General features: G+C 42.5%; 1 protein-coding gene across 1 annotated transcript; it reads left to right on the top strand.

The window, feature by feature from the left end:
* The first annotated feature begins 45,036 nt into the window (after positions 1–45,036).
* Positions 45,037–121,841, top strand: LOC140065818 (sulfotransferase 2B1-like). The gene is made up of 6 exons (XM_072113376.1): positions 45,037–45,343; positions 63,927–64,138; positions 71,936–72,062; positions 87,281–87,375; positions 118,119–118,299; positions 121,707–121,841. Exons 1-6 carry the CDS (start codon positions 45,208–45,210, stop codon positions 121,814–121,816), a joined length of 861 nt encoding a protein of 286 aa, XP_071969477.1. The 5' UTR covers positions 45,037–45,207; the 3' UTR covers positions 121,817–121,841.
* Positions 121,842–122,210: the final 369 nt, after the last annotated feature.

The following is a 122,210-nucleotide window of genomic DNA, read 5'->3' as shown; positions in this document are numbered from 1 at the left end:
GTTTGTGTTATATGTCTCTTTATATGTTTTGGGGCTTATGGGCATTTTTAGTGATTTATAAAGTAATTTTTTTATTGAAAAACATTTTTTTTTTACATTTTTTTACATGATCCACCATGGGATATGAACAAGCAATCATCTGATTGCTTGTTCTTGATAATACTCTGCAATACCAATGTATTGCAGGGTATTATCAGTGCCAGCCTATGCAGATGCATAGGCTGACACTTTGCCTTTAAGATGACGTCACAGACGCCATCTTAAAGGTAAACCCTCCAGGCTTCTCTGGGGTCCCGATCGGACCCCAGAGGTGCCAAAACAGCGATTGGCCCCCCCCGAAAACGGTGCGGGGGGGCCGATCGTGGGGTAAAGACCCCCAGAAGGCATGTTAAATGCCGCGGTCGCGTTGAACACCCGCGATCGGAGCCCACTACCGTTGAAATCCCGCGGCTAACGATGCCAGTTCGGCTGCTATACAGCGCTGAACCGGCATCGTCTCTGCGCAGTAGCTGTACTGCGCTGAGCGCTATTCACAGGACTCAGCGCAGTACAGCTACGGCGCAGAGCGCTAAGTGGTTAAACAAACAAAAATCCTACCCGTCAGGGTGCTAACTATACAGGTATTCCACTAACTCACCGCTATACAAAATCACTTGGCTGCTCCAGGCACAGAGGACAGGGCTGTGTGCTCTCCAGCCTCCTTTCAGAGAGAGACCACCCTCTCAATCTGCTCAGCCACTTTATGCAGACTGATTAGGCTGCTCCTATCACCTGTGTCCAAGGTGCTGGACAACACAACCTCAGCACTCAGGCCTTGCATAATAGGAAAACCTAGGGGAAACATACCGCCCATCCACAGTTAACCCCTTCAGTGTCTCACAATGTGTATACACTGTTTATATATGCATATTCTGTGTGTATTTATGTATATACTGTATATATACTGTAAAACCAAAGATATTCCCCAAAGCGGGGGAAGAGAGGAAAGACACTAACAACAAATCATAGAAATGCAGTAATTCTTTAATGAAAAAATATATAAAAAACATACAAGAATGTGTGATGAATATAAAACATGAGATGCAGACAACTATACAGGATGGTGAAACACAGACAGATTGCAATCGAAAAAAACACCATAGGGAACACTGTAGAAAATTCTTTATTTTCAACGTTCTAAATTCTCTACTTTTGATGCAGATAGTCAAAGCACCCAAATAAATTCATAACTTACATTTCCCAAATGTCTGCTTTATGTTGGCATGGTTTTTTAAGATTCCACATATTTTACTAGAATGTTATGAGGCTCAGAATTTAGGTATCATTTTTCACATTTTTTGTAAAATCGCCAAAACCCGTACTAAGATGGACCTGCTCAACTTCTAATTGACACTGAGAGGCCTAAATAATAGCGAGACTCATAAATTACCCCATTGTGGAAACTACACCCCTCAACGTATGAAAAACTACTTTTAAGAAGTTTGTTAACCCTTTACGTGTTTTATAGGGGTTAAAACAAAACGGAGGTGGAGTCTGCAAATTGTAATATTTTTTCACAATACACTCATTTTGGGTGGAAAATTAAACATTTAAAATGGATTAAATTAAAAAAGGCTCCACAAAGTTTGATACCCAATTTCTCCCGAGTACACGGATACCCCATATGTGCTGGTAACCTGCTGTATGGGCGCACGGCCGTGCATAGAAGGGAAGGAGGTGCCATCCAAATCACATTGTACAGGCTATAATTTTTTTCTTTTTTTAAATGAGGACCTATAGGGGCTTATTTCTTTTGCCACATGAGATGCACTTTTCTGGTACATAATTTTGGGGCATCTACAGCTAATTGGTGAGATTTAATTAACTCTTTGTTGGTGGAGGAAATGAAAATCATCAATTTTTAGGAAAATTTTTATGTGTTTTTTTTTTGGCCGTTAACCATACCATAAAAATAGTATATTATTTTTATTCTATGTGTCGCCACGATTATGAAAATACTTCATTTATATATATTTTTTATTTTTTACCATTTTTACTGAATAAAAAGTAATTTGGCAAAATTGTTGTTAATTTTAGCATTACTGTCTTTCATATGTATAACTTTTTTATTTTTCACCTCACAAATCTGTTTAAGGGCTTATTTTTTGCAAGAATGATAGCTCTTTTTAGTGGTCTTATTTTAGATTTGTTCTAAAGTGGTCTGTTTTATTATGCAGATTGTTACGGACGCGGCAATACCAAATATGCAGGTTTTTTTTGTGTTTTTATGTTTTTTATACTATATTAAGTTTTTTATGGGAAAGTGACATTTTAGGGGCTTATATTTTATGTATTTATTTTTTATTTATTATAATGTGTAGTGTTAACTGTTTTTGCATTTTTTTTTACTTATACATACTTGAACTTAAACCAGTGATGCTCTGATCACTGGTTTAAGTTCAATACACTGCTCTACAATACTATTTTATTGTAGAGCAGTGTAAACTGTCTGAGCAAGCTTGCGCATGCTCAGACAGTTTGCAGTCAGACCCGGAAGGGGTCTGGCTGCCATGGAGACCGGGCAGCTCCGGGGCACATGCCAGTCTTTGGAGCTGCCCAGAAGAGGATCGGATCCCCCGGTAAGCGGCACGGGGGATCCGATCCACAGCAGGAACACCCTTACACGCCGCGGTCATGCTTGACCGCGACGTGTAAGGGGTTAACACCCGCGATCGGAGTCGGCTCTGATCGCGGGTGTTGCAGCGCGGTGTCAGCTGTGATAGACAGCTGACAGCCGCTGCTTCTGGTACCGGCTCCGTTCGTGAGCCGGTCCCAGAAGCTGGACGTTATACTACGTCCCGGTGCGCTAAGCATCTAGCCCCGGGGACGTAGTATAACGTCGTGGTGCGCCTAGGGGTTAATAAAGTGCTAGTGCATCACTGTGAAGCAAGATGAATAATGTAAAATAATGAATAAATATTCATGGAAAAGTGAATCATAATAATCCATGATTTGCATAATAGTGACAAAAAACAGTTTAAACCTAATATCAATATTCATAAAAAGGAATAAGTCATGAATACATAATTGTGACAGAGCCATTTATAATTTATATATGTATATACCACAAAACTTAAAAAATATTTATTATACATAGTAGGTGAACATAAAGTGCACTGTGCAAGTGAAAAACACCTGGGGAGGGGGGGAAGGGGGAGTGAAAGTGAAGGACAGTGAGGAAAGTGAGAAACCTTATATAATGATGATGAGTTGAAAGACAATAATATATTACACCATTAAAATGTATAATTAGACCAATATAGTGGGCCAGTTAATAAAGCGAACATCCTTATATGAGTTTGTTGGCAGATAAGAATTGTTAGTAGGCAGACATTAACTCAGCTGTCCCAGGCAGAGCACAACTGTATAGATAGAGAGCGAGTTCCTTATTGGCATAGTGCGATACATGTGTCATCGTCAGATACTTTTGAGAACAGATGGCCGGATAAATGATAGAATGGTGAATCTGAAAACACAAATCCAAAATGTGAACAAAAGATACATAATATACAAATTAAAAACAATTAAAAACTGGTAAATGTTGACGCCGGTAAGTGCAATGTGGAGCGCGACACAGAGATATACTCAATAAATAAAGGGAAGACGCAGAGATGAGGGAAAAAGGGGGGGGGGGTTTGGGGGAAAAGAGGACGGGTTTATTGAAGGAAGGGAGCGAAGCTTAGGGTTTCATTAAGACCATTTGGCTTCAGGGTGTTTAAGGTCCAGATCCACCGTGTTTCACACTGCGCTAGACGTTTCTTGATTGGACCCCCTCGTATCTCAGATTCGATTTTGTCAATGCCCCTTACCTTCAATAAATTTGGGTCCGAATGATGTTTGTCACGGAAATGTAATGCTATCGGTTTGCCTTCCAAAATCGTATCTGGGTTCGCCGAAGCCTTAATGTCACGCATGTGTTCTCTGATCCGAACTTTCAATGGACGAGACGTAAGGCCAATGTAGATTAGACTGCATGGACAAGTAGCATAATAGATTACTGCTTTCGAATTACACGAGATGTTCTGAGTGATGTTATAGATTTTAGTGCCTGTAGAGTCGGTGAAGGTATTGCTCCGCTCTACATTTGGGCAGGCAATACATCTGCCACAGGGTTTGCACCCCCAAGGTGGTCTATTGGATCCAAACACAGTTGTAGGTCTACCTGATGTGTAATGGCTTCTCACCAAAAGATCTCTTAAATTTTGAGCTCTGCGAGCTGTCACAGAAGGATGTGATGTAATATATTTGTTGACTATAGGATCATTTTTTAGGATTGGCCAATATCTTTCAAGTACTTGGCGCATCTCGTGCCATTGAAAATGGTAACTGGTTATGTATCTTACCTGGTCCGATGCTGTTCTTCTCGGCTTAGGCGTCAGGAGTGACTGGCGTGAAGTTCCTTTTGCACGCTGGTAGGCGGATTTAAGTGTCTTATTACTGTAGCCTCGCTGTAAAAATCTAGCCCGTAGGTCAGCAGCCTGGGTCTCGAAGTCTTCATCAGTGGAACAAATACGTCTGATGCGGAGTAATTGACCAATGGGTATTGCTTTGATTGTTTGAGATGGGTGAGATTACGTGGCATGCAGCAACGCATTGACCGATGTTTCCTTTCTGTAGACATCCGTCTGTAAGTATCCATGAGTGTCTTTCCTGATGACTACATCCAAGAAGGAAACAGAAAATTTGTCCGCAGCATAAGTTAGCTTTATGTTGTACGGGTTTTTGTTTAGCACATCAAAAAATTGTTTGAGCTCAACCAGGTCCCCTTTCCAAACGATCAGGTTGTCATCTATGTACCGGGCCCAAAACAGGACCCGGTCCATAGCGACATCCTGACCGTCCAAGAGGTCCCTCTCCCACAGCCCCAGGAACAAATTGGCATACGAGGGCGCACAAGACGCCCCCATAGCCGTGCCCTGGAGCTGTAGGTAGAAGGACCCCGCGACCACGAAAAAATTATGGAACAAGATAAATTCCAGTAATGATAGAATAAATGCAGAAAATTCTTTTGTCAGATTCTCCATGGACAAAAAATACTGGACTGCTCTCAGGCCATCCTGATGCCTGATGCACATGTACAATGACTCCACATTGCAGGTGACCAAATATGTGTCATCCTCGATGTGGAGTCCATCAATTTTACGTAGTTAGTCCATCGTGTCGCGTGTATATGATGGTAGTGTTTGCACCATTGGTTGCAGGTAATGATCCACAAATTTACTTACACTTTCTGTTAAGCTTCCATTTCCAGATATAATTGGACGTCCCGGTGGAACTTGGGGGTGTTTGTGGATCTTCGGCAGAAGATATAAAGTCGGAATAACTGGATCTGACATCTTTAGACAGTCAAGAAGATTTTCACCGATTACTTTATTTCTAACCGCCTGAAAAAGTATATATGTATATACTGTGTATATGTGTATACACTGTTTATAAATGCATATTCTGTGTGTATTTATGTATATACTGTGTATTTATGTATATATATGTATATACTGTGTATAAATGCATAGAAGCAGATACTGTATTTATATAAGCATATATATGTGCACATTTAAATATATATATGATGTATGTGTGTTTTTGTATATGCTGTGTATGTGGTAAGTATATATGCTGTATATACTGAATGTGTGTTCATTTGCTGTATGTGTGTATATTCTGTATGTATATGCAGCATGTGTGTATATGGTGTTTTTATCCTGCATGTATGTGTATATATGGTCAGTGTATACTGTATGTGTGTGTATATATATATATATGTGTGTGTGTGTATATTGTATATGTATATAATGTGTATACTGTATGTGGGTATATACTGAATGGGTTTGTATATACTCTGTATTAGTGTATAAATGTGTGTAATTGTATAAACATGTCTGTATAAGGGAACATTCACAAGGACATATGGGGGGGCGTATATCTGGCTGCAAATTTGCTGCCGGATGTACTTCCCCCATAGGCTTCTATAGCGCCTGTGCTCGGTACGGTGAGCACAACGAGTACTCACTGTTTCGAGCAAAAGAGATAGAGCGTGCTCCATCTATGGCCCTAAGAGCAGCCATGCGGCTCTATTCTCTATGGAGAGGGGAGGGGTGAACCGCGACCACCTCTTCTCCTCTCCAGTGCGCCAGACGTGTGCCTGCCATATATATATATATATATAGGGAAGGGGGGCCCCATGCAGAAATCTGCTATGGGGCCCAGCCTATCCTAGTTACGCCCCTGCTTGAAAGCTCCCTCGTCTATAGACTATGGGGGATATTTATCATACACTGGCGCTTTTGCCTCTTGATGTATCGGGGCTGATTGCAGGTCAGTGTTTTTCCTACGCCAGGCATGTATGAAAAGTCGCCGGCAGCAGCAAGTGCGCAGGCGCGGGGACAGTAACGCCCCGCGCCGGCCCACTCCGGGCCGGTCGTGCCCCCCGCTCGGCCGGCTGCGCCCCCCCCTTCACGCCCCTTCACACCCCTTCACACCCCACTGCCGTGAAGGTGGTGGATTGGAGCAAGTAATCGCAAAAGCTAGCAATAACCTAGCATTTGCGATTATTTCAGGGCCTCTACGCCACTTGCGTTGCGCAGAGGTCCTGATAAATATCCACCTATGGGTCTATGTTAGCCAAATCAAAGCCTTCTATTGGAGTGACAACATATCCTTAGTAACGAATATTGGTCCAATATTTTATCCAATAGAGGCTCTTCTTGTGCATATGCGGGTGAACTTTATGAATGTGTCAAGGCAGTGCGCAGGTCCCGGTACTTAGTTTCTCACATCACAGGATCTACTGCGCCTGTCCGTTAACACATTGTGTACCGTCCTCGCACTGGATGTAGATTTATTGCACATGTCCCTGTACTTTGTCTCTCAACCTGAAAAGAAGAAATTACACTTGCTATCTGGATAATTCGGAAATTGGAAACACTGGATTTCATATCTCCCTTAGCTTCTTTGCTACACCATATCGGTAAGTCAATAAATTTCATTACAAATATAGATGGAAAGTGCATTGTCATACTAGATATTTGTGCTGTTTAAGCTCCACATTAGAATCCATGTTATGTGCAATTGTACATCTATATAACGTATGTGTCATGGCTGTACTTTACAGCCACAATAATTAGAACTACATATAGACATAATGGTGTAACGGTTCATATGGAAATAATAATCAATAGTTAGTATTATGCCCCATCAATTCATGTGCTATCACAAGTTTTTCATGGATTATTTGCTTAATTAATTATATGTTAAATATTTATTAAGTTTACTTATGTTTAGATTTTTAATTTATATTTATACACATATTTTTAGATCAGGGAAGGTTCCTACCATATTTACAAAAAAATATAGAGTAGCTATCTACATCGATTCCTATTGTGGTGAATTAATTTACCTTAATTCCAAACAGAATTGATAATGAATTAAATATTCACTCTATTTACATTCAGTATATTCAGTATATTCAGTACAAATTCTAAAGGAAAGCCCCAAAGGTGAAGCCCTCATTTAGGCCTTCTGGACTCCAACAGTTCAGTCTGTGAATCCATTGTGCCATTGTGTTTGTAGCAGCAACCTGTCCAGATTCCCCTTTCTTGGGCCCAATTGTAACTTTTCGATTACCCAAAATTTCAGGCAGTTGGTATCCCCCCAATGCACTGTTCTAATGTGTTTAGAAATCGGGTATCCTTCTTAGTGGTAACCAAGCTCAATATACGTCTATGCAATTCTTGACTGGCCTTTCCGACGTAGAGCAAGGGGCACGTGCACTGTGCTGCGTATATTACTCCCTTGCTCTTACAGTTAATATACTGTCTAATAGTGAATTCTTCTCCATTTCCAGGGTTCATAAGAGTGTTGGTTCGAGGCATGAATTTACAAAATGTGCAGCTACTGCAGGGGTATGATCCTGTTTGGTTAGAATAGTTGGTGAGTTTGTCTGTCAGATCTTTATCTGCTGATACAACGGGCCAATGCTTTTTTATTATTTTGGAAATATGGCCGGCGTAGGCATCATATCTCGCTATACAGTGTATCTGGTCCTGTTTTTGTTTCGTCTGAGTAGTTCTTATTAAGGTGTCCCTCTCCGTACTTTTTGCTCTCTCTTAAGCTTTATACAGATATTTCTTGGGGCAGAGGTCGCGATAACGCCTCTACACGCGTCATAGACGCGTTTAGAGGCTGATTTACTCCCCCAAAAAATCACCAAGCGTATTAATACACTTCCAAGCGGTGACGGCGCCGGCTGCGATCCTGCAAAATATTCTCTGCAGGATCGCAGCGCTGAGTGGCTGGAGGCAGGACAGGGAGGGACTTCCTGCTTACAGTCCGAGCCTCTCCCGCGGGGCGCCGAGAGATGGGTAAGAGATGGCGGAGCCGAGCGAGGGGTGGGGGCGGAGCCGAGCGAGGGGTGGGAGCGGAGAGGCATATCTGTTGCCGGGGCTGTGCTCCTGATCTGTGTGCGATCGTGCACACAGCCAGTAATAGGATCGTGCTGTCTATGTGACAGCCCGATCGTGTACTGTGACAGGGGCCCGATTATTATCAGTCTCCTGTCACAGCAGACCCTGTATACAGTGAGAGGCATGCAGGGAAGGTGCTCTCCGCATGTCTCTGTATACAGATCACTGATGACAGTGATCCAATGGGCTCTTACCATTAGATCACTGTTATCTGTCATCTATATTTGAGTAAAGCAAGGAACACATATATTATGTGTTCCTCCCTAAATGTGCCTCTGTAAACAAAAAATAAAAAACAAAAAAAAGAGTTATGTTCCCAAACCGCAGAAAATGAATTAAATAAAATTTCAGCAGCATCAGCCCCAGACTGGTCTGGGGGCCGCCATCAGCCACAGTCCGCTCTGTAGACAATAAGGCTGCATTCACACAAACGTATGCCCGCCAGGCCGTAGCCATTGAAATGCATTGGGTACTAGCCGTAACACAGGGAAAGACATGTCATTTTCCCGTGAACGGAGCGGTATCCGTGCGGCCATTGCCATCTATTGGGGACATATGTACAGCCACAAGCTTGCGGCCGTACATACGTCCCCCATATGGTAGTGTGAATGTAGCCTAAGGGTGAGGTTATTACATACGTTTTCAAATGCATCACAACAGCTGAGAAGAGATTTGCCTAATTACATTGCTGTCAACATTTCGTTACAAAACGCTCACAATAAAATTGCGTTGATGCATGTGTTTTATTAACACTATATTGACAGCAATGTAATTTGGCAAATCTCTTCTCAGCTGTTCTTATGTGTTTGAAAATGCCATGTGTGAACACACCATAAAAATGTTGTGCACCACACGTTTAATACATACTTGCTATTTGAGGGCGCATTCACACGATGCCTTTTTGACGCATTCCAAAGGCTTCAGCCTTGATCACATGTTGAAGTAACATTGCGTTTTCATTGCATATGCTGAAACGCAATGTTACTTCAACATGTGAAGCCTTTGGATATGTCAAAAACACATAAAAAAGGTGTGAATGCTCCCTAAAGGGGTTTCCCCGAGAATTCAAATTAGACCCTATCCCGTCTAACTTGAATTTGTGGAAAAACCGTTTTAAGCACAGAAAACAGGAGCTGTAACTTTTTCTTTGTGTTAATAGAAGTCTCTTAACACTATATATATACGCCTGGGAGTTATACATTTATTAGTGAAAATTTCGTACTCCTCCTGGGTTAAAAATACTCCTCAAAAAATGTGTGAGGAGTATTATTACCCTTCTGGAATAATGTTAGTGCGACCTCTCTGTCTTGGGGTAACCCCTATTTTTAAATCTATCAAACAGTAGGGTGCACAAATGATTACACTTTTTTTTTTTCTACGTACTCATAGTTATTGGCCTACATGTATACCCTTCTTTAGGTTCTGCGGGTGCCAACTTCGCCAGTCAAGAAGGCTATTTGTAGATGTTGGTTTTTGATAAATTTGTGTTTCCACTTGTCGATTGATGTTTATGGAGATCGTGAGGTCCAGAAAATGGATAGATTGCTCCTGAATTTCACGTGGTAAAACTTGTCGGGGGGGGGGGGGGGGCTCTAGTGTCTCATTGTTTTATTTAGCAGTTAAAGAGCCAGCTATTAAATGAGTTCAAGTTAGATACGAAGGTTTGTGTTCAGGTGAATGGATATAGTAACTGCCTGAGAAAGAACACTTAAAAATTCACACTTTATTATATATTATTAAAATACGGCCACTCTTCAGCCATTAAATAGTCAAATCAGGCTTCCAGTGTATAAGGGGGAAATGAGACCAAAAGGATCCCACTCTCTCACAGTATTACCCCCTCACTGGACTAAAGTGCTGATATAGAATATGTTCTGTTCAGAGCAAGCGCAACAATTGGCGAAACTTGGATATCCACAATTTAAACAGGTTCTCGCCCTCGTGATTTAATAGGCACTGCACTCGAACATTTAGAAAAGGAGCATGACCAGATTATAGTTAAAGTCCTGTTGTGGACCATACTAGCCTGCCTATTCTGCCTAATATACCCTATGCCTGACGCGTTTCTACAGCCCCTCTATTAGGGAGCTGTGTCATCAGAGGCATATGGATGCATAGAAGGTGTATTATTAAACTTCGGATGCACATCACATATTTTTGTGTGCACCCGCCGGCAGAGTCTCGGCACTGATAGATGCCATGCGCGCGCTAGTGCACACGCGAGGTATAAGGAAGATGCCCCGCCCACCCAGAGGTACGGCAGCCAATCACCACCTGGGACCGCCAGCCATAATCCTCCAATCAGGAACGAGTGGGCGTTCCAGAGGAAGAGGGCTCGTGCCTGGTCAGCCAATAGCGCTGTCCCCAGGCTCACAGCATGTGACACATGGTAAGTGAATTGTTATGACCAATGTGTCAGAGAGAGGACCAGTATCATCAGAGAGAGTGTCGCTTAGGTTACAGCACCAGTCTATAAAATACTGTCCTGAATTCCTCATTAGGATTAATATTAACCAGGGGATCGTATAGCGGCTAAAACTGCCCTATAGAACCCGATTAGGTTTAACACAAGGCCAGGATGAAAGTAGTTCTCCGCCATGAATAATGACAGAACGACAATGTGACAGGATTGAAAATTAAAAATTAAAATGTAATGGTAATAATGATGGTCTTAAGCAACGGAGTGTGCTAGCTGAATTGGAATGATGCAAGATATGATATAATTAAATTAAATTAAAGGACACATGCATAGCTGATGGCATCGTTCAGACCCTGCGGTTTTTCCGTAGACAGGGTACAAATCCATCTTGCCTCACGTTGAAGCAGCAGGCGATCAAAGTCCCCTCCTCGTATGGGGGGTGTCACCCGTTCCACTCCTTTAAATTTAATGCTCAGGGAGTTTCCGTCATGATGTTCACAAACATGCCGAGCGATGGTAGTGTCCTTTCCGTTCAGAAGATCCCTGACATGTTCACGGATGCGTACGCGGAATTCTCTATTCGTACGCGGAATTCTCTATATGTCTTGCCCACATATTGGGTTCCACACACGCATGTCATAAGGTACACAATTCCGGTACTTCTGCAATTAATAAATTGGCGATTTGGAAAAATCCGCTGAGTTACCGAACTGGTCACAGAATTACCCGGTGAAATAAAGTTGCATGCCTTACAAGAGCCGCATCTGTATGTACCTAGAGGGGGCTGCGGGAGCCATGTTTGTTGTATAACTGGTGTAAGGTGACTATGAACCAGTTTGTCCCGTATGTTATTGCCCCTCCTATATGTGATCTGCGGAAATTCACCAATTTCATCACCCACATCCGGATCCAGTTTTAAAATTTTCCAGTGAGCTGCCAGCACATCCCTCACTTGCTTATGGTGGGAATCATAGGTCCCTATGATACGTGTTGGAGCATTAGACTCCCTTCTAGTTTTCGGTGTTAGGAGGGTATCCCTGTTGCTTTTAATTGCACAGTGATGGGCTTCTTTCAAAACCTCATCCGGATAACCCCTCTCATGAAATCTGCATCTCAGATCTGCTGCTGCTGACAGGTATTCTGCCATCTCAGAGCAGTTTCGCCTAACACGTAAATACTGCCCTTTTGGTATTCTTTTTTTTAGAGGCTTTGGATGCCAGCTGTTCCAGACGAGAAGGGAGTTGGTGGCTGTGGTTTTTCTGAAGACCTTGGTAGATAATTTTCCTGATGTGGTTTTGCTGATAGATAGGTCCAGGAAGGAAATTGTTTCCTGCCGGATCTCAGATGTAAGAAAGAGACCAATCTGATTGGAATTGAGAATGGTTACAAATTCCTCAAACCGGTCCTTTGGTCCTTTCCATAGAAGCAGGACGTCATCTATGAATCTTATCCATAGTAGAATGTGTGACGTATAGGATTCAAGGTCCTCATTAAAAACATGCTCCTTCTCCCACCAGCCCAGGAAGAGATTAGCATACGTGGGAGCACAAGGGCTCCCCATAGCCACTCCCCTGAGCTGGTGGTAGAAACTGCCATCAAACGTAAAAAAAATTATGCTCAAGCACAAATTTCAGGAGTCGCAGAGTGAATTCATTATGATCATTATATTGGGTGCCCCTGGATCTTAAGAAAGTACCGACTGCATGATAACCAATCTCATGCGGTATGGAATTATATAGGGCCTCGACATCCAGGCTTGCCAGATATGTATCATCATCCACGTATAGACCCTCTATACGCTTCAGCACGTCCATAGTATCCCTAACATAAGATGGTAATGTTAGTACATATGGTCGCAAGATTTGATCTACATATAGGCTCACATTCTGTGTCACACTGTCTATCCCTGAGACAATGGGACGACCCTTCAAGGGATTGCATCCCTTATGGATCTTAGGAAGTCCATAGAATGTAGCTATTTTGGGGTAGGAAGGTTTTAGAAATTCCATTTCTCCCACACTTATCAAGTTACGTGATCTACCCTCTTCCAAGATCCTTAACAGGGCATCCCTAAACATATTCGTGGGGTTGCTATCAAGTGTTCTGTAGCATTCCCTATTCCTGAGAATGTCTTTACACATGTTAATGTATTGTGCCCGATCAAGGACTACCACATTTCCCCCTTTATCCGAGGGTTTGATTACAATCGAGTTGTCATTCATCAAACCCCGGATAGACTCATTTTCTTCTCTGGTGATATTCATATGTCCTCCCTTTCTATCCATGTCCAGAGCTTTCAATTCCTCTGTGACCAGACTGAGAAAGACATCGAGAGGTGTTAAATATCACTATAAATAGATATTTCTTGCAATTCCTAATTTGAGAATTAGGAACCACGATGATGAGCAATGTTTCAAAAAATCAGAAGCGATCCTTCGTTCCAGATGTAAAGTAAAAAGTATTTAATGGACTTCAATAAAAATAAAGTAACAATATACAATTGGATAAAAATTATAAATAAATATAAAGTTACAAAAAGCAAAATAACTTAAAGATAAAGACCTAGTGTGGAACAAAGCTTTTGAGAATGAGGAGTCTTTGTGTTGTGTGTAAACAAAGAGACAAAAGACGGATGGTAATGTCCAATGATGTCTCTTTCCTCCTCACCCTCTCTCACACACCGTCTCCCCTAGTCACTAGTATGGTAACTCTTTATACCCAAACTAACATTTCCCAAATTAATATTCCCAATCTCCTATTGGTTCATGTTAGTCCGTATACCATCTGAGGACCATAGATGATCTCATTATAGTTCATAAATATGTAAACTTAACTAATTAACTTATATATACATATGCTAGTAACATATAGATGTGCTATTATAAAGGTTGTCTCGTCTGGCAGATACCAGTATTCCATGGGAACTCTGAGACCATAATGTACCATGACAAGCCAAGATAAATGACAATAGTTCACAACAATAAAGGAATTTGCATTTTACCAAAGGCAACTGACCATATACCATCTGCCTTTATGTACAATTAAATATCCCCAACTATCTCATCCATTATGTCTATGATTCCCAATATAAAGCATATCTATATATTATACATAAACCTACATTCTACTACTGATACAATAATAATACATACAATAATACATAATACTATCATGAATTTATATTTGTTCATCTTGAATGAATGTTTATCCTACATGAATACTTTTAAGAATAACACAATATCATTAACGTGTAATCATATGGTCTCACCCTATGCTAAAGTCATTTTGATGATATTAATATTTTACATTTCCCCCTGATTATGATTAAATACCAATTTTATCATAACCTTCTATTCTAAAAAGATTCATTCATCATTCATGTCTCATTCGTATCTCATACATTACCAAGAGACCATACTTTAACGTTTGTTGATACTTGTCATTTCCGATTCTATATTCATGATTGGATTAACATGCTGTATCCTACCAAACATTTCCTTTATAAGTATATCACCCTTAGATATTTCTTGTTTTATCTCACTATAAAACTTTCTTATTCTACACATTACAAAAACTTGATATAAAATGCATACTAAGACTATAAAAAACATAATAACAATAGGATTTGATACAATATTCACAACTGCTGACTTTACAGAAATGTTTGTCCACTTATTGATTGACTTCTTAAACTTAATCCACATTGGAATTTCTGCTAAAGAATTGTGACAGTAAATTATCAATGAGAAGTTCTCTCGTTCTCTGTGAAAATAATTGTTCTTTCATTGGTGAAAATTGAACAATTCTGACACAATAACAGTTGTAAAACATATCAATGAAAATGAAGTTCCATCTTCTTTGGATGACTTGCTTCTGCTTAGGATGGATTCTTGGAACTTCTGATTTCTTTGTCCAAAGAAATTACAAATCTTTTTGATTGAAGTTCGTTCCTGCAAAAATAGCAGTATCATTACTTTGAAACAAACAATTTACATTGATCTACATGTACCCAAAATTTCTGCTGTCTACGAGCATTCTTTGTCATGTTTGACGTTCTTTGTACTTGTATCATCACTTGTCCCATTGTGTCAATTATTTCAAAGGGACCTTCCCAATTACTCTCCCAAGGTCCACTCTTCCTAAAAGTTTTGATCATAACAAATGCTCCTTTCACAAATTTGGAAGAATGAGGTGGTACCATATGCTGCATGTGAGATGCTGCATGTGGGAGAATTGTTTTTAAGTTCTCCTGCAATAACTGCAACCACCTTGACCTCGCTATTGCATCTTTCTGTGGAGTTGATAAAAATGGTTCATGCGGGTAAATCAATGGCATTTTCCTTCCTGTCATTAACTCAAATGGAGTATATTGAGTTGTAGAAGAAACTGTTCCTCTGATGCTCATGAGTACAAACGGTATAGCATCTACCCAAGTGTTTCCTTTATCCAGTAACATCTTTGCTATTCTAGTCTTGATTGTTCTATTCATCCTTTCCACAATTCCAGCGGATTGAGGATGATATGCCACATGATATCTTTGCCTAATTCCTAGAATCGAACATACAGCTTGCATCACTTTGCCAGTAAAATGGCTTCCTCTGTCAGAAGAAATCAACTTTGGGAACCCCCAAGTACAAAACACATGATTAATCAATACTTTGGCTGTAGACAAAGCATCGTCTTTCCTGACAGGCAAAACTTCAACCCATTTTGAAAACACATCTACCACAACTAGAGCATACCTGAGACCATGTTTACCTGACGGTAAAGGACCTATGTAATCAATCTGAAGGGATGACCATGGACCATCTGCAGGTGCAATTCTTAGAAGTGGAGGTTTCTGTCCTTTAGGCCTTGGATTCACTTGAGCACAAATGAGACATGACTGAACAACTTCTTGTACAGTGTCTTCCATTTTGTCCCAATAAAATTTCTCCTTAAGAACTTCCAGCAATCTTTGCTGACCCAAGTGACCTAAACTCTCATGATTATAACGGGTGAATTCAACTTGCAAGTGTTTGGGTACAACTGGACGTAAATGGCCTTGTGAGTCATAACATAACACACCGTTTTCACAAACAAAGGGATGTGTCATATTAACCTTAGAGGCAGCAATGAACGGATCCTTTGCTTGTTCCTCTATGAACGATGGCACATTTGTGTCCGTCTTCCTAGCCGGCATGACTTTGCAGGTCTCTGTTTCAATTACCTTTTCTCCTGTCAAAGCTGCTTCTTTTGCTAGGGAATCCGCAGTAGCATTTCCAATTGCTAACTCATGTGTCCCTTTACTATGTCCCTGAACTTTAACTACAGCATAACCATTAGGATTCATAGACGCTAAATCAAAGATAGATTGCAATGTGTCACTGTGAGCTAACACTTTGTTAGAGGAATCTACAAAACCTCTTTTCTTCCAAACTGGTAGATAATCTGTAAGTGATCGTACAACATATGAACTATCACTATAGATCACCAGTGGACTTCTGTTTTCTTTTTCATCAATTTCCAATACCATTTTTACAGCTTCCAATTCTGCTCTTTGGGCGGAATAATGTGCTGGTAACCTGTGTTGAATTGCATAATTCCTTTCAGGATACCAAATAGCATACCCTGTATAATACTGTCCCCCTGAACAGAATCTTGAACCATCAACAAACACAGTTTCATCTGTTATCTCTGCTTCTCTTCTGAAAAGAGAGGAGATTTCTTCTTGAAATGTATGTATACACTCATGTGACTGTCCCTCATATTGCATCAATTGAGGAAGTACATACTTAGCCTTATGATCTACTTCTATCTGTTTTGGTGATAAAGACAACAACCAATGTGCAAATCTCTGATTTGACACACCTGGAATGTTCCTTTCAAGAAGAAGTTTTAAAGTAGAATGAGGAGTCTGTAAAATAATTTTATTGAACCCAACAATGTGTTCAGTTGCTTTGACAGCAAAATGTACACCTACCAAATGCCTAGCACAGATTTCAAAACCCTTCTCAACAGGTGAGAGAAGTTTGGAGAAGTACCCCAGTATTCTCCAACATTTACCTTGCAGTTGCAGTAAAACTGCTGAGATCGCTATCTCTGAGGTATGAACCTGTAGAGCGAATGGTTTAGAAGGCATGACAGTAGCTAACGCTGGTGCCATTTGCAAGTCAAGCTTCAACTTTTCAAATGATTTTTGTTGCTCCTCTCCCCAGGGTCCAAAAGAGTCATCATCATCATTATTCTTCAATAAATCATATAATGGTTTTGCTTTTTCAGCAAAGCCCTCAATGAACTCTCTGGAAAAATTAACAAGTCCTAAAAATTGTCTCAAAGATTTGAATGATGTAGGAATAGGAAGTGATATAATACCTTCTATCCTTTCCTGCAATGGTTTTCTTTTGCCTGCACTGATCAAAACTCCAAGATATTTAACCTCACTTTGTAACATCTTGACCTTTTTTGGATTTAACTTCAATCCAGCTTCATGTAACAACTCAAACAATTCAGCTAACAAAGTCAGATGCAATTCTCTTGTTTCAGTTGCCAACAAGATATCATCCACATACTGTAGTATACAATCAGGCCGAGAAAACTTCGACAACACTTTGGCCAACGCCCGATGAAATACACTCGGTGATAAGTGCGCCCCTTGTGGCAATCTGCAACACACATATTGTTCCTCCAAAAACGTAAAAGCAAATTTGTACTGACAACTTCTTTCTATTTGGATACTGAAAAAACCATTACTGATATCCAACACAGAAAAAAACTTTGCCTTTGCATTCAATCTTGACATAATATCAGGTGTATCTGCGACAATAGGTGCTACATTGGGAGTACACTTATTAAATCTCCTGAGATCTAACAACATTCGATAAGAACCATCCGGCTTTTTAACACACCATAATGGATTGTTGGTCACTGAATTAGCCTTACGTATAACTCCTTGTTGAAGCAATTCCTGAATTATCTTCGACATTGGACCTAAAGATTCTGGAGGCAATTTATATTGTTTTTGGGGAGGGGCATCTTTCCCTTCCACCTTGACAACCACATCTTTCATTGTGCCTACTTCATTTCGAAACTGAGCCCACAAAGAAGGAAAGCTTTGTACAATTTCCCTGAGATCCATATCATCACCAATCTCAGGCCACACATGCTCAGAAGACACAATTTCATTTAAGCAAATGTCAGCAACACAACTGTAATCTCTTGGATCAATAATTACAGGTTTGTTACCATCAGAATCTCTCCAAATCACTTGGTTCCCTAAGTCAATAATCCAACCTCTCTTCTTCATTATGTCAGTCCCTATGATGTTTTCTGAACTAGGACAATGCCAAATGTCAATCTCAGTTCTCAAATAACCAGGTATTTCAAACAAAACATCAGAAACCAAAGTTGCCTGAGTACTTCCTTTTCCACTAAAGCCAACAATTGTACAAACTGGTGAATTTGGTAGTACAGGTAAATTTTGATTAGTCACACTTAGCTGAGCTCCTGTGTCAATCAGAAATGTAACATTTTTCCCTTGTAAAAAACCTTTCACAAAAGGCCTCCCACATTTGTCCATTGAAATTGGAGCTAAATATTTCAGTGAACATGGGGTTAAATTTTTCTTTAGTCATTGAGAAGGCATTAGGGTTTCCCTGTCTTCTCTGACATCATCCTTTGTTCTCCTATGGGACATATTACTATTCATGGACAATTCATGAATTTCTTTTATCAATGGAGCATAAGGTGACCTAGACTGTATGTGGTCTAGAATGGGAGGAGCTGAAGCCATTATTCCATTTTCTTTTCCACCCCCCTGCTGTTCCAAGAATAATCTGCAATTCCATCGCAAATGCCCTTTCTTTCCACAGAAATAACAATTTACATTTCTTCTGATACCATTTTGTTTTGTAAATTCATATTTTTTCGGAGCAGGAGTAGTCTGAGATTTAAAACGACTGTCCTGATTTGACTTTACCCATTTCTTATCTACCTTTTCCTGGACAACAGATACTTTTATTTTAGCATTATTTTGTTTGATTGATCTTCTAATCTGATCAATGAATATTGCAGCCTCTTCTAATGTATCTTTTTCAGAAGCAAATTGCACTGATACCGGATCTAAATATTTGAACTTTCTGACAAAAGCTTTGATCATGGATTCTGGTTCCTCATCCTCCTTTACACCCATAACCATTCTATAAGCTTTTTCAAATTTCATCAAAAATGCAAAAGGATCGTCCTGTAGTGTTGGTCTAAGACTATCCAATAGATCTACAGAAGGACTAGATTCTCCTGTTGTAAATAGAATCAGCTGTCTTAAGCGATCTGATTCAGTACTATGTATAACTACATTATCATCACAAAATCTTGGGGTAACTTCTAATCTTCTAGCCATGTGAGATGGCAACCACACACGGAATAATTTATTCTTTTGTTCATTGGTCAGATTAAATTTGTCAGTATGCGACTCAAAAATGTCTGCATTATGAAAACTATCCATTTTATTATCATAAATTGGAACATCTTTCAAAATTTTCATTAATTGATCGTGAATCTTTAAATTTAATTTTGCTGCCCTTTCATGCAACCTCCTACGTTTGATTTCTTCCTCTTCTAACTCTTCATCAGCTTGGGAGGATTGTGGACTAGGAAGAAAGGATTCACTACTTTTGTCACCTTTTTTTGTGATAACAGATATTTTTTTATTCTCATTGCGTAATTTTGATATTAATTGAGTTCTTATATCAATTTGATCTTCCAAAATTTCAATTTGTTCAGCCAGCATTTCACAATGAGAGCAAAAACTTGTTTCTGTATCATTCTCCTCTATATCTTCCTTTGTACAATCATTTACAATACTTTTGCTATTTACACATACACTTTGGGTCTGTGATATTGTCTGTCTATCCTCAATTACCATTTTGTTAAAAACCTTTACCAAATACAATACATTCCTAAGTTTTTTCTTTAGCTTATTCACACAAAATATTTTTTTGTCTATTTTTGAATTCTCTGTCTCACATTGTGAATATAAAGAATTCCATAACTGAGCATTACTATGACTACTCACAAACTTAAAATCAATGTTACTTTTATCTGAAAAGGTATTAATGAAATCCATTACTCACTCTGTTAATGTCTTGCTGGAGTCGTCTCTACTTCAGTTTGTCTTATGCAGAGGTCTTCTTTGTTGAGGTCTTCTCGCATAGGCTCACACTTGTCACAGGACACTGGAACACATGCAGCTTGTAGTAGATCACGTGCTCACCAGTCTTGCTTCTAGATTCTTTGAAAATCTTGTCTCTTGTACTTTCTCTTCTCTCCAAACGAAAGAGATGACAAAACAATGCCGCAAAAACAACAGCTAGTGCTCATCATAAATGTTACTTCTGGTCTCCTGGCTGGCTCGCCATTAACTGTTAAATATCACTATAAATAGATATTTCTTGCAATTCCTAATTTGAGAATTAGGAACCACGATGATGAGCAATGTTTCAAAAAATCAGAAGCGATCCTTCGTTCCAGATGTAAAGTAAAAAGTATTTAATGGACTTCAATAAAAATAAAGTAACAATATACAATTGGATAAAAATTATAAATAAATATAAAGTTACAAAAAGCAAAATAACTTAAAGATAAAGACCTAGTGTGGAACAAAGCTTTTGAGAATGAGGAGTCTTTGTGTTGTGTGTAAACAAAGAGACAAAAGACGGATGGTAATGTCCAATGATGTCTCTTTCCTCCTCACCCTCTCTCACACACCGTCTCCCCTAGTCACTAGTATGGTAACTCTTTATACCCAAACTAACATTTCCCAAATTAATATTCCCAATCTCCTATTGGTTCATGTTAGTCCGTATACCATCTGAGGACCATAGATGATCTCATTATAGTTCATAAATATGTAAACTTAACTAATTAACTTATATATACATATGCTAGTAACATATAGATGTGCTATTATAAAGGTTGTCTCGTCTGGCAGATACCAGTATTCCATGGGAACTCTGAGACCATAATGTACCATGACAAGCCAAGATAAATGACAATAGTTCACAACAATAAAGGAATTTGCATTTTACCAAAGGCAACTGACCATATACCATCTGCCTTTATGTACAATTAAATATCCCCAACTATCTCATCCATTATGTCTATGATTCCCAATATAAAGCATATCTATATATTATACATAAACCTACATTCTACTACTGATACAATAATAATACATACAATAATACATAATACTATCATGAATTTATATTTGTTCATCTTGAATGAATGTTTATCCTACATGAATACTTTTAAGAATAACACAATATCATTAACGTGTAATCATATGGTCTCACCCTATGCTAAAGTCATTTTGATGATATTAATATTTTACAAGAGGCGAGTCACTTGTAACTGGGGGGAACTTATTGGAGGGTCTCTTCAGTTCAGTGAAGGGTCCCTCACCTATAGTCTGTTCATTCTCTGTGACCAGGGCCCTCATAGTGTCCAGACATTCAAGGTCACTTTCCTCGAGGCCAAGTTCTTGACACTGCCTCCTACTGTGCTAAGCAAAGAATTTTTTCCATTTTAATTTTCTTATAAAAAGTTGAACGTCCTTCACCCAATTGAACATATGAAAGGATGGTGTGGGTACAAAGGACAAGCCAAAACCCAAAACCCTGTTCTCCATATCAGTGAGTACTCTTTTAGATAAATTGATAACCTGAAGTTTATTACTCACTGTAGATGAATTAGATAAATCAAATGTTGTTCGGGTTATTGCTGTTTTGGCGGTTTGCGTCTGACCTTATAGTCTGAAATCGGTGGATCTCTTGATAAAAAAACCCCCCTCCCTGTTCTTTTTGGGGTATATCCTCTTTCCCTTTGTCCCCCCCTGTGTGGGGTATAGTCGGGGTTCCCTCTAGCCTGGTGATAGTACTGTCTGCTAGGGGGCACTGTGTTCTTCCTCTGAGATTCACTGAGTTCTCTGAGTTCTCACAGTCTGAGGATGAGGGTTCTATCTCCGAATCAGCTTCTATGGTGGTGGGATTGTTAAAATTGAAGATATTCCCGTCTTTGAAATCCTGAGTGTCTCTACAAAATTGGAAATGTTTGCGCTATTTTATCTGAGCCGTAAATCTCTCAATTGTTCTTTGCAGAGTTGTTTCTTTCTTTTCAAACTCACTATTTCCAGAGAATTTCCTCACAGCCTCAATGCTCTCTTTCAATTTCTTAGAAGTACTTTCAAGTTTAGTCCTTTCCTCCTCAAGTAGAAGATTCATAAATCTAAATGAGGACTCTATGGACTCTTTCTCCCATTTTTTGATTAAATCAGCTGATCTAATTCTTGCTGCGGGGAGTAAATTGATTCTGAGGCCCCTAGGAACGATTTTATTCCTCAGGTATGTTTCAAGTGATTGTAGTTCCCACCACCCCCTAATATGATCTTTGTATATATTGGTCAAAGTCTTAAAAGCAGATGTAATACTAAGATTCTGAGATTGTACTGCTAAATCCTGTCCAGAGAAAACTTCCTTGGCCTCATCCAACCATTTGTCGGTATTCAATTCATTAGTCAGGAAGCCTGCCATCCCCCTTTTTTAAAACAATAGAATAGGGACTAATAAATGAGTTCAAGTTAGATACGAAAGTTTGTGTTCAGGTGAATGGATATAGTAACTGCCTGAGAAAGAACACTTAAAAATTCACACTTTATTATATATTATTAAAATACGGCCACTCTTCAGCCATTAAATAGTCAAATCAGGCTTCCAGTGTATAAGGGGGAAATGAGACCAAAAGGATCCCACTCTCTCACAGTATTACTCCCTCACTGGACTAAAGTGCTGATATAGAATATGTTCTGTTCAGAGCAAGCGCAACAATCGGCGAAACTTGGATATCCACAATTTAAACAGGTTCTCGCCCTCGTGATTTAATAGGCACTGTACTCGAACATTTAGAAAAGGAGCATGGCCAGATTATAGTTTAAGTCCTGTTGTGGACCATACTAGCCTGCCTATTCTGCCTAATATACCCTATGCCTGACGCGTTTCTACAGCCCCTCTATTAGGGAGCTGTGTCATCAGAGGCATATGGATGCATAGAAGGTGTATTATTAAACGCGGATGCACATCACATATTTTTGTGTGCACCCGCCGGCAGAGTCTCGGCACTGATAGATGCCATGCGCGCGCAAGGTATAAGGAAGACGCCCCGCCCACCCAGAGGTACGGCAGCCAATCACCACCTGGGACCGCCAGCCATAATCCTCCAATCAGGAGCGAGTGGGCGTTCCAGAGGAAGAGGGCTCGTGGCTGGTCAGCCAATAGCCCTGTCCCCAGGCTCACAGCATGTGACACATGGTAAGTGAATTGTCATGACCAATGTGTCAGAGAGAGGACCAGTATCATCAGAGAGAGTGTCGCTTAGGTTACAGCCTCGTTCACTATGTTGAACATCAGTCTATAAAATACTGTCCTGAATTCCTCATTAGGATTAATATTAACCAGGGGATCGTATAGCGGCTAAAACTGCCCTATAGAACCCGATTAGGTTTAACACAAGGCCAGGATGAAAGTAGTTCTCCGCCATGAATAATGACAGAACGACAATGTGACAGGATTGAAAATTAAAAATTAAAATGTAATGGTAATAATGATGGTCTTAAGCAACGGAGTGTGCTAGCTGAATTGGAATGATGCAAGATATGATATAATTAAATTAAAGGAAACATGCATAGCTGATGGCATCGTTCAGACCCTGCGGTTTTTCCGTAGACAGGGTACAAATCCATCTTGCCTCACGTTGAAGCAGCAGGCGATCAAAGTCCCCTCCTCGTATGGGGGGTGTCACCCGTTCCACTCCTTTAAATTTAATGCTCAGGGAGTTTCCGTCATGATGTTCACAAACATGCCGAGCAATGGTAGTGTCCTTTCCGTTCAGAACATTCCTGACATGTTCACGGATGCGTACGCGGAATTCTCTATATGTCTTGCCCACATATTGGGTTCCACACACGCATGTCATAAGGTACACAATTCCGGTACTTCTGCAATTAATAAATTGGCAATTTGGAAAAATCTACCAAGGTCTTCAGAAAAACCACAGCCACCAACTCCCTTATCGTCTGGAACAGCTGGCATCCAAAGCCTCTAAAAAAAGGAATACCGGGGGCGTGGCCTGACTGCGGACGGACATTAGAGCTTCTCCTGCCCGAGCCCTGCTCCAGCACCGCTAACGGCACCAAATCCAGTCCTGAACCACCTGTTCATGGGAGCTAAGAGGAGAGGGGGTACCCGGACCCCAGCAGCGCCGCTAAATCGGTCCTCTGCCCGCGGAATTGGCCGATTCCTTATGGCGGCGGCCACCGCTACCCAGCCCGCAGCCGTGGTCACCCCGACTCCGGCTCTGAGACCAGCACCGCGGGAAGCCCCTGCAACAGATGGCCCGCGGACCGACTTACCTGCCACGGATCCTACGCAGATGTCCGCCATCGAGGGGGTACCGGAGCCCGAAGCAGCAGGACAGGCTACATCACCTCGGCTCCACGTGGCCAAGATGGCGGGCGACCGCGTGGCGGCGGGCGCCACAGCGAGCGCCGCTGCCCCGACTGACTCCAGCCCGATGAGGAGGCAGAGCGGCACGAGTCCGGAGAGGGAGCTGCCAGCGCAGATGAATCCCTGCAGCTCCATATGGGCAAAATGGTGGCCGTGCGCGGCACTTCAGGTACTGTCGGGCACAGGGGGATTAATAATCTTGCCAGGACTGTGCAAGTGGAAGCCCAAGTGCACACTGCCCCGCGAAGCCCAAGTGGGGGAATGATCCTGGGGACACCCCAACACCAACAGTCCGGGCCCTGCTCGGCCCTACGCGTGGCTTCTACAATGCAGGCCCAAGGGGCAGTGGAAACACCAGTGGAGCCCTATGGCCCCGATGGGCTACCTCAGGAAGGCCCCTTTACTCTCTCCAGTGGAGCTAGCCCCTCATGGGCTGAGCAGGTGGAGCTACAGCAAGTGAGAGTGGGGGGTAGGGGGGACCCTCAGCGGTTGAAGGGGGAAAGAGAGAAGGGGACACCACCAACACCCCACTCCCCGGTGCTGTGGCCGGATTCAGGGGAAGAATGGCCGGCCACCCCTGTGGCACGTACCCCATGCCCCTCTCCAATGTGGTCTGCATCAAAACCATCACAAGCCAGGCCGCATCAGGCCACCGATCTTGTTGGCCGTACTGCATCTAATACTGAGCTCTCCCAGGAAGGAGTCTTTGAGTCCCAAAGAGTCATGTTGTCCCAAGAATATGGCGCACTGGCTGAATTACGTGCCCTGAGCTCCCACCTTCGCACCATTCCCACTAGGGACGACATGGAAAGCTATGTTGCTAGATTAGAGCAATCCTACACTGAGCTGCACGCGGTGCGAGAGGAAGTTCAACAGCTCGAGCATCGGGTAACATCCACTGATGTTACCCAGAATGATCTTAGTGCCCGTCTGGAGTCACAAGCTGCTACTATTGCCTCCCATTCTTTCCAACTTCAATAATTGGCGGACCAAATGGATGATGCCGAGAACAGGGGACGGCACAACAATATAAGAATACGGGGTCTGCCCGAATCAGTAGAGACCCCTGCACTCCATGATACCCTACGCCAGTTGTTCAACTCCATCTTGGAGGTACCGGCAGATACACCAGTGGAGCTGGATAGAGCGCATCGCTCACTACAACCCAGACCTGCAGAGCTTGAGCAGCCGAGAGACGTTATCTGTCGGGTGCACCGTTATCAGCTAAAAGAGGCAATAATGTTCAAGGCAAGATCAGCAGGGGACATTATGTTCCAGAGGTCCCGCATACAGCTCTTACCGGATTTATCAAAACTGACACTACTAAAACGAAGAGCATTGAAGCCCTTTCTGGAGGAATTACGACAACGAGATATACCCTACTCGTGGGGATTTCCATTTCGCCTCCAGATCCGACAGGCAGAGCACAGATTTGTGATTCGACACCCGGGAGAGGTCCCGGCGGTTGCAGCGGCATTACATATCGCAGCTCCTGTGTTACCAGACTGGCCAGGCCTGCCTATATCCCCACCGTACGGGGATGCACCCCCACTAGGGAGACCCCCTAGACGCCGAGCCCGGGGGGGTCGAGGCAGGGGAGGAGCACGGATGGGCCGCGTTCCTTGACAGTTGCCCCCTGAATGATGATTAATAAGTAGGATGGTTTAGTTTTGTTTTCTTTCTCAGGGTTGTGGCACCAAGTGGAGGGGCGGTCATTTTGGGACGGATCTTGGGACGTGGACGAGGCTCCCACGATTATTATCGTTGGTTTACATTGATATTCGGACCCTTTGGGGTTCACGAGTAGTTTGATGTCCCATTATGACCTCCTCTGCCTGCCAAATGTTTACTACTGCCCTAATTACTTAATAATGTTTTCTCTTTTCCTCTGTATTTTTCTCTTGAAACTGGATTTGGTTTATTGACTTTATATAGATATACTGTGTAACATGCGGTTGTGGGGGTGGGGGGAGGGGGAGCCTTTCGTAGTCAATTCACTACCCACCGGGGAATCCGTAGTCAGCGGGCCTGTCTATGGTATTATAAGTGTTGTTTCCCCACTGTTTAGTGTTGGTCTGTTGAGTGTTTGTCTAGCAAGTGTCTCGTCTTAGTGTATAGCCCTTCCCCTCCTATACCCCTACCCATTCCCTTTACTATAACACCTGAGGATCCTGTATTGGTTGCTATCCTCCCAGTTGGGCGGCGTGAGGTTAGAAGGGAACCAGAATAGCTATGGATACTGTTCGCCTAGCATCCCTCAACGTTAGGGGACTTAATGTCCCGCAGAAGAGGTCACAGATCCTATATGACATGTACAAACAGAGAGTTAACATCCTCTTCTTACAGGAGACTCACTTCCGCTCCACAAACTTGCCAGACATCCGGGATCGTTATTTTGTGCGTTGGATCCACAGCGCCAACCTTGAGGCCAAATCGAAGGGAGTGTCAATAGCATTTCACAAATCACTGCCATTGGAGGTCCTGGCGACAAAGGTAGATGAAGACGGCAGATATGTCTTTGCGAAGGTAAGAGCCTTCGGGCAGTTGCTTACTCTCGCCACCTGGTACCTTCCCAACAACGGCCCCATCCCTGTTTGCAGGACAATGCTGAGCACACTGTCCGACTTTATGGAGGGTCACCTTATAGTGGGGGGCGACTTTAATTTTCCCTTAGACCCTTCAGTTGACACGTCAGGGGGCGGGGTGCTATCCCGCTCAGCCACCTCCATGGCCTGCGGAGAGACCTACATGCCCTGCAGCTGGTTGACATCTGGCGGACCTTACATCCCCGGGATCGGGACTATTCCTACTTTTCTCCAGCACACGGATCTTATAGCAGAATTGATTTTTTCCTTTTGAGCCACAACGCTCTTAAATGGGAACCCACGGCAACAATTGGGAACATCCTCTTCTCTGATCATGCCCCTGTTTTCTTGACATTGTCCTTTCAGCGTCATAGTCGCAGTCCATGGCGGTGGAGATTAATTGACAACCTCCTCAGAGATGCCATTTGTGCAGAGGAGATCAGACAGCATATAGCCTCCGTTAGCAATGACCCGGAGTGGAGCGAAACGGCTCACTCTCCTCGGAGTTGGGAGCAACTCAAGGGGGCATTGCGAGATATTTTTGTTCGTCATGGTACCCGCCTTAAAACAGAAAATAATACACGAATTATCGCCCTCACGGCACAGATCCAGACATTGGAGTTGCGCCATAAGTCCTCCTTGTCTGCATCCAATCTAGCTGAGTTGGCAGGGGCCAGGGAATCCTTTAGGTCTCTCTTGGACCAGAAATACTTGCAACATAGGGCTCGGTTTCAGAGCTATTTGTATGATCATGCAGACAAAGGCGGTAGACCCCTGTCCCGACTACTACACCCCTGCTCTCAGGCTTCCTACATCCCTAAGATCAAAGGCCCAGGGGGATCGGAGGTTTTCCACCCTGATGAGATAAGTAACAGCTTTGCTTCTTTTTACACCTCACTATACAACATTAGGGGTACAAAGGGTCCGACATCGTCCCCTTCCCAAACACCCCACATAGACTCGTACGTGGCAGAGACAAGCTTACCAGTCTTGTCCATGGAAGTCACCGATACATTGGAGCAGGATATAGAGGAGGCAGAGGTCTCTGGGGTGATTAAAGACACACCCGCTGGTAAAAGTCCAGGGCCGGACGGGTTTACACCGGCCTTCTTTAAACAATTCAGAGAATTGCTGTCCCCTTTGCTAGCCAAGGTATACGGTGCCGTATCCTCGGAGTCAGGCTTTTCTCCCAGTAACATGGAAGCCCACATTAGTGTGCTACCCAAACAGGGTAAGGACCCCTCGCTCCCAGCCAGCTACAGACCCATATCCCTAATAAATGTGGATGTGAAGTTATTTTCTAAGGTGTTGGCGGAAAGATTGGCCCCCCACATCCCGTCAGTAATACACACTGACCAGGTCGGATTCATCCCGGGAAGGGAGGCACGGGATAACCTAAACAAAACTATTCTCTTAATGTCACACGCGAAGGCGCGCTCCATACCCACCTGTCTTCTATCAGTAGACGCGGAGAAGGCCTTTGACAGTGTCCACTGGGGTTTCATGGCGGCGGCACTTAGACAGATCGGGTTGGGTCCTAGGTTCTTGGGAAAAATTCTGGCCCTCTATTCCAATCCCACTGCTAGGGTGAGAGTTAATGGGAACCTTTCCGGGTCCTTCCCCATCAGGAATGGTACTAGACAGGGGTGCCCGCTCTCGCCCTTATTATATGTCATAGTGATGGAGCACTTAGCCACAGCTATACGGAAAAACCCCAACATCCATGGGATCACAATGGGATCCAGACATTGTAAGGCTGCGCTGTACGCAGATGATTTGTTGTTGTATGTTTCTCAACCAAGGATCTCTTTCCCGTCGCTCATACAAGAGTTCAAGAGATATAGCGCGGTTAGTGACTTTAAAATCATCTATACTAAGACTGAGGCTCTCAACATATCACTTCCTGCTTCAGAGGTGGACCACATTAAAGACAACTTCCCCTTTCAGTGGCGGCAGACGTCCCTCAAATACCTGGGAGTAATGATTCCGACCGATCTGTTGAAGTTATACACTCTTAATTACTCACCCCTTCTGGATCGCACCCTGAAAGATCTCCAAACATACGATTGTAAACGCCTCTCGTGGTTCGGCAGGATTAACGTCCTAAAAATGGATGTGTTCCCACGTTTTTTATACATTTTTCAGGGCGTGCCGATTCTACCCCCTGCAGGCTTTTTCCGCACTTTACGATCTGCCATGTTGCGATTCATTTGGGGATCTAAACGCCCTAGAATAGCCTGGAAGACGCTGATTAGACCAAAGTCAATGGGGGGGGGGGGCGGGCCTCCCTGACCTTAAACTGTATCATCGAGCATCATTGCTTCTCAGATTGCTTGACTGGACGTATAACACGTTATCCAAACAATGGGTCGCTCTGGAACAAACATGTTCAGCATCGCTTCTTAAATTGTTGCCTTGGGTTCCAGCGGGAACCTTCCCTGCTTCGGCGCCCCAGGCAATCTTGCTTAGGGACGCGCTGCGCCTGTGGAGATCACTAATAGCAAAGAAATGCTTGTCCCGGGAGCTTGGCCCTCTCACCCCGATCTTCCGGAACCCGGGATTCCAACCGGGAATGGCTAAGTTGTTGGAACCTGTGGAGTGACCTGGTGGTACCATGCTGCAACAAGTCCAACCCGCTTTGCAGCGGGCTCTGGTGGAAACCGGGTGCCACATAGGTTTTGATGCCAGGTGTCGGCTTACATCATCGTCCACGGTGGTTCAGTGGGTCAATAACTCCTGAATACAGACAAACGGTCAATAGTTATAGCGAGAGTGCAGGGCAAGAACACCCATGCTGGGCCACTCCACCATCGGCCGTGCCACCCTTCATGCCCCTCCACATCCAATTGTGTGGAGATGATGTTAAGGGGTAAATTATTTCTATCACTTCTGTTTTCCCAGTAAATTAGATTATTTCATGGCTTGCATGCCAGAAAACGTGCGTGCAAGCAATGATCCGTTTCCCCCATTATTAGTATTAGAAACTAGAACAGGCATGCCTTACCGACCCCCGAAAGGTCACTTAGGGGAGTCCTAAATATTATAAAGCAGTTTAGCAAAATTGGTTATTACAAAATTAACCCAACCAAGTTGAAAAAAGTTTACTCCTTCCAGTGGGCCGATGGGGATGTACTATTTTTAGGAATTAAACTGACTTATCCCATAAGCAATATGTTTTCAGCTAATTATACCCCATTGATCCCATTGTTAACAAAGGAACTTCAGTCATTCTCTAACTTACTTACTATATCGTGGCTAGGTAGTGTTTCAACCATAAAGATGAAGATATTACCAAAAATACTTTATTGTTTTAGGAATGTTCTAATCCTAGTACCTAAACATTACCTTCGAAGACTCCAAGCACTCCTAACGTCATTCATGTGGAAAGGGCAAAGAGCTAGAATTAGTATGCTTATCCTGTTCCCGCCTCTGGCTGAGGGAGGGTTAGGATGTCCGAAAGTGGAGAAATATTACGAGTCGGTTATAGCGGATCAGCTATAAGTTTGGTGGCATGGAGATTCAGATAAATTATGGGTAAACATAGAACAGAACATAGCAGGGTTACCATCATTATGCTCCTTACTATGGGCGTCAAGAATCACATATAAATCAGTTACGTGTGTATCTCCACCTATGGCTGCAGCACTCTCCGTGTGGAAACTTGTACTGTCTAGATCCTCTATGGTTCCACTGAGATTAAGTGAGATGTCTATATCGGTGATTACTGCAATAATTCCTAACACTAACTACTCAAATTGGATAGTGAATGGGGTCAGTAGGATAGAGCATTTATATAGTGAAGATAACCTAAAGTCATTTAGTGACTTAACAAAGGAGTTTAACTTACCTAAGGAAGACTTCTACAAGTACTTGCAGCTACGCCACTTCCTACAAAATTATAAACCAACCAGCCAAAAGGAGGTTTCTAAGTATGCTAAGCATTTCTTCTCTTCTAAACGTATCAACGGAATCTCTAAAGCATACTCTGCTCTACTAGTCGTAGAAAACTCCTTTGCCAGATAAAATGAGAAGAATTAAATAGCACATTTACCAGTGACCAATGGAGCATTGCATTGCAGACGAGTCATAAATCATTGCATTGCATTAACCATCTAGAAGTGTCAAGGAAAATATTTTATAGATGGTATTATACCCCGTATAGATTATCAAAAAATTTTTCAACCACATCAGCTGAATGTTGGAGATGTAAATCAGAGACCGGTACCATGTTACACACGTGGTGGTCATGTAGAATATTAGTTCCTTACTGGAAGGAGATATTTTTCCAAATAACAAGGGTCCTACGATATTCCCCACCTTGGGGGGCTCACATAGTTTTACTCTCTTTAGGGCTAGAAGCATTAAATAAACATGAGAGAGCTATAGTATTTCAAATCCTTACTGTAGCTAGAATAAGCTTAGCCAGACTATGGAAAATACTGGAGGTTCCGGCTCTCAGCAATAACCAACGAAATTCAGTATAATTGCATCTTGGAACATCTTATTTCTAAGAGAACGGGTTCACTTACAGCTTATACCAAGAGGTGGGATAAATGGCTTGCTTACAGGGGACTTACCTTGCCACCTACAAGTAGCACTTGTTAACTGTGTAAATTATAATATGCTGACAGTATGCACTAATGGATATATGTATAACTTGTCTATGTATCTACATCAACTTGCTACCAGTGATGACTAAATTTAACTACTTCTGTTTAAAACCTTCCCTGTTCTGTAACCTTTCCCATTGACCTTTTCCTTCCTTAACCCTTCTCTAATCTACCTGTTATATTTCAAGTTCTCAGGTTATGGCTCCTATATGGGAACCATGCTCAGATGTATTTATTATCTTTGAAAAAACTCAATAAAAAATTTGTTGGAAAAGAAACTAGCGCAGGCAGTGCAATAGAGTTCAAATCCCTAAGGGAACTAAAAACATTAGTAAAACATTTAAAATAAATACACAAACAAACAGACACATCCCTGTTTCCCAAGATAAAAATGATTATCCCATGTGGTGAATCTTTAACACCTTAGGAGACATCCATTTTGTAGCTTAAAGGGGTCTTCCCACTTCGGCACATTAATGTTACTAAGTCATATGAAGTTACCTTGTTCTTGTGTGAGTCCCTGCATCTCTCCCTCCCTGCCATAATTTTTTTTGCACATCTTGTAAGTTTGTGAGTATTACCAAAAAAATGGATTGAAAGGAGCAACTTCGGTGAATGCCATTCTACTTTTCCTGTTTTTCCGTATGAGCCTTTGTATTTTTAAAGAATCAGAGCACCACCCGTCTCCCATAGATCTGACTTATACCAACGCATGCATGCCAAATAGAATTACCCTGGGCTATTTATGTACAGTGTAGTGCCATTCAGTACTTTTTTTCTGGCTGGTTCTAATACTTAATGTTATTGTTTGTATTATAAAAAGTCATACAATTTTCCAATATACTTTCTGGATCAATTCCTCCTGGTTTTCTAGATCTCTGCTTGCTGTCATTCTATAGAAAGCTTCTATGTTTACTTCCAGTGGACAGAAATCTGACCATGGTCACACAGGTGCACAGCTCGTTAGTATCATAAAGAGTAATCAGAGCCTTGTGATATAACGAGCTGCACACCTGTGACTAGGGTCAGATTTCTGTCCATTGGAAGTAAACATAGAAGCTTTCTGAAGAATGATTCTGACTAAAAGCGTCGCTTTTATAACTTTTGAACACTGTTACTTATCAAAGTGATTCTTTGAATGTTTTTTCCCCACATGTCGTACTTCATTCTAGTGGTAAATGTTGGCTGATAAGTTATGCGTTTATTTACAAAAAAAAGGAAAAATGATGAATCTTTTAAAAAAATTTGCCATTTTCGAAATTCGAAATCATTGCGTTTTCAGGCAGATAGATTTACTACCTAAATAAATTGCTGAATAACATTTCCCATATGTCTACTTTACATTTTCATAATTTTTGAAATGGATAATTTATTTTCAAAATAAAACAAGATGTACCTGCGCCAAACAAACTAACAAGTGAACAGTCTCCTCTATATCACCATAAAAGACCTTATAACATATGTGTGTATATGAAATTAGCCATATGGTAGGTGTGATATCTTGGAGTCTGGACAATAGTTCGCTATTGAATTAAAATGGATACCTGGTGATGGTGAAACCGGACCTCCTGGTCCAAGGTGAATATAGTCCTTTTCCGTGTTGGAATCCGGAGTTGTGGTATGGTCCCGGTTGTGGTTGTCCAGAGGGGTTTTCACAGGTAATCCAATCTAGATGTTCTTAGACTTGGGGATCACTTTATTTCGCACGTGGTGTAGAGCCACGGCCGGTAGCTACTGCACCATACACAGTTCAGATTGCAATCTGTGTGGTGACGTCACCCGATACGGTAAGTCCAGAAAGACAAACTTCTTCCTACGCGTTTCGAAGGCTGCTGCCTTCTTCGTCAGAGATTTTTGTCAATGTGCATGAGGTGTGTTTATATAGCGATCGCCTGTCTAAGTGAGTATACCAAAAGTAAATATTTCTGCTTATTCTAGTTAAAAGACTGTTTTATTCAAAACTTAAAGTTAAAATAATGGCTAAAATGTGTATAAAAAATAACGGTATTCTGTGTAGCCACTACAATAAGATGGTATCATATATGTTGTATTCAAAAGGGCATCATGTATCCAAAAAGTTTAAAATATATATCTCAAAGCACTCTTTACAGGAAGGCAAATAGTTCTATTTCTTGATTTAGCCCTACAGGTGCTAATGAGTCCAATGAAAAAATCCATTTAGTTTCTGTCCGTGACATCTGGGCGATGTAATCTCCTCCCCTCCAACTTGGGTTCACCTTTTGTATAGCGAAGAATTTGGAGCCTACAAATTTTTTCTGATGGAACAGTTTGTAGTGTTTTGATAGAGGGTGTTCTTCTGACCCTTTTATGATATTTCGTCTGTGTTCATTAATGCGGTTTTTTAGTTTCCTCTTAGTTCGACCCACATAGAGTTTGTTACAGGGGCATTTAATGCAGTATATGACCCCTTTGGTAGAGCAATTCATGTGGTTCTTTATCTTATACTTCTCTGGACATGTACTGGGGCCAAAAGATTTAATTATCTCTTTGCTTTTTGAGGTTTTGCATGCATTGCAATGGGTACAGGGAAAAAAACCATATGAATGCAAAAAATTCTTCTGTATTCCATTTTTTTCCAATGTTCTGTTCTTTACGGTTGGTGCTATTAGAGTCCCTATGTTTCTAGCTAGAGATGAGCGAGTATACTCGTCCGAGCTTGATGCTCGTTCGAGTATTAAGGTACTCGAAACGGCTCGTTGCTCGGACGAGTATTTCCCCTGCTCGAGATCGAGCATTTAATTTAAAAAACACAGTGAAGAACAGTGAAGAATAGAATAAAAGCAGTGAACACAGGATCATTTAAGTGAAAAACACAGTGAAAAACACAGTGAAGAATAGATTACAGATGTTCGGCACATCTGCTTACTTGTCGGGAGATACGCGCGGAACGGTGCGAACAAAATAGCATGTGAAGAACACATTGAAGAACACGGTAAGCAGGACAGAGACACCAGGGAGCAGCACAGAGACACCGGGGAGCAGCAAAGAGACACCGGGGAGAAGCACAGAGACACCGGGGAGAAGCACAGAGACACCTGGGCAGCGGCAGGCACGGAGACATTGGGCAGCGGCAGGCACGGAGACACTGGGGCAGCGGCAGGCACGGAGACATCGGGCAGCGGCAGGCACGGAGACATCGGGCAGCGGCAGGCACGGAGACACTGGGGCAGCGGCAGGCACGGAGACATCGGGCAGCGGCAGGCACGGAGACACTGGGGCAGCGGCAGGCACGGAGACACTGGGGCAGCGGCAGGCATGGAGACACTGGGGCAGCGGCACGCACGGAGGCACCGGGGCAGCGACAGGCACGGAGGCACCGGGGCAGCGACAGGCACGGAGACTTTGGGGTAGCGGCACAGTGACATCGGGAAGGGCAGAGAGACAGAGAGATCGGGGAGACTTCAGTGGAAGAAGAGGAGCGGATCCCGGGACAGCGTATCTCCCGACAAGTAAGCAGATGTGCCGAACATCTGCAATCTATTCTTCACTGTGTTCTTTACTGTGTTTTTCACTTAAATGATCCTGTGGTCACTGTGTTCACTGTTTTTATTCTATTCTTCACTGTTCTTCACATCTGCTAACTTGTCGGGAGATAATATACGCGCGGAACAGTGAAGAATAGATTGCAGATGTTTGCATACATCTGATAACTTATCAGAAGACATTCTTTTTCAGTTAATTAACACATTTTATTCCCGAACCATGGTCCCTTTGAAAAATGCTCGAGTCTCCCATTGACTTCAATGGGGCTCGTTATTCGAGACGAGCACTCGAGCATCTGGAAAAGTTCGTCTCGAATAACGAGCACCCGAGCATTTTAGTGCTCGCTCATCTCTATTTCTAGCTTTTTTGAAAATAAATGTAGGTTTTTTTGGGAGTTGTTGTCCAATGATTTTGTCCTGGAACAAAATGTTCCAGTGGCGCTGGACAATACGTTTTAGAACTTCCTGATCTTGCGTATACTGAGTTATGATAGGATAATTTATTTTGATGTCACGCAGCTTACAAATCGAATATCGCTTTTTTAAATTTTTTAGAATTTACTATTTTGGGGATAAATACAGTTTTGAATGCAATTTTACATATTTAGCATCAAAACCCCCTATACAATCAACCCATTTTCAAATCTGCACCCCTCAAACTATCAGAAACAGCTTTTAGGAAGATTGTTAACCCCTTGAGATCTTCATAGTAATTGTATAGTAATAGTAACCCTAATGTGTGAAAAATCTATCATTTTTGCATTGCCGTCTTTTAAGGGGCATAACATTGTTACTTTTTTGGCTACGGAGCTGGTTGATGGCTTGTTTTTTGCGGGACATGTTGTACCTTGCACCAGTATCATTATGGAGTATATATGTTTTTTTGAACGGCATTCATCGTGCGGGTTCAATAAATATTTACTGTTATTCTATGGGTTGTTACGGATGCGGTGATACTATATATTTGGGATTTGTGTAATGATTTAGACTTTTTTTTGCGTTATATGTCTCTTTATATGTTATGGGGCTTATGGGCATTTTTATTGATTTATTACTTTTTTTTATTGAATAACTTTTTTTTTTTTTAACTTTTGTACTCTTTCCACCATGGGACATGAACAAGCAATCATCTGATTGCTTGTTCATGATAATACTCTGCAATACTGATGTATTGCAGGGTATTATCAGTGTCAGCCTATGCACATGAATAGGCCGACACTGTGCCTGTAAGATGACGTCAGAGACACCATCTTACAGGCAATTCTTACAGGCAACTCTGGGGTCCAGATCGGACCCTAGAGTTGCCATTGCAACAATCGGCGCCCCCCAAAAACGGTGCAGGGGGGGATTTAACGGGTTAAACACCTGCGATCGGAGCCCACTCCGACTGCGGGTGTTACACTGGGGTGTTGGCTATCAGTCACAGCCGGCACCCCGTGTTTCACTGAGTGCTATGTCACTGAGCTCAGTATGCGATATATCGGACACAGAGCGGGAGTTGGTTAAAAAAAAATCCAAATTGACACTTTGATAAGGGCCCACAGATTGGGATCTGTTACTGCGGATACTGAGAAAACAAACACAGTGCCTTGCTGGAAATTTGAGAGAAACATTTGATAAAGCTTTTTTTTTACTCCTAATAATAAGTAAACAGCTGTATATGTCTGTATTTTAATATTGAAGAAAAAGAGGCGATACGGGCGCCGCAATGTGTAAAAAACGTTTGGCAGTAAAGACAAGGTGTTTTTAGAGTGGTGCTCACCTTTTTAGGTTGTACAGTCGGTACAACACGTTCAAGCGCGGTCTTTGGTTGAGTTTTTTAGGCGGCCGTCCTGGGTAACGCGGTGGGTCCTCACCCCGTTCGATTTTTCAGTTTTTTGTGGTGTGTTCCAGGTTGATGGTCGGCGCCAATAACTCCGTTTCGTCGTATTATTAGTACAATTAGTTTTATTGTTAAGCTGTGTAAAACGCGTTTCGAGCCTGTACTAGGCTCTTCCTCAGTTACATATAGCTTCAGAATAATGGAAGAACATATGGTCTATAAAGGTAAATTTTGGCGCGATATGCTTGTGCTCTGACGTCAGATATGTAAACATAAACATTGTAGTACAATGGTTCATTCATAAAATCATTCCTAGAGTTCTGTGGCTAAAATTAAAATAACTAAAATACATTTGATTATATAAAATACAAAATACAGTTCTATTAGTTCATAGCGTTAATATAATGCAGTTGAGGGAGGGGGAAGGGGGGATTTTATAAATTACAACAGGTATAATAAAAACGAGGAATAAAACAACGAGGAATAAAGAACGTAAAATCTGTGTGGTTATTACTTTAAAAGCTGACCTGTGTTTGTGATCGGTAGGTATTCTGCCTATTAATTGTTGGTGTGTGTGAGGTTTGTCTCTGTCTTGCGCGGCTCAGCTACGGAAGCCTGGAGGGGTCAAACCAAAACGGGCATAGAGCGTCGTAGTGAGGATTTGGGGCGAGGATTATGCAGTTTGATGAAAGTTCTTAGGTGAGTATTGTTTCTGTGACCTCATTGAGGCCAGCCGGTTTTAGTGTTTTTAAACGGTACATCCAGTAGATTTCCCTCTTTTTTAATGCTCCGAATCTATTATTCACATCGTGACTGATGTGGTCAATAGGCATAATTGAAATTTTCCCTTCTCCTTTATGTTTAAGTGTGCAATGTTTTGATAGCCCGTGAGTGAGAATTTTGTGTTTGATATTATACCGATGTTGGTTAACTCGACAATGTAGTGCTTGGGTAGTCCTACCGACGTACTGCAAGCCGCATTGACATTCGATAAGATAGATGACATATTGGCTGGTGCAGTTTAAATGGGCTTTAAGATTGAAAGTTTCCATTGTATTATTAGATCTGAAGGTGTCAGATGTCTTAATAATTCTGCAACAGAGGCATTGGGATTTCCCACATCTGGAGCTTCCTTTTCTAGCTGTTGATGTAGTCTGGTGTCTGTATTGTTTAGGGATACTTGGGGCTAACAGATTTTTTATTGTGGGGGCTCTTTTATAGATGCAGGCTATGTCGTCTGGAACTATTTTATTTAATAGTGGATCAGATTTTATAATCTTCCAATGCTTTTTGAGGATGTTTAAGATTTTTTGGCTATCCTGGCTATATGTTGTGATGAATTTCAGTTCATTCTTTGTTTCTGTTTTCTTTTGTTTTTCTGGGTTTTTCGGTTGAAGGCTTTCTTCTTGTGTGATTTGGCTTACTCGTTTCACTGCATCTTTTACAATTGTCTTTGGATACTTCTTTTCTTTGAACCTTTTTTCTAGGATCAAACATTGATCTTTGAAGGTTTGTGTGTCAGAGCAGTTTCTGCGTATCCGCCTAAACTGACTATAAGGGATGTTTCGTAGCCATTTTTTATGATGGTTACTGGTATAGTTCAGATAGCTGTTCACATCCACATTCTTGAAGAACGTTTTTGTGGTGAATTTGTTACCATCATGCCCTATTATCAGGTCCAGAAATTCAACTTGCTGTGTGCTATAGTTAAGGGTAAACTTAAGGCCCCAGGGATTATTATTTATTTCTGTGCAAAATTGGTGGAGAGAGGGGTAGTCACCATGCCATATAATAAACAGATCATCAATGAATCTTTTATAAAGCTGGAGTTTCCCCCAGTGTATGTTTTGGGGTGTGATGAACGAATTTTCAAATATGTGCATAAATAGGTTTGCGTAGGAGGGTGCGACTTTTGTGCCCATAGCCGTTCCTTTCTGTTGATGGAACGTTCGTTTGCCATGTGTAAAGTAATTATTTTGGAGTATGAAGGAGAGGCCCTCTATTATGAATTGTTTCTGATTTTCTAGTATGTTTGGATCTTGTTTAAAAATAGTTTCTATACATGTTAGTCCGATGGTATGGTCAATGTTGGTATATAGTGCTGTTACATCGAGGGTGGCCAAAATATAGTCTTCTCTCCAGTTTAGTTCTTTGAGAATGTTAATTAGGTGAGAAGAATCTCTTAGATAGCTTGGCATTTCTGTGACATATTTCTGTAGGAACAAATCAATATAGTGGGATAGATTGCTTGTAACACAGTTAGTGTTGGATATGATGGGGCGGCCGGGAGGGGATGTGAGGCTTTTATGTATTTTGGGTAAAAAATAAAAATAGGGTTTACTAGGGTTCTCTATTAATAGGAACTTTTTTTCTTTTTTTGTGAGGAGCCCTTTTTTGGCATGTTCTTTTATAAATTCCTGATAGTTTTTTTCGAGTTGTGGGAATGGGTTCACTTTAATTTCATTATAGTAAGTGGTGTCAGACAGGATTCGTTCTGCTTCCATTTCATAGTCTGTGAAATTAAGTATTACCGTTCCTCCTCCTTTGTCTGCCGATCTGAAGACGATTTCCATATTTTCAGAAAGTTGTTTGAGGGCTGTTTTTTCTTCTTTCGTGAGGTTGTTGGCAGTTTTTTGGTATTTTTTTGGTTGTCGTTTTTTTGATCTATTGATATTGAGTTCCTGTAGGTCTTGAAGGACCAAATCATGAAAAGTCTTGATGAAGTGACTTTGACTTTGGATTGGGTAAAATGAGCTAGGGGCTTGGACCTCCATATGCAAGTATGGGTCTGTAATGGTGTTTTGTTCGTTTTTATCTAGTAGTGTTGGAATCGCAAAGTGTCTTTTAATGGTGAGTTTCCTTATAAATTTTTCAAAGTCCAAAAAGGTCTCAAAACAGTTGATATTGTTTGTGGGACAAAATGATAGTCCTTTTTCTAGGACTGATGTTTCGTATGCATTTAATTTATATGAGGAGAGGTTGAAGATTTTAGTTGGTTGTTTGGGTTCTGCGTGAGCGCCTTTTTTCCTCTTTTGACCTCCCCTCTTTCCTCTTCTATGTATTTTCTTTTTGTACTTGTAAAATATGTGCTGATTGGTTTCATGGGTGTTAATGTTTTCATTTTTATGTGTTTGTGTGGAGTAGTGCATAAAAAATCTTCTTTATTGTGGGTGATGGTAAATAGCTGTCTTTCGTTATTTTTTGGTTGGTCCTGTGGGGTATGGGTGGTTAGGGGTTCTAAAAAGGGAACTGATACTAGGGGGCCGCTTAGGGAGTGGTCCAAGATGACTGAATTTTCTTCTGGGTGTATGGTAAGATTAGCAAGAATTCCTGGTTCTACTGGTGTGCTTTCTATTTCTGCTTGCGTGGACTTAATGTTTGGGGATCTGGTTTGGGATAGGGTGTAGCTATTGTTGAGGGCTGCGTCGCATTTTCTATTGAATTCTGCATTTCTTTCTCTAATGTTCTTAATCTTTTCAAGGAGGTCCTGATGTTTCTGGTGGTAGTCTACTGGGGTTGGTTGAGACGGTGGGTCGGTGGATGTCTGGTTTAGAGTATTAAAAGTTTTATTTTGGGGAGACGGAGGGGTAGTGTTGGGTTCGGGGTTTTTTTCGTGTTTGTTGTTGCTTGTGGGGGTTTTTGTTGGGTTCAAGGATTTTTTTAGGGTTTGGTCTGTATTCTCAGGTTTTTTAGAGGTTATGTAGGTTTTATACTTTTTGTTGTGTGTATAGTTGCCAGCATAAAAGGACCGGTATTGGTGGTGTGTTCCCCTAGGGTCTCTTGTTTTGTTGTCTTTGTTTGAATCCCCTTTAGTTTCCTCCATTTGTGTATTTCTGGGTTTATACCTATAGTTGTTCCCACTTTTATCTTCTCTGTCCCTATTGAGTTTATGGGTTTTCTTATTAATAATTTATTAATAAGAAAACCCATAAACTCAATAGGGACAGAGAAGATAAAAGTGGGAACAACTATAGGTATAAACCCAGAAATACACAAATGGAGGAAACTAAAGGGGATTCAAACAAAGACAACAAAACAAGAGACCCTAGGGGAACACACCACCAATACCGGTCCTTTTATGCTGGCAACTATACACACAACAAAAAGTATAAAACCTACATAACCTCTAAAAAACCTGAGAATACAGACCAAACCCTAAAAAAATCCTTGAACCCAACAAAAACCCCCACAAGCAACAACAAACACGAAAAAAACCCCGAACCCAACACTACCCCTCCGTCTCCCCAAAATAAAACTTTTAATACTCTAAACCAGACATCCACCGACCCACCGTCTCAACCAACCCCAGTAGACTACCACCAGAAACATCAGGACCTCCTTGAAAAGATTAAGAACATTAGAGAAAGAAATGCAGAATTCAATAGAAAATGCGACGCAGCCCTCAACAATAGCTACACCCTATCCCAAACCAGATCCCCAAACATTAAGTCCACGCAAGCAGAAATAGAAAGCACACCAGTAGAACCAGGAATTCTTGCTAATCTTACCATACACCCAGAAGAAAATTCAGTCATCTTGGACCACTCCCTAAGCGGCCCCCTAGTATCAGTTCCCTTTTTAGAACCCCTAACCACCCATACCCCACAGGACCAACCAAAAAATAACGAAAGACAGCTATTTACCATCACCCACAATAAAGAAGATTTTTTATGCACTACTCCACACAAACACATAAAAATGAAAACATTAACACCCATGAAACCAATCAGCACATATTTTACAAGTACAAAAAGAAAATACATAGAAGAGGAAAGAGGGGAGGTCAAAAGAGGAAAAAAGGCGCTCACGCAGAACCCAAACAACCAACTAAAATCTTCAACCTCTCCTCATATAAATCAAATGCATACGAAACATCAGTCCTAGAAAAAGGACTATCATTTTGTCCCACAAACAATATCAACTGTTTTGAGACCTTTTTGGACTTTAAAAAATTTATAAGGAAACTCACCATTAAAAGACACTTTGCGATTCCAACACTACTAGATAAAAACGAACAAAACACCATTACAGACCCATACTTGCATATGGAGGTCCAAGCCCCTAGCTCATTTTACCCAATCCAAAGTCAAAGTCACTTCATCAAGACTTTTCATGATTTGGTCCTTCAAGACCTACAGGAACTCAATATCAATAGATCAAAAAAACGACAACCAAAAAAATACCAAAAAACTGCCAACAACCTCACGAAAGAAGAAAAAACAGCCCTCAAACAACTTTCTGAAAATATGGAAATCGTCTTCAGATCGGCAGACAAAGGAGGAGGAACGGTAATACTTAATTTCACAGACTATGAAATGGAAGCAGAACGAATCCTGTCTGACACCACTTACTATAATGAAATTAAAGTGAACCCATTCCCACAACTCGAAAAAAACTATCAGGAATTTATAAAAGAACATGCCAAAAAAGGGCTCCTCACAAAAAAAGAAAAAAAGTTCCTATTAATAGAGAACCCTAGTAAACCCTATTTTTATTTTTTACCCAAAATACATAAAAGCCTCACATCCCCTCCCGGCTGCCCCATCATATCCAACACTAACTGTGTTACAAGCAATCTATCCCACTATATTGATTTGTTCCTACAGAAATATGTCACAGAAATGCCAAGCTATCTAAGAGATTCTTCTCACCTAATTAACATTCTCAAAGAACTAAACTGGAGAGAAGACTATATTTTGGCCACCCTCGATGTAACAGCACTATATACCAACATTGACCATACCATCGGACTAACATGTATAGAAACTATTTTTAAACAAGATCCAAACATACTAGAAAATCAGAAACAATTCATAATAGAGGGCCTCTCCTTCATACTCCAAAATAATTACTTTACACATGGCAAACGAACGTTCCATCAATAATCCCTGGGGCCTTAAGTTTACCCTTAACTATAGCACACAGCAAGTTGAATTTCTGGACCTGATAATAGGGCATGATGGTAACAAATTCACCACAAAAACGTTCTTCAAGAATGTGGATGTGAACAGCTATCTGAACTATACCAGTAACCATCATAAAAAATGGCTACGAAACATCCCTTATAGTCAGTTTAGGCGGATACGCAGAAACTGCTCTGACACACAAACCTTCAAAGATCAATGTTTGATCCTAGAAAAAAGGTTCAAAGAAAAGAAGTATCCAAAGACAATTGTAAAAGATGCAGTGAAACGAGTAAGCCAAATCACACAAGAAGAAAGCCTTCAACCGAAAAACCCAGAAAAACAAAAGAAAACAGAAACAAAGAATGAACTGAAATTCATCACAACATATAGCCAGGATAGCCAAAAAATCTTAAACATCCTCAAAAAGCATTGGAAGATTATAAAATCTGATCCACTATTAAATAAAATAGTTCCAGACGACATAGCCTGCATCTATAAAAGAGCCCCCACAATAAAAAATCTGTTAGCCCCAAGTATCCCTAAACAATACAGACACCAGACTACATCAACAGCTAGAAAAGGAAGCTCCAGATGTGGGAAATCCCAATGCCTCTGTTGCAGAATTATTAAGACATCTGACACCTTCAGATCTAATAATACAATGGAAACTTTCAATCTTAAAGCCCATTTAAACTGCACCAGCCAATATGTCATCTATCTTATCGAATGTCAATGCGGCTTGCAGTACGTCGGTAGGACTACCCAAGCACTACATTGTCGAGTTAACCAACATCGGTATAATATCAAACACAAAATTCTCACTCACGGGCTATCAAAACATTGCACACTTAAACATGAAGGAGAAGGGAAAATTTCAATTATGCCTATTGACCACATCAGTCACGATGTGAATAATAGATTCGGAGCATTAAAAAAGAGGGAAATCTACTGGATGTACCGTTTAAAAACACTAAAACCGGCTGGCCTCAATGAGGTCACAGAAACAATACTCACCTAAGAACTTTCATCAAACTGCATAATCCTCGCCCCAAATCCTCACTACGACGCTCTATGCCCGTTTTGGTTTGACCCCTCCAGGCTTCCGTAGCTGAGCCGCGCAAGACAGAGACAAACCTCACACACACCAACAATTAATAGGCAGAATACCTACCGATCACAAACACAGGTCAGCTTTTAAAGTAATAACCACACAGATTTTACGTTCTTTATTCCTCGTTGTTTTATTCCTCGTTTTTATTATACCTGTTGTAATTTATAAAATCCCCCCTTCCCCCTCCCTCAACTGCATTATATTAACGCTATGAACTAATAGAACTGTATTTTGTATTTTATATAATCAAATGTATTTTAGTTATTTTAATTTTAGCCACAGAACTCTAGGAATGATTTTATGAATGAACCATTGTACTACAATGTTTATGTTTACATATCTGACGTCAGAGCACAAGCATCTCGCGCCAAAATTTACCTTTATAAACCATATGTTCTTCCATTATTCTGAAGCTATATGTAACTGAGGAAGAGCCTAGTACAGGCTCGAAACGCGTTTTACACAGCTTAACAATAAAACTAATTGTACTAATAATACGACGAAACGGAGTTATTGGCGCCGACCATCAACCTGGAACACACCACAAAAAACTGTATTTTAATATTGGCTGACCATCACTAAGTACTAGTTCCATAAAACAGCATGTCTTTGCAGTGAGACCTGTCAATCAGGAAGAAGGAGGGAATGCAATGCAAGTAAAATGTAATATGCAGGACCCCATTAATGTCAGATTTAACATTGCAGCCATGGAAAAGAACCATTTAGTGATAAGGGCAGTGTTTTCTTAATCTTCATTTTTATTGAGTTATTATTTTGGGTGGGTTAATTTAAATGACAGGTTACCTTTAACCACTGGCTAACATAGTACAAAGAATTGTTTAGTCATAGTAACAGATCAGGTGCTTTTTCCATCTGGGTTACCTATACATGTAACTTTAGGGTGCAGTACTAGAGCTATAATATACAGCTGGGTGGATCTAAAGTTTTAATGTAATATTTATGGGATGAGCATGTTGTTCAGTCTCTATAAATATAACTTTTCTTTGATACTCCCTTTGAATCACCACATGTTTTCATTTGTGGATGACAAAGGATGTCTTTAGGATTTAGGACACTGCCTTATGTTCCAGTTGCTGTGAAACTAGGTTTCATTTACTATACTCCCATATGTACTAGTATTTATCTTGCTCAACCAGAAATCTGTAGGAGTTTCTTTTCTACTTTTCTACAGACTTTACTATCTGCTTAGGCACTATGGACACCCATTATTTCCAACACAAAGGGATTTGCTTTGCTTCTCTGTTGTACTCTCAAGAAAGGCTGCAATACTTGGAGAATGAATTTCATGTCCGTGATGATGATGTCTACCTTGTCTCATATCCCAAGTCAGGTATGATTATATAAAATTATTGTTATGCTTTTGCTTTATTTTTCATTTTAAAAACTATTGGATACTATATATAAACCCTTTTTGGGCCAGGCCCCTTTTCTCTCTGTCACTCCCTACATTCCAGAAGCCATATTATATATATATATATATATATATATATTTTTTTTTTTAATTGGTTTTCATAACATTTTTAATAGAGAAAACCCCTACCTGCCCCCTCCTAAGGTTACAAACACAATATGGCATATTTTACAAAAAAAGGAGTACAATATAATTGAATCGCCACACAATCCTTTATTTAATTTCATAAAAAAATGCACCGTTAATGACACAATGATACAGAGGGGGCTGTAGTGTTGACCAGTTTTTAGTTAGCAATCTTAGGACAACGTAATACAGATGTGTGTGAACTTACGGCAATGTGCCTCGAACATATGAGTGTGAACTGTTTTTAGTGTCTCCCTTCCTTGGCATAATGAACACTAACAATGTAATCTTCCTACTAGGGATATGTAATCTTCCTACTAGAGATATTACTAAAGATACATAGAACTTTAACCCCTTAAGGACGCAGTGTTTTTTTCGCTCATTTCTCGCTCTCCACCTTCAAAAATCCATAACCTTTTCATTTTTACGTGTACAGACCTGTGTGAGGGCTTATTTTGTGCGTAACAAATTTAACTTTCCTGTAATGTTATTTATTTTAACATGCCGTGTACTGCAAAGCTGAAAAAAAATTCCAAATGTGGAAAAATTGAAAAAAAAAAGCACCTGATTCTGGCAGTCTTGTTTTTAGCAAGATTGGTGCTGATTAAACATTGGAAAGATCGCAATGTTCCGGGGTGAGAGAACGGTATAATTTAGTTGGGGGGGGGGGGGGGTAAAAAATTGAATGATCTGTGGGAACAATGGAAGCTAGATTAAAAGTTAAAGGAAATCAAATGTATTTTTTTCTCTTCTGTTTTTTTTTTTTCTCCAGCTCTCAGCAGGGGTCCGTGGAGGGGAGGGGGGGGGGGATGTAGACTCTTTTATTATGGTATTTGATAATAAAGTATCTGATTCGGGATGGGCTAGGAGGGGATAGGGAAAAATGTGTGTCACATGGTTTTATTGTGATGTGTTTTTGTGTGTTATATTGTATTACTAGTAAATAATGTATAAACACCTTTGTATTTTGTGGAAAAAAATAAATAAAATAAAAAGAACTGTAAGTTTTTTTTGCACAGCGTTGCCTCCGTCTGGTCCCTGATACGGCTGTAACATCAAGGGCTTCCCCATTCACCACCCAGGGACTCCTACTATGGACATTAAGGGGTGCCCCAGGGAGAACCAGTACATCAGCCTCTCCCTCATTTAATTTCTTGCACACACCACCTGCTGCAGACCTGCCAGGCTGTGGGACAGCCCTCCGGTCCCCATACCAAGCACCGTGACCACAGCGTGCCTAGGCAGGAACGGCCAGCCACTCCGGTGTTCTGGGCTTTGGCTGCCTCCAGGCCCCAAGAAAAGGCTAGGCCCGGGGGGGATGTTGCACAATGATCTCAATTTACATTTGTATTCCATGCTTTAGAATATATTAAATATATGTACTACTATTTTAAAGGGAACTTTAACATCAGCAATTGGACAAATTTACCACTACCAGTATATTGTGACACTGTCACACCTTCTGTTTTTAGGTTTTTTCATAGTCCAATGTGATGACATCATCCATAAAATCAACTTTAAATTGAAATGTAAATTAGTTGCATAAGGATAAGGAGGCAGAGAGTTTAACAGTGAAGTCAGGGTGGGGAAGTCCGAACTCCTCCTCTTTGCGGTTTAGATCATACATCGGAATACAGGAGATCTGGTTAGTGATATCTCTGGATCTAGGACCATCAGTTACAGTGAAGGGGGCTTTCTAAGAAAGAGAGAGATTGACTTCAGTGTTAAAATTTCTGATTTGATTTGATAAATAGTGTCCCCTCTTAGTCATCTCTTTTCCAGACTAAATAAATCTAGTTGTTTTAATCTTTCCACATAACTGAGACCTTCCTTACCCCTTATTATTTTTGTGCCTCTTCAATGTACCCTCTCCAGCTCCAGGGACTATTTTCCCTATAGTTGCAGTTAAGCTTACAGGCCTGTAATTGCCTGGCGAAGTTCTAGAGCAGTGGTGGTGAACCTATGGCACTGGTGCCAGAGATGGCACTCAGAGGCATCTCTGTGGGCACACAGGCTGTCTTCCAGGCACAGAGTTTGCCAGACATGGCATCTTCCTGCAGTTTAAGGCAGTCCAAGTAGTGACCTGCTATTATAAAGTGACCCATCCTGAGCTGATTGGTCCTGTCCGAAGAGTGAAAAGGTGTGGACAGGGTCAGATTGGAGCTCAATAAGGTAGCAATAAGTTTGTTACTGCCTAAATTGCTGTGTTGGCACTTTGGGAAAAGCTAGTGGTTTTTGGGTCTCATTTTGGACACTCGATCTCTAAAAGGTTCGCCATCACTGTTCTAGAGCCTTTTTGAAATATTGGCACCACATTTGCCTTGCACCAATCACTTGGAACTGTACCAGTAATTAGGGAATCTCTGAAGATTTTATACAGCGGCACAGCAATAACAGAACTGAGTTCATTAAGAACTCTGGGGTGTAACCCATCTGGTCCACATTCATTTTATTGAGCTTAGACTGGATCATGTCTACATTCGACCAGTCTAGTATATAACAGGATGCATGACTCACACTGGCACAACAAATGAGTTTCAGTGAGGCTTCGCGGGCCTTTGCAAATTCAAAAATCCTCCGGCACTTCACATCCTGAGAATTTGTTTTGATTTGGAGCTTTTTAACCCCTTAGCGCTCTGCGCCATAGCTGTACTGCGCTGAGTCCCGCGAATAGCGCTCAGCGCAGTACAGCTACTGCGCAGAGACGATGCCGGTTCAGCGCTGCATAGCAGCCGAACCAGCATCGTTAGCCGCGGGATTTCAACGGTAATTTACCGCTGACATCCCCGGCTAACACCCGCGGTCGGAGTGGGCTCCGATCGCGGGTGTTTAACATGCATTCCGGGGGTCTTTACCCCACGATCGCGTCTGTGACGTCATCTTAAAGGCAAAGTGTCAGCCTATACATCTGCATAGGCTGGCACTGCTAATACCCTGCAATACATCAGTATTGCAGAGTATTATCACGAACAAGCAATCAGATGATTGCTTGTTCATATCCCATGGTGGATCAAGTAAAAATGTAAAAAAAAAGTTTTTCAATAAAAAATAACTTTAGAAATCACTAAAAATGCCCATGAGCTCCAAAACATAAAAAGAGACATATAACGCTCAAAAAAGTCTAAATCATAACACAAACCCCACATATATAGCATCACCGCGTCCATAACAATCCATAGAATAAAACTAAATAACTATTGAACCCATATGATGAACGCCGTAAAAAAAAAAACAATAAAAAACCCGCCAAAAATTATGATTTTTACCTATTATATCCCACTCAAAATGCAATAAAAAGTGATCAACAAAACATATGTACTCCAGAATGAGACTGTTGCAAAGAACAACATGTCCCGCAAAAAACAAGCCATCAACCAGCTCTGTAGCCAAAAACGTAACAATGTTATGCCACTTGGAAGACGGCAATGCAAAAATGATAGATTTTTCCCCACATTAGGGTTTTATTTGGCAAATTTAGTAAAACATAAGAAAACATATTCATGTCTGGTATCCCCGTAATCGTATCGACCCATAGAATAAAGATAACATGATTGTTGGGCTATACGGTGAACACGAAAAAAAAAAGTAAAAAATCCAGTACAGAATTGATGCTTTTCTACTGACCTCAAAAACAGTTCCAAAATTTTCAACAATAGGTGATGCCAACCCCAAAATGGTAACACTGGAAAAAGCATCTCATCGAGCAAAAAAAATGCCGTCACATGGCCCAAATAACGGAAAAGCGAAAATTTTATAGCCTTCAAAAGGGGCCAATGAGGAAACTAAAATCCTGGCAGCTGCAGGGTGCTCCTTCCCTTCTGCGCCTCGCTGTGTACCCATAAAACAAGTAACGTCCACATGTGGGGGGTCTCTGCACTCGGGAGAAATTGTAGAGCAAATTTTATGGTGGATTTTATCTTTTGGAAATGTGTAAATTTTAAATGTCTAAATGAACGTATAACCGACAAAATTTGACCATTCTAAATTTCACCGCCATTTTGATTCAATTACTATGAAGATCTCAAGGGGTTAACAATCTTTGTAAATGCTGTTTCTTATAGTTTGTGGGGTGCAGATTTGAAAATGGGTTGGTTATATAGGGGTTTTTTGATGCTAAATATGTAAAATTTAATTTCAAACAGTATTTATCCCCAAAATAGTCAATTCCGAAAATACGGAAAATCGCTATTCGATTTGTAGGCCGCGTGACGTTAAAATAAATTATCATTATTAGCAGGATGTGTTCAATAAAAATTAACTTTTATTCTTTATCAAGTAAAATATTCCAAAAGGTAAAGTGCAATATCAGCTCGCCAGTCACCAGAACTGGGTAGATGGAAACCACAACAAAACTTAAATCATTATGCAAAACTTTGGGTGTTTCTTGTAAATCTCTGAACTGAATTGCTCTCCTTCTTAAATAAATATGTGGCACAATATATAGGCTCTAATTGTTCCCCAGCTTTTGGAAGGATAGCATAAGAGCTTTGTATATATCATATTTCTCTGCTCGAGGACTTGCCTGTCACTGCTCTTTTGAATAACCTATGTCCTCTGTGCATAGCCTTCTCTGTGACACTTTGTTATATTATCAGCTAAAAATCAATTTTATATGTTAATCGCTATACCTGTTACGATCCATGGACAGCTTAAACAATGAGCTTGTATAGGCATTACTTGGCATAAGACACTCAGTGAATGAAGAGCCGGACAATGCAATACAATCTCCATGGTGATAGTAAACAGCACGCCCCCTCTCACTATTTTGCTGTAAGGACACAATTGTAGTAACGCCCATTAGCATGGAAGGGAGCGTGATAGGCGGACTTCCTGTGACGTCATGGGGAAGTACAGCCCCCTCTCACGGAGTCCAGCCACAAGGTGACTCCTCCCACTTGATGACGAGATCGTGATCCCGGCCAAACAGGAGCATGACCCGTAACGAGGGTGGATGATATTAGCTTTAAATACGGCAAGCACACTAAATATGGCGCCCACGCCACACAGTCTAGTCACCACACTGCACCGCGAGTGAATATAGGAGCCACTGCCTGTCTATATTCTTTCATATTCTTTCTTAACTAGCACATGAGCCACAGCTCGTGCTTATTCCCTCTCTGATCCCTATCTAGCTCAGTACAGCATTAACAGCTACAGCAGCAGATGGGGACCAATGATTTATTCAATCCCCTGATGATTGTATCCTATGGTACATGAAACGCGTAGGAAGCTTATAACATTCAGTAAGTAGGGATTAATAGCTGCTATTAGGGACAGCTTTGGGACTGTCCTTGTTAGGACAGGAGCAACTGGGACACCAGGTGATTATACAGGAGTAGGGATTACTAGGCCCTACGTTCCTGGAATGTCTCCCTGGATCAAGAACCATCACGTACAAGACTGGTGAGATCCAATTTAATTACTCTCTTGCTGGTCCCTATTGAAAGCCAGTAATCAATATTTTGTTTATGGTTACATTTGAACTAGTGAAACATATTTAATGATTTAAGTTTTGTTGTGGTTTCTATCTACCCAGTTCTGGTGACTGGCTAGCTGATATTGCACTTTACCTTTTGGAATATTTTACTTGATAAAGAATAAAAGTTAATTATTAGCAGGATGTGTACATTAAAAATTATCTCTATGAAGTGTGGATGAATTAATGGTTTGGTGATTGCATTTTGACTGGGACATCACCAGTGCAGATCTCACCTGTTTCTTTTACAAAATAAATTATCCAAACATTTCAAAAATTATGAAAATGTAAACTAGACAAATGGGAAATGTTATTCGGCAAGTTATTTAGGTGGTAAATCGATCTGCCTGAAAAATTTTTTTTCCTTTTTTTTTTTTGTAAATAAACGCAAAACTTATCAGCCAAAATTTATCACTAAACTGAAGTACAAAATGTGGGGAAAAAACAATCTCAGAATCGCTTTGATAAGTAAAAGTGTTCAAAAGTTATAACCATATAAAGAGACGCAGGTCAGAATCCAAAAAATGGGACAGAGCCTTAAGCTGTAAAATGGCTGCGTCCTTAAGGGGTAAAAATCTACATGTGCAGGTATACACTACAAACATAAATACAATACCATACGGGCATTTATTGTAAATAAAGTTCTTTCCTCTAAAAATCCCATTTAGTATCTCCACCTCTTGGGCTCCAGTCACCAAAGCCCCATTTTCAGAATATAGGCATATTTTTTTCGTATTGATATACTTAAAAAAATTTCTTAGGATTTGTTTTGCCATCTTTGGCCACCTGTCTCTCATTTTTTATTTTGGCTGATTTTATATCCTTCTTACAGATTTTGTTAAGTGTTTTCTAACTATTGAAGACTTCAGGTGACCCGTCTGATTTATATTTATTTGAATGCCCTTTTTTTATCATTAATTGCCCTTCTAACTGTAGCTGTAAGCCACGCGGGGTGTAATGTACCCCAACTATACTTGTTGCCCATAGGAATAAATTTAAAAGAATAATGACCCAGTAAAGATTTGAATGTCTCCCATTTAATATTAGTATCGTCATGTGACAGTATCTTATCCCAGTCTATATCCAGTAATGCAGACCTGAATTTTGGGAAATCAGCCTTCTCAAAAGAGAATCTCCTTGAGTAATCGTTACAGCACTGCATCTGGAATTGCTTGCCAGTCAACACTGAACAGGTTAAGGATCTTTCCCGTCATACATGATGAGTTTTTAGGAGCATTTGGAGCCCACTCTGCAGTGACCAAACCTCTCATTATCAGAATAAAAAGGCTAGACCTTTTGAGTATGTTGTGTGGTCAAAGAAGAAGTGGTCCACAGTTCTTTTTTGAGGGGGCAAATGTCAAATCGGGCAATCTTGGTGCTGAATTCCCCAACCCTGACTTGTGGAAGTCAGGCCTTTATACAATCCACATGAAATTTGTTTGTGACAGTTTGAGCAGACATAAAGGTAATAGTGGTGCTGGAGGTAATTTTGCAGGGATCTGGCACTGCTTATCCCATTACTACTTGCTCAAATGAGGAGGTAGCCGTCCTGCTACTTGATTGTTGTCCTACTATGGCTCCATGTCACCTGGAATCTGCTCCATGTGCTGGACACTGTGGTCACAGACACAGCCAACCTTCTTGCCCAACTCGCATTGATGTGGACGGGAAGGTTTTGGCTCTTGAGTTTCCGATTGAGGTATAGTGTGTGTGCTTCCTCCACTACTATGGAGTTAACTAGGACAAGTAGCCTGTATTCAAGACCTGCTCCTGAGGTGGTTCAGTGTCTGCTAACTGTTTTGTGCATTTCCATGATGCTTTTTAAAGTTATTTGGTGTCAAATAGAGATGAGCGAACCTACTCGTTCGAGCATTAGCGTACTCGAAACTGCTCGTTGCTCGCACGAATACTTCGCCTGCTCGAGAAAATGGCATCTCCCGCCATTGTGATTTTTGGCGGCCAGAAACAGAGCCAATCACAAGCCAGGAGACTCTGCACTCCACCCAGCATGACGTGGTACCCTTACACGTCAATAGCCGTGGTTGGCTGGCCTGATCAGGTGACCCAAGAATAGACTAGACCCTGCCCGCGCTACTCGGATCATTCTCTGTCTGGATGCCGCTAGGGAGAGAGCTGCTGCTGGTCAGGGAAAGCGTTAGGGTGTTCTATTAGAATAGTGTTAGGCAGAAGTAATTCTACAAGAACCCAACAGCCCTTCTTAGGGCTACAATAACGTTTTATTTTACTTTTTTATTTTTGGTTTGCCTGTGGCTGGGCTTGCTGCCATTAGTAGTGCAGCTAGTACCATATTGTGAGTAATTTGCAGGGAGACTTGCGACCGTTGTGTTTAGCTCTTAGTGACACACATATCCACCTCAAACACCGAAGTGGGACAATTTATTAGGGGTTTGATTTGAATTAGGCACAGTCTTCTGATTTATTTTTTTTACGTTTATTTCTTTTTATAACTCAAAGTCATCAGGCACAGCACAAAATCCAGTTGTGTGCTGTCAGTGTAGGTTAGAAACTAGCCATAGCAATAGAATAGCATCGTTATGTTAAAAAAAAATTAAATAAAAAAAATAAACACACAAAAAAAAAGTAAAGTTTACACTTTAATTTGGAAAATGTTGAACCCGAGGGCTAGGGGTAGAGGACGAGGGCGTGGACGTCCAACTACTGCAGGGGTCAGAGGCCGTGGTCCTGGGTGGGGTGAGACACCACCTGCTGATGAGGGAGCAGGGGAACGCCGCAGAGCTACACTCCCTAGGTTCATCATGTCTCAAGTTACTGGGACTCGTGGTAGAGCACTGTTGAGGCCAGAACAGTGCGAACAGGTGATGTCGTGGATTGCGGACAATGCTTCTAGCCATTTGTCCACCAGTCAGTCTTCCACGCAGTCCACCCATGTCACCGAAATCAGCACTCCTCCAGCTCCTCCACCTCAGCCTCCTTACCCCCAGTCTGCCCCCTCCCAGCAAAATTTGGCATTTGAACCGGCATACTCTGAGGAACTGTTTTCTGGACCCTTCCCACTTGTTTTCTGGACAAACCACTTGTCCGGTTGCTGCTGAGCTATTTTCCGATGCCCAGATTTTCCACCGGTCGCAGTCTGTGGGTGATGATGACATTATTGACATAGTGGAAGAAGTGTGTAAAGAGGTGTCGGACGATGAGGAGACACGGTTGTCAGACAGTGGTGAAGTTGTTGTCAGGGCAGGAAGTCCGAGGGGGGAGCAGACTGAGGGATCGGAGGATAATGAGGTGACAGACCCAAGCTGGGTTGATAGGCCGGGTGAACACAGTGCTTCTGAGACGGAGGCGAGTCCTATAGCAGAACAGGTTGGAAGAGGCAGTGGTGGGGCCAGACGGAGAGGCAGGGCCAGAGCTGGTGCATCAGGGCCAAATGTTTCCCGTAGTCAAGCTCCCGTGGCGAGGGCTAGATTTTCAGAAGTCTGGAGGTTCTTTAAAGAAACACCGGATGACCGACGGGCTGTGTTGTGCCACCTGTGCCAAACCAGGATCAGCAGGGGTTCCACAACTACTAGCTTAACTACCACCATTATGCGCAGACATATGAATGCTAAACACCCCACTCAATGGCACCAAGCCCGTTTACCTCTGGCCGGGCACACCACTACTCCTTCCCCTGTGTCATCTGCTAGTCAGCCCCCTGCCCAGGACCCCAGCCCAAACACCTCCTGTGCGAAAACCCCATCTTCGCCTCCGCGATCCTCCACAGCATCCACCAGCATTCAGCTCTCCATACCCCACACGCTGGAGCGCAAAAGGAAGTATAGTGCAACCCACCCACACGCCCAAGCCCTCAACATCCACATCTCCAAACTGCTTAGCCTGGAGATGCTGCCCTATAGGCTGGTAAAGACCGAGGCCTTTCGAAACCTCATGGCGGCGGCCGCCCCTCGGTATTCGGTCCCCAGCCGCCACTACTTTTCCCGATGTGCCGTCCCAGCCCTGCACAAGCACGTGTCAGAGAACATCATCCGTGCCCTGACCGACGCCGTTTCTGACAAGGTGCTGCCGGGCAGGGCCACTATATATCGCTGACGGCACATTGGGTTAACTTGGTGGAGGCTGGGACCGAGTCTGACCCTGGGGCTGGTCACATACTGCCGACGCCGAGGATTGCAGGGCCTACCTCGGTCCAGGTCTCAAAGGCCTACTATGCCTCCTCCTCCTCCCACCCCTCCTCCACCCCCTCCTCCAAATTACCATCCGTGGGCATGGCGCCATCAGTCGGTAGCTCTAGGCACAGCAGCAGTGCCATCGCTAAGTGACAGCAGGCAGTGCTCAAGCTGCTGAGCCTAGGCAATAAAAGGCACACCGCCCAAGAGCGATTACAGGGCATGACGGCGCAGACTGATCTGTGGCTGGCACCGCTGAACCTGAAGCCAGGCATGGTTGTGTGTGACAATGGCCGTAACTTGGTGGCGGCTCTGCAACTCGGCAGACTGACACATGTGCCATGCCTGGCCCATGTGTTAAATCTCATAGTTCAGCGGTTCCTCAAGACATACCCCAATCTGTCTGATTTGCTCACGAAGGTGCGCCGCATCTGTGCGCATTTCAGGAAGTCCAGCACAGGTGCTGCCACTCTCAGCACCACTCTTCTGACCCAACTGCCCGCTCACCGACTGTTGTGCGACATGCCCACGAGTTGGAACTCAACATTAACCATGTTATCCAGAGTTTACCAGCAGCGCAGTGCGATTGTAGACTGGCAGATGTCAACTTCCACTAGAACTGGTAGTCAGGTCAGTCAGCTTCCTCAAGTCTACAATGAGGAGTGGATGTGGATGTCTGATATCTGTCAGGTGCTGAGTAACTTTGAGGAGTCAACACAGATGGTCAGTGGCGATGCCGCCATCATCAGCCTCACCATCCCGCTGCTTGGCCTGTTGAAAAACTCTCAGGACAGCATGAAGTCAAAAGCTTTGCGCTCGTCACAAGAGACTGGGGAAGAAGATTCCCTTGTTGATAGCCAAAGCACCCTCAGGTCTGTTTCTCAGCGCATATCGGAGGAGGTGGAGGAGGATGAGGAGGAAGAGGAGGAGAATGTTGGTGAGACAGAAGAGGGGAGCATTGCTCAGACCTTCACTGTTCAGCGTGTATGGGCAGAAGAAGAGGAGTTGGAGGAGGAGGAAATGGAGACTCAGGCCAGTGAGGGGAGTGAATTTTTGCGCATATGGCAGATTTCATGCTAGGCTGCCTATCCCGTGACCCTCGCGTTCAAAGAATTTATTCCAGCACCGATTACTGGGTATTCACTCTCCTGGACCCACGGTACAAGCAAAATCTTTCCACTCTTATCCCTGGAGAGGAAAGGAGTGTGAGAATGCATGAATACCAGCAGGCCCTGGTGCACAAGCTGAAACAGTATTTCCCTTCTGACATCGCTAGCGGCAGAGGGCGTACTTCTGTGGGACAAGTAGCGAGGGAGAGTAGGCGAGCAGGCAGCTTGTCCAGCAGTGGCAGGGGTACGCTTTACAAGGCCTTTGCCAGTTTTATGTCACCCCAGCAAGACACTGTCACCTGTCCCCAGTCTCGGCAGAGTAGGGCTGATCTTTACAGAAAAATGGTGAGGGAGTACGTAGCTGACCGTACCATCATCCTAAATGATCACACAGCTTTCTACAACTACTGGGTTTCAAAGCTGGACATGTGGCACAAAGTGGCGCTGTACGCCTTGGAGGTTCTTGCCTGCCCTGCCGCTAGTGTGTTGTCTGAACGGGTTTTCAGTGCAGTTGGTGGCATCATCACTGATAAGCGTACACGCCTGTCGACTGACAGTGCTGACAGGCTGACGCTTATCAAGATGAATAAAGCCTGGATTTCTCAGGATTTCCATTCTCCACCAGGTGAAAGAAGCTCAACCTGAATAATGTATGCACTCCTCCTCCTCATTTTCCTCCTTCTCCTCCTCTTTGTACACTAAAGCAGAGGAAACTGGCTATTTTTTACCAGGGCCAACTGGCTCTAGCTATAGTACTCTATGTATTTAATTTTTCTGGAGGGCCACCCACCCGGTCCTCTGTTTTAAACAATTTTTGGGAGTGCCACATACAGGCACTCAATCTATTTAATTTTTCTGGAGGACCACCTATCTGCTCCTCTGGTTTAAAAACTATTTTGGATTGCCACATACAGGAACTATCCAAATGTAATTGTCTCCATAGCTGCCTCCACACGTCGTCTTTATAGCTGCCTCCACACGTCGTCTGTATAGCTGCCTCCATACATCGTCCCCTTAGCAAACGAGCTGTGTCAGGTAGAATTTTGGGTTGTCTTCATGGCTTCCACATCAAACTTGTTAACTTTGTCGCCACCCTGCTGTGTTATCCACAAAATATACTGGCAAACTTTTATCATTTACCGATATTATTTCAGCGCTTCTTGCGCATCTGTTTACATCCCCCTCACCCGCCATAACCCAAACTTATAAGAACACTACTACACTTGATCTTATACAAAAGGTTCTTAGAAGTGCTGTTTGGGGAGGAGCCGAGAGACAGGGGCTTGGACAGGCGAAAGCTTGCTTGGCAGCGGACCGCCAGCTCCATCCCAAGATCCAACTACCATAGTTTTAACTGCAGCACCTTTAATCTACTACTACTACCTTACTGCCTCCATACATCGTCCCCTTATTAAACAAGCTGTGTCAGGCAGAATTTTGGGTTGTCTTCATGGCTTCCACATCAAACTTGTTAACTTTGTCGCCACCCTGCTGTGTTATCCACAAAATATACTGGCAAACTTTTATCATTTACCGATATTATTTCAGCGCTTCTTGCGCATCTGTTTACATTCCCCTCACCCACCATAACCCAAACTTATAAGAACACTACTACACTTGATCTTATACAAAAGGTTCTTAGAAGTGCTGTTTGGGGAGGAGCCGAGAGACAGGGGCTTGGACAGGCGAAAGCTTGCTTGGCAGCGGACCGCCAGCTCCATCCCAATATCCAACTAACATAGTTTTAACTGCAGCACCTTTAATCTACTACTACTACCTTACTGCCTCCATACATCGTCCCCTTATTAAACAAGCTGTGTCAGGCAGAATTTTGGGTTGTTTTCATGGCTTCCACATCAAACTTGTTAACTTTGTCGCCACCCTGCTGTGTTATCCACAAAATATACTGGCAAACTTTTATCATTTACCGATATTATTTCAGCGCTTCTTGCGCATCTGTTTACATCCCCCTCACCAGTGGCGTAACTAGGAGAGGCAGGGCCCCATAGCAGATTTTTGCATGGGGCCCCCCTTCCCCTTAAAAATATTCACACATATTCACATGTTTATACAATCACACACATTTATACACTTAAATACACAACATAACATTCTACACTCACTTTTATATACTCGTCCACACATACATACGTATACACTCATATATACATCTATACACTAATACATACAGTATATACAAACTCACTGTATATACATACAGTATATATACATACATATAGCATACATACATCATATTCTTTTACATACGGTATACACCCAATGTGTATACATATACATGCAGTATAAAGACACCATATACACGCATACTTAATCTATATACAGTATATACACACAGCAAACATACAGTATATACAGCGTTTACACACATATATACAGTATATACAGCGTTTACACACATATATACAGTATATACAGCGTTTACACACATATATACAGTATATACAGCGTTTACACACATATATACAGTATATACAGCGTTTACACACATATATACAGTATATACAGCGTTTACACACATATATACAGTATATACAGCGTTTACACACATATATACAGTATATACAGCATATACACACATATATACAGTATATACAGCATATACACACACATATATACAGTATATACAGCATATACACACATATATACAGTATATACAGCATATAGACACATATATACAGTATATACAGCATTTACACACAGCAAATACACACATATAGCATACATTAATTAACTATACATACATATATAGGGACTTACATTTCTTGCAGTGGGGTGGGTCAGTTAGGTCTCATCCTGCGAGCCCAAGAAGTGTGTCGGCCAGGCGGCCGCAGCAGCTACATGGCGGGTGGCCGTGGGAGCAGTGTGGAGGGCAGACGACCGCTGGACCGAGGTGCCAACCGGGCGGCCGTGGGACCGGGGACTGCGGGAGCAGCGTCGAGGGCGGGCAGCTGCGGGACTAGTGGGACTAGGGACCAAGGTAACGGCCGGACACCCGTGGGAGCAGTGCTCAGAACAGGCGGGCAGCTGCGGGACCAGGATACCGGCCGGGCGGCCTCGGGACCAGTGTGCTGGCCGGGCGGCCTCGGGACCAGTGTGCTGGCCGGGCGGCCTCGGGACCAGGGTACCGGCCGGGCAGCCGTGGGACCAGGGAGTTTGCTTGAAGGCCGTGGGAGTAGCATGCCTGCAGGGCACGCTCCCAAGCAGCGCTGAGTACAGGTGGGCAGTTGCTGGACCAGGATACCGGCCGGGCAGCCGCTGTAACAGAGTGGAGGGCGGGCAGGCAGTTGCGCTACCAGGGTACCTGCCGGGCAGTCACTGTAGCAGAGTGGAGAGCCGGCGGGGCGGGCAGCTGTGGAACCAGTGTTCCAGCCGCGGGCACAACATGCTGGCCAGGGGGCCGCGGGAGCAGCGGGGCGGGACAGAAACACTGGGGCGGGCTTGACAAAGAGGGGGGTATTTGGTATTGACCTTAATGCGCCGTATAGCAGGGCCCGGGCGGCGGTCTGAATGGGTACAGAAATGCAGCGCTGTCAGCAGACATTGTGATTGTGCCGCCGTCCGGGCCCCTGATGCTCACGGGCCCCGTAGCTACCGCTACGGCTGCTACGGCGGTAGTTATGCCACTGCCCCTCACCCACCATAACCCAAACTTATAAGAACACTACTACACTTGATCTTATACAAAAGGTTCTTAGAAGTGCTGTTTGGGGAGGAGCCGAGAGACAGGGGCTTGGACAGGCGAAAGCTCGCCTGGCAGCGGACCGCCAGCTCCATCCCAAGATCCAACTAACATAGTTTTAACTACAGCACCTTTAATCTACTACTACTTTACTGCCTCCATACATCGTCCCCTTATCAAACGAGCTGTGTCAGGCAGAATTTTCAGGTGTTTCATCAGATACATAATGGAACTCGGCCCATCTGTCGCCACTATGCTGGAGACCTGAAGTTGCAATCATAGCAGCAATATGGATGCCCCATACTGTCGCTCTTAATCATGGAAGTGGTCTCCATGGCTGCCTCCACATGTCGTCCCCTTATCAAATGAGCTGTGTCAGGCTCATTTTTCGGGTGTTTCACCAGATACGTTATGGAACTTGGTCACTATGTCGCCACCATGCTGTGTTATCGACTAAATATACCGTCAGCCTTTTGTTGACATAGGAAATCATTTCAGCGCTTCTTGCTCACCTCCTTTGGTTCCTCTTTGCCACCCATTGGTTTTAAGCCTGAGTCCATTTAGGGTATGTCGCCATGACACTCTTTAGCCTGCCGCTGCTGCCGCTACCTCTGCATGCCATCCCCTATAGTGTCAGGGTCAGTTATTGGATGTTTTAGATGCTATCTAGCCTCATCCGGTCACTCTGTCATGGCCATGCTGTTTGGCCAAGCTTCCCTGTGCAGACTCTTGGTCCCCTTGAAAAATGCTCGAGTCTCCCATTGACTTCAATGGGGTTCGTTATTTGAGACGAGCACTCGAGCATCGCGAAAAGTTTGTCTCGAATAACGAGCACCCGAGCATTTTTGTGCTCGCTCATCTCTACTGAAGGTGTATATCAATGTATTCCTCGAGGCGACTAGTAACAGAGCTAATCCCAGAAACAATAGGTCAACCTGGGGGATTTTTAGTGCTCTTATGAACTTTGGGCAAATAGTATATTACTGGAATTATTGGGGTGTGTATATTTAAATATATTAATTCCTATTTGTTGATAATCTCATGCTCCCTCCCCCATTCCCAAAGTTTCTCCAATTCCTTTTTACATCTCATTGTGGGGTCACTCTTCAATTTTAAATATGTGTGTGTATCACTTAATTGTGGTATGAAATCAGATTTTTCTTTTAATGTAGTATATTTTGAAGTAAAGGAAAGTTAGAACACTTAACAGCAGTGTTGCATTCAATGAACTGGACTGCACATCACACATTATACAATGATCTATTGCCGCTAGTCTCTATCAACAAAACAAACTCAAGGTTCTTAGTTACATTTTGATCAAATTGCATAAGCCCACTAACCACTTCACAGTGACCTCGTTGTAGTGGGTCCCTACGCTATTGTGTGCTGTGTCACATGGCAGCCACCGCCGCTGCAATACAGCACCAGCAAGGACCAAGACCCAGTTGCCCTCTAGCTCTGTGGTCCAGCTCTTTTCTCTCCCAATGTTGGCCTGGTGGTAATTTATTACTTTCATGATTTAGAGTCATTAGTGCTTGAAGCACCCTCTGAGGAAGCGATGGCTAAACGTGGGTCGGGTTTTTGTGGTAGATCACTTTTGGTCCTATTGATCTGCAGCCTGGTTTAATTCACTTTACGTGCACTATGCACTTTAATTTTTGTATGTATTTGATACGCAGCCAGATTAACATTTCATAGCCGTTCATATATGCGTTAGGCACTTTACATGTGTTTGTGATGAAATTTTGGGTGGTATTTGTGGTAATTTAAATATGCACTAAGCACTTTATCTCTATACATTATACGATATATATTGTATTGATTAAATATGCACTAGCACACTGTATAGAGATTTCTGTATTCTTTGTGGTTTGGCTATTGTATTCTGGACTATACCATGGAACTACTACACTATAAGCACCAGTGATGTACTTTATTTGTGTCCACCAATGTGTTGTTTTTATGGATTGTTTTTATGTCTTAGGTACCATACATGTGTAGATTTTGTGAATACGTAGTACAGCTTATGTTTTGATAAATCAGTTTGTGATTTATTTTGCACGAGTTGCTAGAAGCTGTACAGCCAGTCAGCTAAAGGACCTGTGATGATGTAATCATCACATAACCCTCCGGCTTTTCCACTATACAGCAACCCTGGAACAGGGCTGATGACAGTGAGGATGGGGGACTAGACCTGGAGGCACAGGAGGTTTGTTGTGTGAGATGGGAGGTAGCAGACATTGAGGGGGGCTACATCACCGAGGAGGGGTACAAGACCTGGGGGGGAAAAGCAGTTTTATGGTAGTTATATTCTTGTACGTAGGGGACAGTTTTCTAATTGTAATATTCTTGTAAATAGGGGGTAGTATTATTGTAATTATATTCTTGTACATAGAGGGCAGTATTATAGTAGATAAATTATTTTCACTTCAGGCAGCATGGGTTCAGACAATTTCCATCATCATTATTATCATCTTGTTTGTGCACTCTATTGTAGTTTACTCTGGGATCTATGTAAATTTTTGTTCAAATGCAGTATTATGCAGTAGTGGTTTCTGGGGGGGGGGGGGATTTGCACTGTACTGTGGTTTTTGGCGCATCTAGGGTTTTGGTTAATAGTGCTGCCCCTGAAGGGTAGTGGTATGACAATGCGGCCCACAGACCAAAAAAGGCTGTGCACCTCTAGTTTTACTACTTATTTAATAAGCCATGTTAACATTACAGTATGTAAGTGTTTTCGACTATTATATTGACATTTTCAGACTTGTACAAACTTCCATATTAGAAGTTTGTCAATGGCATACTACGGCTGCTTTGACAACATTTTAGTAACCTGTACAGTTCCTGAACAGCAATTAATTCAATTATGTCATCACTACAGCACATATCATCCTACAAAAATTCTGGAAGTGAACTTCTCCTACACTGAAACTTCTTGGACATAACCAATTCTATACAGGCATCCACATTTCAAAACCAACAGATTGGCCTACAGGGATATATATTTAAACAATCTCAAGAAGAGTGTTAAATCAATATAATTTTATCATCAAAGAAGAAGAGCTACAGGATACTAAGCCAAGCAATCTAACATACTGATATACTCTTCTTTTAGCTCCTTATTCCCTGTTTTTTACAAAAACCAGGCATTACAAAAAAATTCCCTTGATGGCAGTAAAGGGAACTTCTCCTGGAAATGGGTGCCTTATACAATCTGTGTGGCCTTACATCCAGAAGTACTAGCACTCCTCCCTATCCTGTTCTCCAAAAATCAAATGTTTGACTACCACCTCTTGAAATTCCAGGAAAGTTACTCTCTGGCCTGCACATAGATGTAGCATGTAAGCATTATACAGTGCCATCTGCACGGCCAGCTTCTTGTATCACACCCTCGACTGCCACATGGTGTTATATGGCTGAAGCACCTGGTCTGACAAGTCAATCGCTCCCATGTACTTGTTATAATCCACAGGAGGGGGGATTGGTGAGCCGCCTTCTATAGGCAGACAAGTGCCTGACTCGTTGAGGATGTGATGACACACAGCACTGTCACTGGGAGCCATAGAAGTCCAGTCTAAGAGGCTGATGCCACTTGATATATCCGCCGGTCATGTGAATGTAGCCAAATGACCCCCTGTGACACCACTCCAAATCTCAACCCCAATTTTTGCGAGGTTCTAAAAGGGCAAGGCAAGTTGAGACAAAAACTTGTGAATTGTTCTGCAACAATTAATAGAAGGTGCAAAGTCTTAAATTACTCCAGAATTATCATGTAGCAGTAGACCCTTTGTCCATCTAACTTTGCACTGTCCAACTTTTATTTTATTTTTATAGCCAGTAAATGTAGGATTGGTTTGAACGATTATCCACTGACACACCTGTGACTATGTGGTAAAATCTCACCATGAACAAAAAATTTGATCTTTTTTAATGTTTTTTTTTCTAGGTACCACCTGGATGATAGAAATCTTAAGTCTTATCTGTAGAAACGGTGATGTCACCTGGTGTCGAGAAGTTCCAAATTTTATGAGAATCCCCTGGCTTGATGTTGGTGGCATTGGGGTAAAATTGGTCGATGAAGTCCATTCCCCACGTTTTCTTGCATCTCATTTACCAATACACTGCTTTCCAAAGTCTTTGTTTTCTTCTAAAGCAAAGGTAAAGGCTGCAACATAACCTATTGATGAATTTATTTGTGGAATCGGTAATGGTAGTAAAACGAGCAATGTGTTTGTTGAAAAGTGGTTCTAATTTACTAACTATTTTAAGTTCCCAGTATTAAGCCAAGTCCAGTATCAGTATCAGTATGTACTGTCGTTCTGTAATACACCCACAAGAAAGAACATACATATAAATGTATAAGGTTTTATTAAGTTATTAAAGTGCCTGCATCTTATAGTCCAAAGGTCAGGAGAATCTAGCAGTGCCAGATTCTCCTGACTGCTGTTCTGGAGATAAGGTGAAGCACTATCGAAGCATTTCACCTGATCTCCAGAGAGTAGAACCTCCACACTGCTCTCTTCCTCACCTTCTTGTTCCCAACAGTGTTTTGTCAGGACCTTGACTTCTAGCAGGGCTGTGTGTGTATATGTGTGTGCATAGATCTAGCAGATCTGTATGTGCTCTTATTGTGTAAGACCAGCAGGGAATTTTTTATTTGGTGGAAAATATTTATTTTTCATTTTTAGGATGACTTAATTTGGACTGCATCTTATAGTCCAAAAGTATGGTATTTTATACAAGGTAAAAACGGTTGTGGAAAAAGGAAAATAATTGCCAGCTCACTGACTCTAGTTCTTGTGCCCCATGTGAAATATAAAAACTTTTGGACCTTTGTATAGATTAGTTCATCACATCAAATTCTGTTCTAGCACCAAGATGAAACTTGATGGACAAATAACCCACAAATGGATGGTAAAAATCTGTACAAGCAATTGCACCAAACAAATAAGGAAAAATGTACAAACCGAGCAGAGATAATGCATACACATGAAGTGCAATATTAAAATAAACTGCATTAATAAAGCATGGGACACCAGTGATTCTTATCCGAAACACAAAAAGCAAATGAAGGTGGCTTAGTGTGAAAAGGAATCTGGCAGTGTTTATACAATGGCACACTGGCTCAATAAACTGCAATGCAATGAATAAAGCTTACTGGAGCTGAAAATAGAGATAAGGTAGTTATTCATTGTATTACAGTTTATTGGACAACTGTGCCCTTGTATGAACACCACAAGGTTCCTTTTTGCACCTACTTCTTGTAAAGTGATGTGCAAATGTATTCATGTTCATTGAACTTTTCTTCATTACAGCAGCAAACTTAGAGGAGTTGTCTGGAAATAAAAAATATTTATATGGGGATGGGGGCTATGAAAATAATATACCACTTATACTCACCTTCTCTGGCACTGTCATTTACCCATCGCCCACCCCTCCATTGAGTCTGTTTGTATATAGAACCCCAAGCACAGCTGCGCACCTTCTTCAGCCTGAAACACCTGCTGAAATGTATTCTATTTATATTTTATGTGATGGAGCAACACAAAGCCAAAGTCACACATTTTTAAATTAACTTGCATTATCCTGCCTTCTTGTTCCTGATTGACAGATCTCAAATAACACTCAACAGGTGACCGGTCTAAGAGCTAACATATTCTGTTGGAATATTGAGAGAGAGCTCTGTTACATCAATGGGCACTTAAAGTCATGTGACCAGGATGCATCATCATAGGTTCTGTTACATCTGCAATGTCTACCACTTGTATGTATCTGATCACATGAACTCACATCATGCCACCATGGAGAATAGTGAGTAGTATGATTGCATGGAGGATGGAGAGGAGTAGAAGTCTATGGATGCATGGTGTGATTTTATGTGATCAGATACATACATGCAGTTAAAAGACCTTAGATCATGTGACGCTGGTCACATGACATCCTCTTAAAAGGCATGGGGTATGAGGAGGAGTAGATGGGAGGCGTTGACCACGCGGGGTATGCCAGGAGATATAAGGCAAAGTTGATTTATTGGGATGTAAGGGAAAGAATGTTTAGCTAAAAGAAGGGTGTCAGTTCTTTAGGAACCTTGCACTATCTGTATTTGTGAAAATGTTGTGACAAATTCCTTTTAGGTTCACTGACTTACTGGACCCAAAAGAATGTTACTGTGCTGGCATTTATATATAAAAGTTTAGAAGTTTATAACTTTTTAAACACACAAATGGAAAAAAGAAAGCATATATGAAGCATATGTTACACAAACATCAATACATTATATAGAAAATGTGGGGTTTAAGGTTTTTATTGGACGCTGTTGCATTAACTTTTTGTTTATCAGAAAAGATAAGGTCAGTTCTCGGGATATGAAAAACAATTTTATTGGCGCGTTGTAACATCCAAAAGGGATATATCCTTTTTGTTAAACACCCCATTGTTTTTTCCACAAACTACAGTTCGCTATTTAACCAGGTTGTAAATATAATAAAAGGACATATCCCTATCCTACAAACAGACACTTAGTTAGACACAGTTAGTAAATGTACTGGATACCAAGATTCAATTTGTAGCAAAAAGGCACCAACCTTGGGCATGCAGCTGTCTCCGAGTTTTTTCTATATATGTGTGAAGAACACATTGCAGATGTATGGAAACATCTGCAATGTGTTCTTCACACACATATATATTGTTCTTCACATGCTATTTTGTTCGCACCGTTCCGCGCGGATCTCCCGACAAGTAAGCAGATGTGCCGAACATCTGTAATCTATTCTTCACTGTGTTCTTCACTTTGTTTTTCACTTAAATGATTCTGTGTTCACTGTTTTTATTCTATTCTTCACTGTTCTTCACTGTGTTTTTTTAATTAAATGCTCGATCTCGAGCAGGGGAATTATTCATGTCACCTAGCAACCTCACGTGCTTGCCAGTGCAATGCATTTTTGATGCGTCTCCATAGACTTGAATAGGGCGCGTGAAACGCAAAAGTAGAGCATGCTGCGATTTTGACGTGCGTCAAAACAAACGCAAGAACGCGCATGAAAAAAAAAGCAAATGAGGAAAGGCCCATTGGAAACAATGGGACAGAGTGCAATGCAAGTTCTGCGCGTCAAAAGCACGCGCAGAACTCGTGCGTGAAAAACGCTAGTGTGGAAGGGGCCTTATGTGATGTCACAGCCCTATTAAAACTGTCAGCCATTTGAAATCTCAGCATTTCACACTGCATGTGCTCTCTGTAGCGTCTAGCTGCTTTTACTGTACTGTGCTGTAGTGATTTCTGCTCCTCTCCCAGGGTGTGCATTTAGGGGGGATATGTATACCCCAAATAGCAGTTCATTTTTGTTACTGAAGTCACTAGGAAGAAATCTGTTTCATATCCACACAGCTGCTGTTGTAATTTCTGCCCCTCTCCCAGGGTGTGCGTTTTGGGCATCCGTATAACACAAATTCCCATACTTTTGCGTTGCTGAAGTTGAGAGTAAGAAATACGTGTCAAATCCACGTAGTTTATAGAGTCATTTTTGCTCCAATTACAGGGTGTCCGTTGTGGGTTATCTGTATAACGCAAATTCCCATACTTTTTGTGTTGCTAGAGTTGAGAGCAAGAAGTATGTCAAATCTGCATACTTTATAGAGGCATTTTTTTCTCCAATTACAGGAATTACAGTTCTGGGGTATCTGTCTAATATAAATTCCCATACTTTTTGTGTTGCAAAAGTTGAGAGCAGGAAATACGTGTCAAATCCACATAGTTTATAGAATGATTTACAGGGTCTCCATTGAGGGGAATCTGTATCATGCAAATTCCCATACTTTTTTTGTTGCTAAAGTTGAGAGCAGGAAATATGTGTCAAATCCACATAGTTTATAGAGTTATTTTAGCTTCAATTACAGGATGTCTGTTGTGGGGTATCTGTATAACGCAAATTCCCATACATTTGTGTTGCTAAAGTTAAGAGCAAGTAATACGTGTCAAATCCATGTAGTTGATTAACCACTATGTCAGACAGAAAGGTGGCAGGTGGAGCAGGCAGAGGTCGCAGCACAGTAAGGGGACGTCACAGCAGGGGCGACTGTGAGGCCAGAACTGCCATTGTCATCTAGTGGCAGTGTGTTGATCAACAACCCAAAGGTTGTTGATTGGTTGACTAGGTCACCCAATTCCTCAAATATGACAACCCCAGCCAAGAGTCCGTGGGTTCATCAGATACAACAATTAGTTGGCATGGTCCAGGAGCAGGTCAGCAGCACACACCTGTCCTCAACCAGCCTCTGTCCTGTTCATTTCCCTCATCCAGAGAGCTACTAGGTGGTCTGGGCTCAGCACAAGCAAGAAAGTGTCAGTGCTCTACTTCACAATAGGCTCCTATTCACATTCGGTCATAAGGAACAAGCAAGAAAGTGTCACTGCTCTTCTCCACAATAGGCTCCTATTCACATTCGGTCATAAGAAAGAAGCAAGAAAGTGTCAGTGCTCTACTCCACAATAGGGTCCTATTCACATTCAGTCATGAGGAATCTCACCACCCCTTTTCTTCAGGTTAGGAATAGAGGTCTCCTGGGTTCAGCGTCCTTCTCCCCGCCTCCACTTACTGGACCGAAGCGTGCACCCCGTCTCACTCTCGTGCCCGAGGTTCACTATCGTCCCTGTATCGGAGATTGTGGACAAATAGTGTGGAACGCAAGGATAAAGGATACAAACAATTTATTAAATATACTCACAAAAAAGCACATTTAAAAAGCGCGCATATAAAATCCTTAAAATCAAGAGATGCCAAACACCTTGACCGACCCAGGTTGCGCTTCTTCCGGGGCTCGGTGTTTAACGTGTCTACACTATTTGTCCGCAATCTCGGCTACAGGGACGATAGTGAACCTTGGGGAGGTGGGGAAGACATCCACTGCTTTGTGCAGTAGGCAGGCTGTGCATACTGACACCATTGAGGAGTATAGCAGTGACAGGAAAACGCAAATTGCAGCCGGGAGCCGGGTGTAGCAAGGGATTCATCATCCTCGGGCGAAGAGAGTGTCAGCTTGCGCATCAGGCAGCGGAGCAGGCAGCAAGTCGCTACCATGGCTGTGAGTCTGCAGGGTGGCAGCAGTGCGAGGACGAGAACCAAACGGCCGCAGGGTACAAACCCCGCTTCGAAGATCCAAATAAGCAGTGGTACAGCGTGGCAGAGGCTTTAGTAGTCACTCAGTGCAGAGTGTTGGCAGTGAAATCACCACTTCGGTGGTGTGGCAGGTTTTTGTTAAGACACCAGAGGAGCCAAGCGTGTGTATATGGAGAATCTGCGTGCAGAAAGTGAAGCGTGGCCAGGGATCTAATGTTGGCACCACGGCCCTGCGTCAACACATGCAGCGTCACCATCCAAAGGCCTGGGAGAAATGTGGAACAGATGTGGAGGTCCATCCTGCTGCCACAGCAAAAGCAGCGGCACCTAGTGGCACACATGCGATTTCAGCCAGGCAAGGCTCCAGCACCTCTGCCGAAGGGGCATCATCTCCCAGTCCAGATGCTCCTGCTCCTTGCTACGCAGTCGTTGAAAGAGGCGATTACAAAGAGACAACTGTGTGCGTCCAGCCATCCTAAGGTGCAGAAGCTGACCATGCTCTTGATAAAGTTGTTGGTACTGCAGTACCCTTTCCAAGTTGTGGAATTTGCACCCTTCAGAGAACTTATGACTTGTGCAGAACTGAGGTGGAGAGTTCCAAGCCACAATTTTTTTTTCCCAAAATGGCAGTGCCGGCCCCTCACAAGAATGTAGAACAGAAGGTGGGCCAGTCCTTGAGCTTATTGGTTTCTTCCAAGGTGCATGGCAGCTCGGATGTGTGGAGCTGTAACTACAGTCAGGGTCAGTACATGTCCTTTACGGCCCACAAAGTGAATGTGCTTTCCGTCCAGCCACACCAACAACTTGAACAAGAGACGCCGCTTTCTCATCCACGTTGTCAAACTGCTGCTCCTGCGCCGGTGTCCGCCTCCTCCTCCTTCTCCACCATGGGAGGAACATGGTGTCCACGCTGCACCAAGGAGGAATGGCCCATGTGCCCTGCTCAATCTGTTCAATCTGGTAGTCAACAGGTTCCTCAAGTCTTCTACCTATCTGCAAGACATTCTAAAAATGGCATGCACTTCAGCCATTCTTACTGTGCATGCACTTCATCCATACTAACAAAGCCAAGCACACCCTCCTTGAGTTGCAGTGTCAGAACGGCCTCCCCAACATAGTCTGATATGCAATGTTTCCATCTATTGGAATTCCAGCCTCCACATGTTAGACCGCCTGTATGAACAGAGAAAAGCCATTAATGATTTTTTGATGATGCAAGCAGACCGGAGTAATCCCCTGTGTAACTTTGTCAGCCACTGGAAGCTCATGTGTGACACCTTGTGGGCTCCTGCTGCTGCTGCGGCTGATGCCACCTCCACACTCTATCATTGTGCCACTCTGTGGGCTACTGCTTCTGTTGACGCCACCTCCACACTCTATCAATGTGCCACTCTGTGGGGTGGTGCTGCTGCTGCTTCTGCTGCCGCCACCTCCACACTTTATTATTGTACCACTCTGTGGGCTCCTGCTGCAGACACCACCTCCACACTCTGTCATTGTGCCACTCTGTGCCCTACCATGTTTCTGCCACCTACATAATTTGTCATTGTGCCACTCTGCGGCCTACTGATGCTGCTACCAACTGACCGCTGTCTCCCTGGAACACCCTGTGATTTACATAATGCAGTTTTCACCCTCCACCGCTCTATGACGTTGCCACTTTGTTTAGTTTTCCCCTTCATTTCATCTGTCATTAGGATTGAAAAGCCTCAGGATTGATAGCCAAAAGCAGGAGTGGATACAGAAAACAGAGGACATGCAAATATCCCATTTACTGGTCATCTCTGTTTTGGACCCACTCCTGTTTGTTTTTGGCTTTAGCAATACTGATGATGGATTATCGACCGATTGAAAGCGGACACTGACGGATGAAATGAAGGGCAAAATGATCAGTGATGTCAATGCAGAATTACTGCCGACACCCTCTGCACCCTCTGGGGGGGTTACTATATGTATCCACGTTTAACAGAACAGGTCCTCTCGTAATGCATAGAATCTGATGTCACTGTAAAAAGACTGCACTCTTTGATGTTATAGTGGGATCTTGGACCTCAGCTCAGTCCTTTTTAGCTGGCACAGATGTTACCTTTGTCAGGCTGCTTCGCTTTTTTGGTGAAGATGGCCTCTGTAAGTGTTCATGGAATTGAAAAGTGAAGCAATTCTAGGAGGGGCGGCTGCCATGTCCGTGTCATACTAAAACACAGCATTGTTTGAAGACTAAACCGTGCTCTCTATGCATATTTGAGCATGGCACAACATTCTACAAATCTCTGCAGGCTCTCTGCAGCCAGGAAATACCTGTTTTTTTAACATGATTTGTCATGATTCGATTTGGGTCGAATTGAATTTTTTCAAAAAATTCGGCGAATCTGGTTGAACCGAATTACAACAAATTCGCCCATCTCTAGTATTTTTATTAAAAAAAGACGAGTGTTTGGCACATTGCAAATACATCTTTTTGCAACAAAAGGTAGCATATTTGTTGGTTCATAACGTATATATAATGTATGATGTTTCCGATACATATGAGTTTGGTTTCTTCACCCTTTCCGGGCGCTAATTTTTTATATCAGCTGAATAGCCCTATAGTAATTAAACAATCTTCTGGGGAAAAGTGTTTTTAACAGGAAATACAAAATAGCTTGTTCAGCCATGAGTAAGATTATATCGAAATGCGTAGGCTTTGCCTGGTAATCGATCTTGTGCCTTCCAATGTTTTATTTTGCCTATTTGGCTTTTAACAAATCATGAATAAAGTACCTTTTTGCTGTTTTGAATGTATAGCTTCTTGGAATATTTCTAGTATCTTTAAAACATTTTTGTTTTTTTCATCCATTCTAAGATAATTTACATAGCTCGAAGCCCAAAAGATGTCCTGGTGTCTCTTTATCATTATGCTCATATGTCATATCTTATGAAAAAACCAAGTAGTTTTGATGAATTAATGGAAGACTTCTTGCAGGGTAGAGGTATGTATCATTCTTTTTTATTGTTAAATTTCCTCTCTAATTCTATTTTTCTTTTTTATTCCGAACTGTTTTTTTTTCTCGCATGTACTAATCAAACCGCTATAATGTTTTTATTTATGCTTTTTACCAATTAACCAATTTTATTTATCCTTTTTAAAGCATAACTAAACTTTCATAAAAATGTTAAAAATCAATGGTGCACATAATAATAGTAAACATTGCAATATACTTTATTTACCACTTAACAATGGAGAGAGAGTGTCAGGTTCGCTAGGGAGAATGCTGGGACTTCTGGTTCTTCTTCTGGTGCCAGCAGCGTTCTCCGACCCCCGGTGCGTATCCGCGCAAACTCCCCCCTGAGGGGTTAATTCCCAGAAGTTGTCCAGCTCCTATCAGGTTCTGGAGGTGGAGTTCTGGCTGCATAAATTGCAGCTTCACTAGTCACCTGTGCCAGTGTTTGAAATCCCTTCATAACTCGCTCGCTGCATTAGGTTGACTTTCTCTGTATCTGTATGTGAATTGTTGTGACCTCGGCTAGTTTTTGACATTGACTTTTTGCTTACTGATTTTGCTCTTGGCGTACCCTCTCGTTGTGACTCCGGCTAGTTTACCATTCTTTTGTGTTTTATGTTTGTCAGTCTGTTTGTGTTTCCCTTCCCACACTTATCCAGTGTATTTCGAGTCTTCAAGTAGTCGCCCCACGGTTTAGCGTAGGGGGGCTATAGGAAGGGACAGAGGTCAGGACAAGCTCAGGGCACACTATCCCCTGTCTTCTGTGTTACCCAACCCTAACAGTGAGTCTGCCTGTCCTAATTTAAAATGCAATAAAAAATAATAAATAAAATAAAACACCCAAACCAATCAACCTTTTTACACATGAGTAACTACAGTGAGTACAGAAAGTATTCAGATACAGGCTGTCCTCTACTTCAGAAGGCCCGACTTACAGATGACCCCTAGTTACAAACGGACCTCTGGATGTTGGTAATTTACTGTACTTTAGTCTTAGGCCACAATAAACAACTATAACAGGTATCAAAGGTGTCTGCAATTAAGATTTCTTGTTAATCCTGGTTCTCATTACAGCCCAACATTTTAAAAATCTAATTGTCATAGAGACCAAAAAAATATACAGTTCCGACTTACATTAAAATTCAACTTAAGAACAAACCTATAGAAACTATCCTGTACATAACCTGGGGACTGCCTGTATTTAAAATTTTTCACTCATTGTTTCATTGCAGGAAATTGGTAAGATCAAAAATATTCTTTTTTTGCTCATTAATGTATACTCTGCCCCCATCTTGACAGAAAAAACTGAAATGTAGATATTTTTGCTAATTTATTAAACAAGAGAAACTGAAATCATCTGGTCACAAGTATTCAGACCTTTTTCTGTGACACTCATATTTAAATCACATCTTGTCCATTTCATTATGATACTCCTTGAAACGGTTCTACTCCAGCTGTGTATAATCAACTAATTGGACTTGATTAAGGAAAGGAACACACCTGTCTTTATCAGACCTGTAGTAGGACGCTGGTAGTTCTATAAATTGTTATGCAATATGACGATTAATATCACTACCTTCCTCCTTGTACTGTTTACTATATCTTATATCTTCTGTTTCTAATCTCTGTATTGTACACTATAATTTACCACACTCAGGGTTAATACCAATAATATTTATTAACACACTAGAAGTATACAATGTTAATCACAATACCCAGAAACCCACAGAATCCAACCCACAACAATGCATATAAACACACACGCACACACATATAATGATCTTTACACCTAACTATCCCTATTATTACAGAGAACGAAGGGGGACAGGGAGATTAACAGGAAAGCAGGGGTACAGAGATAGATTTAGGTAGATAGGAAAGCAGGGGTACAGAGATAGAGAACAGGGGAGCCGGGGTACAGAGATAGAGAACAGGGGATCGGGGTACAGAGATACAGGTACTCAGCCAAATCCGGGAAGGTGCTATAGTGTCTTCTCTGTGGTGATCCTCTTAGCTGGTGGTGATGGCAGATTCCTTCTCCTTTCCTAGTTGGTCTGTAGGGAAGATTTTTCTTCCTCTATCCTCCACACTCATGCCCTTATAAGTCTGCCCCTTGTCCCTTCCCCCCAGAATGGTGAACAACAGATGTTTACCTTCATATCTTGTATATCCATTTGGTCACCCATTCAGCCCCCCTCAAGTGGGAAATGACAAAAGACCCTAGATTCCCATCTAGACATATAGTCTCCGAATAACTGACCCTGGGTAGTTAAACAACTTTAGAAACAAAAGGGCCTGTATTCCCATCCAGATATAGAGATATAAATTGTCTCCGAATAACTGACCCTAAAGAGTTTGAATGACTTTCCCATAATAAAGGGGGTTGACATCCTGTTGCCCAAAGGCCCTCAGTATATCCGTAGTAAGGCAGGTGTGCTCTCTCCAAGGGGAAAGGAATATGACAGAAGGATATATATATATATTACAAATATCTATGTACATGAATAGACACTTCCTTTACAAGACCTCACAGCTGACAGTGCATGTCAGAGCACATAAGTATAATTTGGTCTAAGTAACTGCCCAAGGAGAATTGCCCAAGACCAAATTGTGGCAAAGCACAGATATGGCCAAGGCTACAACAAAAATTTCTGCAGCATTTAAGGTTCCTAAGAGCACAGTGGACTCCATAATCCTTAAATGGAAGAAATGTGGAATTCCTTAACCTGACTGTCCAGCCAAACTAAGCACTGGTGATGAGAAGAGCCTTTGTGAGAGAGGTAAAAAGGAACCCAAATATCATTGTGGCTGAGCTCCGAAGATACAGTAGGGAGATGGGAGAAATTTCCACAAAGCCAACTGTCAATGCAGCCCTCCACCAGTCTGAAGTTTATGGTAGAGTGTGCCAACAGAAGCCTCTCAGTACAAGACATATGAAAGCCTGTATATAGTTTGCAAAAAAACACATATAAGACTTCCACACTATGAGAAATAAGATTCTTTGGTAGGATGAGACCAGAAGATTGAACCTTTTGGTGTTAATTCTAAGGGCTGTTTGTGGAGAAAACCAAGCACTGCTAATCACCTGCCAAATACATTCCCAAAAATGAAACATTGTGGTGGCAGCATCATGCTCTAGGTTTGTTTTTCAGTTGCAGCGACAGAACAACTGGTTGCAATTGAAGGAAAGTACAGAGATGACCTGGATGAAAAGCTATTCCAGAGTGCTCTGGACCTTAGACTGGGATGAAGGTTCAATTTCCAACAAGACAATGACCTTGAGCACACAGCTAAAATAACAAACCAATGGCTTCAGAACAACTCTGTGACCATTCTTGACTGGCAGAGCCAGAGCCTTGACCTAAACCCAATTGAGCATCTCTGGAGAGACTTGAAAATGGCTGTCCACCCATGTCCACCATCCAACCTGAGGGAACTGGAAAAGCTCTGCAAGGAACAAAGCAGGTGATACCCAAATTCCTGTGTGAAAAACATGTTGCACCACCAAAGAAGACTCATGGCTGTACTAGCTGAAAAGGTGCTTCTACTCAATACTGAGCAAAGGGTTTGAATACTTATGATCATGTAATATTTCAGTTTAATATAAATTAGCAAAATATCTACATTTAATTTTTCTCTGTCAAGATAGGGTGTAGAGTGTACATTAATAAGCAAAAAAGAACATTTTTGATCTCGCCAATTGGTTGCAATTAAACAAAGATTGAAAAATTTAAAGGGGTCTTAATAAAATGTGTGTACTGTGAATAGCATAAAAATATTTTAGTGCTTCCTACCTCCCAAAATATATTTTAAAAAGTGACCAAAAAGGCCATATGTTTCCCAAAATAGTAGCGTTAACTTATCATCAATCCCTAATAACACTTTTTTGATTGAGGAATAAAAAATGATAGCACTAAGTACCCACTGGTTATAGGCATCTCATGCTATACCCCTTGTTACCTTTCTGTTTTTTTAACTTCTAGTATATTTTGGTAGACCCTGCTGATGAAGACTGATTATTTCCATATTCTCTGTTTGCACAAAGAAAGGATCAAACAATTCTTGTATTTATGGTGCCAACTGAATTGCACTAACCTACAGAATAATTACATTATTTAGGGGGGACTTTTAATTTAAACCTTTCAAGAAAAGTTAGTACTTTTTTATCATTAAAGGTGTCAGGATGTGAACCAGCATCCTGTGACCTTTTTAGTCAGTTCTCTATCACTGGATATTAATTTCTTTATTTCATATCAATTCCTTTATTTATATAGCGCACACAGATTATGCAGCGCTGCACACAGTTTGCCATATCAGTCCCTGTCCCCAGTGGGGCTCACAATCTAATCAACCTGCCATTATGTTTTGGATTGTGGGAGGAAACCCACGCAAACACGTAGAGAACATAAAAACTCTTTGCAGATGTTGACTATGGGACTTGAACCCAGGTCCCTAGTTCTGCAAGGCTGTAGCGCTACCCACTAAGTCACTGTGCTACCCACTGGGTGAAGGTTTGTAAACCACACACATTTACAGGTCAGGATCTGTTCTTCATTTATCTTGTTTTTAGGACAAAAAGGTTTTGAAAATCATACTAATGAGCCTGAGGGGCTCTAAAAATGAAGAACCGGCATGTAAGTGTGCTTGGTTTAAAAACCTTGATCCAGGTGGTATATTTCCTTTAAGCTATTTTTACCTTAAAATGAATCCATTGAAAAACATGAATCTTAATGCTTTAATCAAGTTCTGATATGTCTAGCCTTTTTGCTGCCTGAGGCGAAACTTGAAAATGCTGCCCCCCCCCCGAAATAACCTCCGTTTACGTTCCCACGCAGCCCCATAGCAGATTTATCATTTATATACATTTACATAAAGTTCTATACTCATACACACACTAATACACTCTCACACATATGTATAAACTCATACACACACATTTATGTAGTCATAGATATATTTATACACTCATATATACATTATATATAAACTCAAAGTATATACACACACAAAATATGTACACATACATTTATACACACGTACAATATATACACATCATATACATACATTCTGTATAGTACATATACATTCTAAACACATATAAACATAATATACTTGGGTATATAACACTTTACAGTATATACACACATACAGTATAAACACAATATATACACACATACTGCATATACATACTGTATTATATGCACATACATACAGTATATAGACATCATACATACAGTATATACATACCATGCATCATATACACACAGTTTATATACAGCATACACACACACTCACACAGCATATACACCCACATACAGCATATACACACATATATATATATATATATATATATATATATATATATATTATATATATATATATAGACACATTATATACATACATCAGTTCCTCCTATTGTGTCCCCAAGATAACTGTGTGGCTCGGGCTGCTGCTGTTCCAGATTGTACCAGATGCGGGCTGCTTCTGTGTGAGCATCATGGGGATCCGATGGTGCCGGTAACCTGAGCAGGAGGGCTGCAGCTGTGAGAGTTCGGGGCTGACACGGACCGCCATCAACATCTACAGCCCCGGGCAGCTGCTGTGCATGATCTGAGCCTCCTCCGGTGCTCCCTGTGAGTCTGGAGGGGATCGTTATCTGATGCTGCCGCGGGCAGTGTGGAGACCCGAGACTGCACGCAGCCGCTGCCATTTCCTCTGCTTCTGTGTTCTTAAAGAAACAGACGCGAGTAATTTAATGATGGGTGATTCGGGCGGCAATGGGCGCCCGAATCACCCTCATTTTATTCACCCAAGATGCCGCTTTCATCAGGGCTCGGACATCTGCCGCCTGAGGCGAGATTTTCATCTCGCCTCATGGCAGGTGCGGCCCTGTTCCTGACTTAAAAAATAAAAAAATGATCTCTTATGGAAGTTGAGCATGGAAAAAATAGGACGTGTCATTATTCCCTTCTTACCAAAGACACTTTTTACCTTCATGACCGAGCTTTAACTTTAGCGTGACTTGGCTGTAACTTTAGAATGCTTTTACATATCAATGTGATTTCAAGATTTTCTCGTGAAAAATTATACTTTATTTTAGTAGAAAAATGGGGGTTTTGCTTTATTTATGAAAAAATGTAAAATTTATTATAAAGGAAAATGGTGTGGTTATAAAAATTTGATTTTTTTTCCTGCTCTTTACATCACTCAAATTACTAAAAACTCCAATAAGGCAGTTAGGAAGCTTAACATTTAATCGGCTGCAAATTTCTACAACACCTATAGGGGAATAACAATAATCCTCTGCGCAAAACACAGAGATTAAGACAAAACAGTACACAGACAAGAATATTCACCATAACCAGAACAAAACAAATAGAGCAAACAAAGTACCATATCACAAAAACTGTTATCCACTTCTATTTGACACTAACCCTAACTCTTATGTTACATGTATTAGATGTGTATTTTCCTACAGTCATTCATTTATAATCATTTGTAATCACCTGTGACCTCTGTTTCTATTACTGGAATGTTCTACACTACTCCAGAAGTCTTCAACATTCCAGTGAGTTACTTCTGTACTGCAATCATAAATCCCCACCATCCCCTACTAGGTGATAACTAGATAGTAGAGGGGGCTATACCTTGGTTTGGGTTATTGTGTGTAACACTGTATGTGATATGTTTCTGTGTCTGATGTGTAACCTGCTTGATGTATTGGAATAAACCTCAAGAAATATTGGTCAGCACTTGTCTTTGCTGACCATGAGTGCATTTTGTGACAGACCCTTTTAAAGCAATTCCCCAAGTACTCCAAATAAAGGGCCAAATTATGCATTCTTACCACTTAAGACCCAAAACATTATCAGAAGACAATATATTAACCCCTTATCACCAACGCTAGTTTTTAGCTCAATGACCAGACTCGATTTTTCAAATCTGACACGTGTCACAATAATTGGTTATAACTTTGGAATGCTTTAACATATCCAGGTGATTTTAAGACTGTTTTCTCGTGACACATTGTAATTCATGTTAATTATAAAATGTAAGTGATAAGTTTTGCGTTTCATTCTGAAAAAAAGTGAAAATTTGTCAAAAGTTCGTAAAAATTCTTCATTTTTTAAGTTTGAAATGTTCTGATAATTAACAATTACGGTGGTAGATGTATCAATACAGACCCAAAACAAATGCTTAATTAAAAAACTATTGCTATATGCAAGATTCTGCATCATTAAGAAATGGATTGTAAAAAGTCCTCCAACCACCAATATGTGGATTAGAATATCTAACCTGTCTCTACAAGGAGAATGGTACAATCTAAAGACTGTCTCAAATAAGAAAGCTGTGCAATTTAAAAAGATGTGGAAAAATTGGATAGAAAATAACTTTACAGTGGAGGAGTTGTACTTTATTGATTAAGAGAAAAAGAGAAAGGAAATAAGGGAAGGTCTTGGTGGGGAGATCTGGGGTGGAAGAGAGAGAGAGATGGGGTTGTTTTTTGTTTTTGTTTTTTTTGTTTGTTTTCTTTTTTTTGGGGGGGAGGGTTGGGGGGGGATAAAAATAAATAAATAAATAAAAGTACTATATGACAAATAGAGTAGGAAAGTAGGAGAAAGACTCTTGTATACTGTGCTTAAGATTGCGGCCAGTGTAGTGTAGAATTATTTGTAATTGTAACTGTAAAATTGTTTAGAAAAGAAACATTGTGATACGTGCATTGATAGGAATTCTTTACCTCTTTCTAATCTTTTGTTAATTTTTGTATGTGAAATTTTTAAATTAAAAAAGTAATAAAAAAAAAAAAAACAATTACGGAATGTCTGCTTTATCTCGAGATGATATTTTATGCATCCTGTCATTTTTCTAGGATGTTATGAGGCACAGAACTTTAGGTGCGATTTTTTTCATGAAATTCACCAAAAATCATGGACAACTCCGCTTCCAAGTGACTTTGAAAGGCCTAAATATTAGTAAAACTAATTACCCAACTATAGAAACTTCCCCCCTCAACGTATGTACAACATCTTCTATTATGTCTATTAACCCTTTAAGTGTTTCACATGGGTTAAAACAATATGGACCTGCTATTTAGAAACTTTAGAATTTTTTTGGAAAATATATTCATTTAGGCCAAACCTGATAACGTCATAATAAATCAAATGAGGAAATGCTCTGCAACCTTTCTGCTCTGCCAATTTCTCCCAAGTGTACTGATACCCCATATGTGGTGGTAAACTGCTGTATGGGCGCACTGCCGGGCATAGAATGGAAGTAGCGCCATTCACAACAGATTTGTATTGTCACATTGTACAAGCTATAAATTAAAATGCGAACATATGAGGGCTTATTATTTGCAGGATGAGATACTATGTATAGATAATTCATTTTGGGGGTCTATAGCTTATTCATGAGCTTTTATTAACTTTTTCAAGGGGGACACAAACAAAATCATCAATTTTTATTTTTGATTTTTAGCATTTTTTTTCCTCTGCTCACCGTAAAATAAAAATAATATTTCATCTTTATTCTCTAGTTTTTCGTGTTTGTTTTTTTAAGTTGTTTACCAAGCGGGTTCAATATTGATTTAGATTTATTGTGGAGATTTCACGCGGTGATACCAAATATGTCCTTTTTTGTGTTTGTATGCTTTATTTGCATTTTTTGTGTAACTGGGGTGATTATGGGACTTTTATTTTATTTATTTAATTATTATAAAATTATTATATAATTCTCTGGACCCGATGTTCGTAGAAAGGCGTCACATCAGTAGAAGTACCCTTAATGACCGCCAAAAAAAGCTGATTGAGCGGTCATTAAGGGGTTAATGACAGAAAACCAACAAACTCGGTATGACTTGAAGATCCACGAGGAGACGAAGGCTCCATTCCGGAGCCGAAACGCGTAGTGTTTTACCCTTTACTTTTTAATAAAATTGCTTTTATGGATATTCTCAGTCAGTGTGCAGTGCCTTCCAGAACGGGACGTCTCCTCTTGGATCTTCCCTACACAGCCAAGTCCGCCAACTCTGGTTTGCCTGGACCCGAGTCCCGTCGGAAGCAGTCCCTCAATCTATTTTATGACACGCTCCATTTTTCACTAAACCAGGTGAGAGATATTCTACTATACATTTCCCTTATCAAACGAAATACACTTGAATCCTCTGCGCTTTTTGTCTCCCCCTCCCATTGGCCACGTTGTTACATACCTGTGGATCCCCATATTAACGCACACAACGCCAGCCCTCTGTCTTTATGACTTGAGCCAAACTGTATTGATTCCTGAGGGCACTTGAAACTGACTCTGACTGCCTTTGAATGCAGTAGAATCTACTCTGGTAACCAGGAGAGGAGGATACAATTGCACTAAATCCAGGCAAAAGCTTAAGCAAAATCAATAGGGTCAATCAATAGAGTCAACCAGGGTTCTGCCCAGAGACAAATTTATTACAGATTTATTAGTAAAACTCAAAGCAGGAACAAAACTTTGGAAACAGACTAATAGAGAACCTGATTACCTGAAAACCAGAAAGGATTACCATTCAGGCACTGAAGATTGTCAGATGAAGATCTTGGTCTGGTGGGTCCACAAGACTTTGCACAGTTTATAACAGTACAGACACAGGGGGATTCTTGAGACAATCTCTCTCTGTTTTAGCATCCATAGATCTTCGGCAGCTACCTCCCAGCAAGACATATTTTAGACCTGCTCTCTGGAAGAGGATCCTGTGTTGGGGACATTCTTTACGTGTGGCAGGACACCCAGTGATGCAATGTTCCGTGGCCCTCATCTCCCGCTACTACTGGTGGCCAGACCTGGTCAAAGATGTTTGGGAGTTTGTGGGATGTGGGATTGTCAACAGAAGTAACAGTCCAGGCGGTTTAAGACGAGAGGCTAGTTGCAGGCACAATAGGAGTATTGTGCCCGCAACTAGCCTCTCGTCTTAAACCGCCTGGACTGTTACTTCTGTTGACAATATCCAGGCGCCCATGGTCTCATGTGGCAATGGACTTAAGCACCGATCTGCCTGTCTCCTTGGGCAGTACTGTCATCTGGGTCGTGACGGACCAGTTTTCCAAATTTTTTTTATTTTGTTCCCGTTCCACGTCTTCTGTCTTCCCCACGGCTTGCCAGTTTGTTCTTCAAACATATCTTCCAGCTGCATGGTGTTCTTCTACACCTGGGGCAGATTTATCAAGTTGTCTGAAAGTCAGAATATTTCTAGTTGCCTATGGCAACCAATCACAGCTCCCCTTTAATGAGCATGAGCACTGGTAAAAGGAAAGCTGAGCTGTGATTGGTTGCCATGGGCAACTAGAAATATTCTGACTCTCAGACAGCTTGATAAATCTGCCCCACAGTGTCCAATCGAGGAGTCCAGTTTGTGCCAGTTTCTGGCGTTCCCTGTGTAACCAGCTGCAGGTCAACATTGATTTTTCTTTTGCCTACCATCCTCAGTCGAATGGTCAAGTAGAGAGGGAGAACCAGACTTTGGGCTGTTACCTCCGCCACTTCATCTCAGCCCGTCAAGACAACTGGGCTGATCTACTACCATGGGCTGAGTTCCCCTACAATTCCCTGGTCTCGGGGTCTACTGGCTCGGCTACATTCTTTGTGGTTTAACGGACATATTCCTTGTCCTGCTCTTCCGCTGTCTACTCCCTCTGATGTCCCTTTGGACTGCCAGTGCCATAGTTAGTACTAAGGAACTGAGATCAGGATGCTCAATTCAAGCATCCCTAAGTGGCTCAAAAGTTCCTACCTAACCTGCGGGCTGTATAAGCCGGGGGTTGCAGGACTGGCCATACTCTGCATCTTTAACCCCTACGGGACTCAGCCTCTTTTGGCCTTAAGGACGCGGCCCCATTCTTCAAATCTGACCTGTGTCACTATAAGTGGTTATAGTTTTGGAACGCTATGAGATATCCAGGGGATTTTGAGATTGTTTTCTCGTGACACATTGTACTTCAAATTAGTTTAAAAATTTGGATGATATCTTTTGTGTTTAGTTATGAAAAAAAACTAAATTTGGCAAAAATTTGGAAAAATTCTTTATTTTCAACGTTCTAAATTCTCTACTTTTGATGCAGATAGTCATAGCTCCCAAATAAATTCATAACTTACATTTCCCAAATGTCTGCTTTATGTTGGCATGGTTTTTTAAGATTCCACATATTTTACTAGAATGTTATGAGGCTCAGAATTTAGGTATCATTTTTCACATTTTTTGTAAAATCACCAAAACCTGTATTTAGATGGACCTGCTCAACCTCTAATTGACACTGAGAGGCCTAAATAATAGTGGGACTCGTAAAATACCCCATTATGGAAACTACACACCTCAACGTATGAAAAACCACTTTTAAGAAGTTTGTTAACGCTTTACGTGTTTTATAGGGGTTAAAACAAAATGGAGGTGCAGTCTGCAAATTGTAATATTTTTTCACAATACACTCATTTTGGGTGGAAAATTAAACATTTACAATGGATTAAATGAATAAAGGTTCCACAAAGTTTGTTACCCAATTTCTCCCGAGTACACGGATACTCTATATGTGGTGGTAACCTGCTGTATGGGCGCACGGCCGTGCATAGAAGGGAAGGAGGCGCCATCCAGATCAGATTTGCTATGTCACATTGTACAGGCTATAATTTTTTTCTTTTTTTAATGTGGACCTATAGGGGCTTATTTCTTTTGCCACTTTTCTGGTACGTAATTTGGGGGAATCTATAGGCTAATTGGTGAGATTTTATTAACTCTTTGTTGGTGGAGGAAATGAAAATCATCACTTTTCAGGAAGATTTTTATGGGGTTTTATTTTTGGCTGTTTACCATACCATAAAAATAGTATATTATTTTTATTCTATGGGTCGCCACGATTACAAAAAGACCTCATTTATATAGATTTTTTATTTTTTTTCCCATTTTTAGTGCATAAAAAGTAATTTGGCAAAAATGTTGTTACTTTTAGCATCACCGTCTTTCATATGCATAACTTTTTTATTTTTCGCCTCACAAATCTGTTTAAGGGCTTATTTTTTGCAAGAAGGATTGTTCTTTTTAGTGGTCTTATTTTAGAGTGCATAACATTTTTTAAATCCCTTTTTAGAGCATTTTTATAGGGTATTAATTGAAAATGATCTTTTTTCTGGAGCTTTTTTTTGTTTTGTTTTTTACGGGGTTAACTTTGCGGATCTAATAACGATTCTGTTTTATTATGCAGATTGTTACGGACGCAGGGATACCAAATATGTGGGGGTTTTGTGTATTTTATTCAATTGTACCGAATAAAAACCAATTTGGAGAAAATCTTGTTCATTTTAGCATCATCATCTTTTCATATGCATAACTTTTTTATTTTTCGGCTGACAAATCTAGTTAGGGGCTTATTTTTTGCGAGAACAGTTGTTCTTTTTAGTGGGCTTATTTTGGAGTGCATAACATTTTTTAAATTACTTTTTAGAGCATTTTTTTTATAGGGTATTAATTAAAAATTATCTTTTTTCGGAACGTTTTTGCGTTTTTTTTTCTACGGCGTGTAACGTGCGGGTTCAGTAACGATTCTGTTTTATTATACAGATTGTTACGGACGCGGCAATACCAAATATGCGGGGTTTTTTGTGTTTTTGTGTTTTTTATACTTTATTAAGTGTTTTTATGGGAAAGTGACATTTTAGGGGCTTATATTTTTATGTATTTATTTTTTATTTATTATAATGTGTAGTGTTAAGTGTTTTTGCATATTTTTACTTATACATACTTGAACTTGAACCAGTGATGCTCTGATCACTGGTTTAAGTTCAATACACTGCTCTACAATACTATTTTATTGTAGAGCAGTGTAAACTGTCAGAGCAAGCTTGCGCATGCTCAGACAGTTTACAGTCAGACCCGGAAGGGGTCTGACTGCCATGGAGACCGGGCAGCTCCGGGGCACATGCCAGTCCTCGGAGCTGCCCAGAAGTGGATCGGATCCCCCGGTAAGCGGCACGGGGGATCCGATCCACAGCGCAAACACCCTTACACGCCGCGGTCATGTTTGACCGCGGCGTGTAAGGGGTTAACACCCGCGATCGGAGCCGGCTCCGATCGCGGGTGTTAGCGCAGGCGCAGCCAGTGCCAGAAGCAGGACGTTATAGAACGTCCCCGTGCGCTAAGCATCTAGCCCCGGGGATGTACTATAACGTCCTGGTGCGCCTAGGGGTTAAGGGGAGCACGGGGGCAGTGGCTGGGGATACTTATTCCGGGGTGCAGAGATAGCCAGACCTCTTTCTGGACTGCTCCGCGCTCAGGAAAGATCCTTCCCGCCCTCCCAGTGTTATGTTTTTGTTGTATTTATTATAATGTAAATAATGTTTGTTGGTAGTCACAGCTAGGCCCATGGCGGAATCTTTGACCCTCTCAGGATTTATCACAGATCAACTCATGGATCAACTAAGACATGCCCCCCGTGGAGGCGGGGCCTGGCATGCTAGGTGAAATTAGAAAAGGGTGTAAGGTTCTCCATTGGTCCTTATAGTTTTTACAATGTTAAAGATTAAAGCTGTGGACTTCCTCCCAACAAGGAAGTCTTTGTGTTATTTGTGCCGGTTTTGTAAAGCTAAGGTACAGTCACATTAGTATGGTAAGTCCTGCTTAAAAAGGGCCTTCAAAGAGGGTTCACAGCAGTTTATTGTTGCATAGTGCTTGGGTACCTCCATACAATACTCCTCAGCTACGCGTTTGCCTTGTTGCAACAACAGAAGCTGGAATTCTGCAGGTGCAATATGATCAGGCTCAGCATAAATGGATTCAAAGAGATTAATTCCTACGCTCCTACAGGAAGATTCATGGGCCAGGACTGGGGAACTCCTTGCACTAGAAAGACAACTATTGCTACCATCTGGGCTTGGTGGCAAGTGGACTAACTGAAAAGTACAGTAAAGATGACTTCTGTAACATTTCAGATTCCTCATTGTCACATGAGAAACGATCCAGGAGAAGCATTTTTACCATATGCCGTTGGTCAGCAAGAGGTGCTTGCAGCAGCTTTGGCCTGTTGTTGCAAAATAGCATAGATCTGGTTACCCAGCTCAGAAATGTTTTTATAAAGTTGTTGTTAAAGGGAAAACGTCTTGACAAAGGCTTCATGTAGAAGCTGAAATGTTGTGTTGTGTTTTGTTTGGAATAAATCCACTTGTTTTTTCATTCACTACATAAAGTGCTGCTGAATTCTTTGAATTTATTTGTTTTTACTTACCAGTGCAGTCATCTAGCTCTAAACACAACTGCATTCAAGAGTAGATATTCTGGATGTGCTTGATTTTCATTCCAAAAAACAATTCAATTGCATCAATAACATGGCCTTAGGCTGCACTGAACCATTGAAGGGGGGATTCATTAAGACTGGTGTTTAGAACACCAGAATTAAAATTACCCCCCAATGGCAGTCATGTGACAAAATTCACTAAGAGGATCTAGCCTCTTAGTGAAAAAAAACTGTCAATGAGATTGTCTATAGCCCCAGCTTGTGACACCAGTGAGGGAAGGATGTTCTAATGCAAACTGCACCCCCCTCAGTGAGGCACATTTAGTTAGTGAATTGTTGTTACAACTCATAACTCTTCACAGAAGATTCTTAAAATGATACAACCATCTTTAGTACTCCATTCTTTATCATCCTATATCAAACCTGGGAGTGTTACCTATAAAACCGGCTATGTAATCTAGTGAGGTTCATGGAAAGATACAATCCTAAAATTTTAAAGGGATGAGGGACAATGACAAATGACCATATTCTGGTACTAACTTCCATGGGATCCCCTTCATCACACACTGGGGTGGTCAGGGGTGACCATTAGTAAACTCCACTACAGCACTTTAAATGTTAACACCCAAGATTGGTACCAGCACCAATCACAAGTGTTAACGGAGAGTAGAGAAAACAATGGACCTGTGATCCGTTTTATGTGACTGGAAAGTCAAAATGTTAAAATAACTGCCTTCTCTGAAGGATGCCCAGCTGTTCTTAACATATATTCACAGCACTCTGAAAACATGGTACCGTAGAATAGCTTTATATGTACATTTGCATGTATATTTATTTATATTTGGATAGGCTATCCTTGCAATTTTTCATATTTATAAAATATTAGCATTTTGAAAAAAAAAATTGTCTACCTCATTTTTTTAAAATAATTTTTGTTATATAATTTCATTTCAGTGCCATTTGGCTCCTGGTTTGACCACATAAAGGGCTGGATGCAAATGAAAGACAAAAAAAACTTTTTGCTTGTTACCTATGAAGATCTTAAACAGGTGAATAAAAACATTTTCCATTAAAAAATAATAAAAAAAATATTGTATGTATGCTTTTTATTTTCTTTTTCTCTTGATTAATGGAAACCTCCCATTCAAATAAACCCACACAAAATAAATACTAAAAAAACTAAGATTAAAACGTTTTGCCCTTGTCCCTAAATGTTTCCTTTTCATTTCGGAAATGTTAAAAAAATCAGTTTGTGAACTTGTATGCATTAGATGTGAGTCCAATCATAGTAAGTGAGTCCCGTATACATTCATTGTTCCCTGCAGTGCTCTGTCTCCTTGTTCCTGATTGTCAGGTCTCACTGCTACCAACATGCTACCAGTATGGAACTAGTACTTAGGGACCATCCTAATGCCAATGTTCATGATTTGGGGAGAAATCAAGAAAAGATGCCAACTCTGGGGACAGGTGGAATTTACACCGCTATGGGGAAATAAAGTACTTAATGTTCCCATAGAAATAAATTTAGAGAAATGGGCCAGTAAGGGAGTAAGATACGTTCAACAGATGGTAGAGGGAGGGAAGATCAAGCCCTTTTCCAGGAGAAGTTTGGCTTGGAGGGAGATATGTGGTACGGATATATGCAACTAAGAGGGGCATTTAATAATTACCCTAATAATTATGTTATTGTAGAATCCCCACCATTAATAAAAATGTTGTATGATGCCCTCTCCTCTAAATTGAAAATGGCTAAAATTTATAAAGACCTGATTAATAAACAGGGGGAATGGAGAAATACGAGAAATAGAATGTGATAAATGGGCATTGCTCCAAAAAGAACTTCAAATAATCCTTCAAATAAAAAATTGTTAATTTTGAATAAATTGTATTATTCCCCTAGAAAAATCGCTAGATGCTATAGGGGTAAGGATTCTAGGTGTAACAGATGTGGGGAGGGAGCTGCAGATGATATTCACATTTTTTGGACATGCAGTAAAATTAGAGGTTATTGTGAGAAAGTATTGTTGGTAATAAAAGATATTTACAAAATTGATGTTAGGCCTAAATTAGAAATATGTATATTGGGTTTATTAGAAGGAAACAACAAATTAAATAACATGAATATAGCAGTAAAGAAACTGCTATTTAATGCTAGATTTTGTATAGTTAAGAACTGGATAAATAAAGACTAGAGATGAACGAGCACTAAAATGCTCGGGTGCTCGTTAATTTTCCCGATGCTTGAGTGCTCGTCTCGAATAACGAACCCCATTGAAGTCAATGGGAGACTCGAGCATTTTTCAAGGGGACCGAGGGTCTGCACAGGGAAGGTTGGCCAAACACCTGGAAACCTCAGAAAATGATGGAAACACCATGGAAATGAACAGGAAACAGCACTGCAGCATGCATGGATGCCTCTGAGGCTGCTTAATTGCACCATTATGCCAAAATTATGGGCAACAGCATGGCGATGACAGAGTGACCGAATGAGGCCCTTACACTATAGAAGACGGCATGCAGAGGCAGCAGCAGCGGCAGGCTAGAGAGTGGCATGGCGACATACCCCAAATGGACTCAGGCTTCAAACCAATGGGTGGCAGAGAGGAACCAAAGGAGGTGAGCAAGAAGCGCTGAAATGATTTCCTATGTCAACAAAAGGTTGACGGTATATTTAGTCGATAACACAGCATGGTGGCGACATAGTGACAAAGTTCCATAACGTATCTGGTGAAACACACGAAAAATGAGCCTGACACAGCTCGTGTCAGGCTCCACGACATGTGGAGGCAGCCATGGAGACGACTTCCATGATTAAGAGTGACAGTATGGGGCATCCATATTGCGCTGCTATGATTGAAACTTCAGGTCTCCAGCATGGCGGCGACAGATGCGCTGAGTTCCATTATGTATCTGGTGAAACACCTGAAAATTCTGCCTGACAGCTCGTTTGATAAGGGGATGATATGCTGTATATCCTCTCGCGCTCCAGCGTCTGGGGTATAGAGAGTTGAAAGTTGCGCATGGAGACATTGGTGAACGCTGTAGAGGATCGTGGAGGCGAAATGGACAGGAAACAGCAGGGGCAGTATGCATGGATGCCTCTGAGGCTGCCTAATCTTGGGATGGAGCTGGCGGTCCGTTGCAAGGCGAGCTTTCGCCTGTCCAAGCTCCTGTCTTTCGGCTCCTCCCCACCCAAAATGGGCCTGGGGGCCAGAAGCGTTAACTTTGAAAAAATTATCATTTTCCAAGCAGGCGGGGGCTACAAACAGCACTTCTAAGAACCTTTTGAATAAGATCAAGTGTAGTACTGTTCTTATAAGTTTTGGTTATGGCAGGTGAGGGGAATGTAAACAGATGCGCAAGAAGCACTAAAATAATATCGGTAAATGATAAAAGTTTGCCAGTATATTTTGTGGATAACACAGCAGGGTGGCGACAAAGTTAACAAGTTTGATGTGGAAGCCATGAAAACAACCCAAATTTCTGCCTGACTCAGCTCGTTTGCTAAGGGGACGATGTATGGAGGCAGCTATATAGACGACTTTGGAGGCAGCTATGGAGATGATGTGTGGAGGTAGCAATGGAGTCAACGTGTGGAGGCAGCTATAAAGACGATGTGTGGAGGCTGCTATGAAGACAATTAAATTTGGATACTGCCTACTGTATGTGGCAGTCCAAAAAGTTTTCAAACCAGAGGAGCAGGTAGGTGGTCCTCCAGAAAAATTAAAAACATAGAGTACTATAGCTAGAGTCAGTTGGCACTGGCAAAAAAAGTCAGTTTCCTCTGCTTTAGTGTACAAAGAGGAGGAGAAGGAGGAAAATGAGGAGGAGTGCATGCATTATTCAGGTTGAGCTTCTTTCACCTGGTGGAGAATGGAAATCCTGAGAAATCCAGGCTTTATTCATCTTGATAAGCGTCAGCACTATCAAGTCGACAGGCGTGTATGCTTATCAGTGATGATGCTCAGAAAACACGCTAGCGGCAGGGCAGGCAAGAACCTCCAAGGCGTACAGCGCCAGTTCGTGCCACATGTCCAGCTTTGTAACCCAGTAGTTGTAGGGAGCTGTGAGATCATTTAGGATGATGGTATGGTAAGCTACGTACTCCCTCACCATCTTTCTGTAAAGATCAGCCCTACTCTGCCGAGACTGGGGACAGTGTCTTGCTGGGGTGATATAAAACTGGCAAAGGCCTTGTAAAGCGTACCCCAGCCAGTGCTGGACAAGCTGCCTGCTCGCCTACTCTCCCTCGCTACTTGTCCCGCAGAAGTACACCCTCTGCCGCTAGCGCTGTCAGAAGGGAAATACTGTTTCAGCTTGTGCACCAGGGCCTGCTGGTATTCATGCATTCTCACACTCCTTTCCTCTCCAGGGATAAGAGTGGAAAGATTTTGCTTGTACCATGGGTCCAGGAGAGTGAATACCCGGTAATCGGTGCTGGAATAAATTCTTTGAACGCGAGGGTCACGGGATAGGCAGCCTAGCATGAAATCTGCCATATGTGCCAGAGTCACTCCCCTCATTGGTCTGACTGCCCATTTCCTCCTCCTCCAACTCCTCTTCTTCTGCCCATACACACTGAACAGTAAAGGACTGAGCAATGCTCCCCTCTTCTGTCTCGCCAACATTCTCCTCCTCTTCCTCCTCATCCTCCTCCACCGTCTCTGATATGCGCTGAGAAACAGACCTGAGGGTGCTTTGGCTATAGACAAGGGAATCTTCTTCCCCCGTCTCTTGTGACAAGCGCAAAGCTTCCGACTTCATGCTGACCAGAGAGTTTTTCAACAGGCCAAGCAGCGGGATGGTGAGGCTGATGATTGCGGCATTGCCGCTGACCACCTGTGTTGACTCCTCAAAGTTATTCAGCACCTGACAGATATCAGACATCCACGTCCACTCCTCATTGTAGACTTGAGGAAGCTGACTGACCTGACTACCAGTTCTGGTGGAAGTTGACATCTGGCAGTCTACAATCGCTCTGTGCTGCTGGTAAACTCTGGATAACATGGTTAATGTTGAATTCCACCTCGTGGGCACGTCGCACAACAGTCGGTGAGCGGGCAGTTGGAGGCGGCCCTGAGAGTGGCAGCATCTGTGCTGGACTTCCTGAAATGCGCACAGATGGGGCGCACCTTTGTGAGCAAATCAGACAGATTGGGGTATGTCTTGAGGAACCGCTGAACTATGAGATTCAACACATGGGCCAGGCATGGCACATGTGTCAGTCTGCCGAGTTGCAGAGCCGCCACCAGGTTACGGCCGTTGTCACACACAGCCATGCCTGGCTTCAGGTTCAGCGGTGCCAGCCACAGATCAGTCTGCGCCGTGATGCCCTGTAATAGCTCTTGGGCAGTGTGCCTTTTATCGCCTAGACTCAGCAGTCTGAGTACAGCCTTCTGTCGCTTAGCAACGGCACTGCTGCTGTGCCTAGAGCTACCGACTGATGGCGCCAGGCATAGTAGACCTGAGAGACCTGGACCGAGGTAGGCCCCGCAATCCTCGGCGTCGGCAGTATATGTCCAGCCCCAGGGTTAGACTCGGTCCCAACCTCCACCAAGTTAACCCAATGTGCCCGGCAGCACTCGTCCACGTGTCCGTGGTCAGGTGGACCTTGTCAGAAACGGCGTTGGTCAGGGCACGGATGATGTTGTCTGACACGTACTGGTGCAGGGCTGGGCGACACATCGGGAAAAGTAGTGGCGGCTGGGGACCGAACACTGAGGGGCGGCCGCCGCCATGAGGTTGCGAAAGGCCTCGGTCTCTACCAGCCTATAGGGCAGCATCTCCAGGCCAATTAGTTTGGAGATATGGACGTTGAGGGCTTGGGCGTGTGGGTGGGTTGCACTGTACTTCCTCTTGCGTTCCAGCATCTGGGGTATGGAGAGCTGAACGCTGCGCATGGAGACATTGGTGGATTCTGTGGAGGATCGTGGAGGCGAAGGTGTGGTTTTCACACGGGAGGTGTTTGGGCCGGGGTCCTGGGCAGGGGGCTGCCTAGCAGAGGCAGCAGGTGACACAGGGGAAGGAGCAGTGGTGTGCCCGGCCGGAGGTGAACGGCCTTGGTTCCATTGAGTGGGGTGTTTAGCATTTATATGCCTGCGCGTACTGGTGGTGGTTAAGCTGGTAGTGGTGGAACCCCTACTGATCCTGGTGTGGCACAAGTTGCACACCACAGTCCGTCGGTCATTCGGTGTTTCTTTAAAGAACCTCCAGACTTCCGAAAATCTAGCCCTCACCACGGGAGCTTCACTACATGAAACATTTGGCGCTGATGCACCAGCTCTGGCCCTGCCTCTCCGTCTGGCCCCAGCACTGCCTCTTCCAACCTGTTCTGCTATAGGACTCGCCTCCGTCTCAGAAGCACTGTGTTCACCCGGCCTATTAACCCAGCTTGGGTCTGTCACCTCATTATCCTCCGATCCCTCAGTCTGCTCCCCCCTCGGACTTCCTGCCCTGACAACAACTTCACCACTGTCTGACAACCGTGTCTCCTCATCGTCCGACACCACTTCACACACTTCTTCCACTATGTCAATAATGTCATCATCACCCACAGACTGCGACCGGTGGAAAACCTGGGCATCGGAAAATAGCTCAGCAGCAACCGGACAAGTGGTCTGTCCAGAAAACAAGTGGGAAAGGTGCAGAAAACAGTTCCTCAGAGTATGCCAGTTCAAATGCCAAATTTTGCTGGGAGGGGGCAGACTGGGGGTAAGGAGGCTGAGGTAGAGGAGCTGGAGGAGTGCTGATTTTGGTGACATGGGTGGACTGCGTGGAAGACTGACTGGTGGACAAATGGCTAGAAGCATTGTCCGCAATCCACGACATCACCTGTTCGCACTGTTCTGGCCTCAACAGTGCTCTACCTTCGAGTCCCAGTAACTTGAGACATGAACCTAGGGAGTATAGCTCTGCGGCGTCCCCCTGCTCCCTCATCAGTAGGTGGTGTCTCACCCCGCCCAGGACCACAGCCTCTGACCCCTGCAGTAGTTGGACGCCCACGCCCTCGTCCTCTACCCCTAGCCCTCAGGTTCAACATTTTCAAAATTAAAGTGTAAATTGTACATTTTTTTGTGTTTTTTTTGTGTTTTTTTGTGTTTTTTTTTTTTTAACAAAACAATGCTATCCTATTGCTATGGCTAGTTTCTAACCTACACTGACAACACACAACAGGATTTTGTGCTGTGCCTGATGACTTTTAGTTTTGAAAAAAAAAAAAAGAAAAAGCAGACTGTGCCTAATTCAATCAAACCCCTAATAAATTGTCCCACTTAGGTGTTTGAGATGGATATGTGTGTCACTAACAGCTAAATATAACGTTCGCAAGTCTCCCTGCAAATTCCTCACAATATGGTACTAGCTGCAATACTAGTGCCAATCAAGGCCAGCAACAAGCAAATCAACAAAAAAACGCTATTCTAGCCCTAACAAGGGCTGTTGGGTTCTTGTAGACTCACTCCTGCCTAACAGTAAGCTAATATAACAGCCTAACGCTATCCCTGCAGCAGCAGCAGCTCTCTCCCTAACGACATCCAGACAGAGAATGATGTGAGCAGCGCGGACAGGGGCTAGTCTATTCCAGGGTCACCTGATCAGGCCAGCCAACCACTGCTATCGACGTGTAAGGGTACCACGTCATGCTGGGTGGTGTGCAGAGTCTCCTGGCTTGTGATTGGCTCTGTTTCTGGCCGCCAAAAATCAAAACAGCGGGAGATGCCATTTTCTCAAGCTGGCGAAGTATTCGTCCGAGCAACGAGCAGTTACGAGTACGATAATGCTCGAACAAGCATCAAGCTCGGACGAATGTGTTCGCTCATCTCTAATAAAGACCCACCCACCAAAGAAATGTGGATAAGCATGACAAATAAAACAGTACAGATGGAAAGGTTTATGATGCACAAAAGAAGTGCAAAAAGGAAGCAAAGATTTGACTGTATATGGAGTTCTTGGAATACTAAATATTTCCCACAAATGGAAATATTTGATTGAGGCTGTGATGAAGTCTGTAAAAATTGTAACAATGTGAGATGAGAATTAATGTAAGGTGTCCAGGGGGAAGAAGGGAGCAAGGAACAGGGTGTAGGTTTTTTTTTTTCTTTCTTTCTTTTTTGTTTTTTTTCTTTTTTTTTTTTTTTTTTTTTTTTTGGGGGGGGGGGTTTAGTTGATTATAGGGGTGGGTCATATATTTACAATATAGAGTTAAGAGAGGTAGTTAGTTGAAGAAGATTGCTATTGGGGAAAACAGCGGCCAGACACGAGGAATGTAGAGTTAAAACAAAATACAGATAAGTAAATAATATAGATATAATTTGTTTTGTTTTTTCTGTGGTATATAAATGTGGAGCCGATGGTAATGTGCGCGTATGGCACTGACTAGTATTGTGTATATATATAGTATAAATTGTAAACTGACTATTTGAATTTAATAATTAAAAAAAAAAGAAAAGAAAAGATAAGTAACAATTTTAAACACAATCAAGACGGGACAAAAATAAATATAAAAACACTTAAAAAGTACACCAGAGGGGTGTACAAAGCTGCCAAGGGCCAAGTTGCCCTAGAAACCCCCTACTACAGTCTGCCAATAGTAAAACTATAGTAACCATAAGGACCAGAATATGAATAACCATATAGAGCTAAAGTGCAAAAGATGATGCATGAAAAGTGCAATTTGAACAATATAACAAAGCTCTGATGCATTGATCCCTACCTGCCCAACATATACAATACCATGTTGTCATAGAATGAGACAATAAAGCAAGGCAGGCAGGTGTAGGCAGAGAGAGGGGGGGGGGGGTAGGAAGACCCCAGGCGTATTGTCACCTATTTGGTGACTTCCTCAGGGGGAAGGCCACTCCTTGACATGTTATTAGTGAGGGGAGGCCGCTGCTGCACAAGTTATGAGTGAGGGGGACGGGCAGCTGCTGGACATGTTATAACTGAGGGGGTCTGCCACTGGACATGTTATCAGAAAGGGGAGGCCACTGCTGGACATGTTATTAGTGAGGGGAGGCCGCTGCTGCACAAGTTATGAGTAAGGGGGACGGGGCAGCTGCTGGACATGTTATTAGTGAAGGGAGGCTGTTGCTAGACATGTTACTAGTGAGGGAGGGGGGCCGCCACTGGACATGTTATCATAAAGGGGAGACTTCTGCTGAACATGTTATTAGTGAGGGAAGGTCACTGCTTGAAATGTTATTAGTGAGGGGAGGCCACTGCTGGACATGTTATTAGTTAAGGAAGGTTGCTGCTGGACATGTTATAACTGAGGGGGTCTGCCACTGGACATGTTATCAGAAAGGGGAGGCCACTGCTGGACATGTTATTCGTTAGGGGAGGCCGCTGCTGGACGTGTTATAAGATAGGGGAGGCCGGCGCTGGACGTGTTATTAGTAAGAGGAGGCTCCTGCTGGACATGTTATTGGTGAGGGGAGGCCGCTGCTGGACATGTTATTAGAAAGGGGAGGCCGCCGCTGGACATGTTACTAGTGAAGGGAGGCTGCTGCTGGACATGTTATTAGTGATTAGGGGCCACCACTGGAAATGTTATTAGTAAGGGGAGACTGCTGCTGGACATGTTATTAGTGAGGGAAGGCCACTGCTGGATATGTTACTAGTGAGGGGAGGCCACTGCTGCACATTTTTTAGGGGGGTAGGGCTGCTGCTGTACATGTTATTGGTGAGGGAGGTCGCTGCTGGACATGTTTTATTGAAGGGATGCTGCTAATGGACATGTTATTAGTGAGGAGAGGCCACTGCTGGACATTTATTAGTGAAGGAAGGATGCTGCTGGAAATGTTATTAGTCAAGGGAGGCCGCTGCTGGGACATATTATTAGTGAGGGGAGGGCGCTTCTGGACATGTTATTAGTGAGGGGAGGGCGCTTCTGGACATGTTATTAGTGAGGGGAGGCCACTGCTGGACATATTATTAGTGAAGGGAGGCTGCTGTTGGACATTTTATTTGTGAGGGGAGGGTGCTGCTGGACATGTTATTAGTGAGGGGAGGCCACTGCTGGACATGTTATTAGTGAGGGGAGGCCACTGCTGGACATGTTATTAGTGAGGGAAGGCTGCTGCTGGATATGTTATTAATGAGGGGGGGCTGCAGCTGGACTTTTTATTAGTGAAGGGAAGCTGCATCAGGTCAGCTTATACTTGTCTATATGTGGTATGTGTATTTTTGCTCACAGTGAAAATCCCAGTAGATCAGCAGTTTCTGAAATACTCAGACCAGCCCTTCTGGCACCAACAACCATGCCACGTTCAAAGGCACTCAAATCACCTTTCTTCCGCATACTGATGCTCGGTTTGAACTGCAGGAGATTGTCTTGACCATGTCTACATGCCTAAATGCACTGAGTTGGCGCCATGTGATTGGCTGATTAGAAATTAAGTGTTAACGAGCAGTTGGACAGGTGTACCTAATAAAGTGGCCAGTGAGTGTATATATGTATCTGTAGGCTGTCTCTAACCATCTGTGTGCCCAGAAGTGTCTTTTAGTGACTGTCTGTTAGTGGGCGGCAGTCTCTGTCAGTGACTGTCTGTGTGGCCAGCAGTTTCAGAGCTCAAATTTCATTTTTGCACAGCTGTTTATAAAATTACAGCTGATCTCTGATTGGTTTCCCTGGGCAACTGGAACAGTTTTACCTCAGACATTTCTGATAATCTCCCCCTATCTCTGGATCCCTATCTAATTCAAGTCACACATAAGTTGTCTTCAACTCATTCCTTATAGTAGCCAATCACAGCTCAGAGCTCATATTAATGACCTGTGGCAAAACAGAAACCAATCATGGGTCAGCTTCCAACTGCCACAGCAGCAGCAAACAATGGCTCCTGTATATGGTGGTTAAAAAGTGGATTTTGGAAAGTGCAGGGTAAAAATTTTGGCTCAAAACATGGTCACAACTGTGCAAAATTTGGTGATTGTAAATGCGATGGTACAGATTCCTTTAGAATACACACACACATCAGCTTTATACAGTATATTAGAATATGTGTGTATATATATATATATATATATATATATATATATATATATGAGATTTGGCCTAGTAGAGACATAGCAGAGATTTGTGATGAAGCTCAAGACAGTAACACCAAAGTTCAGTCCAAACAGGTTTCATCTGTGTTTATTCCAGGTCAGGGCTGTAGTGTGCTCTCCAGCCTCCTTTCAGAGCCAACTCTCTCAGCTTTACTCAGCAGCTTTATGTAGCCTGGTTAGGCAGCTCCCACCACCTGTGTCCAAGGTGCTGGACAACACAACCTCCGCATTAAGGCCTTGCATAGTAGGAAAACCCAGGGGAAACATATCGCCAATCCACAGTTAACCCCTTCAGTGTCTCATATACCCTCCCCCTCTGTTTGACTCTGTGGGGTAAACACCTTTGGCCATCAGACAATAGGTATGAGACAGGGCATCGGCATTCCCATGTAGTTTCCCTGCTCTGTGTTCTACCATGAACTTGACATTTTGTAACATTAGGAACCACTTTGTGACCCTGGCTTTCCTCTCTTTAGCCTGACCCATCATGGTGAGGGGAGAATGATCGGTTACTAACTTAAACTGTCCCCTTTCAAGTAACATCTTAGAGATTCCAGGGTCCATCTGTTTGCTAAGCACTCCCCCTCAACTATACTATTGTTCTTCTGAGGGGGCTAAGAAATGTCACCCTCTACTACTTGGGACAAGACAGCCCCTAAGCCCACGTCAGAAGCATCAGTCTGCATAAAAAAGGTCTTGGTGATGTTAAGGATAATCAGTACCGGTCCCTTGCACAAAACCATTTAAGGCGCTGAAACGCCCCCTCGGCCTCTTCACTCTAGTTCACCATCACCGACCCGCTACCTTTGGTCAGGTCAGTGAGGGGTGCCGCTATTGTCACAAAATCGGGAATAAATCGGCGATAATAGCCGACTATGCCTAGGAAAGCCCTCATCTGCTTCTTGCTCAAAGGTTGTGGCCACTGCTGTATCACCTCCACTTTATTTACTTGGGGCTTGATGACACATCGCCCATACTGAAATAACCCATCAGGAGTAACAAAAGCTGTCTTCTCTTTAGCACTGTTACTGAGGGGTACCTGCCAATACCCTTTGCTTAGGTCAAGGGTGGAGAAGAACCTAGTCTGACCCAGTCAACAGTGGGCATAAAGTAGGAATCAAATTTTAAACACCTTGTTCAACTTCCTAAAGTCGATGCAGAACCGCAGGAAACCATCAGGCTTGGGAATTAATACAATAGGACTCGACCAGTTACTTTTAGACTCCTCGATAAGCCCTAGGTCTAACATCTGCCTGACTTCTTTGGATATTGCTTGTCGGCCTGCTTCAGGGACCCAGTAGAGTTTTAGGTGTACCCGGACTTGAGATTTGGTTATGATGTCATGCTTGATGACTGAAGTACGACCCGGTAAGTTAGAGAACACATCAATGTTTCAGAGAACAAACTCCTTCGCTTCCTGAATCTGGGCCCCGGAAAGGGACTCCGAGATCCGTACTTCAGGCATCGGATATATCTACCTCCGGTGTCACATTTTTGGGGTCAGACGCTTTTTCTACTCCCTCGGTTGTCAAGGATTTGTCAAGGATTTAACCCACTCTGTCGCCTGGGTTAAAGGTCATGGGTCTGGCTGATCTATTGTAGACCTTACACTGGGCCTCTTGTGCCCTTGTCATGTTCTCCTTTACAAGGGGCATCACCGCCGCTATGCGGTCCTGCATAATTTCTCCTTAGCTACGTCCAGGAGCCCACGTGGGGAAAAGCCATATAACAGCTCAAAGGGTGAGAAACCTGTGGAAGACTGGTGTACCTCACGTACGGCAAACAACAGATAGGGCAACAAACAGTCCCAGTCCTTCCCACCTTTGCTGACCACCCTCTTTAGCATCCCCTTTAAGGTCTTGTTGGAACTTTCGACCAGGCCGTCTGTCTGGGGATGATATACAGAGGTGCGGAGCTGTTTAACATGCTGTAATTTACACATGTCCTTCATTACCTTAGACATGAATGTGGTTCCCTGGTGAAGATTTCAAGATTTCCTTGGGGAGGCCTGTGCGGGAGAATACCTGGAACAGCTCCATAGCAATGGTTTTGGAGGAGGTGTTTCTTAATGGAACCGCCTCTGGATACCACGTAGCATAGTTATGGGGATGTTGAACCTTTTAGAGACCGAGTGCCCAAACTACAATCAAGACCCACTTATTTAGCGCAAAAGTGCCAACACAGAAATTTAATTTGTGATTTATACTGCCTTCTCTGTCACAGCTCCCTGAGGACACCGATAAAGCAGCAAATAGAAGAAAATAGAAGAAATTTGGATGATCATTGTAGCTTCCCTCCAGGGTCCCATAAAGAGGAGGAATTGTCAGGGTCTGATCAGGAGCTACGATGATAATCCAGATCTGTCCACATCTTCCCACTCCTCCAGTAGTCCCAGGTAGCTCTGTTACTTTAAAATAGCTTTATGCTGAGCAAGTCCTGGGCTGTCTAGGACTGCAGGAAGATACCTGGAGTCTTCTCTGGTGATGGCCTGGGTGCCCACAGAAAGGGCTCCGAGTGCCATCTCTGGCACCAGTGCCATAGGTTCGCCACCACTGGTCTAGGATAACCAGGATGTACAGGAGTTAGTTCACATTCGGGGCAGGAGCTCCAATGCTTGTTTTCCTCCTCCCACACCCCAGGCCAGTATAATCTCTGCAGGATCCTCTCTCGGGTCTTCTCAGCACCTAAGTGACTTCCTAGCACATGTTTATGTGCCAAATCTAGCACCACCCTATGGTGAGATTGGGGTACTACAAGTTGCTCAACCTCCTCTCCATTTATCTGGTCAATCCTGTACAACAGATCCCCAACAATCACAATTTGGGGGTATATTTTGTCAGCCCCTCTTATTTGGCACCCCATTTATCACTTTAACATTCTCCTGTGCTTTAAGCAACGTAGGGTCCTGGAGCTGTGCAGCCCCAAAATTTTTACGGGAAATCTCAAGGTCCGGCATGTCGGGCTCCTCCTCTTGACCCTCGGCCTCATCAGCTAAGACCTCTAGGGGAGGGAATTCACCACCTGGGGTAACCCCTACTGCTGGTTTGGGTACTTTGGCCTCAAAGGGTTCGGGGGCCAAGGCCGGACATATATCATGTCCATTATCTGCAAATAGCACCTGAGGTGGGTCTTCATCACCAGAGGTCCCAGAACATTGGTAAGTTTCTGCCAATAATAGCCTCATGAAACAGGTACCCCACCACCGCCACTTTATGGGTGATAGTACCACAAAGTGTATGTAGGATGATGATGGCAGTGGGATATTCGTGAGTGTCCCCTATATACGCCAAGTCCAGGATCAACTAAAGTTCCCTGCACCAGGGTGACCAGGCTCCCAGAGTCTAGCAAGGCTTCCACCGTGTGACCACCGTTTGTTACCATACACACTTGGGGTTCTTCATCCGTGACTGATTTGGTTGCCAGAACCGGCCTGGCTGCAGTCCATTGGCTCCACTGACAGGGGACACTTGGCAGCGATATGGCATATTTCACGGCATCGCCAGCACTGTATACGTCTGACACCTCTCAAGCCTTGTTGGTTGTCTGTGTAACCAAGACCCCACGGAACCCCCTCCCAATCTGACCTGTTTGCCCTTTTCCGCAGTAGCAGTCTTACCAAATGGTTTGGTGCCCTTGTCATTGGCACTGCTTTGTGCGGGAGAGGCAAGTAGAAGATCCTCTGTAGCCTGATATCTCTCCACCAGGGACACAAATTCCTCAGCATCGGTGGGACCGGCCTCTCCAACCCATCGCTGGAGCTGTGAAGGTAGAGAGTGGGTGAACTTGTCAAGAACAACTCTCTCGACCAGCTGTGCAGTCCTCTGGTTGTAGCCACTTCCGGACAAGATGGATCAGGTCATGCATTTGGGAGCATGGGGATAGTTTTACTGAGTAAGCCCACTGGTGGACCCGGCTGGCACAAACTTGTATGGTGACCCCAAGACGAGCCAGAATCTCTGCTTTTAGCCGGAGGCACTCACGGGTGGATAGAGGCGCCAGAAGCTATAATCCTTGAAATAGTCCACTGGAGGTTACAGGATATAGAGAAGCAAAAAAATTCCTACAGTTCAGTGCGTCTTTTTGAAGTTTTATTTTATTGCAGTTGATAAAAATTTTTAAAGCAAAGCGCTTTGGCTCCACACCGGAACCTTCATAAGGTTACAAGCAAATAAAAAATTATGATTATACACTTATTGAAGTATATGGTTAGCTTATGGCGAGCCTTGGTTTCATACCTTGGAAATACGTCAAGATTCCTATGGTAAGTAGAAATAGGTCAGATGGAGTCATCAATCGTTTAAAACAATTGATAAAATATATTGATATACAAAAAGAAGAAAATCAACAGAATTGAGATAACACTAACCTCCAGGAGCACAAAGGCATTAAGGATACTATACCATTGAAGAGTATGTTGCTATAGACACTTATCCTGCGGGGGTATTCTACAATGGCTGATTACATATTGAACTAATACCTTATTAAGAAACAGTCCACCACTGTTACTTTTACCTATATTTCGGTCTTCTGTTCATCCATAATCACCCACCAGAGCACGTTCACTGTTTGGTGTTTGCCACGATAAACTGGGTCTATATGTCCTTTAACCTGTTAACGCTGCATCTGAGACACGGTGACAGCTTGGAGGAATGGGCAGAAATCGCTAGGGGACTCACCTATGACATCACACGACCGATTGGATTGATCCTGCGATGTTGATTGCTGCGATTGGCCAGTCAATATAGACTGGCCAATAACAGTGCTCTATGACACTGTGGGGCAGTTCAAAGTAGCTCCACGCTCTCCAATGTGTTAGGGGGAGGAGGTAGTAGATCTTAGGAATGGTAGTAGTGCAGAGGAGGTTGTAGTGCAAAGGAGGCTGTAGTGTGCATGAGTTTGTATACTATTCCCCCCATCGTACGTTTTACCTTTTTCAGGTCAAGGAAAATCATGGCGCATAAAACCTACACAGCACTGGAGGCATAAAGTTATATTTCCTCCGATACCGAATCTGCTAGTGGTGATGAGCATCTATTTTATTTGTCCACCTCTTCATCCCATACTGAACTCTGTATTGTGTGTTAAAGGAAACCTACTAGAGATGAGCGAACATACTCGTCCGAGCTTGATGCTCGATCGAGCATTAGCGTACTCGTAACTGCTCGTTGCTCGGACGAGTATTTCGCCCGCTGGAGAAAATGGCAGCTCCCGCCGTTTTGCTTTTTGGCGGCCAGAAACAGAGCCAATCACAAGCCAGGAGACTCTGCACTCCACCCAGCATGACGTGGTACCCTTACACGTCGATAGCAGTGGTTGGCTGGCCAGATCAGGTGACCCTGGGATAGACTAGCCGCTGCCCGCGCTGCTCGGATCATTCTCTGTCTGGATGCCGCTAGGGAGAGAGCTGCTGCTGGTCAGGGAAAGCGTTAGGGTGTTCTATTAGCTTACTGTTAGGCAGGAGTGATTCTACAGCAACCCAACAGCCCTTCTTAGGGCTACAATAACGTTATATATTTTTTTTTTATTTGCTTGTGGCTGGGCTTGCTGGCACTAGTAGTGCAGCTAGTACCATATTGTGAGGAATTAGCAGGGGGACTTGCTACCGTTGTGTTTAGCTCTTAGTGACACGCATATCCACCTCAAACACCAAAGTGGGAAAATTTATTAGGGGTTTGATTTCAATTAGGCACAGTCTGCCAGTTTCTTTTTATTTTACGTTTATTTTTTTAATAACTCAGTGTCATCTCATCTTGCATAGTAGTGTGCTTTAATACTTGGCTAGAAAATAGCCATAGGAGAATCCAAACGGCTTACTTACGCCTACAGTAGCGTTATATATATTTGATTTCTGGTTGATCTGCTGGTGGCTGTAGTTGCTGCAGTGCATCTACTAGCAAATTGTCAGCAATTTGGAGTGAGACTTGCGACCACTGTGTTTTGCGCTTAGTGACGCACATATCCATCGCAAAGACCGAAGTGGGAAAATTTATTAGGGCCCGGGGTTGTATTTCAATTAGGCACAGTCTGCCATTTCCTTTTTTATTTTACGTTTATTTTTTTCATAACTCAGCGTCATCTCATCTGGCATAGTAGTGTGCTTTAATACTTGGCTAGAAAATAGCCATAGGAGAATCCAAACGGCTTACTTACGCCTACAGTAGCGTTATATATATTTGATTTCTGGTTGATCTGCTGGTGGCTGTAGTTGCTGCAGTGCATCTACTAGCAAATTGTCAGCAATTTGGAGTGAGACTTGCGACCACTGTGTTTTGCGCTTAGTGACGCACATATCCATCGCAAAGACCGAAGTGGGAAAAATTTATTAGGGCCCGGGGTTGTATTTCAATTAGGCACAGTCTGCCATTTCCTTTTTTATTTTACGTTTATTTTTTTCATAACTCAGCGTCATCTCATCTGGCATAGTAGTGTGCTTTAATACTTGGCTAGAAAATAGCCATAGGAGAATCCAAACGGCTTACTTACGCCTACAGTAGCGTTATATATATTTGATTTCTGGTTGATCTGCTGGTGGCTGTAGTTGCTGCAGTGCATCTACTAGCAAATTGTGAGCAATTTGGAGTGAGACTTGCGACCACTGTGTTTTGCGCTTAGTGACGCACATATCCATCGCAAAGACCGAAGTGGGAAAATTTATTAGGGCCCGGGGTTGGATTTCAATTAGGCACAGTCTGCCATTTCCTTTTTTATTTTACGTTTATTTTTTTCATAACTCAGCGTCATCTCATCTGGCATAGTAGTGTGCTTTAATACTTGGCTAGAAAATAGCCATAGGAGAATCCAAACGGCTTACTTACGCCTACAGTAGCGTTATATATATTTGATCTCTGGTTGATCTGCTGGTGGCTGTAGTTGCTGCAGTGCATCTACTAGCAAATTGTCAGCAATTTGGAGTGAGACTTGCGACCACTGTGTTTTGCGCTTAGTGACGCACATATCCATCGCAAAGACCGAAGTGGGAAAATTTATTAGGGCTCGGGGTTGGATTTCAATTAGGTACAGTCTGCCATTTCCTTTTTTATTTTACGTTTATTTTTTTCATAACTCAGCGTCATCTCATCTGGCATAGTAGTGTGCTTTAATACTTGGCTAGAAAATAGCCATAGGAGAATCCAAATGGCTTACTTACGCCTACAGTAGCGTTATATAAATTTGATTTCTGGTTGATCTGCTGGTGGCTGTAGTTGCTGCAGTGCATCTACTAGCAAATTGTCAGCAATTTGGAGTGAGACTTGCAACCACTGTGTTTTGCGCTTAGTGACGCACATATCCATCGCAAAGACCGAAGTGGGAAAATTTATTAGGACCCGGGGTTGGATTTCATTTAGGCACAGTCTGCCATTTCCTTTTTTATTTTACGTTTATTTTTTTCATAACTCAGCGTCATCTCATCTGGCATAGTAGTGTGCTTTAATACTTGGCTAGAAAATAGCCATAGGAGAATCCAAACGGCTTACTTACGCCTACAGGAGCGTTATATATATTTGATTTCTGGTTGATCTGCTGGTGGCTGTAGTTGCTGCAGTGCATCTACTAGAAAATTGTCAGCAATTTGGAGTGAGACTTGCGACCACTGTGTTTTGCGCTTAGTGACGCACATATCCATCGCAAAGACCGAAGTGGGAAAATGTATTAGGGCCCGGGGTTGTATTTCAATTAGGCACAGTCTGCCATTTCCTTTTTTATTTTACGTTTATTTTTTTCATAACTCAGCGTCATCTCATCTGGCATAGTAGTGTGCTTTAATACTTGGCTAGAAAATAGCCATAGGAGAATCCAAACGGCTTACTTACGCCTACAGTAGCGTTATATATATTTGATTTCTGGTTGATCTGCTGGTGGCTGTAGTTGCTGCAGTGCATCTACTAGCAAATTGTCAGCAATTTGGAGTGAGACTTGCGACCACTGTGTTTTGCGCTTAGTGACGCACATATCCATCGCAAAGACCGAAGTGGGAAAATTTATTAGGGCCCGGGGTTGTATTTCAATTAGGCACAGTCTGCCATTTCCTTTTTTATTTTACGTTTATTTTTTTCATAACTCAGCGTCATCTCATCTGGCATAGTAGTGTGCTTTAATACTTGGCTAGAAAATAGCCATAGCAATAGGATAGCATCGTTTGGTTTTAAAAACTAAAAAACACACAAAAAAAAAAAAAAACACAAAAAAAGTTAAAAAAAAAATTAAAGTTATAACTCTCATTTTCAAAATGTTTAACCCGAGGGCTAGGGGTAGAGGACGAGGGCGGGGACGTGGGCGTCCAACTACTGCAGGGGTCAGAGGCCGTGGTCCTGGGCGGGGTGAGACACCACCTGCTTATGAGGGAGCAGGGGAACGCCGCAGAGCTACACTCCCTAGGTTCATGTCTGAAGTTACTGGGACTCGTGGTAGAGCACTGTTGAGGCCAGAACAGTGCGAACAGTTGATGTCGTGGATTGCCGACAATGCTTCAAGCAATTTGTCCACCAGTCAGTCTTCCACGCAGTCCACCCATGTCACCGAAATCGGCACTCCTCCAGCTCCTGCACCTCAGCCTCCTCCCCCCCAGTCTGCCCCCTCCCAGCAAAATTTGCCATTTGAACCGGCATACTCTGAGGAACTGTTTTCTGGACCCTTCCCACAGTCACAAACCACTTGTCCGGTTGCTGATGAGCAATTTTCCGATGCCCAGGTTTTCCACCAGTCGCAGTCTGTGGGTGATGATGACCTTGTTGACGTACTGGAAGAAGTGTGTAATGAGGTGTCCGACGATGAGGAGACACGGTTGTCAGACAGTGGTGAAGTTGTTGTCAGGGCAGGAAGTCCGAGGGGGGAGCAGACTGAGGGATCGGAGGATGATGAGGTGACAGACCCAAGCTGGGTTGAGAGGCCGGGTGAACACAGTGCTTCTGAGACGGAGGAGAGTCCTCGACCAGAACAGGTTGGAAGAGGTAGTGGTGGGGCCAGACGGAGAGGCAGGGCCAGAGCTGGTGCATCAGCGCCAAATGTGTCAGCTAGTGAAGCTCCCGTGGCGAGGGCTCCTGCGGCAAGGGCTAGATTTTCAGAAGTCTGGAGGTTCTTTAAGGAAACACCGGATGACCGACGGACTGTGGTGTGCCACATTTGCCAAACCAGGATCAGCAGGGGTTCCACCACTAATAGCTTAACTACCACCAGTATGCGCAGGCATATGAATGCTAAACACCCCACTCAGTGGCAACAAGCGCGTTCACCTCCGGCCGTGCACACCACTGCTCCTTCCCCTGTGTCAGCTGATAGTCAGCCCCCTGCCCAGGACCCTGCCACAAAAACCCCATCGTCGCCTCCACGATCCTCCACAGCATCCACCAGCGTTCAGCTCTCCATACCCCAGACGCTGGAGCGGAAACGCAAATATAGTGCAACCCACCCGCACGCCCAAGCCCTTAATGTGCACATCTCCAGATTGCTAAGCCTGGAGATGCTGCCCTATAGGCTAGTAGAGACCGAGGCCTTTCGCAGCCTCATGGCGGCGGCCGCCCCTCGGTATTCGGTCCCCAGCCGCCACTACTTTTCCCGATGTGCCGTCCCAGCCCTGCACCAGCACGTGTCAGACAACATAATCCGTGCCCTGACCAACGCCGTTTCTGACAAGGTCCACCTGACCACGGACACGTGGACGAGTGCTGCCGGGCAGGGCCACTATATAACGCTGACGGCACATTGGGTTAACTTGGTGGAGGCTGGGACCGAGTCTGACCCTGCGGCTGGTCATATACTGCCGACGCCGAGGATTGCGGGGCCTACCTCGGTCCAGGTGTTTCAGGCCTACTATGCCTCCTCCTCCTCCCACCCCTCCTCCACCTCCTCCTCCGAACGACCATCCGTGGGCATGGCGCCATCAGTCGGTAGCTCTAGGCACAGCAGCAGTGCCGTCGCTAAGCGACAGCAGGCGGTGCTCAAACTGCTGAGCCTAGGCGATAAAAGGCACACCGCCCAAGAGCTATTACAGGGCATCACGGCGCAGACTGATCTGTGGCTGGCACCGCTGAACCTGAAGCCAGGCATGGTTGTGTGTGACAATGGCCGTAACCTGGTGGCGGCTCTGCAACTCGGCAGACTGACAAATGTGCCATGCCTGGCCCATGTGTTAAATCTGATAGTTCAGCGTTTCCTCAAGACATACCCCAATCTGTCTGATTTGCTCACGAAGGTGCGCCGCATCTGTGCGCATTTCAGGAAGTCCAGCACAGATGCTGCCACTCTCAGGGCAGCGCAGCGCCGCCTCCAACTGCCCGCTCACCGACTGTTGTGCGACGTGCCCACGAGGTGGAATTCAACACTGACCATGTTATCCAGAGTTTACCAGCAGCGCCGAGCGATTGTAGACTGCCAGATGTCAACTTCCACCAGAACTGGTAGTCAGGTCAGTCAGCTTCCTCAAGTCTACAATGAGGAGTGGACGTGGATGTCTGATATCTGTCAGGTGCTGAGTAGCTTTGAGGAGTCAACACAGATGGTCAGTGGCGATGCCGCCATCATCAGCCTCACCATCCCGCTGCTTGGCCTGTTGAAAAACTCTCTGGTCAGCATGAAGTCGGAAGCTTTGCGCTCCTCACAAGAGACGGGGGAAGAAGATTCCCTTGTTGATAGCCAAAGCACCCTTAGGTCTGTTTCTCAGCGCATATCGGAGGAGGTGGAGGTGGAGGAGGATGAGGAGGAAGAGGAGGAGAATGTTGGCGAGACACAAGAGGGGACCATTGTTGAGTCCTTCACTGTTGAGCGTGTATGGGCAGAAGAAGAGGAGTTGGAGGAGGAGGAAATGGACAGTCAGGCCAGTGAGGGGAGTGAATTCTTACGCGTTGGTACTCTGGCACATATGGCAGATTTCATGCTAGGCTGCCTATCCCGTGACCCTCGCATTCAAAGAATTTATTCCAGCACCGATTACTGGGTGTTCACTCTCCTGGACCCACGGTACAAGCAAAACCTTTCCACTCTCATCCCTGGAGAGGAAAGGAGTGTGAGAATGCATGAATACCAGCAGGCCCTGGTGCACAAGCTGAAACAGTATTTCCCTTCTGACAGCGCTAGCGGCAGAGTGCGTAGTTCTGCGGGACAAGTAGCGAGGGAGAGTAGGCGAGCAGGCAGCTTGTCCAGCACTGGCAAGGGTACGCTTTACAAGGCTTTTGCCAGCTTTATGTCACCCCAGCAAGACACTGTCACCTGTCCCCAGTCTCGGCAGAGTAGGGCTGATCTTTACAGAAAGATGGTGAGGGAGTACGTAGCTGACCATACCATCGTCCTAAATGATCACACAGCTCCCTACAACTACTGGGTTTCAAAGCTGGACATGTGGCACGAACTGGCGCTGTACGCCTTGGAGGTTCTTGCCTGCCCTGCCGCTAGCGTCTTGTCCGAGCGGGTTTTCAGTGCAGCTGGTGGCATCATCACCGATAAGCGTACACGCCTGTCGACTGACAGCGCTGACAGGCTGACGCTTATCAAGATGAATAAAGCCTGGATTTCTCCTAATTTCCAATCTCCACCAGGTGAAGGAAGCTCAACCTGAATAATTTATCCACTCCTCCTCCTCCTCATTTTCCTCCTTCTCCTCCTCTTTGTACAGTAAAGCAGAGGAAACTGGCTATTTTTTGACAGGGCCCACTGGCTCTAGCTATAGTACTTTATGCATTTAATTTTTATGGAGGGCCACCGACCCGGTCCTCTGTTTTAAACAATTTTTGGGAGTGCCACATACAGGCACTCAATCTATTCAATTTTTCTGGAGGGCCACCTACCTGCTCCTCTGGTTTGAAAACTTTTTTGGACTGCCACATACAGGCACTCAATCTATTCCATTTTTCTGGAGGGCCACCTACCTGCTCCTCTGGTTTGAAAACTTTTTTGGACTGCCACATACAGGCACTCAATCTATTCCATTTTTCTGGAGGGCCACCTACCTGCTCCTCTGGTTTGAAAACTTTTTTGGACTGCCACATACAGGCACTATCCAAATTGAATTGTCTCCATAGCAGCCTCCACACGTTGTCTCCATTGCTACCTCCAAAAGTCGTCCATATAGCTGCCTCCATACGTCGTCCCTTTATCAAACGAGGTGTGTCAGGCCGAAATTTGGGTTGTGTTCATGGATTCCACATCAAAGTTGTTAACTTTGTCGCCACCCTGCTGTGTTATCCACAAAATACACTGGCAAACTTTTACCATTTACGGATATTATTTCAGCGCTTCTTGCGTATCTGTTTACATTCCCCTCACCCGCCATATCCTAAACTTATAAGAACGCTACTACACTTGATCTTATACAAAAGGTTCTTAGAAGTGCTGTTTGGGGAGTAGCCTAGAGACAGGGGCTTGGATTGGCGAAAGCTCGCCTGGCAGCGGAGCGCCAGCTCCATGCCAAGAACCAACTAACATAGTTTTAACTGCAGCACCTTTAATCTACTACTAGTTCACTGCCTCCATACATGGCCGCCTTATCAAACGTGCTGTGTCAGGCAGAATTTTGGGTTGTTTTCATGGCTTCCACAACAAACTTGTTAACTTTGTCGCCACCCTGCTGTGTAATCCTCAAAATATACTGGCAAACTTTTACCATTTACGGATATTATTTCAGCGCTTCTTGCGCATCTGTTTACATTCCCCTCACCCGCCATATTCCAAACTTATAAGAACGCTACTACACTTAACTTGGTGCAGGCTGGGACCAAGTCTGACCCTGGGGCTGGTCATATACTGCCGACGCAGAGGATTGCGGGGCCTACCTCGGTCCAGGTGTTTCAGGCCTACTATGCCTCCTCCTCCTCCCACCCCTCCTCCACCTCCTCCTCCTCCGAATTACCATCTGTGGGCATGGCGCCATCAGTTGGTAGCTCTAGGCACAGCAGCAGTGCCGTCGCTAAGCGACAGCAGGCGGTGCTCAAACTGCTGAGCCTAGGTGATAAAAGGCACACCGCCCAAGAGCTATTACAGGGCATTCCACATCAAACTTGTTAACTTTGTCGCCACCGTGCTGTGTAAGCCACAAAATATACTGGCAAACTTTTTTCATTTACGGATATTATTTCAGCGCTTCTTGCGCAGATGTTTACATTCCCCTCACCCGCCATATCCCAAACTTATAAGAACGCTACTACACTTGATCTTATACAAAAGGTTCTTAGAAGTGCTGTTTGGGGAGTAGCCTAGAGACAGGGGCTTGGATTGGCGAAAGCTCGCCTGGCAGCGGAGCGCCAGCTCCATGCCAAGATCCAACTAACATAGTTTTAACTGCAGCACCTTTAATCTACTACTAGTTCACTGCCTCCATACATGGTCCCCTTATCAAACGAGCTGTGTCAGGCAGAATTTTGGGTTGTTTTCATGGCTTCCATGTTAACTTTGTCGCCACCCTGCTGTGTAATCCACAAAATATACTGGCAAACTTTTATCATGTACCGATATTATTTGAGCGCTTCTTGCTCACCTCCTTTGGTTCCTCTCTGCCACCCATTGGTTTGAAGCCTGAGTCCATTTAGGGTATGTCGCCATGCCACTCTCTAGCCTGCCGCTGCTGCCGCTGCCTCTGCATGCCGTCCCCTATAGTGTCAGGGTCAATTATTGGATGTTTTACATGCTATCTAGCTTCATTCTGTCACTCTGTCATGGCCATGCTGTTGCCCATAATTTTGGCATAATGGTGCGATTAAGCAGCCTCAGAGGCATCCATGCATGCTGCCCCTGCTGTTTCCTGTCCATTTCCATGGTGTTTCCATCCTTTTCTGAGGTTCCCAGGTGTTTGGCCAAGCTTCCCTGTGCAGAGCCTTGGTCCCCTTGAAAAATGCTCGAGTCTCCCATTGACTTCAATGGGGCTCGTTACTCGAAACGAGCACTCGAGCATCGGGAAAAGTTTGTCTCGAATAACGAGTACCCGAGCATTTTAGTGCTCGCTCATCTCTAAAACCTACCATTTCAAATGGTAGGTTTAAGCTGTAAACACCGAGCACCAGCTCAGGGTGAGATGGTGCCGGTGCTTAGTTTCGTTAGTGTTAAAACCGCGGTATCGCGGTTTTAACACTTTTTAAACTTTATAGCATAAACTGCTTCGGCGCTGCGTGCGCACGATCATGCGCGCGCCTACATGGGAAATGCCGCAGGCGTTGCGCGCGCACGGTCGCGCGCAGCGCCGAAGCGGCTTCTGCTATAAAGTTTAAAAAGTGTTAAAACCGCGATACCGCGGTTTTAACACTAACGAAACTAAGCACCGGCACCAGCTCACCCTGAGCTGGTGCTCGGTGTTTACAGCTTAACCCTACCATTTGAAATGGTAGGTTTCCTTTAAGTACAACGAAAAGGTCTTTGTATTAACAATACATGGCCACACCAGCACCCCTGCCCCTGTACGAGGTACCAGTACAGAAACCCCCAAACCTGATTGCATTTTGAACTACAATAGGTACATTGGAAGGGTTGTCTTGTAGGACCAGGTGCTTTAGCCATATAAGCCATTTTGAAATCAAGGGTGTGGTACAAGAAGTTGGCCATACACATCATGCAGATGGCACTGTATAATGTATATGTGTTACATTAATGTGCGGGTCAGAGGGGAACTTTCCTGTAGTTTCAATAGGTGGTAATAAAGCACTTGATTTTTGGAGACCAGAAAGGGGGGAGCCAGTACTTCTGGAAGCGAGACCACACGCATTGTACCAGGCAGCACTTTCCAGGAGAAGTTTCCCAAACTGCCAGCAAGGGAAGGACACAAAAAAGGTGCAGGGTGTGCTCCAAAAGGGGTATAAGGAGGCAAACCATTTACCAGTGTGACTTTTGCCCTGATAAACCTGGATTATGTATGAAAGATTTTTTTTAGAATTTATCACACCTCTCTGGATATATAATTTATTCATTTCCCTGATGCACTCTCCACAGCTTATACATCATGCTGCATATCGTTCCTTCCCTTCTGAGCCCTGCCATGTGCCCAGTCTGTAGGTTATTGTCGTACCCGAGAGAACCTGCATCATGATTTTGGGGGTGTTTGTATCTAGTAGCATGTGCTAAACACATGATGACATAATCAATATTTTTTACTATGAACTATCCATTATACATTATCCTTGGGGTCCACCTATGGGGTTAAAATGCTCAATATTCCCCTAGATTAATTCAAGCAGGGTTGCAGTTTCCAATTAGGGTCAGTTCTCAGGGGTTTCTACTATACTGGGCTCTAAGGGCATCTACAAATTCTTCCTGATGCCAAAAAAACATATATGTAAAATGTCTGCTTCATATGCCAGTTCTTTTTTCTGAGCAGCCCTGCTGTGTGCCCATCCTATAGATCAGTGGTGGCGAACCTATGGCATGGGTGCCAAAGGTGGCACTCGGAGCCATTTCTGTGGGCACTCAGAACATCACTTCAGGACAGAGTTTACCAAATATGACCAAATCCACCAAGTCCCAGGCAACTTAAGAGAAGCTGCTCTCTTATTGCTATACTGCAATATCTTTGGAGGTCATCCTGCTGGACCAACCACTTTTCCTCTACAGAGAGACCCTGCAGAGCAGCTACAACGAGAGTATGAATGTGCCCTCCTTCTTCAACTGTATTGGTTGCCTTGGGGGGGGGGGGCATACAATTGAAAGATGTGGAAGAACAGATAGCAATAAGTTACTGCTTAAAATGCCATGTTGGCACTTCAGAGAATAAGTAGATTTTGGTTGTAGTTTGGGCACTCGGTCTCCAAAAGGTTCGCCATCACTGCTATAGATCATTGTCACATATGGGGTATTGCCATAACCGGGATAACCCACATAATAATTCTGACATGTTTGTCCCCAGTGGCATGAGTTGGGCAAAATACATTTGGCATACAACATGCCATATTTGAGAAAAAAATGCTCGGGTGTTAAAATGCTCACTACTACCTCAGGGTAGTAGATAACACTCCAAATCCAAATGGAGCTCCAAAATTTAGCTCCTTCCCTTCTGAGCCCTGCTGTGTGCCCAACCTGTCAATTATTGCCAGATATTGGGTATTTCCATACTCGAGACAACCAGCAGAACGATTTTTGTGGCGTTTGTCTAAGTGCCATGATTTGGGCATAATATATTTGGCACCAAAATGGCATATTTCAGATAAAAATGCAATTTTCTTTGTCTGTATTATTTTTTCATTGAGGATGTAGTTTCTAAAATGGTGTCACTTATCAGTGGCTAACTGACTGCTAACACGACATGGCACTACAAAACCAAACCTGTGAAAACAGTGCTCCAAAAGCTAAATTCAGCCAATTCCCTTCTGAGCCCTGCTTTGTGCTCAACCTGTTGATTATTGCCACATCTGGAGTATTGTCATAACCGGGATAACCTGCATAATGATATTTGACATGTTTGCCCCCAGTGGCATGAGTTGGGCAAAATACATTGGCACTAACATGGCACTTTTGAGAACAGATACATTTTTACTCTGCACCATTCCATTCACTTTTTATTACATTTTGGTCAGCATCTTTGGGGTTAAAATGGTCACTACAACCACATATAAAGTCTTAGAGGGATTTAGTTTCCAAAATGATGTCACTTCTCAGAGGCTTTTATTGTACTGGTACCTCAGGGGCTATGAAAACATGACATGGCACTCCAATTCCAAACTTGTGAAAATGCTAAATTTTGCTCCTTCTCAGCCTTGCGCTGTGCCCAGCCTGTCGATTATTGCCACATATGGGGTATTGTGGTACTCAGGACAACCATAAGAATGTTTTTTGTGGTCTTTGTCTAAAGTGGCATTATTTGGGCACAATATATTTTGCACCAAAATCACATAGTTGAGAATTTTTTTTTAATTTTTACTTTACACCATTTACTTTGCATTACATTTTGGCCGGCATGTTGGGGGTTCAAATCGGATTCCTATTCCACTGGTACTTCAAGGGCTCTGCGATCACGACATGGCACTCCAAATCCAAACGTTTGAAAACGGTACTCCAAAAGCTAAATTTTGCTCCTTCCCTTCTCAGCCCTGCTGTGTGCCCAGCCTGTCGATTTTGGTGACATATCGGATATTGCCATTCTCCGGACAACCGGCAAAATGATTTTTGGGCTGTTTGTCTAAAGTGGCATTAGTTGGGCACAATGGGGTTCATTTACTAAGGGTCGAATTGCGCAATTCCTACAGGTATCCCGACAATTTCCGATTTGCACCGAATTCCGCCGGGATTTTGGCACACGCGATTGGATTTCGGCGCCGGGTTACATGCAACGGAAATGGGGGGCATGGCCATCAGAAACCCGATGGATTCGAGAAAACCGTGGTATTTTTTTTAAAAAAAGTGTCGCTTAACACGCACTTACCTGCACCAAGAAATAGAAGGTTAACTCCAGTGAACTCCAGCGGACCTCGACGCAGCAGCGACACCCAGTGGATATCGGCGCACGGACCTTAGTGAATCCCGGCCGGACCCGAATCGGCGTCGGAGAACCCGCCACTGGATCGCGACTGGACTGGGTAAATCTGCCGCAATATGTTTGCCACTAAAATGGTATATTTGATTTTTACTCTGCACCATTCCTGTTGTATTAAATTTTGACTTCACCCAGGGGGTTATAATGCTCACAACAGCCCTAGATAAATACTTTGAGGGATGTAGTTTCCAAAATGGTGTAATCTTTGGGTATTTTCTATTGTAATGGTACCTTAGGGGTTCCACAAAACATTTGCAGCCAAATCGGCCTGCCAAAGACCCAATAGTATTAACTCCGTTCTGGACATCGATGTGCGCCGAAACAGTAGTTGAAATCCACTTGTTTGGTATTTCCGTACTCGAAAGAAACAGCCCCATTATTTTTAATTTATTTTTACCCTTAATACCATCTGAATGTGTACATTTTAGGGCTAAATGAGAATATTCTTCTTCAAAAATTGAAATGTAAAAATTTCCAATCCGTTTCTGTTTTATTCCTGAGAAATAAAGAAACTGTTAACATACTTCCCAAATGTTGATTTGAATAGTTTGAGATGTTAAGTTTATAAAATGGTGTTGCTTCTGGGTGTTTATAGTATATAAGCCTCCGTAGGGTGCTTCCAAACTAAATTGGTCACCAAAAATATAGCTTTTTCAAATCTCTTGAAAATCTGAGATCTTGCTACTAAAATTATAAACCTTCTAACACCCATTTTTTCATTATTGTTTACTAAGCTATGTATATTGGATCCATAGTGGAAATACCTCTTAACTCCTTCAGTCCCAATAGTCATTGGTGCCAGAAAGACCAGGTAAATTTTTGATGTTCTGCTCATATGGCAGCTTTTACTGTGATATCGCTGAAAGGATGTTTTCTTACGCCATGACAGTAGACAACTTCAAACGGCTATATCTCCTGACCCCTGGATATCTCCAGATCTGTTGAGCATCCATACACAAACCATATAACATATGAAAGGAGAAACACTCCTGTTTAATATGGCATCAGAATTCTGTTGCTAGATGCCAGGGTTCAGGAGATACAGCCCTTTGAAGTTGGCTACTGTCATTACGTAAAAAAAAACAGCCTTTCTGCAATGTCACAGTAAAAGCTGCCGTATATTTACGTGGTGCGGTAGTGAAGGGGTTAAACTACATAGCCGATATGGCGCGTATCAGTCATGTGCTCCCGATTCTCGCTATGTGTGGTTCACTGGATGAAACGTGATGAGTTACATCATTGGTGTCTGCCCCCTGGGCCTTCTTTACGGGTGCGCTGAGACATCTCAAGAGATGCCACTTGCCGAGGATGTGGTTATCACTGTTGTGTTCGGTTCTTTAGTAGATAGTCCATGATAGCCTGGTTACAACATTATACCCAGCCCTGATGTTCTCCCTTAAGTGGTGGATGTTTGGGGCATTGTGATGTTTTTAAATCACTTACCTCCCAATGTTACTTAGTTCTATTGGTGTTTTAACGCCTATCACTCAGTGATAGTCAGTGTAAAATCCCAAAGTGTGGAAAGGAACTCTCTAAGCAGACACTTTATTATCCCTCTGTTAGATGCTGTGTGCTGACAATGTGCTTAGATCATTAGGGTACAGGTTTATCTACACTTTTATTTAGCTTCTGAATATTCACGGTCGGAACCCAGGGTAACTGAAATTGAATACACCATGACTGATAGAGACTGGTAGGAATTATATCTGTCAAATGCTGTATTTTTGTTAATAACATTAGAGAATTATAAAATGTTATTTCGTTTTCCTCAGAACAATAAAAAATCTTGTCTTCAAGACTCTTGTGGTGATTTTTGAACTGTTTAGATTGCTCACTTTAGAGATTTATGTTTGATTCCATCTATAAGGTGCTGACCATAAATTTGAGATTGGGAACATGCTTTTTACCCCATGCCTCTTATTATATATCAGGTTAGAACATTAATAGTGGTTATTGTATGGTCTTAATTTTTTCTATATTTTGATACATTTTATTTCTTTTAAAGATGTAACTGGTATTAAATATATATACCGGTATTAGATAATCAATGAATGATTAGCAATGTAGTTATGTCAATGTATTTTCATCTCCTGATAATTTTTTGTATGATTTATTTTTAGCTTAAGTTCAGTTTGGTTAAGGACCCAATATTACTACCTTACGACATAAAGGGGTTTTGTAGGTTTTCCCTAAAGTGCAGCCTGTCTGTATAAATCAGAGGAAGACTCTGGGGCTATTGGAGTTCCAATGGGAAATTGCATGCTTGCAGCTTCCTCATTTTCAGGCCTTACTGCTGACACTTCGGATAGCCATTAAATCATTTCTGAAATATACAAGCAATTAATTTTGCCAACAAGTTGCCTTTTCCTTTGATCGCTTTATACTGGTCCATCAAGTATACAAGAGAAGTGATTGGGTTAGATCTGAAATAAAATGTGGTAGTGTCGCTCCAAGTCAGTCTCCGAATCTTTCTGGTAAAGAATTGATTCTCAATTTTAACTTTTTTATTGGTGGAATACCTCTTCTGGGTTTCTTCACTACTGGCTAATGGGGGCTGCATGACTCTTGGCTACTGTGAGCTGCTTAACTATTGTCTACTGGGGGCTTCTTGACTATAGTGGTGCATGACTATTAGTCACTTGAGACTATTTTGCAGCAATAGTATTTTAAAGATGCAGTTTATAATGAATTGAATCGTTTGAGAAAATATGTTGGTTCTGCCGAATCATTTTTTAAAAAATTTTGCTCATCTCTAATCATGTTGTTTATGACGGCAAATAATATTTATATTATGCATGGTATTTAAGGACATCTACCATCAGATTACCTAGAGGTAGATGACTATTACATACCTCCCTGTCCCTGTGTGTCCCAAGCCTTATTTCTTTGCATAGCTTCATTTCTGTAAAAAATAAATTTATAAGATATGCAAATTAGCCTTTGGTGATCTGCAGAGCACCATCAGGCTTCATTGTAATATAATTTATGCTCGCCCCGTGGCAGTGCCTGCCGCATTATGAGTGCCGGTGAAATTGGAAAAGAGAGCCGATGACATCACCGGCTCTCAGAACGTGGCTGGCATTATATTGCAGTGGAGACTGATGATACCCTGCAGAGCACCCCAGGCTAATTTGCATATCTTATAAACGCGGCCATGCATAGATATGAGAAATGAAGCTTGGGACACATGGGACGGGACAAGGAGGTATTTAATAGTCATCTACCATTAGGTAATCTGATGGTAGATGTCCTTTAAGTCTTTAATGACAGCATATGTTGACATACAATATGTCTTCTTTTTTCTTTCAGGACCAAAGAGGAACTATAAAGAAGATTTGTACATTCTTAGAAAATGAGCTAGAAGAACAAGCTGTAGACTTGGTTTTGGAGCACTCCAGCTTCAACAGCATGAAAAAAAACAATATGTCCAACAACACTATGGTTCCTGACTACATCATGGATACAAAAAACAACCAATTTATGAGAAAAGGTAAATAATAAACAATCTCGTTCCACTGCCCAGCCAAACGGAGTTTGCCACAGATGCGTGGCAGCCCTTCATTTAAGTCTGTACACTTGGCTATTTTGGGCATTTTTACTGTTCCGGTACAAGCGCTCCACTAAGACCTGTGCTCTGTTATTTTCAATTAGTGGATCTAGCACTCAACCCCTGGCACATTAAAACCTCTGATATGTTATTAGATTTTTTTTCTCTGATGGCAGGTAAAATTTTTTAAGGTTTGCCAGAATTAAAATCTTCTGTTTTCAGGGATGTATAAGATTAGAACAAAGTATCTTTAAATGGTTTTGTTAAGTGTTCCTGTTAACTGTACATTTATGGGAGGCAGTCTGGATCCCTAAAGCCTTCACAGTAATCATGGAATAAATGAATGAGTTGACATATCACAATCCCCCATCTCCTGCAGAACAGGAGCTAAAAACTGCACTAAATCACCCCAGGGGCTGTAAAAGTCTGTCTTTACAAATAAACTCCCCTCCAAAAACCTTTCAGCTACAGAACTTCTTTGAGGGAGCAGGATTTATTCCAAGAAATCCCCAGGTTACGTACAAGATAGGTTCTTTAGGATTGTACTTAACTTGAATTGGTATGTAAGTCGGAACATGTATATTTTGTAATTGTAACTCTTGACAAATATGTTTTTTTTCACTGTAACAATTGGATTTTCAAAATTTTGTCATGGGAACAAGGATTAATAAGGATCAATAAAACTTCATTATAGACACCTTATATCTGCTCATTGCATCCAGAGAGCTTCCCTAGAGGTCACAGTGGTCCGTCTATATCTAGGGGTAATCTGTAAGTCGGGTGTCCTTAAGTGGTAGACCGCCTATACTGACTTGGCTCTCTGTACTTCTGTTAAGCAGCTTTTCTATTAAATATCTGATTCCTGAATCAATCAGGTATTCATGCACTGATTGTAAGGAAAAAAATCAAACATATTCACAAACAAAGCTGTGACAGTGATATCTACACTTTATATAATGTATATTCTGCCCACGTTAAAGCAAAGAGAAGATGTATACAGTAAAGGTGTTTCAACTGTAGAATAAAGTCTCAATTAAAACCAAAGAATATATAAAATAATAAAATAGAATATAATAATAATAAAATTATGATTCCCCCATAAAAAAGGTTTAATTTGCATCCAAAAATGTTCCATAAAAATGCATGACACAAAAAAGTAAAAAATAAAATTTTCCGAATGCAAATGTAGTAAAACATAAAAATGTTATACATGTTTGGTATTGCTGGAATCATTATGATTCATAGAATAAAGATAATATGCTAATACTTTGCTATAAATTGGGGGGAAATGTAACTAAAATAGTCATATATTTTTTTTTTTTTATTCAGAGTTCAAGTAAATTAATAAGTTATATGTTCCCAAAATGGTACAACAAAAATATACATTGACAGATAAAGTTATAAGCTCCCAGAATGTAATATTGCAATATGAGAATGTAAATTGCTGTGGTCCTGAAGGGTATACATAGGCTTGGTCCTAAAAGAGTAAAGCCTAAAGTAAAAATCTAGATAAAAAAGATTTTCTCCAGAAAAGTATGCCACAAAAATCTACCTAGTAGCCCAAAAATTAAAAAGTTGGAGTCATTCAAATCTCTGGTCCTGAAGTGGCAAATTTCCCTCTTCTTGATACCTTTAAATGAGGCATAGCTGGAATATCAGCCATAGCTCATGGACTTGAGCAGCACTGTTTTTCGAAAAAGGCAAATAAAGCTGCAGTTATTGAACTTTCTAATTACGGTAAGTTGTTGGTAAGCTACTGAATACCCTTCTGCTACAGATATTTTATAACCGTTGTTTCTATGAATCTTAAAGATTGTTGTCATATACAGTAATAGCTATATAGCTACATGTTGGGGGAGCTGTGTGTATGTGTGTTCCAGCAATTTAATTAACCCAGTTGGCAACAACATAAAAGTAGAAATAGCTTCAGTGGGTTGGACTGCAAACAGGGACGGCCAGCCTTGTAATCCACCGGGGATATACCTGTGATGATGTCACCATGTCCCATCAGCTTCTCTGTTGTAGAGGTAATAGGGCTGCTGACTGGAGGAGGGGGCACCAGACCTGGGGAGGTTCTGTGTGAGGAGGTGGAACCAGACCTGGGGAGGCTACTGTGTGATGAGGGGGAACCAGATCTTGAGACCCTGAGTGAGGAGGGAGACAGTACCAGGGGGGTTAGCTGTATTCGGAGGGAGGGAGCAGAGTTATAGTAGTTATATTCTTGTATATAGAGGCAGTATTATAGTAGTTATATTCTTGTACATAGGGGACAGTATTATAGTATTTATATTCTTGTACATAATAGTATTATAGTAGTTATATTCTTCTACATAGGGGGCAGTATTATAGTAGTTATATTCTTCTACATAGGGGGCAGTATTATAGTAGTTATATTCTTGTACATAGGGACAGTATTATAGTAGTTATATTCTTCTACATAGGGGGAAGTATTATAGTAGTTATATTCTTCTACATAAGGGCAGTATTATAGTAGTTATATTCTTGTACATAGGGGGCAGTATTATAGTAGTTATATTCTTGTACATAAGGGGCAGTATTATAGTAGTTATATTCTTGTACATAGGGGGCAGTATTATAGTAGTTATCTTCTTGTACATAGGGGACAGTTATAAAGTATTTATATTATTGTTTTTCTGAGGAATTGTATTAGGTTTTTCTTGTTTATAGAAGGCAGTATTAAGATTTTTATTGTATCACTTCTAAAAGTGATATAGTAGTTTCATTTCTGCACGAAGAAGGCAGTATCAATCTCTTTTTTCTCTGCGCTGAACATGTTAATTAAGACCATCGATCAACAGTTTGTGTGAAGTTTGTTAACTCCACTCAGATCACATTGCCACACTTACTTCTATTGACCCCAGCCTAAGGGACACTTTAAATTCCCAGACACTCCATGGGACTAACCCCATATCAGTGAACAAAATAAATATAAATACAGGATACATTGGAGGTTTTTAGGTTAGATAAATTTGTTACTATAAAAGTAAAATAACCTGACCTTTGTGTATACATAATATAATAATATATATACAGTATAGCCTACTTCTCTCCATGGAAACATGATAATACAATATTTAGCTATTCGCCAATACTAGGTTGAGAATTTTAATCTCTATTCTCTTCTGTTATTCTTACTTTTATTATCATCAATAATAGTTATTTACGTAACTATTTTGTGGTTTTGTGCAAATATAGGAAATTTTACTCTATTGAGTTTTTGAAGAAATATGTGCATGTTTTTCCTTCCCAGACCCATTGGATAGTCACATCTTTTGTAAAAAAAAAAAAAAAAAAAAAGTGTCTGAGCTATTTAACTTTTTGCTTTTTAGGAATCATTGGTGACTGGAAAAACCATTTCACACAGGAACAAAAGGAATATATGGATTCTATTTACCACGAGAAAATGAAAGCTATTGATGTTAAATTCAGCTGGGATTAATGTCTAATGCAACTGCAGAAATTTGGAATGAAAAAAACTAATAAAAACATTTTATTTACTTATAAAAAGAAAAACACAGTTTGATATTCTCAAGAATTAGTTTGGGTCTAGTTGCAGTTATACTTGCATTTAAACAAGCATAGGTATGTGCAAGCTGTCCCTGATCAATTTACCACAAGAGAATGAAAGCTATTGATGTTAAATTCAGCTGGGATGTATGTCTATAATGCAACTGCAGAAATCTGTAATGAAAATAACAAATGAAAACATTTTATTTACTTATAAAAAGAAAAACACAGTTTGACTTTCTCAAGGATTAGTTTGGGTTTAGTTGCAGTTATACTTGCACTTACACAAGCATAGGTGTGTGCAAGCAGTCCCTGATAAGTGCCCT

Source organism: Engystomops pustulosus, chromosome 6 (assembly GCF_040894005.1).
Source record: "Engystomops pustulosus chromosome 6, aEngPut4.maternal, whole genome shotgun sequence".
Taxonomy (NCBI): Eukaryota; Metazoa; Chordata; class Amphibia; order Anura; family Leptodactylidae; genus Engystomops; species Engystomops pustulosus.
This window is presented reverse-complemented; position numbering and strand designations above follow the sequence as displayed.

Excerpts from the sequence above, each read along its gene's own strand:
- LOC140065818 (XM_072113376.1), top strand. The coding sequence starts at position 45,208 with ATGGACACCCATTATTTCCAACACAAAGGGATTTGCTTTGCTTCTCTG. Across the intron at positions 72,063-87,280 it reads AGACTTCTTGCAGGGTAGAG|TGCCATTTGGCTCCTGGTTT; the intron begins GTATGTATCATT and ends ATTTCATTTCAG. Across the intron at positions 118,300-121,706 it reads CAACCAATTTATGAGAAAAG|GAATCATTGGTGACTGGAAA; the intron begins GTAAATAATAAA and ends TTTGCTTTTTAG.